Raw genomic sequence first — 109,530 nt, 5'->3', positions numbered from 1 at the left:
GACTCTTTCATACGATGTATATTTTTAGTCCCTGAGACTACAAGAGAACTTCTAGGATTAGAACTGAAAATTTGGTACAGGGAAAACATAGGAAGAGCAGTAGAGGCAGGGATAATTAGGAAGTAAGTGCAGAATATATAGTTAGAAAAAGCTACACTCTGGTTTTGAAACTTCACCTCTTTTCTCCAAAAGCGGAAAGGAAATTACAATTTATTAGAGGGTTATGTCCTTTTTTCCACTTTCTTGTGGTCATTCTGTAAAGTCATCTTGCATCACTAACCTACAAAGGCCAAAACTTGTTCTGCTTTTTACATGTATCAGATATTCCATATTTTTTAGAATACTTTTCATTTACATTAATCCAAACAATTCTCACTTCATATTTTTACACTATGTGGTTGTTGAAGCCTGGATGAAGAAACAAAAGGCAAAGTATTTAACTGAATATGTATTTAAAATGTAATACTGTTCATGTGAAGTGGCAGTTCAGCATTTGAGTAACAATGGGATTTTGTACCAATGAGTTACAACTTTCACCTATAAACCAATTGGGGAGAAAGATGTAGCATTTCCAGATAATATTCAGGCAAATGATGGGATTATTCAACTAAAAGGTGATAAAAGACTACATTTATTGCTGACTGAAAGTCTCTTAGGATTTTTTGCATAAAAATGAAAAAAATAAACTTGTTTGGACAGGATAAATTGTAGAAATAGAGTAATGTAACTTTAGAGAGAGAGGTTAACATGTTTTACTTAAAACTGTTGTGAATATTGAATGCCACTTTATACTTATAGTATATAGAATAGAATAGAAATTTTAATGTTACATGAGGCTGCCTTCTCAGACAGTTGAATTTTGCAGCCGGTTATAACTTTTTCAGTATGAGCTTTTGTCTTGTGAAATATTTTCTAGTTTGCAAGCACCTGACTTCATGTCCATTATTTCATTTTCTGTTTTATGCCAAACAGTTCATGAATGTCAACCTGAGAATGGTACCAGGCTAGAAACCAGGAGACCAGAAGTCCTATCTTAGCTGCTGTATATAAGCCAACTAGGTGACTTTGGGCCAGTTACTCTCTCAGCCCAACCCACCTCACAGGATTGTTGTGGGGAAGGAAGTAGTATTAGGTATGTTCTCCGCCTTGAGTTATTTACAAAAATGATAAAGGCAGGGTATAGGTAATTCTATTCCTATATACCAGAGGAGCACCTAGCCCCTAAATGATATGCTTGGAGGACAAGCATTGTAAGACAGTCACCTAACTCACCAGGCTCAAGGTTGACTCAGCCTTTCATCCTTCTAAGGTAGGTAAATTGAGGACCCAGTTTGTGGGGGCAATAAGCTGACTTTGTATAAATATAGGTGAAACTCGAAAAATTAGAATATGGTGCAAAAGTTCATTTATTTCAGTAATGCAACTTAAAAGGTGAAACTAATATATGAGACTCTACATGTAAAGCGAGATAGTTCAAGCCTTGATTTGTCATACTTTTGATGATTATGGCTTACAGCTCATGAAAACCCCAAATTCACAATCTCAGAAAATTAGAATATTGTGAAAAGGTTCAATATTCTAGGCTCAAAGTGTCCCACTCTAATCAGCTAAGTAAGCCATAACACCTCCAAAGGGTTCCTGAGCCTTTAAATGGTCTCTCAGTCTGGTTCAGTAGGAATCACAATCATGGGAAAGATTGCTGACCTGACAGTTGTGCAGAAAACCATCATTGACACCCTCCATAAGGAGGGAAAGCCACAAAAGGTAATTGCAAAAGACGTTGGATGTTCCCAAAGTGCTGTATCAAAGCACATTAATAGAAAGTTATGTAGAAGGGAAAAGTGTGGAAGAAAAAGGTACACAAGCAGCAGGGATGACCGCAGTCTGGAGAGGATTGTCAGGATTGTCATTCAAAAGTGTTAGGGACTTTCACAAGGAGTGGACAGAGGCTGAAGTCAGTGCATCAAGAGCCACCACACAGACGGATCCTGGACATGGGCTTCAAATATCGTATTCTTCATCAAGCCACTCCTGAACAACGTCAGAAGCGTCTTACCTGGGCTAAAGACAAAAAGAACTGGTCTGTTGCTCAGTGGTCCAAAGTCCTCTTTTCTGATGAGAGCAACTTTTGCATCTCATTTGGAAACCAAGGACCCAGTCTGGAGGAAGAATGGAGAGGCACACACTGCAAGATGCTTGAAGTCCAGTGTGAAGTTTCCACAGTCTGTGTTGATTTGGGGAGCCATGTCATCTGCTGGTGTTGGTCCACTGTGCTTCATTAAGTCCAGGGTCAACGCAGCAGTCTACCAGGAGATTTTGGAGCACTTCATGCTTCCTTCCGCAGACGAGCTTTATGGGGATGCTGACTTCATTTTCCAGCAGAACTTGGCACCTGCCCACACTGCCAAAAGTACCAAAACCTGGTTCAATGACCAAGGGATTACTGTGCTTGATTGGCCAGCAAACTCACCTGACCTGAACCCCATAGAGAATCTATGGGGCATTGCCAAGAGAAAGATGAGAGACATGAGACCAAACAATGCAGAAGAGCTGAAGGCCGCTATTGAAGCATCCCGGTCTTCCATAACACCTCAGCAGTGCCACAGGCTGATAGCATCCATGCCACGCCACATTGAGGCAGTAATTGATGCAAAAAGGGCCCAAACCAAGTATTGGGTACATATGCATGCTTATACTTTTCAGAGGTCCGATATTGTTCTATGTACAATCCTTGTTTTATTGATTTCATGTAATATTCTAATTTTCTGAGATTGTGAATTTGGGGTTTTCATGAGCTGTAAGCCATAATCATTAAAATTATGACAAATCAAGGCTTGAACTATCTTGCTTTGCATGTAATGAGTCTATCTCATATATTAGTTTCACCTTTTAAATTGCATTACTGAAATAAATGAACTTTTGCACGATATTCTAATTTTTCGAGTTTCACCTGTATACAAAAGTATGAAGGCTATTGCTTAACGCATTGTAAGCCGCCCTGAGTCTCCGGAGAAGGGCGGCATATAAATCAAATTTAAAAAAAAAAAAAAGAGATAAAACCAGAATTAAGCTGCAGTTGTATCCAAATGGCAAATCTTTTGACACAATTTTTTTTGATACACCAGTGTTCAACAACATTCAGTAACTATTCTTCAAAGCACACCCAGTTCTCACACAATTTTTGTAGGCTGTGGAGGCCACACAACAATGGGGGTTGCTGTCAGACCTGCTCCAATCTGATCCCTTAGGAAAGAGAGATCCTCGACTCCATTGGGTTGAAGCAAAAGGTTCTTTCATGAAAAAAATGTTGGCTGCAGTAAGGTCAAGCTAGCTCTGGATTTAGCATGCTCAAAAGATACAGAAAGGTTTCCCTTCATCCCAATCCTCCTCCCCTCCACCCCCCCCAGTGACCAGTCCGTCTTCAGCCAATCGGAATTTGCAGAGATGTTTTGAGACCGCTGAGATGTTTTGAGGTAATAGGCATTCTTTCTCAGGGTGCCTGACCTTGGATTCCGGTGCAAACTGATGAAGAGCTTCTCTGGTCTTCATCACCTGTCATTCCCCCCTCCCTAGTTCCCATCAGGTACACACACAGCTTTATTGCCCATTTATCCTATACCACTCCCTCCCTTTCTAGCCTTTGGTGGCAGGAGGCCTGTGAGGTGCCAAGCTGTGCTTGGCAGACCTGACAGTGCTCTTGTGAGACCTCCAGATCCTTCCAAAATCCTGTGAGAGGACTGTGCCCTTGTGTGGCTTCCAGTCTGAAAATTGCATGAGAATGGGGCATGCTTTTGGAGGCTGCAGAGGCCATGGAAGAGCATGATCCAAAGCTTCTCCAAGGCCTTGTGCTTACCTGGGAGCAGTCTTGAGTAGGCCACGGGGTGCGGGGTAGGGGGCTGTCAACAGAAAGAGACCACCAGCTGAAGATAAATGACATGTGACAGATCCTGGGGAGTGCTGGGTTGTGGGGGAAATTGTGCTTGGGAAAAATGGAAGGCAGCCTTTTTGAGTAGCAGCTAGAACTGAAGTTGAGGCCTAGGCCTTTACTTTAGGCCCAGCCTCAGCCCTGATGGGTAAATTTTTGACACTGTTTCATAATGCTTAATTGATAACCATTCATTTGGTGACTGAAGTTATGATGGTACTGACTGAGGTCGCTTATGTCCAATCCTCAAAATTATAGCCATTGCAGCATTGCCATGGACCTTCATTGCCAGCTTTCAACAATCAGTCCGCAGGGAAACTGGCAAAACACAAATGGTAGATCATGTGATGTGCCTAATGAACATAAGGAATTCACTTAATGACTACAATTGTAACCGCCAGCATTGCTGTTCTAAGCTGGCATGGGCAAGTTGCACTTTAAGTCACTTAGAATTGGAGGTCCTGATCCCAATTACTATTATACTACTGGATGTCCTAAAGCTACAATTCAAGCAGTAACTTTTGGAGTGCTTCTGGAAGCTGTAGCTAAGATTCGGTTTCCTCTATCATGCTTGGGCATAGATTGTGCTATTATAATTTCAAAAGGTTTATACTGGGAGAATGACACAAGCCATGGCACAAGCCAATTTATAGAACGTATTTTAAAAATGTAGTAGGGTCAGCAGAGTAGGTTGCAGGCAATTGTTCATTTTACCACTGAATGCAATTTTATGTTGCCCAAGTTGAGATCAAAAATATACTAGCTAAATTAGATTCACAGCACTTCAGAGACTCCTAGGCCCTGAAAACAAGTCAGAAGATAGCTGCATATCCTAAATGAATTTCTGCCTTGCGGCCATGCTCCATACTTCTTGTGTTGCAAGGGTAAGATTCTCCTTACTGGGTTTTTCAGCCCGTGTGGGATCACCTCCAACTGTATCATAGAATGGTCTATCATCTAGGTCATTATTCAACTTTCATAAGCATAGTTCTTCCCGATTTAACTCTGAAGTCTATCCTTACTTGGAGTTCTGTATATAACAGCAGCATTTGAAATCCTCTTCCTCACATTGTAAGAATATACTGGGAAGATTAAAGTATTTCCTTCCACATTAGGCACTGATATATTCTTCATTTTGTGCTTTTTCAGTTTGTATGCGTTGACTTAACCTTCCACTGAGTGATTTATGCAGGCCCACCACCTTGCTTCAACTAATCCTTGCATTATAAATGAAATATTGAACAGATTTCCGATATATTCCAATATACCTGGCTCCCCAACCTGGCTCCCATCCTGATGTGTGGATTTTAGTTCTCAAAATTGCTGGCCAGTATGACCATTGTTCAGAATTTTGTGAGCCGAAGTAATCAGAGCAAGTACCTATGTACTTAGCTTTGGCACTGAAACCAAATAACTGCTCAGTTCCAAAACTATTTGATACTTGTTCTTTTTTAATGCTCTTTTAATAACCACATCTAGTAAAGAATCTTTTCTTGCCTTCCTTTTAGCAGGAAAGATAAACAATCCAATATAAAAGGGATTCCTTATGAGCCCATCTAGTATGTGGAGCCAACTGAAGTCTAATACATCTAAAGAAAACTAGGTTAAGGGAAAAAAAACATTGTGAAAGGACACACTAGATACATACAGCACTATCCTGTAATTTGGAATGAGACTTCCCACATCCCAAATTGTGAACCACAAATATGCACATTTTTGGAACAAGGGATTAAGGAGAAGAATCAGCCATCAGAGCAGAGGTTGGATACATCCAGAAACCAGGAACATACCAGGAAGTGAGAAAGAAATGGGCTTCATTTTTTGTATCTTTTTATTTACAATATTAAAAAATGCTTGCCCATAAATGGATGGCCTCACAAGTTCAGTCTGGATTTGTCAATGATACACTGTGCAGGACCAAATGACAATGACAGACATCAAGGACAGAGGCAGCAAATACTTGGCACTGATATCTATTGAGGCTTTGCTCAGTTTCACCTTTATTCATAATTATTATTCATTTATGTCACAAATTGAGGCAGTGCAACGATCCACTTGGTCCAATTTTTGTTTAAAAGTAGGCAAATTAATAGCCTGAACAAGGCATTACAATACCATTTTCTAAAAATTTATATCAGCCAATCAATGAAACAGGTTGGAAAGTTGAATTTAGCTAATGGCAAGGCCGAAAAGCAGCTAACAAATTAGCCAAAAAATAAACAAGAAATGATTTTGTTTTCTCAAAGGATGAGAAATGATTCTGCAAAAGTGAAGATCAAGAGAAACACTAAGGCCAGTGCAAGATATTGCAGTTTTACTTACTTGGATCTAGTTTTAATTTTGTCTGCTGAAACCAATTAACTCAAAAAACATACATTGGCATTTAATATGATTTGGATATTTTCTTACTAACTCCTCAGAACTCTTCTTTCACTCCTGCATTTTGCTGTTTTTCAATACCAACTCACAAAGGATTATTTTAAAAAAACACATAACCCCTTCCACATTAATATTTTAAAGTTTATTTAACTGATTCAAAGGCATATCCTTCTGATGGGAATTAATCAAGGAGTGAAGCAACTTATAAATAAGGAGAAATTTCCTGATAGAACAATTAACCAGTGGAATGGCTTGCCTTCAGAAGCTGAGTGCTCCATCTCTGGAGATTTTTAAGAAGAGATTGGACAGTCATTTGTCTGAAATGGTATAGGGTCTCCCATTTGACCAGAGGGTTGGGCTAGAAGACCACCAAGGTCTCTTCCAACTCTATTATTCTGTTATTCTTTTAAAATAGATGTCTGTTTGTGAACTGTCTGTGTATGCTTTATCTTTCAATGGCTCTTTTCAGGCATTTGGGAATACATGGCATCTACACAAGGCAAGATAGGAAGAGCAGTAGCTCTGCCCCTTCCAATCATGATCAATCTCTCATCCATTTGACAGAAACTGCTTATGCTATCTCTTGGAGGCTCTTCTTGCAATTTAGAAATTGGATTTCTTCAGAATAGTAATTCAGAGTGCCTCTTCTGATATAGAAGGCTCTGGTAATACAGAAAACCTCAGGATTTGTTGAGCAAAATAGAATGGTAAAGAAGGAAAATTCTATCTGTAATGCTACCAAATGTGTAAAACTTTAAGAGGTTGATTAGTATATATCCATTTATCCGTATGGAGTTATTCAAGAGTACATCTATTTCTTTCCCTCTCTCAGAAATCTGAGTCCAACTATGGTATACTAGGATTGGTTGGGACCCCAATATCTTGATACTTTTTTTTAATCGTGCAATTCAAAGAACAGTAATTGCAAATAGGTAGTGTTATCAAATCTGCAGAAGACAGATCAGCATACCAAGGCAGTGGTGGGCTGGTTGGAAGGCACAAAAATGGCAGCTTTCACATCTGATAAAACTATGGCATGTAAAAGAGCATCAATGACATAGAAACGAATAACCACAGAACACGTTCACTACAGATAACAGATGATTGTCACGTGAATTTTAATTTGGTTGTGTGTGGCAACATAGAAAAGACACCTAGGAATGCAGAGCAATGCAGCCAGTTTGAATAACCATATCATGTTTAAATTTACTTGATGTTTTTGGAAGCAAAGATAACTTTGGTGACATTTATATGCCATGCTGTATTTTAGTAAGGGCGTTTCATTCAGACTTTATCAGAAATGGATATCATGGATGAGAAGAAACTCAGGATTCTCTGGAAATCCCTAGAAAGTTTTGCAATTTCTATAAATATTTTGCCCTATTTAGAAATTGTGTTCCTAGTTTCAAAGAGAGCAGACTTCTGTGTTATGCTATCCGATTCATTTGACTGGTTGTGTTTTTAATCATGCTGCTTTGGTTTAAGGGGCAGCCTAGACCTCTCAAACCAAACCAAAGCAGCCAAATTGCACAAGATTCTACTGAAAGCAGCATATTTAAACTCATATATCTAAGTGTGTGTGGTCTCAGGAAGCAAATGGTACGCTAAATTATTTACCCCAGTTTTGCTTGTACAGCATGGTTGAAGAAGACTTTTCCTTAAGAAAAGAACCTGATGAACCTACCTAGGGAAATGTTTCCCCCTCCCCCCCCACACACATTTAAATAAACAATAAAGAAACTTAGAAATAAGCTTTGTGAGACAAGAACCACTAAATTCTTGGAAAGATTATGATTTCCCATATTCAGTAGAAAAACAGTAACTGTTGCTCAACTTTTAAAGGCTCTCAAGTTCCCTTGCTAGGTTGCTATTATGACTATTTGTACTGTTTTTGTCTGTTTTTTAAAAGAACCATAACCTTTCCTCTATTTGAATGAAACTTACCAATTTTTTAAAATAAAAGAAGTTTCTAATGTGTAATCAATGTGGACAAAATACTCTGATGGGGCTGGGTTAGGGGTTACTACTGTAGTAGCAAGCTCACTGAATCTTAACTTTTTCATAAATGCTGCTCCTCCAAGTAGAATTTCCTTCTTTTTACATACTCTGGATTCAATCTTTATTTTTTTATGTCCTTTCTAATTATTATCTTTAACATTTTAATTATTTTAATTATGTTTTAAAGCATGGCCTTATATTTAGCTGCCTCTGCTGCAGAACTACACTACTGGAGTGAATTCCTAATGAAACCTTAACTCCAGTTTTCCTATTACACAGCTTCAAGTCCTTCCCATTAATGCTTGATCAAGGAATTTTTTCATTGAATAAGGGCTTTTACTAAAGACCTTTCTATTCAAAATATGAAGATCTCATATAAACGTTATACTTTTAGAAAATATCGCATTGAAGCTTTGTCTCAGTATAACCATATTGTGCAACAGGACAGTAAAAGCCATGACAATGTTCACTAAGTAATTAGTTTTAATAATCTATATCCACTCTGGATATGATGTTATATATTCACATATTGCCAGAAAGTTCAGCCATTGAAAGAGTTCATGCTAAAAATATAACATATAAACTGGCAATATTTTTAATTTAAATTTAAAATTGCAAAGCATTCTGCCTTTTCCACTTTAAAATATTCATTTGAATTTTTGCATGTGTCATTGGCATGGATCCTTATCTTTGGCTAGAATTTGGTAGCTTTTTCTGGACCTTACTCAGACATGGCAAAACTGACACATAATATTTTGTGCAATTAACTATCTTAGATATTTTTTTAAAAAATGTCACCTTTTAAAAAGTGTATAATTTTCACACTACGAATTTGGTCCAAGCTAATATTTTATAGTAATTCATACTATTGCAGCTTCAGTAGATGATCAGTGACTTTATAAACTGATGGGACACATATTGAAGACATCACAATTACATGTGGGCACAGTTTATTCTCTCAATGCACTTGTGCACTGATTCTGCTTAACAGCAAAACAAGCTTTATTAGTTCAAGACCCTTTCCCTTTCTGTTGCACCTTACATATTAACTTAATTTCCTTGCACTGTTTCCAATCAGAGCATTATCTATATTTAAAGTTTCAAATGTTACAGAAAAAGCTTTGTCAATCATGCCAACCCCATCCCTCTCTTTATTCTTTACCGAACAAATAAAAAGAAAAAAAAATCCCAAGAACCATATAAATACATGCAAAACATTTTACACAGAGATTAAATAATATCAAAATGCTATTACAGATCAGGTGCACTTTAAGCTGGACTCTAGAATATGGCAAACACACCAGGGTACATATTGCTTTGAAACCACACTTTTTAAAAACCATTTTGTCATGCATACCATATAATATTCAGTCTTTTGTTTTGTCTTTTTCTTTTTTTAATACAAAAATACCATTGCTTATTATACTAGTTATTGAAAAAGGGGAAACTTAAAATTCTTATATGCATGCTTTTCCAGAGATTTAAATAAACATATATACAGTATTTATGTTAATACTGTATATGTATTTATTTATGGGCAGAAAAAAACCTGAACAAGTAGTCTTAGCCATGGGTTTAAAGGGCACATGAATCTGTAGACTGGACTCCTTTTGTTTTTGGTTAATAGGAATATTGCCAGCTACAAAGCACAACAAAAAGTTAAGTAGAATAGAGTATTAGTGTGCAGCTATATCAGCTGTAATATTGAAGCAATTCTAAAAGCATCATGGACTGAAGTAAGAGTTCTATTTATTTCCTCTCTTTCGTGGTAGAGCTAGATGTCCATGAATCCTCCATCAAGAAGACCCTCATAAAGAGTTATAGAGTCTGGTGAAGCTTATTCATAAAAGATTTTCATGACACATCTAGAAGCTGTAATTGTCTTCCTGTACATTTTAAAGCTGTGCCTGTTCTTAGGGTTATAACCATCCCAACAATTGCTGTAATCTCATCAAGAGCTATGGTGGGTCAGAAAAAAAAATGCTGAAGTAGGAGTACTCAGCAAATACTGATCTATTAAAAAACCCTTTTTTAAAAAATGCAGTCATTGAATTGGAATTATTGGAGATTTTTAGTGGACTTGATTGCAGCCCCTTTATAATAGGCGTTTGTGTTGGTCCTTAGATCAAAAGCTAAATGAACACTGAAGAGTTTTATACTACTGCTCAAATATTACCAAAAAACATGGTTATGGTATAAATCTTCATTTAGATTGCCCATGGCTAAAATTACAATTAGATTTGTTTTCCTCTTAGAAATGCCTTTTAAAATAATATTTTCCTAAAACTTATTGCACAAAACTTTAAAAAAATTAAACTAGATCCCTGTGCCATAGAATAAAAAGAACCAATTGCACAGTTTTAGCTCCTGAAAATGGATATTTTTCACTGCACGTAGGAAACAATGTAATGTCTTTGGTACCAATGTGCCAATTTGTTTAACAAAAAGATTATTATTAAGAAACAGATGAAAAACTGCTCTAGGGCCCATTTCATTTTTTAAAATAAATCATCCCAAGCATAATAATGTACACAAGAGGATACTACCTCATCTTCCATCTGGCATGGCACAATCTTAAATTATTTCTCCCTCCAATTATCATTTGCTTCCTGCAAAGATAGTTTTGTTTCTAACGGCGTATTTACTGTTGTAAGAAATTATAATCTAACACCATCCAGCAAGGATAGACTACACTTATAAATGGAGTTGTGTGCAGGAACCACTTTATTTGGATGCTAGCTACATCCAGAAGAATGCTGCATAGGGTAAAAATAAAATAACATAACATAACATAAAGTGTGCACTTTGTACTGAAGAGCTGATCTTTGCTGAACTGGGTTTACTTGCCTTTTTTCAGATGGCTGATGCAGTCAACTTTGGACAAAACTGTTCAACTATTTTGACATAAGGAAGGATTTAATTGAAAAGAAATCCCTCTTTTTCCCTAGGCAGAGGATCAAAAGTATTAACGGAACCAGCAAGGTGGCCAATGGGCGAGTGTGCGCATCCATAAATCTGCGAAGTGGACTCCTTGCTTTCATCTTAAGTCCTCTCTTGTGGCGGCATAATCTACAGGTCTTTAATAACTTCAGCCAATCAACTTCAGCCAATTTTATAACCAAAACTAAATTAGGAAAAACTCAACTATTTTACATTTAAAAATGTATGCTCAATAAAACACTTATACTTTAAGCAAATTGCCATATCAACATAATTTATATAAAAAACAGTTTTGTATAACACAACTGACTTTATTACAAAGATGGCTGTTTAGAGAAAGGAAGCTGACAAGAGTCTGACCAAACATTCATTTTCCACTGCCAGCCATGTGACTACATTCCACTGCAGTTACGTAACTCACAGCTTTGTTTCTTTTAAACAAAATACATATGGCTGACTTAAAAATATACGTTTCTGATCTAAAGAAAACTATATATTTTTTGCATAATATTTATATAATTATCCCCTGTCCCCTGAGGAAACTAGACAGAAAAAAGGGAAAAAAATGGATAAAAATGTAGGCCAGATAGCTCACTGCAAATCTGTCAATTACAGATAGTTGGAGTGAGTTTCTTCTTCTTCCAAAAGCTGTTTGAATTAAAAAAACCACCCAAACATAAAAATAAAATCAGTAATCCCTCCCCCAAATAATTCACAAATATTCACGCAGGTGCCTAAAACCCTTTAGTTTTTGCAAGTAGTTAAAATAGAAAAATGACCTCAAAGCATTGCAATGTTTTGAACAGAATGAAATGAAATGAAAAGGGGCACCCTTCCCCTTAACTGATAGTTTGCACAACAAGAAACAGAGCTCCCCTCCCTAAATCCTCCCAATCTATATAGTTCAGATGAAAGGAATGAAGTGATGTATCTGGAAGGAGGAAGGAGGGTGAGAATGACTTAGGGCCTTATTTGCAATTCAGAAGGTGGAATATGAGTGGGCGTTTTTCCCCAGATAATGGCAGTTTGCTGAGCCCAGCATACAAGTCCTTTTTACAGCAACCCTGGAAAAGAACAGCTATGGAAAAGGAATCTTCATCAGTCTACTTTGAACTCAGGATGAAATTCAATGACCAATCAATTGGGTAGAAGAATTTGGGCTTAAAGGGTCGAAATCAAGAGACAATTTACTTTCCTTCCTGGTTCGTTTTGTGTTTGCTTAAGGAACACTTATCTCTTGGCAAAGTACTGGACTCAAATATGACAGGCAGTGCTTTGGGCAGTGCTTAGACAAGGCACAGGAGTTTCTGCTGTGCGTTCTTCCAAAGGGAAAGGGAAAAGCAATTTAAAACAACCCCATTTCTAGCAAAAATTTGCATACACTTGAATGTTGGGAAGATGGCCAGACAATAAAACTTTCAAAAGAAGTAGGAACAATTAGGTTCTCTTTGCTTCCAGGTAGTACTTTCCAAGAAAAGCGCTGTGAACTGACATAAGGGACTACATTAGCACACATTTGGTTAGATGCCCCACTATTCTTGCAGAAATTGTATACAAGCAGTTTCAGTAGGACATCCTATTCGCTCCCCATATGGCTATGGTCTGTAAGAGTGAAACAGTGACCTCCACCAGACCAGCATCTCAGTATTGCAACTGTATCAAGGTAAGGCCAGCAAGCATCTTTTCAGTACAAGATGAAAAAAAAAGGAAAAACCTATAACAAGAAACAGGGAGAATCTTATTCCTATCAACTAAGGAAAGAGCTTTGTGCCCCAATACTACACAGTATGTCCCAAATATACAGAACTGATTCATTTACATTTTCCATACACACAAAAACATTCTGTGTAGGTATTTGTGACCAAGACATTTTCCTGTTACTTTTTTCACTCTTCAGCATTCAAAATGCAGTAAAAAAGTGTAAGAACTGACAGACTCTTATTAGAGCTGGCCTTTATAGCTTGCACTCCCCAAAGAACTGCCTCCTTCTAATTATCCAAATAAAAATTGGGCAGAAGTAACAAGCCAATACTTGTTCCATCTTGTTTGGAATCAGAAGGGTTGAGATGTTCACCTTACTGAGGACATATTCACCTGATGTTCAGAACGATGAAATTCCAATTAAGCAAATAATATGTAATACATAAATGTATCTCAGCTAATATATAATCCCAAAATATTTTGATCTGAAATCATAAAAAGTAATTTTTCATTAAAAACCAAATCCCTTAACATTTAATTCTCTCAGGATATATGGCACTGTTGTATCTCCTTATGATTAGCTTTATTCCTTTTTTAAAAATATATTTTAAGACTGTCTATATATTCCTCCTTATCTTTTGTGACTGATACTACCCTGGAAACAAAGAGATAATAGAAACAAAATAGTATAAGGATGGATACTAGTTCTTCCCCAGCTTGCTCTGTGTAAGACTGGGTTCACATCTAACTCCTTACTCAGATCACCCCCTCCCCTTTAATAACATTCCTATGACACTCATTGTCATCCTCCCAAGGACATATAAAAGCATCTAGGATTCTGATTCCATAAACAAAATTAAGGAAATGCCTTGCAACTGTGCCATAGATGCTATACACCAAACTTTTAAAGGGTATCTAGAGCTTCTAGATAAGCGTATAACTTGAGCAAGGAAAAAAATTACTACTACATACATGTGGTGCCCAATTTGAGAAGATGATGATCACACTGGTGATTTCTTTCATGAGGGAGGCACCTCTGCCAAGCAATTTGTTGAAAATACAACTCTACCCAGGTGATACCATGATTTCTGCAGCCAAGAAATCATAAAGAGAATGGAGAGGAAATTGGCCAAAGTAGCTGCAGTGTATGGTCAGATATTGGTGCCTACGTTGCCTAGAGAAAGGGGAAGCAGGAAGGTCAAAGTTCAGAGATCAAACTGATGTTTCCAAGCTGTGTAAAGGGCTTTCTGGCTCTGGCATGGTGTCCTCAGCTATATTGCTGTCCATTGCATTGTTATTTGTGTTGAGGGGTGAGGACTCCCCTGGGCTCTCTTCACTTTGCTTTTTAAGTTCTTCAGCTTCCAAGTCTTCATCAGTGCCATCGAGGAATGGGGTCTGAGGCTCGTCTTCCTCGAGGATGAACTCTGGATGAGTCATGAAGTTATGAATGGAGCTTCTGGATTCGGGTTTCTCGAGGCCTTCATACAGGGAGCTACGGAACGCATTCACCACCTTGATCTATACCACAGGAGGATGAGGGATGAAAATAAAAACAAGCAAACACAAAAGTGAGTGATAGCAATAGGCAGTCTTTAAGGATTTCAGGGGGAGGAAGAATGCAATAAATATAACAAAAACAATAGAAGCCGCAATAATAGTTTTGAACAAAAAAAAATATCAATATGAAAGTCAGGCACTGTACATGTGATGGGGCAACCAACTATGAGGAGGCTTCAGGAGCTGCAAGAAAAGACATGTCACATTTCTAACAGTAATTTTGAAATGCATGGACATTCAAAGCACAATTGTTCTTCAACAAAACTATCCATATGGAGCAGCTCAAAAGCAATTAAAACATACACATTCTCAAAGTGCAGATTTGCTTCAAGGCAAAATTGGGGTGGCAAAAGATGGTGCTGTTTTTAAATTCCCAAACCTATAAAGATTTAATTGGCTGAAATGTGTTGCACACAAAAATGGTCAAGACCGTGTACTGTAGCAAATCCAAGCAGAATGATGAACATATCAGTGAGCATGCAGTAGTAAGGGGGCTATTAAACTGGAGCCCAGGCTAGGAGCTCTTGTGTTTGGAAACTGGCAACTCATTTCCAAGAGAAGTTAGTAGACAGCTTATTTAATGGGGATGTCTAGCACTCACTGTTGCTCTAGGAAAGAGCCCATTGCTCTTTCCTAGAGCATTAGCTTGTGACAGTAATGTTCAAAGGTAAGAGTAAAGCAACTCATGCCCACAGGCTACAAGTTACCCTACAGAGTTTCCAACAGCTGAGATTTAGGGAAGATGGAAATGAATGAGGTCACAAAATCCCATGCTCTTAATAATTCTTTGGTTATTTTGATAGTGTCTGACTCAGACTTAAGACATTTCTGTCCTTCCATTCCTTCTTCTGATCACAGTTTCTTCGGTCACAGAAATAATATAAATCATATACGCATACCAAAAAAAGCATTATTGAAATTGGGATTCAGATATCTTCCCTCTGCGTGATGAATTACGTTGCTGTGGAAATCATGCTCAAACAAATCAATGTATCAAACATGATGATCAAAGCTTGCTATTGTCCATATTAACCATATACGTACATACATTAAATATAGGCAATACTATTAGCATTCCACTGAGACTTCTATGCAAAACATATCCCCAAAGCAAATTAAAATAGTGCATCTTAATGCAATCCACATTTTATGCCTGATGAGCTAAAGCAAACCAAAATGGTGTAATGAATCTCAAATTCAAATAAGTGTTCAGGCATATTTATAGGAAAAAAAATCTATTTTATATCCAATTATACAACAAATACAGTAGCAACGCTTAAAAGCCTTAAAAGCCTTCTCCAAAGCCTTCTTCAGTTCTCAGAAGTAGATAGGTGGGTGGGAACAAAATTGCTCAATATTTTCAATCTCTTATGGCAATCCAGCAGTATAACATATTAATTATATTAATTTATTTAAAGAACTCCACAGTATTTTGAAAATGGCATTTTAAAGGAATACAATGGGATTTGTTTTCTCTTGCTACATTTACAATTTACAATTTACTTGGATACCTTATGTATCCATATATTAGTTCTTAATGCTTCTCTGAAAAAATGGTACTGGAAAGCAACTTCCAGTAACACATGGTAATGCTGCTGGTGATAGGACAATGCTTAATGCCTGTTCTATCCACTGCTTTCTTTCTGCAGCTCTCTTGCCTATCAGCCAGAGTTAAAGCACTGTGATTATGACAAAAATCTTGGAGGGAATGTGATTGCAGTGCAGAACGAAAATAAAGGGGGAGGGGGGGGAGAATTCCTCCAGCAGGGTGCTTCTCTGTTGTTTATTTCTTCATTCTCCAGCTTCCTACTCTCATTTTGAGCATTTGAAACAGTTACTAATAAAATGCAAATTAAAATAAGTAAAAAAAAAAGAGTGGATAAAATAGGCATTTTGAATATTCTTATAAGAAAGAGAACAACCACAACTTCCAAGAATGCCTCGTACTGTCTAAGTCTAAGAGCATGCCAGATGAATAGACCTCTGCCAGCAGAGGCATATTTAGAAGGAACCTCCCTGGACATCATTACGATAGACAGGTTTGTACTGAAACAGGCAGTCTTTCAAATACTCAGGCCTTAAGGATTATACTTTGCAAAGAAGCCAGAAATAGGGTTCAGTTTCAAAAGTGGCAAAGTTCTGATTTAAATACATGAGACTATTAAGATGGCTAAAGCATGCTAGAAGTTTCCAACATATTTAATATTAATGGGTATAAGGACATCTCCAAATCTGATATAATTTCAGCTGACTGAATTAAACCATGAATGTAATACTAAACACTTTCAGGGCCAAAAATACTTAATGTTCAACATGCAAATCCAACCTGTGTTTATTTTAGTTTCATAACGTATTTTGTCTCAATTTTGTTCATATTGATTAATACAATGTGCTAGGATATATTTGGCTTTATTTTAGTCTCTATGTCTTAGTGTGTTGCATGAAACCACCTGTGATTGTATTCTTTAATAAGCTTGGTTAAACAAACACCATTTAAGTATAATGTATGAACCTATTATGTTCATGAGGTTAACTCTTGGTGCCAGACTAGAAAGCAGGAGACTATGAAACAGAAGCCAGCTGGGTGACTTTCTCAGTCATGTCTAACTCAGTCCAGTTCACAGGATTGCTGTGGGGAAAATAGGAGATGGAAGCATTAAGTATGCCTTAAACTGACATAAAATAAAGCCAGGATAAATCAATTAAAAAGTTTTATAACTCAATTCTCTAACTACGTCTTTTGCTCCCTTGGCTGTTTCTATGTAATCAAATGTGCATATTTCAATGAATCCTTTAAAAAAAACAGCAGCTGATATACGTTCCACAGGGTACATGATTCCAAACATTTCTATTAATCAGCTACAGGTATTTTTTATTTCTGTTCTTTCATTCATAATCACCTTTGGTTTCAATTTCCTCTCTGTCTATGAGACATTAGCTGGTAGGATGCATTGAATTTTAATTGAATCCATTCTTCCATCTGCTTGCCCAATATTTCCCATGCCATTGATTTCCACACAACCCCAAACATAATAGAGGCAACCCATATTTAATATTGGCATGGAGAGGCCCATGGTTGTTGAAAGTAGAAAGAACAAGTATTACAATCTCAGAGATTATAAAAGTGAGAGTATTTGTTCAGTAACTTTTCTTCCACCTAACTATAGATCTAATAAGTCAACCATCTTTGGGGACTTATTAACAACTTCACAATAAAAAAACAAAGATTGAAGCAACTGAAATACTATGCATTCGAATTTGTAAAAGGATGTAATGTTTACTTTGTATCATATACACTTTGTGTCAGCTTCTGTTAGCGATTCATTGAAATATTCAATATGATTAGGGATTCCTAAAGCTTTGTATGTATCCTCTGATAATAATAATTTCCTTTCTTCTGCCCTCAGGATCCGATAACTAAAGATGAAGCTTATTTTAAATATAGAGGATTCATTCAGCTATCATGTCCAAAACCTACTAAAATATTTATCGTCCATGAATGACTTGAAATTGTCCACTTCTTGTAACAATTAATCATAATTCGCCCATTTGACTGATTTGTTTATTTATACGTCAAATTTGGAAACTGTAATATTACAAATGACTGAGAAAGTACGTTCATATTCAAAGTACATAAGCTCTCAATTGCCTTGATGTCTACTACTTGCTTAGTCTCCAGTTTGTCCTCATGATCTCTTGCTAACCTTTTAAGTTGACTGTCAAGTTTTACTTAGCAAGTTGTGTTCTCTGAAATTTCTAATTTGCTTTCATTTTAATGAAATAACAAACTGGGATTTCAAAACGTTATCACACCATAGGTTCCCAACTCTGTCCTACAATGTGGAACTCAAAATCATACTATTTTAACATGAAATGGGCACCCGGTTTTGCTTCCCCCCCCTACTTAAAAGTAATGAGAGGTCCTGATTTAGATTGCCATCCTAGTATGGAAAATTCAGGAGCTTTCACAATTTATCTTTATTGTAATGCTGATCCATATGGTAATTTTTCCACTTGCAATTTGCATTGGAAGAAACAGCTTCCATGATTCATCTTCAGTGGAGGGTTGTTTTTTTAACGTAACTTGAATGTTCAGCTCTCTCCAATCTGAATTGGTATTACAGGTGGGGGGAAATCATGTAAGCATTTTTCTCCCCATACACACATAAGGGTCTTGAAAGCCAATAAGGTAGGATAGTTGAGATATTGAATTTGGTCTTGAGCACCACTGGGTGATTTGGGGAACACTCTCTCTGCCCAACTTATCTCATGGGATTGTTTCCAGTGAATAAAGATTATTGGGAAATGTCAGTTTTATTCTGGTGCCCATGAAAACATTGTTTTGATTAAATATCTTTGGAGAAGGCCCAGCATTGCCTCCTTAGTGTATTTTTCTAACCTTATGTAAATACTGAAGAGATTAGAAAAAAGCATGGCTCTTTTAGAAGATACCAACAAATACCATGAGACTACTGTACCCTATTTGAATCTGAATATACTGCCTGCTACCATAACTCCACCATAACTTAAATTGAGATCAGGATCCATAATCATCTATAATAGGTTTCTTTCACCCCCCCTTTTTTTCCCCTGGGGCATGCTTTATCTTGATTCCAAACTAGTGAATGGATCAACAGAAGTAGAAAAGCTAAGTTGCTTATAGGCGTTAATTCATATAACAGTTTTGCTTTTAGGCAACAGTTTTTATTCTCAATGAGTCAATCCAATTGCCAATGGATCGAATGGTTTTGTTTTTGTTTTAATTAGGAGAAACTTCTGCAAATAGAATAGAGAGGGAAATAGTTCCAGTGATTCCCCTCCTCTTGAATATCTTCTCCATCCTTCCCAAAATTTATCCCGAAGAGTTGGGAGATCTTTTTGAAAAGCCTGAGAAGTTACAAAAGGAATGATGAAAACTTCTATGAAACTCACTTTCAATAAAATTTAAACCTTCTGAAATACTAAAGAAATTTCCCTAAATGACAACATATTGCAAACTGCTCAGAGTCATTGACCTATAGTATGTATAGTCATAGGTGACTATACAAATTGATTCATTGATTGATTGAATGAATATATACTTAAGCGGGAGCAGGGGGCCACATCAGGTTGTGGGAGCGCGCGCCCGCCGGCCTCCAATGCTCCCCTCGTTCCCCAGGTTGCACAGACCCTCAGGCCCTGGGCCTTCGGCTGATGCTGTGCAACGCCCGGTCCATGGTAAATAAAGCCCCCCTCATTTGTGATCTTGTTCAGGAGGGGGGAGCGGACCTGGCGGGTATTACGGAGACCTGGTTGGGCCAGGAGGGGGGGTCCCCCTCGTTGAGATGTGCCCACCCAGTTTCCGCGCATTCCATCAGCCGAGGACACAGGGGAGGGGCGGGGGGGTGGCGGTTGTCATTAGAGAAGGTCTTGGTCCGAGGGAGGTCACTGTTCCTCAGACGGCTGGTTGTGAGTCCCTCCTTGTGAAGTGGGGTCATGGGGTGCAGATGGGTGTGCTGGTTACGTACCTGGCTCCCTGCCACGTGACGGCAGCCCTGCCCGAGCTGCTCAACGTTATAGCCGCGGTGGCGGTTGACACCCCCAGGCTTATGGTCATGGAGGATTTTAACCTGCCATCCGTCGGTGAGGCGTCTGAAGTGGCTCGGGAGTTCATGGCTTCCATGACGGCCATGGACCTGACCCAGTTAGTTCATGGCCCTACTCACACGGGGGGAAACACGCTAGACCTGGTTTTTGTCTCTGGTCAGTGGTTGAGTGATCTTGAGATAGGGGATATAGTGATCAAGCCCTTGTCATGGTCAGATCACTCCCTCCTTCGCTTTGACCTTCGAACCGCCGCACCCCGCCGCAGGGAAGCGGAACCATTGAGGTGGTACCGCCCCAGGCGCCTGATGGATCCTGATAGGTTCCAGACGGAGCTTGGGCCATTTCCTGAGGCTCTGGCACACGGCTCGACTGAGGAGCTTGTGGCTGCCTGGGATAGGGCGGCCGCTGGAGCTTTGGATCGGGTTGTGCCTTTGCGGCCTCTGACCCGGCGTCGATCTCGCCTGGCTCCTTGGTTCACCGAGCAGCTGAGGGAGATGAAGCGCTGGAAAAGACGCCTGGAGAGTGGTTGGAGGGCCAGCCATTCTGAATCTGACCGAACACTGGTAAGGTCTCATATTAAGACCTACCTGGTGGCGATAAAAGTGGCGAAGTATAACTATTTTGCCACTCTTATTGCGTCATCAGATAATCGCCCGGCCGCCCTGTTTAGGGTGACCCGCTCCCTGCTCCACCAGGAAGCGCGGGAGGACCCCTTGGAGGGTAGAGCCGAGGATTTTGTACAGTATCTGTATGACAAAATCGCTCAGATTCGGGAACATCTGGACTCTGACTGGGTAGATTCAGTGGGGAGGACAGAGGCAGGTCTTGTGAGTATTATCTGGGAAGAGTTTGATTCTGTGACGCCCGAAGACGTGGACAGGATACTGGGCAGACTGAGCGCAGACACGTTTACTGGATCCGTGTCCCTCCTGGTTGGTGCTGGCCTCTCGGGAGGTTACACGAGGCTGGCTCCAGGGGATTATAAATGCTTCCTTGAGTGAGGGTGTCTTCCCTGCCGCCTTGAAAGAGGCGGTGATGAGGCCTCTCCTCAAGAAACCTTCCCTGGACCCGGCAGTGTTGGCAAATTATCGTCCAGTCTCCAACCTTCGCTTCGTTGCGAAGGTTGTTGAGAGTGTGGTAGCGCGACAGCTCCCCCAGTACCTGGATGAATTGTCGTATCTGGATCCGTTCCAGTCAGGCTTCAGGCCTGGGTACAGCACGGAAACGGCATTGGTCGCGTTGGTTGATGATCTCTGGAGGGCTCGGGACAGGGGCTGTTCCTCTGTCCTGGTCCTATTAGACCTCTCAGCGACTTTTGATACCATCGACCATGGTATCATGCTGCACCGGCTAGAGGAGTTAGGGGTGGGGGGCACCGTTCTACGGTGGTTCTCCTCCTTTATCTCTGACCGGTCGCAGTCTGTGTTGACAGGGGGGCAGAGGTCGACCCCGAGGCCCCTTGTATGTGGGGTGCCACAAGGGTCGGTCCTCTCGCCCCTTCTGTTCAACATTTATGTGAAGCCGCTGGGTGAGATCATCCGTGGTTTCGGGGTGAAGTACCACCAGTACGCTGATGATACTCAGCTGTACATCTCCACCCCGGACCACCCCAATGATGCGCTTGAAGTGATGTCCCGGTGCCTGGAGGCCATGCGGATCTGGATGGGGAGAAACAGACTCAGGCTCAACCCATCCAAGACCGAGTGGCTGTGGTTTCCGACATCCCGATATAGTCAGTTGGTGCCATCACTGACTATTGGGGGCGAGTCACTGGCCCCCACGGAGAGGGTTCGCAACTTGGGTGTCCTCCTGGACTCACGGCTGTCTTTAGAAGAGCACATGACGGCCGTGGCCAGGGGGACTTTTTATCAGGTCCGCCTGATTCGCCAGTTGCGTCCCTTTCTGGATCGGGACTCGTTAAATACGGTCACTCATGCTCGCGTTACTTCCCGCTTGGACTACTGCAAAGTTCTCTACATGGGGCTCCCCTTGAGGAGCACCCGGAGGCTCCAGCTGGTCCAGAATGCGGCCGCACGGGTGGTTATGGGAGCGACGTGGCGCTCCCATGTGACCCCCCTCCTGTGCGAGCTGCACTGGCTCCCGGTGGTCTTCCGGATGCGCTTCAAGGTTTTGGTTACCACCTTTAGAGCATTCCATGGCATCGGACCGGGGTATCTACGAGACCGCCTTCTGCTACCAATAGCCTCTCACCGACCAGTACGCTCCCATAGAGAGGGGCTCCTCAGGGTGCCGTCGGCCAAACAGTGTCGACTGGCGGCCCCCAGGGGAGAGCCTTCTCTGTGGGGGCACCTACCATCTGGAACGAGCTCCCCCCAGAGATACGGAAGATCCCGGACCTGCGCACGTTTCGCCGTGCTCTCAAAACTTTTCTATTTCAGCAAGCTGGCCTGGCCTAACTCCCATCTTTTAAATTTTTTAAATTTTTTAATTTATGATTTTATAAATTGGGTGTTTTAATCTGTGTTTCGGCCGAAATATTTAATAATTTTAAGGGACTTTTTTAATATTTGTATTATCTGTATTTTATCTTGGCTGTTCACCGCCCTGAGTCCTTCGGGAGTAGGGCGGTATAGAAATTTGATTAATAAATAAATAAATAAATAAATAAATAAATAAATAAATAAATAAATAAATAAATAAATAAATAAACCACTTCTGGGATTCCATGGCAAGTGCAATGTTTACTGGTTATTTTGGGACAGACTATATGAAAAGGGTCCCATGAAGATAAAGAATTTGAAAAAATATTATTCAAGAGCATCACTAGAGCTTTCCTTGTCTCAGTGGAATCTACTCAAAAGGGCCCACTTAGTTATGAGAGAACTCAGGAGCGGAGACTTCCCCACCTGAGGAAACTGATGGCAGGAGGAAAGGGTCATAGAACCTCTGTTTTTCTATTGCAGCACTATACCTGACTCCTACAAAGATCTCCCCTTACATCATCAGTCATGCCAAATATCTTTCCCCTCTTCTTCTCCCTATGGGATGAAATTTGAAAGAATGGGGGCATGAGTAGGCCACCTATCTTGCTTCATGTTATTAATGCTCTTTTAGGGCACTGAACTAGTACCCAGTTTTTAGAAATCTACATCATTTGTGCCAAGACCAAACATACTACAGGTAAAGAAGAAATAAAGCATGTCTTCAATTATTCATATCCTCAAAAGAGTCTTCCAAATAATAAAGTTTCTGGAAAAGAGACTTGTACTTTTCAACATATCTGATCCCTCATCAAACGGAAAAAAAGTATACATTAGTTCCACAGCTATCTGCTCATGTCCATTTCATTAGTAGACAGAAAATAAAAACAGATGCATTTTCCATTTTCTTTTGAGTGGAATAGGCCATAGGCTATTTAGTTCCTTCAGAATTTTATCAGTTTAATTATAAACTGCCATGAGCAAGACATACTCCCTACTGCAATTTAATGTTTTAATGTTTTTCTAAATCACCCTTCGAGCACACTGCAATTGTTTTAAGGTCTGTAGAACTTTCCAAGAGGTAATGGGAGAGAGAGAAGGAAGGAAGGAGAGGCAGACAGATGAAGGAGAGACATGGACAGGTAGCTTTGTAAGGGCAGCAAAAAAGATCTAGACAACTGCATAGACAGTTCATAAAAAGAAAAACATAGTATTTGATATAATTAGTATATAGTGGGAAATTATATTCCCATTTAAATAAGACTTCTTGATACACAAATTAATGCTTCTATGAGTCATAAAAATATGTGCGGTTCCTTAAATGTGGTGCATAAAATTTAAAAAACGAATATATCATTTTTAATAAATTACTTCTTTCTTTGGAGGCACAATCAGAGAAACAAATACCAGGGGTGTGCTCCTCCAGAAATAATATTTGTATATAAATGAAAAATAGCAATATTAGTTAAGTGCATGATATAAATCATTTTCAATTTTTTTCCTTGAATTCTTAAGAAAAGTGAAGTAAACAAATGAATGCATGTTGCATTAAAACACATACTGAACAGAATTTAAAAAAAAATCTGAACAGTGGAAAAATGTACGACCATAGATGCAATACTTGTTTTTAAACCGATTTTTCTGGAGAAGAAAAGAATGCTATTTGTTGAATAGCAAAACACGACTGATTGCCAGTTCCATGAAGACATACAAAGCAGCACTTAATTAAAATGGGAAAAATTAGTAAGATCTCTTTTACAAGTATTATTTTGTAAGACATGCTGTAGGCCTCCCATCTTTTCTTCGACAAATAATTACTGCTTCAATACGTAGAAAATTTAATTTCTGAACCATTAAACTGCTTAATTATGTAGAAGCACAATACAAAATTTAGGAATTCATCATATGGCTGTGTCAAGAGAGAACTTAAAACTAGAAAACGAATGTAAAATGGTGAGCTTGAGATTGGTATACAGAGAGTTTTATAAATAATCAATACACCCCAAACTAGAAAGCTAAAAAGATTTTAAACGGCATTTCATAAATCATGTGATAAATTCAGTGTTTTAGTTAAATCAATTTGTTAAAACATTCTTTTAAAAAAGTATACTTAAGTATATCTGCTTTGGGGCATATACTTTTTCTCTCCACCTAATTATGGTTGAGATGCTTGAGTGGAAGGGGGGTTTAAGGTGTAAGGAAATGTCCAATGACTTTTAAGGGTGCAGGATAAAGCTTTCAAAAAACGTTATGTTGCACGTTTATTCAGAAATAATTTCCACAGAGTTCAGAAAGGGTAAATGTTAAGTTAAGAAAACATGCAGAAGACTGCTTGTTCATAATGGGTTGCTTCCCACTTTGGAATAATATGAATATCAAAAAGCTAAGCCTGCTATTGCACGCTTTTATTTTCAGATCTACAGTGGTTATTCCCTTTATTATATGTTCCATCTTTACCTCTAAGAAAGACATCATTTTTTAAAATTCCTACAGGGAATATGGGAATTCTAATCCAGTCCTGCAGGAAGGAAAAGAGTTGCAATAGGGAAGGCAAAAGGCAGAGAAAGAACCAGAAGGAATTTTAAAACAACGTTAAGGATGCAAGGTTTTTTTAAAAAAGTTATACACACAGAGAAATAGAGAGAAAATTGGTTTTTTTTCCTCCCCGTACTTCCTCCCAATTCTCAAGATAAGAAACCATGAATCCAATTATAGGTTAAAAGAAAAGGGAAAAAGAACAGGTTTGGTTAGCTTTGTGCGAGTGCCTTTGGTGGTTATTAGGAAGTCATGCATTGAATAGACTATCACTCACTGCCCGCAGGAGGAGATGCAGCAGCAGCAGCAGCAGCAGAAGTGGTAGGAGTGGAATTGACGGAGGAAAGAGCTACATGGGTTGGGCTAGAAACATTTTTTACATCGTGGTGTTGGCTCACGATGGAAGGCTGTCTCCTGAGGGCTCCCTGTAAAGAGGAGGCGCCGGTCTGGAATGTGTAAACTACGTCCATCTGCAAAGAATCAGAGAGTGAGATAGCTTTGTCCCACAATCAAAAGAGGAAAAGGAACTAGGACAGTGGAAGGGGAAGCTGACAGACAAAGGATACAGATACATACCATAAGGAACAAAAGTGGAAAATGGAGAAACCCAGTACATCCCCCACAGTTTCAGCAGTTAATCCAAGGGGAAAGCTGTTAAGCAAAGAGATTCCAGCCTTTTTTTTTTTCTTTCCGTTCCCCAATTCAACCTGCTGTCTCCTAGAGTCTAGCTGTTTGCATATGTGAATATTAATTTTTTGGGGGGAGAAAACGTTTGTGCGGTTGCTCATCTTATTTCTGTAAGAAACCCTAGGAATACATTTAGACTTTCAGGAGAATATAACTGCATACGTGTGCCTACAGAATTATTATGCAGAGTGAAGCAGCAGGGCAAAAGAACTTGAAATAAAGGTACTCTGCAATATAGTGGGACGTGGAGAAAATGTGCATGTAAGCAAAATGCTGTATGATGCAAAAGTGCAGCATGCACATCTGGAAACACATTTCCAGATGTTTGTTCTAATACAAATGTTCTTAAAAGACAGCAATGTCAGTCCAAAACAGGCAATATAAAAGTGGTGTGTGGTAGGTTTACCTCTAACGTACAAACTCTGGGATCATAGTGAGACATTTCTTTTTAGCCAATGTTAAGAAATGAGTAATATAGTAACCAAGCAGAATTAATCGCAGCTGACCAAGTCATCTCAAAGCAGCAAAGACATAATAGCATGCAGGGGTTTCATAGTAGAATATTTTTTTCCACCTTATTATTCCAGATTTTGCAAATGCAGGCATAGAAATGCTGCTGTCTTGATACAACCCCCGGTGTTCTAGGTTACTAGCAAACGGTTTTGTCTCAATTGGAAAGTAAGAAGGGAAAACATGGTGCATTCTGTAGTTCAATCATGTAAGCAGTAAAAAAGAATCCCAGCTATATTTCTTGGGGAGGATGAGAGAGAGAAAGAGAGATAAATGTAAACTATTTTGGGAAAACTGCAATTCTGTAAGCTTTGTTTTTCAGATTCAAGGCTGATTTGCATACCATATTATTAATAATAATCACCACAACCACCCCCCAAGATGTGCGACTTTTAGTGTTTGCCATAGCTGGCAGTATTTTTAAGTCAGTGGGTATGGAAAGCTCCATTAATGGACTGCTTCTTTCACAAAATGGACATGGTCACCTCTTCTTCCTCCTTATTACCTTGATAGGGTTTTTTCCCCTATTTTTTGATACCACCATGGTAAGAAACTAACTCAGTTTTATAAATTCCGATTTATATCTATTTGTACCTACCATCCACAGGTGAGTCTGGAATAGAAAGAGGAGGGTATATACTTCTGAATGGTTCTCCTTCCAAAGATTTTGAGCAAATCAGCTTAACGTACTAAACCAAGCTACATGTTCAAGCATTCTGTGGTTCTGCTCTTGAAAGCATTTTGTGCACTTCAGGTCTCACAACTACCTCTGTGGCATATCTCAGGCAGAGAGTGACATGCAAGTGTGACTTTGCCTTGCTAATAAAAGACCAGAGTTCAGTAAACACATGCAGCCTAGGATATTTTCAGTGGATTCATTGCTCTCCTCTACATCTTTTGCTTTTAATTTGTACCCATCATTGTACATTTTGTTTTATTTTAATCAATGCATTGTACAAAGACCCATTTTCAACATGACATACATTAAAATTCCCAGGCATAAGTACCTTCAAAACAATGTTCCTTCCTTTAGGACCTCATTTTCTACTCTGGAGATACACTACTACAGCAGTATTTCTCAACCATGGCAACTTTAAGATGCATGGACTTCAACTCCCTAGCCAGCTATGGAGAGTTCTGGGTGTGGAAGTCCATGTATTTTAAAGTTGCCATGGTTGAGAAACAGTGTCCTATAGTAATGAATGATGTATTCTCTTCAGAATCTTTTCGAGTGGGACAGCTTTCACAAATCCTAATAATAATAATGACTGTGTGATAGAGGTCGACCCCTAGACCCCTCGTTTGTGGGGTGCCTCAGGGCTCGGTTCTCTCCCCCTTATTTAACATCTACATGAAACCTCTGGGTGAGATCATCCGACGATATGAGGTGGGGTATCAGCAATATGCTGATGATACCCAGCTGTATATCTCCACACCGCGTCATTTCAGTGAAGCGGTGGACGTGATGTGCCAGTGCCTAGAGGCTGTGAGGGTCTGGATGGGAGTCAACAGGCTCAGACTTAACCCAGACAAGACCGAGTGGCTGTGGGTATTGCCTCCTAAAGACTGTGTCGACTGTCCATCCTTGGTTCGGGGGGCGGGGGGGGGAGAGAAACTGTCCCCTTCAGAACGGGCTCGCAATTTGGGTGTCCTCCTAGACTCACAGCTAAGATTAGAGCAACATCTAGCAGCTGTAGCTAGGGGGACCTTTGCACAGGTTCGCCTGATGCACCAATTGCGAGCCTACTTGGATCAGGAGGCTCTCCTCACAGTCACTCATGCCCTTGTCACCTCATGGTTAGATTATTGCAACGTGCTCTACATGGGGCTACCCTTGAAGAGTGTTCAGAGACTACAGTTGGTCCAGAATGCAGCTGCGCGAGCTTCTCACGGGTGCACCTAGATACACCCACATTACACCAATTCTCCGCGAGCTGCACTGGCTCCCTATTGGTCTCTGGGTACAATTCAAGGTGTTGGTTATTACCTTTAAAGCCCTACATGGCTCAGGGCCAGGCTATCTTCGAGACCGCCTTTTACCGTATAGCTCCCAGCGACCAATAAGATCCCACAGAGTTGGTCTCCTCCGGGTCCCGTCAGCTAAACAATGCCAGCTGGCGGGCCCGTGGGGGAGGGCCTTCACTGTGGCTGCCCCAGCTCTCTGGAACTAGTTACCTCCTGAGATCCAGACTACCCCCACCCTACTGACCTTCCGGAAAGCAATTTTCCGGCAGGCCTAGGGCCGCTGATCTCGCTGTTGCAATTTTGCAAGATCCGGCCATGAATGGTGTGCATGGGATTTTAATGTTTTTAAAATGTTTTCATAATGTTTTTAATAATTTTCTATGTTCATTGTCGCATTACTTTTGTTGTAAGCCGCCCAGTCCCTTGGGAGTTGGGTGGCATAGAAATGTGATAAATTAAATTAAATTAAATTTTATCAAGGTGAAGAGAATACTAACATTAATTTAGTTTTTGGGATTTCTATCCATAAAGCTCAGTGCTTCTCAATCCTCAAATTGCCCTCTTTCCCATCTTGTTTATTATACCTAAGCACTCTAGGTAGTGGAACTATGTAGTCCTAGAACATCCTTTAGCAGGCAGAAACAGGAACATCACCTTCCTTTCTAAAATTTGAAGGCTGGATAATGGCTGAGCAAAAAAAATTTAAGCGGCATATTGTCTTTATTGTCAGCCTTGCATTAGCATCTCATAAAAACTAGCATGACTACATACCCTTGCTTATCTCTTGGAATAGATCTGTTGTGAGGCAGGTTTAGGGATAACCTTCCACAATGCAAGGATGGAGTCCTAGAAGTACTCCTCCGCTGAATGCATACAGTTAATGCCAGTTTAAACAATATGGCTAATTGATCTCAATTGCTTCAGCAACAGGGATGTCATACCCTTCCAACGTATATCCTTAGACTGGTCTCACTTAAAGCAAAGCAACAATGCAAGCTGCACTGTATAAGGGAGAAAAATAACGGTGCCATACCTGAGTCTGTATTCTGTTCAGACCACGGAACCACAGGATCTGTCCACGTCGAAGCTCCATTTCAGCATGGTCAATTTCATCTACACCTTCATTCAACTCTTCTTCTGCAATATCTTCTTTGGTAATCCCATGACCAGCCTCTTTCAGGAACTTCAGTTGATTTGTTGGAATACTGCTGATCAACTATAGAAATGGAACGCTCAGAATTAATTCTTCTGAATTCTTCTGTGGCTGTTTTGACTTTATTGTTCAATAAGCCTGACTATCTAGTCAGGTGATGATTCCCAACAGTTCTCTGCATTTGCAACATGCCATCCTCAGTTTGATTGGCATCACATTTTTTAAAATTTACTTTCTAAATCATTTCTAGTTTGCCTTTTGGACTCCTTCAGGGTCTCAAAGTGTCCCACGAGATAGCAAACACATTTGTAACATCTTTGAAACTGGCTATAAGGCTATTCCATGTGTATTTGTTTCTGTAAAGGATTTCAACTTCAAAAGAAAGACAAATGTACAGGCTTAGAAGAAAAACAACATTTTTTCTCAAGAGATATGATGGAAGTATAGGGGTGATGAATAAAAGCAAACTATTCTTTCATGTTGAAAATCTAATTGCATATGATTTTCCAGAATTACTGGTGAATTTATTCTCAGTTGAAAAACTCCCCATAGTGATTCAATTGGAATATTTGAGGATATGAATCAATTCACAGATTTATACAAAATGACTCCGATTTTATCTTGTAAGTAACAGATAGATTGGAACAGCTATCCTTCCACTTTTATATATCTCCTAATTCTATGATAAACAGTACTTCTCAACTTTTAAAAAATATGCCACAAAGCATTAAAATTTGTTTTTTAATATAAAATAGGTATAGAAAGTTATGGGTAAAATGAAAAGTAAAATGTTATAATCTGACATTGAATTTGGTTATGTTGGCAACTTAATCAATAATATTGTTACTTTACAGAAAAGTAACAATCCTTTTTGGATTTTTGCAGAGAAATGAGATTGGCAACAATTAACACATACAGTAACTGAACAATATGCAGGAACAAAACTAGTTGTTTAAATAAATGTAGAATATTCACTTTCTTACCTGTCCCCAAAGCAGCTCTCCTACACCAATGAAAATACACCAAAACCACTGACTCAAGGTAAGTCCAGAGCAACTAAATGGTTTACCACCAAACTCCACAATAATAATCTGAAATATTGGTAGAAAAAGAAAACAATGGGAAAGACTGGCTTCGGTAAACCACCATCCAAAGCAGTAAGCCGAAATGCATATAATGAAATCAAGCCTAATAATTCTAGTGGGTGAATGGTGGAACCTGTTTATAGAAAAGGAATTGAAAGAAAACACTTGCATTATAAGCCTGCTGACTCTAAAAATTGCAAGCCTTCAGTCAATATTGTTAACCTAAAACAGGGGTGTCAAACTCAAGGCCGCGGGCCGGATCTGGCCCACGGGGTGCTTAGATCTGGCTCACGGGGCTGGCCCGTGGTGCCTCTGCTAGGGAAAATGGGGCACGGGTGGCTGCATGTGGGCCCCCTGGGCCCCATTTTGGGCAGCAGAGTTCTGCAGAAGGCTGTCCAGGCCGAAAATGAGATGCCCTGTTTTGGCCAGCGGAGTGCTGCAGGAACACTCTATCCCAACCGCCGTCTGTCCTGTCTCCCCGCTCCCCGGTCAGCCCATGGATGACAACTACAATGCTGATCCGGCCCTCAAAGAAATCCAGTTTGACACCTCTGACCTAAAGGAGTGAAAAGATGGCTGCAATTCACAACTTCAGATGAGGTTACGAGAGGAAAGGGAACATAAATTTACATTCTTAGACATGAGATAATTTTTGGACCCTTATTTGTTGACAGACAGACTCTTCTAATAAATGCTACCACCAAGGGGATGGAGGTTTTCTCAACTCACAGAACTCAGAAATAAAATCCTTTGTCATGTAAGGAAAAAAATGCAATACACCTAACAGTTTAAGTAATAACAAATACACAAAGAAGCAAAGACTGTTAGAAAATTCAGATATACCAAAGTTATAAATTGGAAGTTCATCTTATAGGAATATTTGCTATAGGAACATTTAACTATATTGCTATGTATCAAAGGCTGCATCGTAAGAAGGAAATTTAGGATGATACTATAATAATTGATCATTGTGTGGTCAACAGGAGGATTAGTGTCTTTCACATCCAAACTAAATCATGAAAGTGGAAGTGGCAGATCCACTCAGGGAATTTATTATAATCACTTCCAGTAGAGAATGAATTAGCCCAAGTCTAATAAACCAAAAGAATTCTATTTCTGATCCAAACCTACTGTGATTATCTCTTACCATAGTCATGAAAGGAAAAAAAATCAATATTGGGTTCCATATAAGAACAAATTTTCCCATTCTCTTGATCTTAAGATCTTTTTTTTTTAAAAAAGTTTCCCTTTTCCTGCTTTAAATTTTTTTCCCCTCACACCAGCCCAATAATTTGACCCAGCATTTCAAGAGGAAACACAACCAAGACAGTTGCATACTCTTCTTACACATAAATGGAGTAGCAAACAGTTCTGGTCCATACAATAAGATTTTTATGTATTTTATTTTATTTTATTTTATTTATATACCGCCCTACACCCGAAGGACTCAGGGCGGTGAACAGCCACAAGATAAAAATACATCATACAAAAGTTAAAAACCATTTAAAAGTACATTAAATAATTTTGGCCCAAAAAAACTAATTTAAAAACACCCAATTTGTATAAATACTTAAAAGCAAATTAAAAGGGAGAGTCAAGCCAGACCAGCCTGCTGGAATAAAAATGTTTTGAGGGTGCGGCGGAAAGTGCGTAAATCTGGGATCCTCCGTATCTCTGGGGGGAGCTCATTCCAGATGGCAGGTGCCCCCACAGAGAAAGCTCTCCCCCTGGGGGCTGCCAGTCGACACTGTTTGGCCGACGGCACCCTGAGGAGCCCCTCTCTATGGGAGCATACTCCCATAGTACGATGCAAAAGAGAAAGTTCTTTTCATGAGGAATTAGCCTTTCTAATGCCCAAAGAGATGAATCTTCTCAGACCTGCTGCCACTTATTTAGAACATGTTAGACTGGCTCCCATCCTGATTATTTTTCAGAAAACCACCAAAATGTGGCTTTTTCTAAGACCGTACACTGTAAGTCAGTGTTTCTCAACCTTGGCAACTTTAAAATGTGTAGAATTCAACTCTCAGAATTCCCCAATCAGCCTTGCATAAAGTTGCCATGTCAGTAAACATTACAATTTAGAGTATGTTTGGTGGGAGAATGACGGACAAATTTTCCATTTCCCAATCTCTCCTTTCCTGCAATCCCACCCAAGCCCATTTCATTTACCTGGGCAACAAAGGTTCCTAGCACCACTGTACAGAAGATTGGATTCCGGAAGATGGCCTCAAATACGTTCCTTTCCCCATGAATTTTGCGAGCATTGATTTCATTAAACAGTTGCATCATGACGAAAGTGTTGAAGACAATTGTGTAATGCTCAGTGGGTGGGGAGTGGAGGGGAACATTCCGGCCACTGTCAATATCAAAAATTTTTTCACCTGTAGGAAAAGAGTTTGAACAGCACATGAACATATTCTTTCCATCAACAGATATCCTTTACAATACGATTACAGAATAAAATATGGCACATATACACACTGTAACAGAACTTGCGGCAAGTGTCTTGCACTCCATGACCCTGAAAGGTATAATTTTCATCATCAAGTACTCTCTTTAAATATTTTTAAATTAAAGATTAAAAATACAAAGATTAAAAAACCGATTTTACAACCTTTTTGCCTGGTTGTTTAGCAAATCACCATGGTGATTAAGTGAATGAGACAGTTGTTAAATGAATCTAATTTCCCCCATGGACTTTGCTTGTTGGAAGTCAGCTGGGAGAATCATAAATGGTGACCCCAGGATGTTGCAACTGTCATAAATACTTTCTAGTTGTCAAGTGCCTGAATTTTGATCATTTGACTGCAGGGATGCTGCAATAGTCATAAATATGAGGACTGGTGATTTTTTCAAGTGCCATCATAACTTCAAACGATTATTAAATGATCCTAAGTCAAGGACTATATGTAAGGCAATTTTATATTCCTTCTTTTTACTTTGAAAGTTCTTCATGCTTATTCTCTTTAAATAGTGACCCAAAAGCTTCTTTTCATTTTCTGTCTTCTCAGCAACTCCTTCATTAGTATAGCACACCTCTTTTGCAAGACCAAGATATGAAAGTTGTTCAAATCACTCTTCTGATGTATTATTGGTATATCCCTTTTAATTACTAAGAAATCAGCTAGTTTCATTTGTAAGTCTTGGGTAACATCTTTTTCCATATCATTCTTGTATTTGTCATTTTTAAATATATATCCAAAGCAGCCTGGTTCTCAGTTGTTATTTGTCTTCTAACTCCTCTTTTAAACTCACTGTTATGATAGCAGAGAATTTTTAGAGAATTTTTTGAGACATGAATGCTAAATATCCTTGAAATTCTTCCGAAGTCAAAATACTTTTCTCCATTCTATACTAATATGTCTCTTCTCCTTTAATTATAATCTTTACCAGCTTCTGATTGCCTCTAGTCTCCAGACTTCAAAGTCTCCTCATAACATGTTTTTTTAAATCAACATTTTCTCACAGGAAGATTTCTTAGGATCAAAATCTTCATATATTTTTAATAGAATTTTAAACAACCTACAGGAAGGATTCTTATAATTAGTTTCTAAATCTTATTTCCAATCCATCTGGCCCCTTCGTCCATTTAAAACTTTACAAAGTTGATTTACTCAACTTTGCTGTTTATTTCAGAGTGAAAAAAAAATGTTTTAAAGTTCTTAAACATACATAAATCTTCTTTTCTCAAGGACAGGAGAATCACCCAGTGTGATGAAATCTGTGTTGTAAAGGTTTTTAACCTCCAAAAAGCAGTTAACAAGTAGTTTCCTGAAGTGATTAAGAGAGGAAGTGGGAAAATTCAGTGTTTGCTTGAGTACTGAATTAGTACATTTGAGCTTGAGTACTGAATTAGTACGTTTTGAGCAAAATTGACTCTCCCTCAGCTCCTAGAGCAATTAAAAACCCATTGAAAGGAGACTGCTGTCTTACAGTCTTCTCATGGGGAGCACTTATGAGTGATCCCAGGTTCTTCTCTTTATCTGAGGTGGAATTTCAAGGTGCCAATCTGTTTGCTGGCTCATTGTTCTGCCATGGTTGTCAGTGCTACAAAAAGTGAAGCTGTCTTCAGGATGCCATAGCTTTCCCTGAAGTCCTTTCATCAAGCACTGTTACTAATTTTGTTACTTTCATATTCCATCTTTTTCAGTAGGAGCTTGTATTGTTCATCCTGTATCACCCTCTGTTTTTATTCCCACAAAATCAGCCACATTTGGTAGGGAGAGAGAGAGAGAGAGAGACAGCACTCTCGCCATGGCTGCAAATGTACTTGAACCTGGATCTCCCCAACAAAAGAGAGGTGTGTATCATCAGTTGGACTCTTTTGTTTGGGAGGGGAGGATGCCAGAATCATGAAGAAGGCATGAGACAGTTCCTTTTAAAAAGGGGCCCTCCTGGGATCCAGCAATGTTTGAAAACTATTGACTAGGTTCCAATCCTTTAGGGGGAAGATGGGTGAGCAGGTTTCAGTTGCTGAGTCTACTAGAGACTTGAGCATTTGGATGGGACAGAGACCGGATTAATTATTATCCCTTCCAGCTCAAATCTATTAGGATTTCCAAGTAGCTCTGAATACCACCCTACACTCTTGCATTGCTTGAAGAAGTTGGGGACTGCGGGAGGCACTGCTTTGCAGGGTTTCCACTCCTACCTCAAGGGTAGACAGGGGAAAGTGGTCTGGAAGTATAGTGATGACAGGTGACTACTCCTTTGTGTGGTACTGCGGGGATTAGTCATCTCCCTCCATCATTTAATATCCATCTGAAACCAATAGGAGAGATCATTTGGCAGTTTGGGATGTGAAACTGTTAATATGCTGATAATATTCAGCTTTGTTTTGCAACGCAGGGCCCAATTGGAGATGCCATCAATTGGGGGTTGGATGGGATGAAACAAGCTGAAGTTGAGCTAGGCAACGGCAATAGCACTTAGACTTATACACAACTCTATAGTGTTTTATAGACTTTCTGAGTGGCTTATAAATGTCAACATATTGCCTCTAACAATCTGGATCTTCATTTTACTGACCTTGGAAAGATGGAAGGCTGAGTCAACCTTGAGCCAGTCAGGATCGAACTCCTGGCAGTGGGCAGAGTTAGCCTGCAGTACTGCAATCTAACCACTGCACCACCATGGCTTACATGGAATGCAATATGGAATTGCTGTTTGTGTGTGACTGTTCCCTGTTGGCTCTGTATTGTCTCTTCAAGAGACGCTGAGGAAGCAAGTCCGTTCCACAAGAGTTTTCCTAAGTGCATGGCTATTGCTGGGTGGCCAAAGAGACTTTGCTCAGCTACTCAAATTACCTCAAATAGGGAGGATCTGGCTACAGTAACTCTTGCCTCTTATGCCTCAACTGTGCTTCTGCAATGCACTCTACATGTGGTTGCCTTTGAAAACTCCCAGAAATTGCAGCAGCCTGGTTGCTCTGATTATGCTTGTTTCCATGATCATACTGTTCCTGTATTACTGAAAGTGCTAATGTTGACATAGAAAGCTTTATGTGGATTGGCACCAAGATTACCCACTCTAACCAGAGTTGACCTGTCTGAGGGGATTATCTTTAAAAAGATGCTAGTGGTGCCCCATGTTGTGAAGTAAGGAGGGCCTGAGACCAGAAAGTGCTGCTTTTATATCATGGTACCAATTCTCTGGAACAGCCTCCCATGAAGCTAAATTGGTCTTCTGTGATGTCCTTCTGGAAATGACAGAAAACAGTGGATTCTTCCAGAGATCCTTCAAGTACTCTGTCTTTGTCACTGGTTAATCATCATACCATTTAAGTGTAATTCATTTATTCATTTGCTGGAATTACATGTCGCATCAATCATGATAGACTGAGATTCAACAATGGAAAATATAATAATGTAGTAATATAGTAGCAATAATTAAATACAATAAAATAGATTACAATAATGCAAAATAAGAACATACATTGATACTGATATTTTATTTTACTAGTTTGAACACTGATGTATTATTCATTTTTAAACATTCATAGTTTCTTTAAAGATTAAAAAAAAATACTGGTACCTTTAATGAAGAATCTTTCCTTGACTGTTATTCCCAGATATTTAATGGAATCAAAATAATGAGAAATACCCAAATATTCACAAATCACCATGGAAATTTTAAGTTTTCTTATAGAAAATATACAGTATATTATTAAGTTGAATAATATCTGATAATTTATCAGACAGTTGGACAATATTATTATTAGAAATATCTTTAAAAAAAGAAGAAAACCCTTTTTATTTTTCCACTTATTAAAGCAAAATTAAAAAATAAAATAATTGTTGACAATTGTTTATAATTTAATGTAATACAGCATAACTAGACAGCAATTTAATATAACTAGAAAGTATGCTTTTTTGCAATGCTCAATTCCTTGCTCCTCTTTCCAACAAGTCTTTTGTTTTGATCCTGTCTTACTCTTAGCTTTCCTGCCAACTTCTTTCTCTTGTCTTCTGCCAACCTAGTCTTGCCAAATTTTGCATTCCAAAAAGTCTCAACATCACTAATTAATATATTCAAATTAAACCAAAAAAGCATAGTTTATATTAATTCACTCTCTGTGTACAAATGGCTCCTCATTTAAGCAATGTTAGAATTACCTAAGAGGCTGCTGGAAAAATAGACTGTTCCCTTAATGAGATTGCCTTTCTTTATGCTTCAATTAAAGTTTGTAGATAATTATTTGAAAACCTTCATTACCAAAACAAAACAGCTTTTAAAATGGAAATGATGAGCTATAAATATATGCATTTCTCAGTCACGAAACCGAAGAAATGTACACACAGACTCTGCCTTAGAGTCATAGTGAGATTCTTAGGCTTCAACAGCAGGCAGACTGCAACTGCAGTTGTTCTTCGCTGCTGCTTTTCCACCCTCCCCACTGAATTTCTGCTGGTTCTGCAGCAGGTGAGCCTCTACCAGGAAAAAAGCAAACAGAGTAATCCAGAAGTTTTCCTCCTTATGAATCTGGTTTACTGATGAATGGAAGAATTCAGTTTAACAATGCCAACATAATGCTTCCAGCTAGAATGAAATATTTTTCACTGGAAGCTGTTAATGGTTCACAACTGAAGCTGTACCGAGTTCTAAAAACACACAATAGGATGAGGAACAACCAGTTTGCATGGAATCAAATTAATCAGGACGAACCCCTTCAGCCTTCTCGTTGCCACTAAGTGCAACATAAAACTTGATCCTTCAGAATTTAATTTTGCAGATTTTCTTTCCATTTTCTAATTTGACTATTCCTATCCTATCATTAAATTGCATACCGCAATTTAATTTCATTCATACTAATTAAATTGATACTACTGTTTTGGCTGATACTTTAAACAGCTGTAAGTTTCTACAGCTGGTGCTGAATATCAATATAAATTCTGTCATGAATCAGGTATAATAAGGGAATAGGCAGTAAACTTCATCACTAAGTAAGCAGTACTGGTAATCAAAAAACAATTTTCCTTGGCTTGCACTCATGACAATTTAAGACATAAAATTGCGTGGTATTATATTATTTATCGATAACTACTAATTGCCCTTCAATAACATGAAATCTGTATTCAGCATTATTGAGAGATTAAAGTATGTCTAATGAAAGAGGACAGAAGTCAATCAGGTCTATCCTCTGAATCTTTACCTATTTCTTGGCATAGATATGGTGACTATTTCACAGAGGACACTTAATCAAATATGAAAAACAACTACATGGCCTTTTTTTTCATTTTCTCAAAAAGCACTAGAAGAGGAAACATAAATTGAATTAATTAGCTGAGGTTTCAACCCTAAAGCTGACCTGACCAAGCCATCTTGGAGCTTCAGTGTTGCCGCATTGGAGCTGAGGGACAGGGAGGGGGGATTAGAGATAGCTGGGGTTTTGTAGTCAAAATAAAATATTTTCTCTTGGGAACCAAGGACATTCTCACACCTGGCCTGAGGAAGGAGGAGTGATGTCACCAGGCAACCAGACAGCATCTTGATTGGACCATGTGACTGTTTGGGGTTGAGGAAAAACTTTTACTTTTAATTAGGTGAAAACCGCAGAAACCTTCAGAGTCGGTTTTCACCAGATCTGTACCAATATGATATATCCAATAAAGACTTTTGAGGAATCTACCTGCCTCAGAGTTTTGCTTGCTATGGGTCTATTACTTGAAACTCTGACATTAAACTGACTGACATTAGAACGATCATGGAGATCTTTTAAATTGTTTTTTTTAAAACTATCTTGGAAGAGCAAACAGATCGAATATAATTAGGGCCACAGATTTGGGTTGCAGAATCCAGGATACTGGATGATACCAAACAGTTTTCTTTCTCTTTTTACAGCTTAATGGTCAACTGGGTTTACAGCCCAGATCTTTTAGCCTTATTCAATCCAACAACAGAAAAAATGATCCCAGATTACCTAGCTGTTCTACACACTTTCCTATAGTCTCACCTGCAAATAGTAATGTGAAAATAATGGTGAGCTGGTACACGGCATGTCCCAGAATGTTCTTCATCATGGTTCGGGATATCAGTGGCTTGTTGCGACCATATGGCCTACGCAGGAGCAAAGACTCTGAAGGGGGTTCTGTGGCAAGAGCTAATGAGGCAAAGGTATCCATGATCAAGTTCACCCACAACATTTGGACAGCCTTCAGAGGTGAATCCTGCAAAGAAAGAAAAAACCCTTTCAAAAACTAATAGCAACAATAGCACTTAGACTTACAGTATATACTGCTTTACAGTGCTTTTACAGCCCTCTCTAAGCAGTTTACAGAGTCAGCATATTGCTCCCAACAATCTGGGTCCTCATTTTACCGACCTTGGAAGGATGGAAGGCTGAGTCAACCCTGAGCCTGGTGAGATTTGAACTGCCAAATTGCAGGCAGCCGGCAGTCAGCAGAAGTAGCCTGCAGTACTGCACTCTAACCACTGTGCCACCGTGGCTAATATACTGCAAACATAGTCCATGGCTATTCTTCCCTTTCCCCTAGTTCTTTAACTTGGGAGTTCACTGGTGCTGAATTCATACATCTGGGTTACTATGATAATTCAGAAATACTAGCCTTTTCAGTTCAATATTACTACTGTTATGAAGCTTGAACCCTCTTCTTCAAGTTGTTCACATTTCTAATTTCAACTGAATAAAGGGGAATACCAATTCTCCAATTCTAGTACTGTAGAAGTCTTTGCATAAGTGTGATGCAAAAAGAACTGCTGCAATCTTCTGATGAAAGTATAAATAAGTAGTTTATAACCATTAGCCACAGTAGTCCATTATACACTGAATTGTTGTCTCCATCAGCGCTATTTGTGACCAGCCTGGGGTATCTAACTGGCCACTGTTAGAAAAGCTAAATAAATAGACTTTTGGTTTCCTTTTGTAAAGTATAGTTCTTTTTAACCTAATTCTCTTATCTTTGAACATTTTACCTTTATGTGCAGCAAGACAAAGTTTTGATTGTTGTATTTTTAAACCTCCAATGGAATCTAGACCAGCTCTAATTCATTAATAAAAGTCCCAACTCTTTTACCTGTGTGATGCAAGCCCCTGTGAATGCCACAATCACAGCCACTACATTGACTGTCAGCTGGAACTGCAGGAACTTGGAAATGCTGTCATATACATTGCGACCCCACATCACTGCCTTAACAATGCTTGTAAAATTATCATCTGTCAGGATGATGTCTGAAGCCTCCTTAGCCACATCTGTGCCAGCAATGCCCTGAGAAAATAAAGAGTAGGTGGAGGAAAGACTATTAGACAAAAAGGAAGCATTACATTTTTTATGTTCAATTTTAAGACTTGTACCCACAAAATGTTAAATGTCAGTTCATTTCAAATGTGACACTGCAATGTAAATTATATGGAAAATTTTTCATTTTTTCTGAAAGATCCAAATGAACCAACACAAGGCTCTTTGACAATTAAAATACCTAGTCTGTAGCTAGTTTAACTTTTTTTCCTTTCAGATCAAAAACTCTGAGGAAAAGCTAGCCATTGCCTCTTCGCTTGGACTTGTTGGTGAAGAACCAAAGCAGCTGATTAAGGAGGCTGTTAGGTTTATTGCAAAACTCAGTTACAGACACATGGTGGCAGTTGGTGACTAGAAAAACTTTGCCTGTTAGAATAGACCAGCAAATCTCAAAAGCATTAAGTAGGTTCCCTATAGCGACCAATTTTCCCTAATGCTTGCCTGCTGTGTCCTACTGAGCCCAGGGATGGTGAAATTTTGTCTTGGGCTGCAAGATTTCTGACTTCTGCAACTGAAAAAGCTAAAACAGAAAATAGAACACAATGAAAAGAACTTTAACATATATACAATGCTGCAGGTTTCTTTTAGCCAGCCAGCCAGTGTTATCAGTTATTAGTTCCATCATGCAAAAATACACACAAATAATTATCTGCTTTTTGGTTTGCAATGTAGTCCCTAGAATATTGGCTCATACCATAGCAAATCCAACATCTGCTTTCTTCAAGGCTGGGCCATCATTGGTGCCATCTCCAGTTACAGCTACCACCTGCCTCCGTTCCCCAACAGTACTGTCAATAATTCCTGAAAATAAGGCCAAAAGTCAGTAGAGGATAAGCACAGACCCACTAGATTTACTGGCAAAAATCTAGAAACAATTTACATGATTGTCATGTAAAGCCTCAACCAACCTATGGCTATGATATCTAAAGGATTGTATAGTTTTCCAAAAATTTAATATCTTATCCACTAAGACAAATCGACGAGACATCTTTTTAAATATGAGGGATGTACAAAGGGCTTTATTTTTGTTATCATGCCCAGACTGTGGAATTTCCTGCTTCTAAGAAGTTAATATAGCATATTCCCTTGCCAACATTCTGTTGTCAAATGTGGATGGAATTGTATTGCTCAGACTAGTGTTTAACAAACATTTGTTTTGTTTCTGATTTGCTGCTTTTATACACACACACACACACACACACACACACACACACAATTTCTTATCTAGTTTCATTTTTCATTGTTAAGGAGTTTTCACTGTGTAGGTTGCTTCAGGTATTTCATTTTGGAGCTGGATCATACATGCCAAAACATGAATACATGTCAATTCAGCAAATCTGGCTCTGTAAATGCAACGTATCTGTTCACTTAAGTTTTTACTTAGTACCTTCAAACCTCTCTCCCTCCAGTTATCTTCTGACACCATCTTAGAAAACAAATGCTATCTCTTTGGTTGACCATACCTTTCACAAGGGTGTGTTTATCAGTTGGTGAAGAACGTGCCAAGACTCGAAGTTTCGGCCAGATTTTATCTAGTTGTTCTTGCTCCACCTGCAGAGCAAAACCCCAACAGGACAAGCTAGATTAGCTCTGAAAGGGGCTTTCGAACCAGTCTCCCCTCTCTTCTGAAAACATAATCCATTTTCTCAGAAGAATTTCATCTAATGCCCAATGATGAATACCATAACAATTGCAGGTAGTATGGAGAAAACATTTGGTTAACATTAACATGGATCTGACATATCATTAGAGGACTGCAGAGTAAATACCTTAGAAATTAGCAATATATGATGATAGCTGCTCCACTGTAGCAGGCCATAGCAGATACTTGCAATTTTAGAGTGATGGGCAAAGAAACTTTCTGTATACCTAACAATACTATCTATTAAGGTTCATAATCTCTTTCTCTGATGGCTAATCTGCTTTGAATTCCAAAGATTCATGGTTCCACAGAGACCACATAAATTAATGAATAAATCTATCATTTTTTCCATTTAATTAAAGGTGAAATTAAATGAAATTTTAAAAAACCTACAACTGTAACTGAAAAAAGGATAGCAAAGAAATAAAACCTGGATACTATGGTGATTAAAATAAACTAGACGTGACATTTAATTGGCAAGGAAAAAAAGAGAAAAAAGAACTGTTTAATAATTATAAACAGCAATGTAAAAATGAATTAATTCCTAAGTTTATTTTTAAATCTGGAAATACAGAAACATAGTGCTTGGTCTTTTCATTTTTTGAACACTCTCCAAAAATAGTTAATAGACTCATATCCTGGATCTATTCCTTAAAATCGGTAGATTTTTTTTTTTTTTGAATTACATATAATATCTTCTTTGCCATATTGCATTAAAAACTCTTCCTAAGATGACAAATTTCCATGTTTTAGGGATGCAGTTTGCCATCACATTAGAATGAATGCATCACTTAAAACAAAGTCAGATCACATATAAAAGGAGGGGTCAGAGTAAACAAAATATTGATTTGTTTTCATTTATATTTAAATGCAATGAAATAAAATATAATAAAGTAGAGCTAATGTGATTATTCTCCATATTTTAAATATTTTCCCCTCCTGCCCCATTTGATAATATATTTTGGAGATCTCAGCTCTGACAGAAACTTGATCAGCTTCGATCCCTTCTTCATATTACCTCTCCTTTTTCATTGCGGATGAGCCGATTGAATTCCTTCCCTTCCAAGCACAGGAAGTCCTCTCCAGGCAGCAAGATCCCACACTTAGTTGCAATGGCACGTGCAGTGTTGATGTTGTCACCTGTAACCATCCTGACAGTAATACCAGCACGCTGGCACTTCTGAATGGCCTCAGGTACCTATTGGCAAGTCATGAAAAACAGAACCTATAAGCAAGGGACCACGAAGCAGGCAAAAAACCATGAGTCTGAAATAAGAAATAATGGGAAGAAACTGAAATAGCAGTAGCAGTAGCAGTAGCAGTTAGACTTATATACCTCTTCACAGTGCTTTAGAGCCCTCTCCAAGTGGTTTACAGAGTCAGCATATTTCCCCCAACAATCTGGGTCTTCATTTTACCGACCTCAGAAGGATGGAAGGCTGAGTCAACCTTGAGCCGGTGATATTCAAACGGCCGAACTGCTGGTAGTCAGCAGAAGTAGCCTGCAGAACTGAATTGTAACCACTGCGCCACCACGGTTGTAATAACTTATATTGTAATGATAAGTTTATTCTTTAATCATGGATTGCGCCATGGCATCGTAATCTGTTTACAAGGAGGGACAACCAACACGGTTAAAAAAGGACTATCTGGGTTTACAGAAACACAAAACATTTAGGAGAACAATTCAAAGAGCACTAAGGTCTGGTGAGGAAAAATTGAAAACCAGAGGTGGAGAAAGGAGAGTTCAGAGGCTGACATACCAAGTAAGAGCACCCTACTCTACAACCCTTGATTATCAATTCCACTTACCTGAACAATTATGTTATGAAACCACAAGTCAATGGTGTAAGTTAGCTAGTCAAGTGTTGAACAAGAACCAGGGAGATCCAGGTTCTAGTTGCCCCTCATGGAACTTTTCAGGGGCAGCCATTACCTCTTACTAAGTTTAAATTAGCTCTACTGGATTCTTAAAACAGTTAATATGATAATGCAAACATGACATAATGGCCAGAAATTTCTTGCTTTTAAAAAGGAAAATATTCTGTATTTACTCAAGTCCTAATGTGAAACTCATAACAATTTGTGAGAAGAAATCAAGTCTATAATTGTTTAAAGGTAGTGTAAACTATTTTGTGTTTTGCAGGGACTTTGCAACTTGCAATGGAAGGTCAAATATTTCCATTAAGAAGTGAGAAGAATTACAATAGGAACTACAAACATGATAATCTGCTAGCTGCAGATTATTTTGAATGGCACTATATAGATGTAATAATAGAAAATGCTCAAGCATTAAATTGCTTTACATTTTTTCTAATGGGCCTGTGAAACTTGTTCTCCTGCCCACTACTCTGCCCTGCCATAACTAATAATTCTGTGACACCTGGGCAACACAAATGTATTTCAGTGCAATACAATATGCATGCTGGATTATGGATTCTCAACATAAATAGTCAGGCAAAATATCTGTGCTAAAAGATTTCTAGAACAGACATCCTTCTTGCCTATAAGGATATATACAACTTCTTGCCTTTCTTCAAATATACAATGCTGTTAGAGGTCCATTTTATTTCTCTCCCGTAATGGGATGGTATATAGAAACAAATTAATTTCCACCTCTTGACTGCATCAGATCATCACTGCTTATGTTAACTCATACAGATCAAACCATACACAGAGTGATAGTAGTGCTGGGGACTGACTGAGAAGAGAAACATCATTAAGAAATCTGCAAATTGAATCACCGCCTCCAGACTAGTGCGTGCAAGGCATCTGTGAAACCATTTGCAATCCCAGATACTTCAGCATCTAATTATGGGAACAGCGTACAGGGGGCCAGTTCTGAAATGTAATCAAGTAGTAGTCATACGATGGTTTATTGTGTTACGTCAGTTGTCTGCTTGTCACCCCTATAGCAAATTGTGAGAGAAAACAGAGCCTGGGAAGGATGAAGTAAACCAAAGATAATCAATTTTCCTCAGTAATCATAATTTCTTCCTAGAATATATTTGGCTGCTTTAAAGAGGAATTTGTAAATTATAGTTGCCATTTTAGGGCAGATATATCTAGTGTTCTCTAAAACACAGAATGAATAATTTTTAAGTGAAGCAGTTATCTTTTTCCTTTGTTAGACGTCTACACATCTTTTCCTGAGTTTCCAATACCTACAACAATTGCAAAACAGGGTGAAATTCAAGAAGAGTAGATTAGTCTTTGTTCCTGCATTTGCCTATGAAAGAAAATGTTGGACCTTTCCACTATCTCTCTGCTAGGTAGGTACAAAAGAGCAAAACCAGAACAGAACTATAATTCTGCTATTAAACTCACAAGGGCTCTTCCCACAAGCAGCAACCTTACTGATAACACAAGGTTGTTATCAATGAACACAAAGTCTCTGTAACTGAATGGCACAATCTTTAACTGCTGGCAAAAAATGAGCAGAAGGTAGAGATGAAAGGATGTGGAACATCCTCTAAAGGCATTCATTGATTCATGAACAGGAATAGGGCAAAACCAAAAAGATCCGATAGCTCAAGAAAGAAAAAAAATCAAAGTTGCATAAAAAAGTAGATCCAAAGCAAGCAATGAAAAAACAAAATAAAGGATAAAAGAATAACCTGCAGGAAAATAAAAGGTGAAAGACAATAATAAAAAAGCAGAGCAAGTCAAAGAGAAGGGACTGGAAAAAATAAGATAACAGATACAATACCAAAATCACCTAAGGGAGAAAAACAGGGATGAGCAGTCAGCAAGGAAACAAAATTGGAAACAGCAGAAAGAAAAAAGAATGAACATGTATAGAGTAAGATTATAATTAGACCAGAATCGCCATTTTATACTGTTTGTGTTTGCTGGACTTCAGTTCCTATAATCTCTAGCTAACTGTAGAATGCCAGGTTGGGAAAGCTAATTAAATATTCTATGTATTATGTGCATACAGGGAAGAAATTTATACTGGTACCTCTGGACGAACAGGATCCTCAATGCCAACAACAGTGATGCAAGTAAGGTCAGACAAAATCTCATTTTCAGCATCCCAGTCAGGTTCAACACCAGCAGGGAAATCCCGGTAAGCCAGACAAATGGTGCGTAGCCCCTGACAAGCCATTGGTTCAATCACTTTTTTCACCATCTCATCCCGGTCTTTCACTTTAAATAATCGAATTTCCCCATTTTTGTCCAAAATTTTTGTGCACCTGTGTTAAAACAAAAGGATTAAACACATGTTTCAAAAATTATGTTCATATTTTACAAATAAAGCTTAAACTATCAACAGGATGTGTGTCTTACATACTTTCTTAAGGAATATATTAGACACATTAATTTTTGGGTAATTATTAATTGTGTGAATTCTTTAAAAATGGAGGCTTAAGAAGAGAGATCAAAATGGATTTCTACAAACAGAATGTGTGGGAAAGTGTGCATACGGAAATACAAGGGATTTAACCCTTGAACTGCTAACTGAACCTCACACCTACGAATCTGTGACTTAAATAAAACTTCTCACAGCTGCTAATTTATACTGGAAGGAAAGACTTTGATTTTTCCTCATCAATGAGTTGGGAAAAAGCATTTGAATATCCCAGAGTTCATGTTGGCTACCCTGGAACAGCTTTAAAAACAACTGTTTTAATGTTAATTCAAGCTACTATCTTCATTTACTTGAGAAATTTGGGAAGACAATCCTGGCAGATGAAAAGGGTTGACTCCAAGATATCTCAAATGTAGGTCAAATATATGGCTGTATCTTACATTCTACTCATAATGACTGAAGATTTTAAAAATATTTTTAAGATTCAGAAATGGAAGAGAATAGTGCAAACCCATTTCAAACTGCAGTCTATAATTACAAAAGGTTAACACAATAAATAATTAAAGATGTTTCATCAGTGACTTGTTGTTTAACCATTTCTCAATTTACTTAGTTGAAAGTTTTCCTAGTTGCATAGTTGTTTAGGAAGTAAAATACTGCATACCTGATATATAATGAAATAGGAGATATGTAAATTTGTATATAGATCAAGGAATAGATTACTTATTAACTTGATTTAGACACAAATGTTAGAAACCAGAGACGTTGAGCAATGTCCATTGTTTTACTTTTAAAACTAATTATATATATATATATATATATTTAAAAAATAAAGTTTTCCTGAGTGAAACATCTGAAGGAATCAGGTGAAGAGTCTGAATTAAGCCTTTAATTAAGCATTTAATAGAGAACTAGAAACACACAAGAGAGAAGATATGCTAATAGAATTCTAACTGAAAATAAAATAGAAAAGCTAATAGGTTTTCCTTTCTGTGCATATTACCATAGATTCTTTCAGATTTTTCATACTAAATATCCATAAATTTTGTGAATTTTCCCATTTAGAAAAAGCACTTCTCTACTACTGTACCCATCTCATGGATGTTTCTTATTAAAAATAATGTGCCAATAAGCACGAATAATACCAGCATTGAGAGGAAAATTACTTGCGGAGGATGATCTCAGAGGCTCCTTTGCTGTACATGCGAAAACTCCCATCCTGGTTTTTTAGCACTGTACTCATAGATTTCCGGACAGAATTGAAGGTGTAGACCTTATAGAGCTTTTCTTCAGGCACTTCACTACGGACAGCTTGATAATCCTGCTTCAAGTCCAGAACAAAGCCCAGAAGTGCACACTCTGTCTTGTTTCCGACTTGACGTGGGAGTCCTCCTTCTTTCTCTGGTGGCTAAAATCCCAAACCAAATATAACAAGAGAAATATAGTAACATCTTGGACCATAGTCACAATTATTTAATCTCTCACAGAAATATTAAAACTTCAGTGGGCAGTTTTATGTTGTGATGAGAGAGAACTTAGACTTAATATCTGATTAAGATAATTAACATAAGGAAGCTTGTTGGTTTAGAACTCTATTTAGCAAGCAACCCGATTCCAACTGGAGCCTACAAAAGGACATATGAATGCCATGGGTTTCTTTCACTATCCCCCCATTCTTGATTTTTCCCATGAATATTGAAAAGTGTTTATGATCATTATATATTAATATTTTCTTTTTAACTGGATGAGTAATTAGGATATTAAAGATGCTAGTTCACATTTCAAAGTACACCAATTTAAGAAATAGAGTAATAATGTATGAAGCATAGAGAATCTGGCAAGCTAAGTTGAAGAAGAAGTCAACAGTCATGGATTTTTGAATTCCTACATTGAATAGAGCATTGCATCCAAAGGTCTGTTTCAACTCTAGGATGCTATGATTCTAAATCAATCGCCATGCTATCTTGAGGTAAAAAAAAGGACACCTCTCCAAAGTCAAATGAACTACATGGTTATGTTATATCAGCCTTAACATAAATTCCAATATAAAAATCTGATTCAGAAGATCACTTCTTCTCAATATTAAAGCAAGGGAAAAGTCCTACATGGCTTAGGCCCAGGATATTTGGTGGACCATTTGCTGCCAGCAACAGCTGCCCATCGCCCGGTGCGTTCTCACAGGGAAGGCCTGCTCCGGGTGCCGTCAGCTAGACAGTATCAGCTGGCGACCCCCAGGGGTAGAGCTTTCTCTGTGGGTGCGCCCACTCTTTGGAATCAATTTCCCCTGGGGCTCCGGTTGGCTCCTGACCTTTGCACCTTCCACCGCAAATTAAAAACATGGTTGTTTACATCGCCCAGCCTGGACTGAGAGGATTTTTAGATTTTGGGAGTTTTAATATAAATTATATACGTACATTATGTATTTTATATTTTTAACTGGTTGTTTTATTGTTGTTAGCCACCCTGAGTCCTCGGAGATAGGGCGGCATATAAATTTTATTAAATAAATAAATAAATAAATAAATAAATAAATAAATAAATAAATTCCCCACTCACTCTTATCACAATCCTAATAAACAATAAACAAAAACAAACAAAAGAGGCATTTAACACCTCACATTGTTTACATCCAATTCTAAACAGTTTTATCAGAAAATAACAAAAATACAATAGAATTTGTGGCAGGTATTGAACACTAAGAAATAAACTTTCGAAGAGAAAAAGTGATGTTAAATTATATTTTAAAAACCAACAGCAAGTTAACAAGATGGCTTCTGATGGCTGTGTACTGATATATCTAAGAGAGAATAGCTACATGGGTAAGAACATTACATTTACTTGCACTTTAATAAGTCTTTTTCAGAGAACATGCATGAGCAACAAATGTGCCCATGCACATTCTGAATCACCTTTCATCCTAAATCCAGAAAGCTGACAGTACTCAAGAGACATCCTTGCAAGAAAAGCATAGATGATGGAAACACTATTACACTGTAATCTCTGTCTCCTTTATACATGATCTACTTGTACATATACATAGATTAAAGGGGTAAAGCTTGTGTCACAACACTGGTTTTGTTTTTTTAATGAAATCTTGCAGATGCCTCTGATATTCCTAGTTATTTTTTACCTTTGAGAAATTAAAGATTTCTAAAGATTTCTAATCTCTAAAACTGTGATGGAGAACTTATGGCACGTGTGCCACAGGCGGCACGCAGAGCCCTCTCTGCGGGTACGTGAGCTGTCGCCCCAACTCAGCTCTGCTGCACATGCATGCGTGCCTGCCGGCCAGTTGGTTTTTGGGTCTCTGCCACGCATGCGCAGGCGGCAGGGTGCATGCGGGAGATGTGTGTGCATGTGTAGGGGACGGGGCTCATGCACAGGTCATCTGTGCATGCGTGGGGTGGGGTGTACGTGGGGAGTATCATGCGTGCATGCATGGGGTGGGGCACACATGGGGGGGGTCGTGTGTGCATGCACAGGGTGTGGGGCACGGGGGGGGTCATGCGTGCATTGCATTATGGGTGTGCACTCGGCACGGAAAAGGTTAGCTATCACTGCTCTAAAAGTTTCATTTTCTATCTATGAAAAGAGAATATTAGAATTTTCTTATCTGATTGATTTGTCCATTCAATTTTTTTTTTGAGAAAAGTTCATTCACTTGTTTTTCTCTCTCACAGAAATCACTTCCAAGTGTTCAGGAGAGAAGTATATTTTGTTAATACATGCTGATTATTGTGAATGTGAAATGAGGAGGAAGGGAGGGATTTTTATCATTCATACTCCCTCACACTCAACTCAAGGCAGTGAACATACCTAATATTCTGGCCTCCTATTTTCCTCACAACAACAACCCAGCTGGGTTAAAAGTCAGTGACTAGCTCAAAGTCACCCAGCCAGTTTTCATGTGTAAAGGAGGTCTACAACACACACTCTCCTGCTTCTAGGCTAGCAACTTGACTACTACACCAAACTGGGTCTCAATATTTTCTAAGCATTAATAATTTTCTTCTTTTGTTATATTTTTTAAACAATGGCTTTTTCAAGGGCTCCAAGACCAGCATCCAAATTTTTAGTGGGCATATGCAACTAAATGAAACATAACCCTGATTATTTACCTCAGACTGGATAAAAGATATTAAGTGTTAACCCCCAAATAAACTGGAACTTACCAAGATTTTAGAGGTATAGGCTGAATTTATTGAAACACCATTGACAATAAGGTCCAGGACCTTGGGCAGAATAGCTTCTGAGTCAGGAATCTGTCGGTAGTGGGTGTCTCCCACATAAGCTTGCACTACAGTCATCCGGTTCATGGTGAGGGTCCCAGTCTTATCTGAGCAAATAGCGGTGGCATTTCCCATTGTCTCACAAGCATCCAGATGCCGAACCAGATTGTTATCTTTCATCATTTTCTGTGTTAGCAAAACATAAAAAAAACCACAGTCAAACTACTCAGTGACACAGAGAAGATTGGTAATCAAATTAGCATGAAGATGCACAGATCAGAAAACGAATTAATAAAATAGAAGATTTTTTAAAAACAAAATAACAAACCCATAGTCACAACTTTCAACAATGCACCTAGAAATTTTCCATCCCCTATTGTGCAACATGGTAAAATTAACAAACAGAAGGATCTATGGATACAAATCACTGTCTCTAACTCTTTGTTTCTAGAAAAGGCAGGTGATCCAACAAGTGAAAATAACATTTGAACTAAATATCAGGATTAGTATAGCTGCTGTTAATGTTAACACTTTAAAGCTGTTTTTCAAAATTCACCTAGTTACAGAACTACAGGCATGTCTGCCTAGAGCTAGGATATTTGATTAATTTAATCTTTGAGAATTTCCTTGCATATTTTTACTCTTTCAATTTTTCCAAAACTACATTCTTTCAAACATTAAAATATATTTTTAAAATCCACTTCATAAAATCACATTTACCCTCATTTTGTGAAGAAACATGTCCAAAAATATAAGTAAAAATATAAATCCACTATCAAGTTGAGTTTATCTACTGATGATGCAACCACATGTTCTCAATAACACTATAGAAATGTTTTTCAACTTTTCAACTTCTGAGTCTTATCTATAGACCTGGAATTCCCCAATCCAAATTCTATGTTTTAAATTTTTAATAGTTATTTTATTAAAAATAACAACTATAACAGTAAAAACTTAAAAAAATGAAAAAAGATGCAGAAAAAAAAAAGAAAATAGACAAAATAGAAAAGGAAGAAAAAATAAGAAAACAGTAAAGAAAAAGAAAAGAAATAAAGAAATGTGTTTCCCATTTATCACAAGTATAACAATTTTAGTAACATCACTTTCATTGAAAATACAACAAATAATCTCTTCTTCCCATATCTTACCTGTAAAAAAAATCCTTAAAAACATCATCATTTAAGTCATGATCAGCAAAAATACTTTAAGAGTTAACAGAGATAACTACCATCAATCTTAAACTTGATCTAATAAATCAACTATATATTCATTCCTTTTACTTTTAACAATCTGGACCTTTAGTCTCTTCAAATAATACTGTAAAACTTGATTTCTTTTTCTTTTTTCTTCTCCTTCTCACAAAACTCATGCAAGCTTTAACAAGTCTCTTTTGTAAATCTAATATAGGAAGATTTTCCATGACACTCTCTTCTATGGTTATTTGTATATCCCTTTTAATGATTAAGATATCAGCCAGGTTCTTATTCTAGACAAGCCCAACCTGCTTAATTTTTAAACAAGATATCACAGACAGGTGTTGCCATCTGCTCAGAAAGATACACATCTACTTTTTAAAAAAATGCATCTTAATAAAGAAACAGGGCAGAATAAATTTACAAATGAACACAAATGTATTCCATTGCATTTTATGTCTCTTGTCCCATATCCAAACCTAGCCTTTTCACAGTAAAAACCAAGTACAGTAATTTAACAGTGCATCCCAGCCCATCCAATCTTCCCTTCATGTCTAGATCCAAAAGCCTTAGCATTTCCTGTGGAGTTCCTGTTCTCACCTTCACAGAGTAGGCCAAAGAAATAGTGACAGCCAGGGGCAAGCCTTCAGGAACAGCTACTACTAGCACAGTGACACCAATAATGAAGAACTTGACAAAGTACTGGATATAAATGGGAGTACATTCAGCCAGCCATGATCTTCTTTGAATCCCAAAAGTGTCGATCACAAAATATAGCACCAAAATAATAACTGTGATTGCTGACATAATCAATCCTGAGGAGGAGGAAGAGAAAAAAATTGTGACAAAGGGCTATTTCCAGCAGATTACAGTATTGACTGCATTATGGATATAACTGGAAGTAAGGCAGCAGATCTGGGCTAAGGCTATTTTATTAAAACAGAAAACAGGTTCCCTTCCAGATATCGTTGGAAATATCAGTTTTCTGTACATACTTTACTAGGGTTCATGCCATTCGTATAGATATTCTAAGCTTAATATGTTACCTGAGACATTTGGCAGGCAACAAAACTGGAAAACATTTCCATCAGGGGCCCTGGAGAGTTATGCCACATGAACTAAAGCTGAGTCTGAGTCATATGCAGTAAAAAATACACTAGAGAAATACTGGATTGGAACAATACTGAAAAACTGTGTACAACCTACATTCAACCTACAGTATTTGAACTCAGATTGCAAATTCTGCTGATTCATTAATTTCTGGCTTTCTAGAATTTTACACCATACCATACCATACACCATACCATACCAGGCCATACCATACACCATACCATACCATACCATACCATACACCATACACCATACCATACCATACCAATCATATCATATCATCTGAGTCTAATCTTAGTAGACAATTGTTAAGCCATTTGATGTACTCACCTGCTTTTCCAATCTGAACTGCCAAGCGGGTGAGCTTTCCCTGCAACACGGATTTCTCCTTCTTTGGAATCTTCACCTTTTTCTTCTCTTTCTCCTCATTTTCCACCCCTTCTTGGCTTTTCAGTGGTTGGATTTCCAGGGCCACTCCATCCTGAGTTTTGGCTGAATCCAGGATGAAACAAACATGCAGTGAATGAGGAGAACAGTCGTAAAAACATTTCAGATGCAACAGAAAGAACAAGGAAAATGGCAGAGAGTAAGAGAGAAAGAATTCCAGCACATGGGAACCCCATCACGGAAACTTGGTAATTTGGAAACCTAGAAAATCAGGCAGTTCTGCTCCACATTCCTGTGGAACTGGTGACTGGAGCAGCTTGTGAAAATCCCCCCTTAATTAAATATGTTTCAGTAGTTAACTTGCCTGTACCTGGAAGAAAGGACAGCCTTGATAAGAAGGATTTTGGGATTGGCTTCCTGAATGCCTCAAGTCCCTATGCAAGGCATCTCCTCTATTAGCATTTCTGTAATATGTATTTGTCAGTATTCATTTCACTGAGGTAGTAAAAGTGAAAAACCTAATCTGTGAGCAGCTACAATGTTCGAAATTCTGATGGCATGGCTAATCCTAGGATTTTGTTATTGAACAAAGACACTGTTGTCGATTTGAGAGGCAACCATAGCCAACCAAGCTACATTTAGCACATCTGCCTACGTAGATGAGAAAGGGAAAAAGAGCATCTGTCCAGGCTTTATGATGGTTTATGGTTTGAAAAATTAATGCAAAAAAGCATATAAACTATCCAAATTTCTCCACTCTTAATAGAGGGGGAGGTCTTTATTTTTTTAAAAAAAAACTAAATAAGTATAATAATTTTTTTCTCAAAATTGTGACTTCAAATATATTTGAATATATTCTAGAAATGAATTCCAAAAGCTATAAAGATTATTCTCTGATCAGATTCTTCATGCCATAACTTTTAAAACTACTGTCTTCAAACTTATGTAGGTATCATATCTCGACAGTGGGGAGGAGTAAGATGAGAGGAAGGTTAATTGACTGGGTCAGTCAATGAGAAGTGAATCAGTTAGTCCATTCAACCTCCCCTTCACCCATCTCTTCTAAGCTCTGTGACTCCATTCTTAATATCTTTGGAACCTCTAAAAATATAGTTAGCAGATCCTCAACTGGTGCATATCAGCATAACTGCAGCAATTTATTTACCTACCAAAATCAGAGATTCAGTCCCCAAATCCCAGAATTAATAAGAGCTTAAAAAAACTAAAATCAAATGATGTAGGATTTTATATTATGCACTTCTTTTAATTATTTATTGCTCATTTGGGTATTTGTATGCACTGAGAATTATTTTATGCAGACTGAAGTATAAATTTCTCATCAATAAACAAAGGCCAAATGCCATCAATTCCCAAAATCATGGGGGTTCAGAAAAATGTGGGCAGGACTACTTAATAACTGATTTGCACAGTTAGGATTTATGATACATGATGGGAAAGGGCAAGGAAGAGGATAATCAATGCCAAAATAATCCAAGATTTCAAGGTCAGAAGGAGGGAAAACTCAAAACTGTGGAGAAAAGGAAGAAAAAGAGAAAGGCAAAGTGCAAGAAGGAGAACAGACAGGTACAGAAATGGGCTTCTTCACCATAGCCTGGAAAGAACAGGGGGTGATACATATCAGAAAATAAACACTCACTTTGATTCAAAAGCCCATGAGAAGAACAGAGTGCAATGAACACATATGCTGGACCCACCACAAAGGTCGGGTTTGGGTTTTTTTGTTTTTTTTTAAAGATCAGGTTTGGGACTGGAGATAGAAAAACCAATCAACATCATCTTGGGAAGTAAGTAATCACTCCAATTGTATAGGAACCACTTCATATCAAATAGTCCATCATGCATATTTAACTAAGATATTTCCATAAAGCTTTTATTTCTTTTGTGTTTTGTTTTAAAACCACAGTATAACGGCCTAATTCTTATAGTGTGTGAGATATGTATGCAGATATCAAGGCATACACCTCATAGCATCAGCTGAAAAATTCAGCACTCAACTAGATGAAGATTGTGTGGTACGAGATATGGAATTCTCCCAAGCAAGGATGGCTACACAATGGACAGAAAAAAATGTGGTGGGTGGTTAGCATTGTGGTAATCATGACACTCTCTTCCAGAACAACAAGGCGAGATTCCCGCCGTAGCGACAAAGAGCACAGACTCATGGGAAGAAGGAAGGAGGAATGCTCAGTAGTTAGTGTGGTGCTGGTTCAAAGGATGGAGAGGCTGGTTACCTTTGTTGCGATTTTCAGGGGCTCCGGTTTTTTTACCTGTTTAGACAAAGAGAGAAAGGGTGGAGCACTGAGCGCATGATTCTTGACTCTGATGTCCCTGATGGTGAGGGCACCTTTATGTGAGAACTCAGTGCTCTTATGGGGAGGCTGCCAGATATGGAGAGGTAAACTATAACTTGACATCTGGACTGACAAATGCAAAAGATCCAGAGAAGTTCAATGTTTCTCCAACTAATTGCCATTATGAGTCCCCCCTTTTCAATTATTGTGCTCACTCTACTGAAAACAAGGAAGTATAGGAACAACAATTTGAACCAATAGAATATTTGCTGTTCAAAGTGACAGAATATATTTTGACTGAGCTATCAGCACTAAATATTAAGGATCAATTCTCACACTGAACTCCATTAAACCTTTTCAATGGTGTGGAGACTACATGTTTTTTCCTACCACACTGAGCTTAACAGTACCACACCTATATACTCATATAATTCACAGAATCTGATAGGAGTGAGATACACCTAGCTTTGTGGAGTGTGTGGAGTAGGGGAATAGAAAGATAGGGATCTACTCCCTTGAACATCATGCTCCCTGTTGCTGTCATGATGAATTCTCTATTTCAATCCATATCAAAAGGAAAGGCAGGGGACTTCAAGAAAATACTCATTTATTATTAATGCCAAGAATGTTCTATCTGCAGATTTATTATTTTGCCTCAAAGAGAACATATCACCCATATTTCTGCTGAGGTCTGGGTTAGTCATCTTGGATGGCAGCTGTGAATCCCCACCCACTCCCACCCCGAAAGGAAAAGATAAAGGAGTAGCTACAGCCCAAATGTTTTCCGTTTCTCTCATTTGTGTATTAAAATAAAAATAGGGAAAAAGAAGCAACTTCTGCTTACAAGGGTAAACAGACTGACCTCATCTGGCTACTAGCAAAACTGCACCACCATCCTTCCTCTGTCTTAGCCTCGTTAACTCCTGTCCTTTTAACACTGTTTCAGTGGAATGATGCTGGAGAAGCTATCAGCAGATGATTTTTGCACATCCCTTGGCTGGCCAAGATGGAATTAAAACTCAGATGCCTCTTATGCTATGAACAAATCAGACCAGCAAGCAGGTTTCTGTTTTCATAAACCACATACCAAAGTTCTGCTTTCTTTGTCTTCGGCTGAAAGCGAAAAAGCTTCAAAGCCTTATTTGGATAAGCTACTGTGCACAATGCTTTCTGAATTAATAGAGGCCGAGTAGTCCAGTACAGGATGTTAAAATCGTTTGGGTTCAGATTAACTATTTTGTAATAAACACATACACTGATCATATTTACCATTCTCCAGTCATCGTTGCTCAGCATGAGCTTATTTCACAATATGGAAATATGAACGGTACATTTAAGGGGATTGCTCCAAGTATGAATAAGTTTGCATTAAGTAGTGGGTGCAATAATGATTCCTCTTTTAGTAAAAATATAGTCACATGGACCATGGAAAACACTCCACACTGGCTAAAATCAATGCTAGGCCGAGGGAGGAAATAATAGAATGTCCCTACAAAATACGTCTTCTGAAGTAAAATTTTCAAGAGACCTCAACAATGACCTAGAGAAATGTGTACTTATCTTTTGAGGGTACAATCTTTTTGACAAGGAATTTTATCATTCTCCTGATACACCAATTTTATTTTTAATAAAGTTCCACTAAAGATATATACACCATCGAAAACATGTTACCAGAAACTTCAGAGAAGTCCATCCAAGCAGGACACAAAAGCAAGAGTTTTCTATACCACTATTTGACCCCAAGTAACTTAATGTGCAGAGCTATAATATGATCATGGTTACATAATCAATTGACCTTAGTTAATGTCTTAATAATTCTATTCTGGGATGAGAAACCTATGGTTCTTTGGTGTGTCCATAGTGAGCAAGTTACACTTGAAGGGCCACGGATGCTCATCCTTACTATCTGTTAAGAGCAAACCTGTTTCTGCCAAGTGCCTATTTGTAGGTAGACAAAAAAGTATCAATGTAAAAGATGTATCAGCAGGATTTTTCTTCTAAGATTTATAGCAGTACCAATACAAACAAAAAAGGTGCCCTTAAATGGTAGCAGAGAAGCAAACAACCTTATGTCAACTGAATATGCTTGTCATAGAAAGCGGGGGGGGGGAGGCAATATAATGGGATATTTTTGAAAAGTGCATGTTGTCGAACACCCTATACACAAGTACTTGGCACCACAACTATTTATTTCAGGTCCACTCGCATTTTCCAAAATTCATCTGTGCTTGATGAAGATGATGACTCAATAGACAAAACCCCGCATATTGTTTCCAAAACCAACTTTTAAATAGCAGTCTTCTATTGTCTCCATTTCTTGGCATTACTGAGCTACTAGTGATCTGTCAGCATGATCGTTGACCCTCTAATCTCTGGCACGCACAGTACTGATTACATGTTGAGTTTACAATAAGATACTTGAACCTTCAGGAGTTTTTCCTTATAAAACTCAAAAACTTCCAATGTCACTAAGGAACTTCATGCTACCAACATAAAGAATGGCTTATGAATCTTACCTTTCTTGACCTTTTTTTCCTCATCCCCTTCTCCAGCACCCAAAAGAGTAAAAATTATTCCAGTCTGTGAGTTGACACCCACAGCAGTCACCACCATTCGACCAGAGCCCTCCATTACATGAGTGCCTAATAAGAACAGGTGAAGCATGGGAAAGGGGGGAAAAAAAAGAGGCAATGGATAAAACTATATAATTAATTCCAAAATTTAATCTAAAAGATGTTCATATCATATCTGGGAGATGAAATTTAATTTCTATATCACTTGTTCATATCAATGTACATGCATGAAGCTCCTGTTTGTGCTAGCTTCAATATTCACAGTGCATATAATACATGCAAGAGAATATATGCAATGATATACACTGAATCAATTTCGTTTTTAAAAGAAGTATGAAATGGCCCACAAGAATTGGATAAGACTAATTCTTTTACTAAAAGCATTCTTCTTTTACTTTTACTAAAGCATTCTTGAATTTTGCTGTGTTACTTCTCCAGGAAGTAGAAGTTGAACGATGCTATAGAGAATCAAGTATTCTACAGCTTCATATTCAAAAAGATAAATGAAGCTTGGCATGAGGTGGTTCAAAGATCCCTGTAAAAAACAAAATAAATGTATACTATTTCCCAAAATAAACACGTGGAAAATCTTGCCTAGCTTATCCTAGAGAATAACAAAACAGCTTCTTTACTACACAACTACGGGCATTTTTGTAAGGGCAATTATCAGCATATGGGCTACATTTGCATCTAGATGCCAAAAGGCTCAGAGACCTGAATTATAAATTAAGTTCAACTTCCTGCAACCTGACAGATTTACCAGAAAGCAGCATAGGGTCTTTATCCAAAGATTTTTTCACTTGGTCAGATTCCCCAGTCAGAGAGCTCTCATCAATTTTCAAATCATTTCCTTGGATCAAAATGCCATCTGCTGGCAACAGGTCCCCTAAAAAAATCAGAAAAGCAACAGGTCACGAAAGTTTTCTCTCCCAAACCAAGGCTTAAAAAAATCTATCAAACCAAAGCCAACTTAATGTAACTTTTTTAAAAAAGCTTCACTGACGACAGATATGGGCATGCAGTCATTACTGGAAATGCAACGTGTTAGACAGCATCAATTTTGCTGAATTCAGCAATAACTGGAAAAAAAAATTCCTGCCTGTACTCAACTAGTTTGCTTTGGAAAAAAATAAAGTTTAATTCCAATTGTACTGAGAAAGAGAGATAAATTGAGTTTCCACAGGCTGTGTTCCTAAGTATTATTCCCTTTGCATACAAGAATTCCATTAGGAATCAAGGACAATTCATCTATCCTTCAGCCGTGAGCCATAATTGCAATTACCCAAACAAGTAAGGGAAATTCAGATAAGCAAATATATTACAAAGGCTTTGAAAGAAGGTAATCATCAGGACACATTCATGTAATTAATAAAATCATATTCAATGTTGATGTTTTTCATACAAGTTTCATTTAAACAAGTACTATAAGGTTCTCCAAAGTGCAAAGTTTGAATATCTGTTTTCCTGCTTGTATTCTTTCCTATATGTCAGTTTCTTCAATATCACTTCTAACCAATCTCTTTTTCACAGGAGACCATATATTCATTAGGCCCAAGAGAATTATATAACTGGTTGAATTTTGTTCATGTGAACCATTTTTTAAAAATAATAAATAATATATATATGTGTGTGTGTGTGTGTGTGTGTGTGTGTGTGTGTGTGTGTGTGTGCGTGTGCGTCTTTGGTTATTCGGATTTTCTCCCGCATAAAATTGGAAGTGTCTTGGCTTTTTCCCAAGGAGCATCATGGTATATCCTGATGCTGAATCTATGTGCCTCTTCCAGACAGTTAAGCACTGCATCTCCTAAACATTTAATATTTCCTGAAGGAGAATTATGCTGGAAGGTCAGTATGGTGTATCTTGGAATAGTGGTGTCTTTATTAAACTGCAGATGAATTACACTGCTGATTTTCTCGTCCCATTTTAGTTAAGTGTTGAACAGCAGCAGAAAATTGAGGAAATAAGGACTGAAGCTGGCTTTCTGTGCTTAGGAGTGCAGAAGGAAAGAAAATAGGAGCACAGCAATTTCTTAATGTAGACAACATACATGATATCTTGACTCACATAGGTTGTATCACATCATCCCTCTCATCATGATACTTCTCCCAGCAGGAAGCAAGGAGCTTGGATGCGGATGAGATATTTCCATGGGTGGCAAAGATAGTTCACATGGCTTGTGAATAACTGAAAAACCCAGAAGTAGCATCTATGTCCTAATGTTTGTATATTCCTTTGGTTTTAATCACACGGTGGTAACTGTAACCACAGTGATAATTTCAATACATGAGAAAAATATACTGGAAAATTTATAGTTACTCACCATATTTGATTTGAGCAATGTCCCCAACCACAATCTCAGCTACCGGAATTTGGATCACCTGTCCCTTACGGATGACAGTAAACTTCTGCTCCTGCTCAATGCGACTCTGCAGACCCCGGAATTGTTTCTCTTTGCTCCAGTCATTGAAGGCTGTGACCAACACCACAATAATAACTGAGAAGAGGATGGCTGCTCCCTCAATCCAGCCAGCCTGAGCCTCACCTTCATCTTCTGCACTGCCCTTTGCTTCTCCACACACTTCCAAGAGATAAAGGAGGAAAAGAATGGTTTAAAATAATACTATATTGAAATAATACTGCGTAAGACCCACTGCCATTTGCTACTTGGAGAAACACAGAATCAGTATTTTAGACAGACTCATACTTGTTACATTCCATAATGAATTCTGCAGACAATATTAAATACAAAGAAGGCAACATTTTTGTTTATTTACTAGTGCATTGCATCCAAAATTCAAAATGAAAAAAAGAATATAAATTCTTTTGTAAAGATTCCAGAGATATTTATATGTGAACAAACTTCACTGGGTACAATAGGCTTCAACTACTGATGGTAATCGTAAAAATATATCCTTAACTTTACCGCGACAATGATCACAGAATAACAACCCATCAATCTATATCAGCTTCATGATTAAAGGAGAATTAATTCATTGAAATAACAGGCATTGATGAAGAATCAAAGGTATCAAAGTATGTTAATAACACCTTCAGGGATATCTAAGAAACATAAACATGTCAAACTGTTGCATTCCAGAGGTTGTCTGGCTCTGAAATGGTTGTTTTTTTAGCATTACTTCCAAAGCAATTTTCAAATGAAATCATTCAAAAAATTCCAGCAATACAATACAATAATTATAATTCAAAACCATGAAACAACAAAAGACAACTAGATACAAGAACAGTTTTTCCTGAACGCCATCACTCTGCTAAACAAATAATTCCTTCATCACTGTCAAACTATTCACATTAGGCTGCATTACTATTGCTATTGGTCTTCTCATCATTCCTGTTGCCCATCTCCTCCCACTTGTGACTGCGTGACTGTAATTTTGCTGCTTGTATCCTTGCGATTGATATTGATATTGATTGTTTCCTAGTATGATTTGATTGCTTATTGTACCGTATGACTGTCACTGGGTGTTGTGCCTTGTGATTATTGAGGAGTGTATCTTGTCTTTTTATATACACTGAGAGTATATGCACCAAAGACAAATTCCTTGTGTGTCCAATCACACTTGGCCAATAAAGATTCTATTCTATTCTATTATTCTATTCTATTCTATTCTATTCTATTCTATTCTATTCTATTCTATTCTATTCTATTCTATTCTATTCTATTCTATTCTATTCTATTCTATTCTATTCTTCTATGAAGTACTGTATAAAAATAGGGTAGCTAATAATGAAATGTATACACCTGAACAAACAAGGCTTTTAATTCTTGTCCACATTGTGAACCCATTTGATCTCAATAAAAAAATCATTTCATACAGTAGGCATCTCAATGACGAATGGTTCTATGTAGCATGATAAGGAAGGATATCTCCTTAAAATACAAAGGCTAGATAGGCCAGTAATATGGTCCTATATGGAAGAAAGTGGCTCTGGTCCAGAACAATTAGAAGACCTCTGTATTCTCATGTAACATCACTACTGTGCAAGATGTCTTGGTTAGCAGTGGGCTTCTGGATTCAATTTAAGGTGTCCTGAAATAAGCAAAACAGAATGACCCTCGAAGTCACATCATTGTCATAAATCCTTTGATCAAAAAAGGCACAACTGGAAGAATCTAGAGTTGCAGTGAGCAAGTATAAGAAAGGGTTTTAAAAATTACATCCAATGACAGAGAAAGCCTCTTAGCTCTAAAGTTAGGTAACATAAGCTGGTCTGTTTTGCCACCATCTGGAATATTTTAATGCAATTTTCAGACTATTTTAAGCTTTACAAAACTCATCTGTGATGCTTCCTGTTTTAGTGGACAACAAAACAGGGCCAATGTTTGGCATTAAAGAACTACTTGCTCTCCCACAAACCTTACCAACCTTTTGTTTTCCCAGGCATCTAAAAAAGACTACTATCTGATTCTGCCACTGTGAGGCTCTCCTGTACTTGTAGCATCTTGATTTGTTCCATTACTTTATTCCTGATGCTGATTGTTAGCTTTTTGAGAATATATCAGTGGTGGCCCTTTTCTTTGTGGTGTGTCTATTCCAAACTAACAACCATGGATAGCCAAAATTCACACACACACACACACACACACACACACACACACACTGAAATAAAATAAAATACTCATAATACTAGCTTTTACAGCAGCAATGTGCTGAATAATTATTCTAAGAAAAAAAAATCTATTGTTTCTCTAGCAATAAATTAGTTATATCAAATATTTTAAAATGCAGAGAAAATGAAGCACACAATCTTTTTCCACATGAGAAATTTAAGTATAGGAATGATGGCTAGAATCAATATGGAATTATTGTAATTTATTTGTTTCTTAAAGTCTTATAACAGAGCTATTACAGATAAGAATTTCCTTTCCCTCATGCCAGGGAATTTGCATTGTTTCTGTTTTTTATTCCTGCTGCCTAATATAGTTATCCTTTCACAATTAATTCAAGGCATGTTTAAATTTTAAGCATAACTGCTTGGCTTTGGAAGAATTTAAGTTTCTTGGGCTAAGAGATTACTGTTATATATATGGTTCAATAGTAATTATATTCAAACGAAAATCAGCTAAAACAATTTACAATATTTAATTTCTGTCTCTGTTTATGTGTTTAAGATTGTAGAAATCTTTGTGCAACTGGAAGACAATGAGTTATTTCAATTAAAAAGAATTAGTGAAAACTGAAGTGATTTAGAGAGAATTAACACTCTATTTATAGAATGACTTTACAGATAAACCATAAAAATGTTTTATAAGCCACACTGAAGATCAAGAGTCAAATTATCTTTTTTGAGAAGGCCAAGTTATCTGAAATAAATAATTCCAAGAAAAAGAAATGCATTCAAATCCTTCTGTGAAAGGAGTACAAATCAAATGAGAAAAACACAGATCAAAGGAAGGAAAGAGAAGAAGGCCAGCAGTAAGGATGGATTCAATTGGTGTACCATTGGAAGATCTGAAGGTCTCAATTGATTACGGATCATTCTGAAAGTCTACCTATGTGATCACTAAGCACCTAATCAGCCAATCAGACGAACCAATCAAAAATCGCAACAGCTTGGCAGTTATTATAGTTTGGCACATCAAGCAAAAAATATTCTATTTGTGATAAGATAGGATAGCCTAGGGCTGCAATGGCGAACCTATGGCACGCGTGCCACAGGTGGCATGCGTAGCCATATCAGTGGGCACGCGAGCACAGCTCTGGTGCGCACAGCTGATTTTCGGGCCCACCGGAAGTTGGCAAACGGGCCCTTTCCGGCCTCCGGAGGGCGTCCTGGGGGTGGGGAAGGCCGTTTTCACCCTCCCCAAGTTCTTAGAAAGGCTCTGGAGGCTGGGGAGAGAGAAAACTGGCCTACCGTGCCCACGTGCCAAGAGCGGGGGGTCATGCACAGGGGCGGGGCGCATAGAATTATGAATGTGGGCATGCGCGTGTACGACCCCCCTACTCCCCCGATCCTGGCACGTGATGGCAAAAAGGTTAGCCATCACTGGCCTAGGGAATATTGGTATTTGTCTGTGGGATAAGGGTATCCCAAAACCATTTCATATGTTGATAATATTTAATGATATGATAATAAAACATACAAACAAATCTGAATATGTAAAGAAGTCAGACTTATAGCATTTTAAGAGGATGAATAGAATACAAATTAACCCTCCTTTCTGTGAGAGCTACAGCAGTCAACTGTAAAAAGTGAGAGCAAATAGCTAAGTGGCTAATTTGTCACCTGTTTTTCCATTCAGATTTTTTTATAGATAAAATGACCTGCTATTCCAATTAAAAAATGTATTCAGCAGGACATGCCACAATTTATGAAATTAATTTGGCAAAAGAAATGCAATTCTCAAGTTACAAGCAAAAATATTGGAAACATTTTGTATAACAGTCTAAGTTTGAACAGGTTTGATCTTTAAAAAAAACCTAAATGGCAGCAGCAAAATGTCAAATGAAATTTAATGCAATGAGAGCAAAGTAATGCACAATGCAAAGGGCTATTTAATGTAAGTATAGAATACTGAGCTCTGGAAACAGATTTTGGAGTCACTGCACGTTGCTGAAGTAACCAGTGCACCACAACAGAAAAAGGCAAGCAGAAAAATCAGAAACTCCTAAAGGAGAAGTGGGAACTAACAAAGGAAAAGCAGCTAATCAAAGTCACTGTTGTGCATATTATTCAACTCCATGAAGAGAAGAGAGAAAAGTCAAGGTTTAAAAGGAGAGCAACTTGTCAGTTTCTGTCTCTCTCTGACATAGAACTGTCACAGTAGCAGTCTCACTCCAAAAAGGTAGTCCTGTATCCTTTTTTAAAAAATCTATTCTAATTGTCCCAAAGGTGCTTTTTCAAGAAGCAACTTGTTTTTCTTTGAAGATGTTTTGCTTCTCATCCAAGAAGCTTCTAAGAAGCGAAACATCTTCAAAGAAAAACCAGAAAGCCTCTTGAAAAAGCATCTTTGGGACAACCATGACCTGGATGACTGAGAATCTCCATATACATCTATGCTAGTAGCTTTTACAATTATACTACAGCCTTAACAGTTCTGTGGAATAGTTGTATTTTACATAGAATTGGCTTTTTATGAAGTCGCCCGATAAATCATTTCATGGAACTGGCCCCTGTATTAAGAGAATCTTTGGGAGCAATTCTGGATCTAGCTAGCCTCATTTTATGTTTCATGAGATCTGAATAAATTCAACTTAGCAATTATCTCCCCCCCTCCCCCCGCCCATCCCCATTGGAAGGAAAGGGTTGTGGTATTATTCCTCCACCAGCAGACTGCTAGGCATTTCCTTGCAATTGCAATTGTCCTTGTCTGTACTTTTATTTGGTTTTGGTTCTCTTTTCTCAGGAACCATTCTTTTCTACTATATCAAACTTTCAGCTCAATCATTTCTAGTCACAAGATGCTGTGATCAGTCATTAAGAACTGATCTTAAGTGATAAGGTAAGTGATCAGTAAGAAAATGGCCCTTTAGTAATGTTAAATTGAGGTGTCTCATGCATATTATCAGAATAAATATCACAAATTTATAACAATACATTTACTCACATACTTATCGGCTCTACACGCATGTAAATTAGGTTTGAGATCATGTATTTTCATAACAGAGATGTTAACATTCACGATTAATGTCAGTATTATTTTTAATTTATTGTAGGTCAATTGCTGGTCGATGACCGTAATAAAGTTTTATTCTATTCTAATCTAATATCACAAATTTAGAATGGAAAATCAAATATTTTAAAATAAGTTATACTTCTGAAATACTGAAAAAACACAGCTAACATATTTATATTAATATCCTAGTGAGCAAATGTCTGCCTATCTAACTTTGTACATACAAAACTTTCTGTCCTGCCTTTATTAATGATGGTATTACATTATCTCAAATACAAGCTCTTCTAATTCATTCTCTGTGTTTGTAATAACATGGCTACAGTAAGAAGAGCACTAATTAATTTAATAATCTACTGAATCTATGTAAATAAAAAGTTAATTAGTTTCATTTCAAGTGTCTGTTTTCTTGTGCAGAAATAGTTTTCAGGATACGTGCCTTAGAACAGCCTTCCAAAACTTGGCATCCTGTAGATATTCCAAAACTACAAAACCTATAATTTCTACCCTTTGACAATGTTGAGGATTCTATGAATTGTAATCTGAACACATTGGGATGGTGTAAGCGTGGGGAAGGCTATCTTAGGCAAGAAAGGCTATCCTAGTGTGCATCGAGTTGTAATACTGAACAAGTCTTCTAGCAAGGAGCAATGATAGTTGCCAAGCACAAGTGTATTATTAGAGCTCTATTTAGACAGAGCTCCTTACTTTCCTCTTTAGGCTAATGCTCAGTTTACAACTCCAAAGATTTACATCCATCATCTCCTTTTATAAAAGATGGGTGGGTGGGTGGAATTGGGTTACAGCAGGGAAACTAGAACTTCCAACAGAAATTTTCCATAGGAAACTGAAACAAACAAATTTCAGTGACAGCAAAAAAACTTGGCTGGGTTTCTCACCATGTCAAAATCAGCCACAGAGATGTCTTCTCCAAGCAGCATTAGCCAGTTTCAGTTTTAAAGAAATCCCTAGTTAAAAGTTGATAAAGTAGTAAGGGAACTGAACTTCTCAAAGCAAGATGCTTCTGGATATCTTAAAAACCACTAGACTGGGCAAAGCATTTCCTTCAGTTGTCCTTCTTTAGTTTTCGTGGTGTCAGAAATACACTTTAGTTTCAACCATCAATTCATAGCAGCAATATTGACACAATCAAGAAAGGAGCAAATATTCCCCTTTCTTTCTTTGATGAATGGCTTAGAGCAGTGTTTTTCATACTTGGCAACTTTAAAATGTGTAGACCTCAATTCCCAGAATTCCCCAACCAGAATTCTGGGAATTCAAGTCCACACATTCTAAAGTTGTCAAGTTTGAAAATTACATGGCTTAGAGAGTTGCCTTGTAACCTCTTCTGTATTTTCCTCTTTACGCCTATTACAGTGTCATATCTTACCATTGATCATTACCTAAATCCAGGTGATTATTTGACTATCAACATGATCATAGAATTTTCAACTGTATGATCAATAATCACCAGCCAAAAGTCCATATTCTGTTTTATGGCTTTGTATGACATTCACATAATACTGAATTACTCTTTTTCAATAGATCAGCACTGAAATATAGTCTGATATTTTATTAAAGTTTGAAACACTGCACATTATAAACTCAAAAATAAAACCCTAAATTATAGCAAATAATGTTGTCTTATTTTTTAATTAACAAAATGGCATTATTTACTTCCTGGGACTTGGCTCATTTTACGTCTTTTAATGGGTGCATCAATATAACTTTAGTTAAGGTGGTTTCCAAAAACCATAAAAAAGTTAAAATGTTTTACATTTCTATTCCTTATGAAAATGAAATTATTATAATCTTGGCATTTATCATTTTATCCACTCTATAATTTAAGCTTATTTCAAACTGACACAAGCATTGCTTGGGTGATTCAATTTTTAAAGCCATTTTTGGACAAGTATATGATCTATTTCAATCAAATGTTAGTAACATAGGTGATATGCCAACAAATGTACTTTATTCAGACTTGTGAAGGAAGGCAATACTTCATTTCTTTTATAAAATTCTGAGTAGCAATTCAAAACTTACTGGCAAAGACCTCCATGCTGTATTCCAGTGCCAGGATGTTTATAAGCAAATGAATCAGAAACAGCCTACAGTAGAACTAGATTATGTAAATTTTATTTCTTTTAATGGGTAATCAGAATATAATTGCAGTCTCCATTTGCAGTTTAAACCTTTCATTATAAACATAGAGAAGGAAGTTTAAATAAACAACCCAGGATCTTTCCTTTTTATTATAATTTAGCATAAAGAAGCTTCTAGATATTTCAACACCTTGGTCCCTATTTGAATTTTGCTTATTTCTATTAGAAATATTTTTTCTCCTATTCTTGCAATAATTATATAAGAAGCACAAATTTCAAACAAAACTGAAAGCATTCACCATGAAAGAAATCATTACTGTTATCATAAAACCTAAGAAGGAAAACACATTAAGATACATTGGTAATGATGGATGATATTAGTGATAATTTTTCTTTTCAAACACCAGAAAAGGGATGTTCTCTGCAAGAACAGGATTTTTTCAGGTGAATATTGATAATCTTCCTCTTTCTCAAAAACATTTGTTAATTTAAGATTGAGTTAAGGCTTACCCATGTTGGCTAAACCATCGAAGCTAAGAGAGGGAAGCCACATCATAGAAAAAAAAGTCTTTGATACTGTCAGGAACAAATTCAACTGGAGAGTGGGAAGCAGAGGAAGAGACAAAAAGCTGTATTTTATAGTCATCAAAGTGAAAGAACAAAGAATTAAAGAATATTAAACCATTCAACTAACGAAAACTCAGCACAGACAATATTCTCAGAGAGCTACTAGGAAACAGCCAATAGTCTTTCATACTCAAAAATATTGTTTATATGAAACGTGATTTACTTTATTGTCACAAAGTGAATTCAGAAGCAGCAAGCCCTCAGGATAAAGGAGAAACATTTCAGCTGGCCTGGGCCCAATTTTTAAGCTGTGGGAGAGATTGGTCTGGCATTCCTTAGCCTTGACCTTCTCTGCCTCCCAATCTTTTCTCATATCGCATGCAATTATAAGCACTGAAGTCATTGACCAAACTGCTCTAATAATTTGACAGAAATAGTGAACTAGTTGAGCATGTTTTTGTTTTTTCAACTTATGCAGGGATGTACAACAGCCTTCCTGGATCACAGCAGAGATATCTGCCCAACACTTTGTTAATGTTTATTGAGAAAATGCAATTCACTTACTTTCATTGTCGCCATCAGGAGGATGATAGAAAGAGAGACCCAGAGAAATTATGGCTGCAATTTCCAAGATGATTAACGTGACATCTTGCAATGCTTCCCAAACTAACTGCAAGAAGGTTTTGGCCTTTTTGGGTGGGATGAAATTCTGGCCAAACGCTTGTCTTCTTTTTTCTAGATCTGCTGGGTTCCCAGACAAGCCTGCAAGCAAGGAAAAAGGAAATTAAACATTATGTCAAGAAAATGAAATCCCTTTGATCTCTTTCTCTAAAGCATCTTCCTTGTTGTCCATTATTTCTACAACTTAATAATTTCCTGCAAGTGAAAACATAGTGCTCTTTGGTACTAAATTCTGCCTGAAAATAAATCTCATAGAAAATGCTCTATAAAATAAGCTGAAAACCTGAGGAACAGAATGAAAACTGAAACAAAAAGAGGTAAAAGCAGGCACCAGAGCTGCGAAGAACCTAAGTGACTCTGAAATTGAATATTTCTCTCTATTTCCAATATTTAGCTCTATCATGGATAATATCACTATTATGATATCCTGCAAACCATCTTCCCCATGCTGCATTAGTTTATGACTATACAGATAGAGAACCAGATATTTGCTATGAAAAATGGGCACTCCTAATTTCTGCTGTTGCTACTGTTGTTATTTTGCTCCATTTACTAGAAAGGTAGGAATCAATAAATCAAAAGTTTCATTAGACTTCACTAGGACCAATCTGTTTTATTTTTTCAATTTCAGCAAGTGAGAACAATTCCCTTTCAGCTAAATAACCCACACAGAATTATTAAAACTATAAGCAGGAAGGTTTCTTATGCCCGTCAGATATTTCAGTGTACAACATTGTTGGAGAACCCAAGCTTGACCCAACTTTCCTCAGTCTGGGTATATTTCTTGGGATTTCAACACTCAGAATTCTTTAACATGGCCATTGCTGAGAAGTACAGAATACAGAATACAAGAGTTGGAAGGGACCTTGGAGGTCTTCTAGTTCAACCCCCTTCTCAAGCAAGGAGAAGACTAGACTAGACTAGACTAGACTAGACTAGACTAGACTAGACTAGACTAGACTAGACTAGACTAGACTAGACTAGACTAGACTAGAATCGGGGGGTGAAATCCAACAGGTTCTGGAGAACTGGTAGTGGAAATTTTGAGCAGTTCGGAGAACCGGTAGCAGAAATTTTGAGTAGTTTGGAGAAGCGGCAAATACCACCTCTGGGGTGGGAATGGAGATTTTGCAATATCCTTCCCCCAAGAGTGGGGAGGGAATGGGGATTTTGCAGTATCCTTCCCCTGGAGTGGGGTGGGAATGGAGATTTTGCAGTATCCTTCCCCTGCCACGCCTTCCAAGCCACGCCCACAGAACCAGCAGTAAAAAATTTGGAATTTCACCACTGAATAGAATAAGAATAGAATGTTGTAAGTCTGAGAACTGAACTCCACATATCAGAGAGGGATGTTGATTTCCTCTGTAAATTTTATGCTAAGATTTAGGAGCAGTTACCACTTTCCACTCACAACCTACACAGCCAATTTAAAGTTATACCCAATTAAAGCCACTATTACACAAAACAAGCTTCAGGTCATATGACTGTGAAGAAAATGCTAGAAAACAGATGGACAATTTCTCAAGATTGTGCAAAAATCACAATAGCATCAGCCTGAGAAAAATTCTCATGGTTGCATTCTAGAGAACCTCTTTTCATATCCTCCTCAATTTATTTTAACCTTTCAGAATATCTAGGGCCAAAGTCAACTGCCCTAAATGACAGCTGAACAGATTGATAGTGATCTCTGCAGCTGTCTTTTGGGTTTTATGCTGATTTTCACACAGCTGTTTAAAGTATTATCAACCTGTCTTTTTCCCATTTGTGTGGAAAATCTATAATTCTGGCAGAGAATGAATGAATGAAGACACCAGCATAAAAGCAATGCAGAGAAATTCAAATTGCTTTATTTGAATAAGTGACTTCATATATGGGATTGGGTGTTTTGAAATATTAAATAGGTACACCTGCACCTTAAAAATTAAATTCCTACATACATTCTCTAACAAATGCTGTAAGAATAGGTGAAGTAATTTAAATAAGTGAAATAATGTATTTAAAAATTGCTTTCTTACATTAAGAGTTTTTCCCAAGAGACTGATATTTTGACTGCTTGAGAAATAGAAACAGCTGCCTATAATAGAGCTTACTCTATATTTTTATTGAATCAAATTATCTCACAGTGTTATCAAAGCAGGTCTTAGAAATCAGAGAAATGCCCACACAGTCTAATTTAATTCTATTTGCTGCCCAAAGTCACTTGTTGGGATGGGCAACCCACATAAATTTGATTTAAATAAATGGCTGCTTTCCCTCAAATTATGATCAAAACAATAACACAGATAATCAGATGACTATACTGAAAATTCTCACATCATGATATGCTATAATGGGATATGCTCATATTTATTTATGGTTTTGTGAGTCGAAAAAAGCAAATTATACCAAAAATGATATATTTAGATGAAAGTATTTATATATAATGTTGAGAGCTGTCTATGTAATGATTATAAGATCCCCAAAAGTCATCCCTCATCCCTGACTTTTCCAACTTTATATACCTGTGTCAGAAAAGATCTGCATTTTTCTTTCTTTTATGGTCCCTAGGCCACTTCATCAGAAGAGCAATGCCATCCCAAAAGTTAGCTGATTCCCATACTGAACCATAGGCAAATATATTATGGTCTAGTATGGAATATGGGGGTGGGGTAGAGTGGGGACAATAAAGTGTCAAGTTTGAATGTAAACAGTGACTAGCTTTGCTCATGAATAAAGTTGGAAGTTCACTCTAGTTTATCAGCGAGGTACAGAGAAAAGTTGATAGAACTGCATGTAAGGTCAATCAATTTCATGGTCACCAAATAAACATGAAAACTTTCTTCAGCATACAATGGAAGAATGGGAACAGCCAAAGGGTGAAACAGCTCCTGTCTCTCTTCAAATTTCATCACCTTATTTGGTCAAGCAATATTATGAACACTTACCACCAACCTATAAATATTTGAAGCTCGACAACCTGCATTTATGTGCTATATAGTAAGTTAACATACATTAAAAACTTGCAATTATTTAATTTATTTTGCTACATTTATATATCTAGACTGAGAATGGGTTGGGTTTTGGGGTTGGTTTTGGGGGAGAGGATTGCAGTAGTAAGCTGAAAGCAGCTGGTAGAGCTGTGGTGCTTCCTCTTCTTTAGGGACAAGTAGGGACTTGTCTGCAGTAAGAGGGAGGTGGTGGCTCAGTGGCTAAGACGCTGAGCTTGTCCATCGAAAGGTCGGTAGTTCAATGGTTCAAATCCCTAGTGCCTCATAACGGGGTGAGCCACTGTTACTTGTCCCAGCTTCTGCCAACCTAAAGCACGTAAAAAATGCAAGTAGAAAAATAGGGACCACCTTTGGTGGGAAGGTAACCTTTGGCACCTTTGGCATTTAGTCATGCCGGCCACATGACCACAGAGACGTCTTCGGACAGTGCTGGCTCTTCGGCTTTGAAACAGAGGTGAGTATCGCCCCCTAGAGTCGGGAACGAGTAGCACATATATGCGAGGGCAATCTTTACCTTTACCTAAGAATCACAGTGCTATAGAGGCTGTTAGGTAAAACCTAAATATTACAAAGAAAACATCTATTTTGAGTGCTTTATTTTGCTAAATTCAAATCATGTAATGTTAGTACATATTATATCCCTGAAGATTTTATTTTACTGTCACATTGGATTGGAAAAAATGGCAAGGAAAAAGCACCTCAGAAGTCTAAGAGTTTGTCACTGGGAACTTTAAGAAGTCTAAAAATATTTCTTCCATACTATTCACTACTCTTTTAATCTCTGAAACATTTTAGAAATAAACATTACTAAAAGTTTCATACAATACTGGCTGTCACACTATCCTTTGACTTATTGCTGAAAGCATTTCACACAGGAAGTTTTTCTCTTTGGTTTTCCTAATAGAATATCACCAAAATCAAACCATTTTCTATATGATGCACAAACACAAAGTGGAGGTGGGGTGGGAGGAATGAGGTTAGATATCAGGATTTCATTGTAATTTTTCATAATCAACCCATATTTTGAAATGACGATTTCAAAGAAATGGTTTGTTCTGAGTTTTCCTCAGAAATAACATTCCATATTTTTTTTCTTTAGTATTTTACCAGAGAAAAATGTTTACAAACCTCCATTGGTACACTGCCACCTCAAAAATCTAAAAACAAAAAGATTTTAGTCTTCTTCAGGATGATGAGCATAGTAATTCATCTGTCCAACAACTTCATATGATAGGTTTTAATTTCCATGATCCTAGCTCAACAAACTTAATTGTTATATATCACTGTGGCTTTTATTTATGAAGACTAAGCAAACTAATTTTAATGAATACACAAATAACTCGGGACAGAACTGATGTTTCCCAAGAGAGTATATGGATTTGTCCAGGGATAAGAAAACAAAAACCTTGGCAGAAAAAGAAAGTGAGCACATACTCTATTCATACTTCTCCACAGCTCTACCCACCAAGCTCCCTGCAGCTTAGAGCTGTACAAGTTTCGATCTCTTAAGATCATCACTTCAACTTTCTGCTGTCAGAGCAATGAAAACTTCGAACAGACCCTTAAAACATTCAAGAGCCTGATTCCCGGCAGCTCTCATAATGCCTTGTTCAGGCAGAAAAGGTCAGAATAATGGTTCTGCATAGTAACCACCTGCATGTCAGTTTCTGTGATAGATGGAATGCACCTCTGGATTCTCAATAGCCACACAAATTCAGAAGACTTGTCAAACTTTCCTCAGAGATCCACATTCCCGCCCCCTCACAATGCATGAAGGCCGGGCAAGAGAAGAACCTTCTTGAGCTACTAAAAGCCGCTGGCCTCAACACAGACAGACGGACAGACAGACACACACACGGTGCAGAAAAAAATACATTTTTGTTTTTAATCCAAAGCAAGCTCTTTTAAGGAAAGATTGAATGTTTCCCAGTGTTTCGGGATTCTATGCGTGAAGCAGACACAAAGATGCTGAATTTACAAAAAAAAGTTACTATGATACTAAACCATCCAAAGACACGGCCAGGACCCTGAGGCAGAGTAGCAATCTTCAAGGAAGGTAAAGGCTCTCCTAAAGCATGAAACTATGGAATTATCTAAAACATGGTTTAGGAAGAGCCTCTAACTCTGCCAAAAAGAGATTATACAATTTTGCTGATGGCTATTGTGACACCTATGTATTGTCTCAGCCCCAAAGGCAATAGTAATTATGGAAGCATATATGGGAAAGTGCTATTGCACTCGTCTTCCTGTGAGCTTCTTATAGACATCTGGTTGGCTACCATGGAGACAGAATGCTGGACTTGACTTAAAATGCTGGACTTGACAGCAGCGCTCTTCTGTTCTCTTGAAGGCATTTTCTGAAAGAGAAATCATTTCTTTGCTTCCACTCTCCATGTCCCCAGGTTTATATGTTATTAATAAGAATCACTTCAGAGATTATTTAATATTTTTTCTTTCTGTTTCTTATTGGAAAATAATAAATCTAGCAGCATCAGGAAAACAAGGATGATTGGAAGAAGATGAGGAAAGAGGATGAAACTTCATACAATCTGGAATGAAAGACTTGTTTGTAAACTTCTCTGGGGCTATATTTATATAAACATAAGCAAGGCAAGCACAGTCTTACCTTGTCGTTCTCTTCTTTTTCTAATAGGTTGAAACATGTTCAGTGAAGTCATAAAGTTTCTCAAAGCTCTCTTTCCCTCCATTTACTTTAAGGATATAGTGTCATATTGCAAAAAGACAATAGGCCTTCCAGCAAAATGAAAGGAATCAGTAGGTCATTAACAGAGATACATATTCCACTAGACTTTATAGGGCCAATCTTTTCTCTTCTTACTTTAATTCCGTTCTCAGCAAGAATAATCGAATACTTTTGTATTCAAATAACCTTGGAATAGCATTTGCAAACCCTACAGGTTTCTATTTTAAAGCACTCTCAAAGCAATGGTATTGAACATGCAATTTAGGATTCAAATCATTGGGAGGATACAAATTTGTATATTCCTGTTTAAGCTACTCAACATAGCTTTTCTCAATCTGTGAGCCCTCCAGATGTACTGATTTCAACTCCCAGAATTCCCTAGCTAATATGCCAATGCTTATAAACCTGGGAGTTGAGCTCCACATTATCTACACAATACCAAGATTGTAGAATGATGATTTAGCTCAATAAAATAATTTATGTAAGAATGGGGAGGGGAGAGGATTCCCATTGGTGGTAATCTATATGCATTTTGCTGCTAAGATACAGAAACAGGTTTTACCACTTTCTGCTCACACCCTTTTGCTGCCACATCCAATACCTGTATCCAATAAAAGTTTCTTCACAAAGATAACTTGGTGAACGTTTATCTCATGAAATAAAAACAGAAATACAGAAAACATCTGTAAGTCTGTTAGGCACAAAAGAGCAATAATTATCCCCCTGGGTCCTAAAAGTATTTAATATAAAGGTATGCTAGAAGTTCTCTCTCTCTTTTTGTCTCTCTCTTTCTCACACACATACATTTCTCTCAGATACACAATACTGGCTGTTCTATATGCCAGTTAATTATCCAGTGTAAGTCCCAAAGGTGCTTTTTGAAGAGGCAACTGGACTTTCTTGTTTTTCTTTGAAGATGTTTTGCTTGTCATCCAAGAAGCTTCTTCAGCTCTGACTGGATGTTACATTATTTTGGATGCCAAACGTCTTAAAAGAGAAACATGAAAGTCCAGTTGCCTCTTCAAAAAGTACCTTTGGAGAACTATGACCTGAATGACTGAGAATCTCCATATACATTATCCAGTGTACGGAATGACATTATCAAACACTGATAAACCAAAAAATCAAAAACTGGTAAGGCTGTTCCCCACCATCCTTTCTTATTCTCTTAGGATACTTTCTACCACCTCAGTTTCTTCTGTCTTTTGTCTGAACAGTGGGACAAAGATTCAGCCAAATCACTGGACTGTAGTTCCTATCCTTTTTTCTTCTTCTAAAAATGACTTCAGAGTAAATACACAGTACATAAATCCTTTAAGCTTTTACAGTGTATAATTGTCCATTCATTTTTAAAATAAATAAAAAAGGCTTTAAAGACCCAGGTGTTTCATGAAGCTTGGAATTCATCAAGGGAGCATCTGCGTGTACACTGATGATGGTGGGCTTCATGCTAGGAGCCAAGCAATGCAAAAAAAATATACCACACCATTCCAAACAGACACCTTCTAAATGTATTGGACTAGTATAATTCCTAGCCAGTATGCCAAACGCTGGCAGGAAGCGCAGCCTATGGTGAGGTGAGCTTTGCTAATCACTGAAACTTCATTATGGTGACTGTGAAACAAATGTACTCGTGCTTGTCCCTGAGGACTTCAGAAGCACTTACTACTTCCATTTTTTATTCATTATTTTTATAATGGTTTATTGTTATCTAGAGTCCAGTTGCTTGTAGTCTATCTATCTGGTTGTAGAAACAAGCAGAAACCAACACAAAGGGGAGAATAACAACTGGAACAATGACATTAATCCTATTATGAATTGTGTGGGATAGACATTGCTAGCAACATATCCAGTAACCTGCACTAAAAATCCATGGCTTTGGAAGTCAATCCTGCAAGGCATCAACAGAGGAAGCATTAAGAGAGATGTTGAGAAAAAGACAGATATCTGTCTGTCTGTCTGTCTGTCTGTCTGTCTATCTATTTAATTAATATAAAGTAAAATAAAGAGAGAGAAAGGAGGAAATAAAAGAGAAAGCTATAGTGCAAAAAGAAAAAAAGAAAATAGTAGAAAATAGAAAAAAGCTATAAGGAAATGGCTTTTGGGCATTTTATAGCAGTTAAGTACAACTGTAGATTTATATTATCTAAACTTACATTGTGGTTACTATCTATAATCTATCCCAGGGGTCACCAACCTGTGGGTCATGGCCCACTACGAGGCCGTAGCCTATTTGCAACTGGGCTGCGTAAACAGTGGGACAGTGTACGTGCACAGCCCAACTCATGCAAGTGGTGGGCGCCGGTGCTCACAGCCCCATCTGCATGAGCGGTGGCCACTGGCACTTGCAGCCCCACTCGTGCTCGCAGTGGGGGTGTGCGCCTGCTAAACCACCCTTTCTTCCCTCCCCCCTCCCCCCGCTGGGCCGCCAAACCAGAAAGGTTGGAGAATGCTGATCTATCTATCTAATTATCAAAACCATAGATCATAAAATCATTTTTTTTCTTTTTTCCTAATAGTCCATATGGGATTTCCAGTCAGCAATAAATGTCTTTTTTCTAATCAAATAGGTCAATTTGATCACCTTAACAGGTCCCATCATTTTTACCAACCATATCTCCATTGAGTATTGCCAGATCTTTCCATCATTCTGCATGTATTAATCTTGCTGTGGTTATCATATATAAAAACTAAGTTTCATGACTTTTCCAAAACAGTGTAATAATAATAATAATAATAATGGTCTAAGGGAGAGGACCATGCATATAAAATAAGTAGAGGAGTTTGGGAAAGCAAGACAGTTTCAAGAGAGAAATGGTTAGCAGTGTTTTCCCTTGTGAGTTTTAGTTTGTTAATGATTTTATCAGTTCCCAAATAACAACATTTAAATTCTATATAGAGTACAATTTCTTTTGGTAAGGTCAGTTAAACAGATAATAAATAAGCATGTCTTTTGATGATGCATAGAACAAAAAGAAAATGGAAAGCACTGGCTTGGTGGCTATTCTTGTGGTTAGTCTAGAAACTCTTTGGGAATTCTATAAAAAAACCCTTTCCCTATAACCAAGAAGTTAGAGATAAATTATGAACATGTTGTACAATTTAAGAATTTTGTACGGTGAATATTTGTACATTCTCTCTTTAGCTACTATCACTTCTCAATAAGTAAATTAATATAACTTTCTGGTTTTAAATTTGAGTAAAATGAAAAAGAAGGAGAGAAGGAAGATCAACCTGTAGAAATTTTTTTAAAAAATATTTTTACACTGGACAAGATAGTTCCCCTCCTACGCATATTCCAGAAGATCTGCATTTGGCTGTCAACCAAACCAGATGGTATACCCATAATACAGGATGTCAGTAGGAAATTTAGTATTTTTATTATTGGCAACAGCATGTTTGTGGCTAAGAGACCCAGGGAATATAATGCCACCAGAGTTGACAAGGGTTAAAATTTTGACCATTTTTTCCCTGTTTCCAGAGGGGTTGAGTATCAGAGGCTTAATCATCTATTTCCTCTAGTTTCCTGCTGATAATCAGAAAGTGCAAATAATGCAATCTTCAGGAATACCACAGTTCCTGTCCTATATAATTTCCAGCTGTGGATGAAGGCAGTACATGATTGAATTTGCTCCTATTCTTGCACATATACTGTGCTTGACATGAAAGTTTTTGATATATAGAATATTTTCTCTCCCATAACGAGCAATCAACTCATGTTATTCCTGATCTCCAGACTAAATTTTCACACAAGATTAGTCAAGCCTGGTAGTAAATAGCACTCTAGTTAGGGGCTAGAATATTCAGTGAGGGTTAGGAAGGCCTTCAGAAGGAATCTTAAACCTCTTTAAAAGAATTATCACCTCTGCAGTAAGAAATTATCCTGTATTGCTAATAGGTAAAAGGCAAGTTGACATTTGATAGATGGACCTTCCCTCAGCATGGAGTTATAGGAGTAGATAGAAATGGGGTCAATAAAGCAACGGGGGAGTGGAAGAAGAGTAGCTATTACTGCCAGCAGGTGAATCATGGCTTTATTTGCTGACACTAGCTTCACCCAAGGGAGAGGAGAAAGTTTTTCATGTCAAATGACTCACGGCACTCCACAGAAGCAGATACCTTTGACTTGCCTCCCCCCCCTTTTCTATCCCATTTCTCGAAATCAGGCAGGCTCACAGAGAGGAATCTTTCTACATAATGTTAATTCTGAATAAAAGTCAGTACCAGGTATTATTTGTTATTGTTGTCAAAGACTCTTAAACCTCTCTCCTTACATGAAAGTCCAGCATTTCAGATTATTTTGTTTATTTTTATTTAGATATTTTTGTTATTTGGTTTAGTCGCGTTGCAATTATTCGACTTGTATTTTAAATGCATGATTTGAAAAAGATCATTTATAAAATGGAAAAAGATCAACCTATCTTGAGGCAAGAGGGTTTTTTTAACGGAACAAAACAATGTGAGGATACAGAGAGGCTCCCATGTTCAGCAATAAACTGAAGCCAATAGAAAGAAAAGTTAACTTTGAACAAAATGAGAAATTCCACACTCTTGGATGTCATTTGGTTCACTAGGCTACCTTATGTGGTATTTCAGAAGCTCCATTCATTCTATTCATTTACTGGAGAGCATTTCTGAGCTTCTGACAGCTTCTCTCATCCCTCACCTCTTTCTTGAAAAGGGCATTGGACAAGCAAAAGCATTTATTGGATCATTTACTGTATATGTAAACTTCAAGAGCTGACTGCCTAAACATTTCAGCTTCCCTATGTCCTTCCCTTTGGAGAAATGTGAGGCATAAAAAAGCCAGGCTCAGGAATTTGGCAAATTAAGAGGCCGAAGGCTTTGCTTCTGTTTAAGGTTATAGTGGGCTTAAGCAGAGGAAGACAAGAAAAGAAAAACTGAAATAGGTAAGAACTGGGCACTCACATTCCTGGCAATAGAGACTGCTTGGCTGGGATTCAGCAATGTAAATTGTCCACAGAGAACTCTTATATTTTAATAGTGGAAGACAGAAACTCTCCGCAGACAGCTTGAATCAGCAAAATGCACTCAATAATTTCCTCATTACTCACAGGAAAGTTTCTGGGCTTCCCATACAATTCATCTGAGCAACATCCAAGTCTCCCATTTGGTACACAAGATAGCTAATCTTGAGAGCTCTATCCAGACAGCAATGTCCCCACGGCTGATTTAGTGCTTATTCACAGCACTGGAGATGAAGTACATGTCAGGGAAGAGGCACAACTGTGAGAAGCAGTAAATGGCTGTTCCATCAACTGAACTTCACAAACCATAAACCCCAGTGCAGCAGAGTACACTGGACCACACTGCAAATATTGAGGTATTATTGAAATATTGCTGGACTATAACCTCCATAATGCTAAATCATACTGGCTAGGGATTATGAGTGTTAAGGAGCATCTGGAGTGCTCTGATCTATTATGGTTTCCTTCTTTCCCCAGGAAAATGCATATACTGTAATAATAACAAAGTGTGGTGCATGTAGGCATAACATCCCTTCTCAGCCACAACACCACTTCCTGTGATATTGGGATAATAATGATAGCCTTTAAGTGCAAGAATTGGCAGAATCATTTAAAATATTTTTAAATAAGATACCAAGTTTAGCAAGATCATTAATTCCCTGTCCTTGCTGCTTTTTAAGGGCATACAGTACATAAAAACTTACAGCAGTAGCATTCACTTTCTACTAAAAATACCAAAAATAATACAAGTAAGCTGCATCTCCAGTTAGAATACACACTCAAGTAAATTATAGGTATGATTTCTTTCATAAACCAAAACACTGAAAACTGGGAATTGGATGGCTTTTTGAAAAAACAAAAACAAAAAAAAAGGAATAATGAAGGAACATATTATCTTTTATCTCTACTTCTAAAGTGCCTGGAGGGTTGCCTTAGAAAAATCAAATAAAAAATCAAATAAAAAGCAAGGTAGCTAGGGATTCTGGCTTTTCCAAAAGACAAGGGTCAGTTGCTTTTCAACTTAAAGGTCGAGGATTGCATTCTGCAGGAATAACCTGCTGGAGACGGTGTTATATGCCAATGGCAGATGAAAACAAACAGTAGTTGAGCAGAGAGAAAAAATGAGTGGGGGCATCATTTTTTCTTTTTCCTGCACTCTTCTTCTTACTCCCTTCTTTTTGACCTGCTTTTATTTTTTTTCCACACAGCAGAATGTTAGAGAAAAGACTTTCCTGAAGTCTGACTCGCTTTAAATAGTGTTGCCAGGTGTCCACTATTTGAACGCACAGTCCACTTTTTTTCACATTATGTTCACTATTTTTTTTCACAAAATAGTGGACATTTTTTTTATTCAAAAGCTTTATGATGAAATTAAAATGTAATTTAATATTTTACATATTATTATATTTGATGTTTTGAATTTTAAGTAAAGTTTTGAAGTGATTATTTTAATACGTGTTAAAATGTTTGTAAGAAAATATATAATTTAATTGTAAATTTTTTTTTAATTTTTTTACTACTTAAACACCCCCCCCCCCACCCCCACCCCGCTTGTCCACTATTTTTTGGAAGCAGACCTGGCAACCCTACTCGCTTTCAAAGGACTTTTGAAATTGTCAAAGAAGTATATAAAATTAAAACAAAAGCTGTTATAGCAGTGAGATTACAAATTGTCCAAACTGATTTAAGGCCCATTTAGTACTTTTAACTAATTTCAGCCCATCCCAGATGCAAAGAAGTCTGAAGAGCTGCATGAATAAGAACTACAGACAAATGTAATTTTTTTTTTTGCCATGACCATAAATATGTAGGTATGATAATTGAGCAGAACTCATTATCTATAAGGACAGAAGTAAGATAGATGAACTTTGGCTCCTCCCAGTCATTATTCAAATATTGAAAACAAATTTCTGCAGTGAATCAGCTTTTAATCCATTTGGAAACTTTGCTTTTATTGTTCTTTTAAGAGGGAAAAAAACTCTGGGGAGAGAGGATATCTGTTTTAACTAACAATCCTATGCTTTCATCAATCAACTATCAATCAATATAAATTATAAATTATTTAATTACATTAATAAAGACACTATTGTTAATTGCAGTATTAAATTACTACTCATTTATATTTGTTTACAGCTTTTTGACAAATACCACTCCTGTTGGTATACCATAAAAACTAAAAGATATAAATAATAAAAGCATATTAAATTATTATATTACTGTTAAGGGAGAATTTCAGATTTACTACGTTTTAAAAGGCCAAATTGAAAATATGTATCTTAACTCCTTTGGATTGAGGAGGCCATCAGCACTAAAAATGAGGGTGGATCCTTTCTAGAAAGGAAACACAGTCCACTATCTGGGAAGGATGCAGGAAGGTATCCTTTCTGTCAACGAGTGTGATTTGGGTAAGAGGGGATGTTTTCATAAATACTTGGGTTTGTTTATCATAAAACAGCCCTAAAGCAGAGGTGAAATTCAGCAGATTCTGACAGGTTCTGGAGAACCGATAGCGGGAATATTGAGTAGTTCGGAGAACCGGCAAATACCACCTCTGGCTGGTGGGGTGGGAATGGAGATTTTGTAATATCCTTCCCCCAGGAGTGGGGAGGGAATGGGGATTTTGCAGTATCCTTCCCCTGGAGTGGGGAGGGGATGGAGATTTTGCAGTATCCTTCCCCTGCCACACCTACCAAGCCACACCCACAGAACTGGTAGGGAAAATTTTTGAATTTCACCCCTGCCCTAAAGCCATTTGAAAGGCTTAAATCAATGAATAACATGCAGTGAGAGCCTAAAAGGCAACTAAACAATCCAGATGTTTTTTTAAAAAATATTTTGGAGTGATATGAGCTCAATTTCATGCACCTGTTATGATCATGTTTTATACCAATTTGAGGACCAATACAGCTCAGAGTCCACATTTTTCAAACAACTGGTCCATAAAATTGCATGAAATCTGAGGACAGCCCAGAATTAATTCTCTTGAATCACTATAGAAGAGACCATCAGCACAGTGGCAGCTCTTTGTCAATTTTTCATGGGCTAGGAGAAAGAATGCCAAGTTACCAGGAAGGCCTGAATCGTTATTCAACCCCGCTTAGCAATGAGTACTTCATCTAGCAGCTTTCCAATCTATTCTCCACTCCCAGGGGTTACTGCCTGACCACTTGCATTAGTCCAAAGTGCCATGTGGGTCTGAAGGTGAAATGGGGTATCTCTATGGAGATATGGAGAGGAAAATAAGGATGAGTCAGGCTTGATGAGACAGCCAGGCTGGACCATAGCCCAACCAGTGGTCTACCCCCAGATGTATATGCTCAACACTTGGCACAGGAAACACATGCTTCAGTGATCCAGATTTGGCATTTCCACCAGGACAGCCCTCCTTCTCTAATTACACCTTAGGATTGTCTTTCCCTTGCCACTTCCTGTTCCCAATTGCAGCTGTGAAATATGCTAATCTGCTGCTTACACTACAAAACAAGAGAGCTAATAATAACCTGCAAGTTTTCAAAGTGCACATAGAGAAAAGGGCAGAAGTTGGTGTTTCACCATTCCTAATGCAGCTGCCATGCCACACTGGCTATCCCTTTTATGACTGGATCTGGCCCATTTTCTTTATAGTACTAATGCGTTCTCTCCAAAGGACACCTCATCATTCTAACTGAAGGACAAATTTTCATTCATTCAATCATTCATTTTATTTCCCCCACCCCATAAAACATAAGTCAATTGCAATTAGATTTTTTTCCCCTTTTAACCAAGTAATGTTAAAAATTTTTGAATGGGTTAACGATTCATAAAAACAGAGGCAAATCATACTTTCCCATCCAATAAATTCTAATTTGGTGAGAAATTCTGAATAAGCCAAAATCTTATTTTGAACACTTTGAACACTAGCAGGTCATTTCCACCAGGCTTTATCTTAATTACACCTGTAATCTGTGGATTCAGTGTGGCTATTTACAGTTTTTACATACATGAAAACTTATTTTGTTCATCTTCAGTTCAATGTAAATGACATAGATTGATGCAAATGTCATAAATGATATAAACTGCATGTGTCATAATATTTGTGCTATGTACATTCCTGCAATAGACTTTCTGAAGTAAGACGTGCCGTCCCCAATTACTCCATTAAAATGAGATTTCAGTGTATCACATACTTGTTAAAAGTGCCTCTCCTCATTTACAAGGGTGAAAAGAAAACTAAAACCTTTGACATTGTACTTTTACAAACAAGATTTCAAATCTGGAAAGAGGAAAGCAGCAATAAGGTTTTGTACCCCTTCTAGGTTATTTCTATTTAGTTTTGTGTAGGTTAGGTCACTGAGGGGAAACTTCTCTCTAGGCTGTTATTGTTAAAATATTATGCAAAGAATTCACAATTAAATGGCTATAGAACTGACAGGACCGTCATGCTATTTATTACAGCTTTCGGTCTACAACTAGTTTTAAAGCTGCACAGCAAGACACGGTTATCAAAAGCAGCCATCATTTTTCACAACTTGCTTTACACTTTAATTACATTACACACACACACACATATACAACCACAATATAAATATTCACAAAACACCTTTAAGAAGTTATAATTTCTGTGTCTGAATTACTTTGTTTCCATTTTTGAAGCATGCTTACTCTTCTAGGAAATAAATTGCTATTCAAATCGGCTTGATTTCTATACTACCTATGGAAAACAGTTTCACATTGGGGATCCTAAGAAGATAAAAATTTGCATAATTAAAGTAGACATACCCATCTCCACCATAATATATTTAAGAGGCAAAAACATTTATTACGTTTTTATGTCCCAGAAATGCCCACAGATGTTTTTCTTTGAAGAAAGACTTAGGCACAATAAAGTTCTTACTTACAAACTTCCTGTTCTGCTTCTAAAGTAGAGCACGGTCAGCTGGGAATTTTTACACAGAAGCACCTACAGTTTGCCTTGGAGAGCTATATACCCTGTAATTTAGTGTTTTAATATGTGGTGACTTATTCATGAAGGAAATACGTATTCTTCTTCTAATCTCTGTTGGATTAGATAGAAACCAAAAAATTAATCACTATTCTACCCAGCTCTTTTTTAAAATTTATTCATCCTATTTCTTCTGTTTTTTTTTCTTTCCATAAACACTATAAATGATTTAAAGCAGTAAAAACACCACATTAAAACCCAGAATCAAAAGATGAATCACACTTAAAAAAAGTTTCCCAACAAACTTTTATAGTTTTGGAATTTTTCCACCCTAGCTTTAGTGTTTGGCCAAAAATAATCATAACAACAACCAAAGAGAGGAATTTTACTATGGAGTACATAAGTTCTGGAATTTCCTGTTCATTTTTAGAAAAATAGAAATCCCCCCAAAAAGCTATTCTGGCCTATGGTTGGTTGCTCCTTGCTCATTCAATTCATTGTGAGCTACAGGTAGTCCTTGTTTATCAACCATTTGAAAACAATATAAAAGTAACTTTATGACATATTCTTGCATGGGAGGAGGGAGGGGAGAGATGCAACCAAGTCTTTAGAATCCATGGAAATACTTGTTTTCCCACCAAGGTAATGACCTCCTTACCTTCGATTGGTGAAGTCTTCAATCTCTTACAAATATTATGCACTCCCCCATAGGTATCATTTATTCGGGTTACTGCCTCCGAACTGCGAAGCTCCATAAGATTCCGTAAGTCCATAACGGAGCAGCCAAAGTCCCCTTCATAGCTGCCTTCTGCCACAGAGTTCCCAGGATGATGATCTGCAGAGTTATTTGTCATCTTGACAACAAGGGAGTGAGTTCAGTGAGGAAACAGGCCAGAAAAAGTTGTGTGCTTCTTTTCACCTCTAGATCTGTTTCCTCTACTAAGAGCAGGCAATGAAACGTTTGGAGCGCCACATGAAATGCAGTCCAGTGTTTGGTAGGGTATTAGACAAAATTCCTCGGGAGGAAAAAGGATCTAGTGCAAGATTGTAAGACTGCAGATCCAGCACTTCCTTCTCTTGCTCCTTAGGTGATACTAGTGGAACTAGCCAAGTTCAACTTCTTCCGATGAAGGTGTAAACAAGATGCACATGTTACTGTGGAAGCAACCTTAGCAACAACCAGCAGGCATCTCCCAGAGAGAGAAATGGGTTCCCTGGATACCGTCTTCAACCAAAACTGCAAGACAAGGATTTGAAGCAAAAATTATAGTTAATAAGAGGCCCAAGAGGCCAGCTAATGTGCACATGGGTGCAGCAGATGTAAAAGCAATAGCATAAGCATCAGAACGGGGAATGAAATTGCTGGGAAGCTAGCAATGTTTAAAGAACAAACTGGTGGAAAATGCAGGCTTCTAAATTGACCACTTAAAGGGCTTTTATTAAAGTAACCATGGGAGACATTCCTTAATAGTTAACCCCTATTTAGTCAAGTGTTATCCTTTTACCCATATGAAGAATTGCAACTGCAGCTTTTATTTCAGTTTAAAATACAATCCAAAATATTAAATATTCTAACAAAAGCCTGTGCCAGCATATGTAAGATAATGTTTCATATTACATGCAGAAGATCCTTTTATTTTAATTCATTTAATGATGGATAAATCACATTTTAAGTCAATCCATTTAGTCTTTGTCTCCTCCATGATGGATGCGATCTTAAATTCATCTGCACCCTTAACACATGATTTTTAAACAGCGCTCACCAAGAACTTGAGGCTATTTGCATTGAAAAGACCCATTTTTCTCAAAGCCAGTTTGCACCCAAATACAAATAATAGGGAATGGTTCCATTAGGATAATAGTACAACTGAGAAAGATAAGCCACCCCCACTGACATACCCACCTGTAATTCTCCTGAAAGTTATCAACTCCCCTACAAGTAGCTATTTGAATTTTAAAAATCTACACCTTAAATTGTAAGGTGTAAATTGTAAGGTGTAAAGTGTATTTAAATTTTCACTAACCTATTTCCCTAAGTTGTACAATATCACTACTGCCATACAGAGGTTGGACAGAAGTGGGTAAAGAGGCTTTCTAACTAACGTTAAATATTTTCTTCCAACAAAGAAGCAATTCTCTCTAGAATTTTTATAAATAAATCATCCTTAAGATTAAGTCCAATTTATGGTTAAATTGGCCTGGGCTCTCTGACTCATGCATTATATAATAATTTTCTATTTTGCTATCACATGTCTCTTCCTCTCTGAATTTTTGTTCCAAACAAAACACTTTATTTATTAGAGACAGATTTACATCTGATCCATTGATATGAAGGCTTGGCAACATAATTATCCTAATGTTTACTACAGGACTACAGTAGATTTCCAGGTCAAGAATGGCAAAGATTAACTTTTTACTATGCAAGCTGCTCATCTTAAGTTTCCCGCGTACCAAGAACACCAATATTTTCCAGCCAGGAATTGGTTTTAATTTTTTCACAGAAGCACATTCACAGGTAGAATATCATAACAGTAATAACACTGTTAGGGCAATTTGGGGAAAATTTTCTGGAAGACTCCAATAAGCATGTTAAACTTATTCTAGCGCATTTCTAGTTAGAAGATAGCAAGAAAATTGCACCACTCCAAATCAGGGATTTTGCTGTTGGATTTAGATGGCTCCATTTTGGATGGGTTCTGAGGGCTGTTGAGTTCCCAACAGAAACCCTGTAAGTTTCTTGTCTTTGCTGCTGACTTCTAACATCCATCTTTTTGAAGTGTGTGTACAGTATTTGTGTGGGTAATCCGACTTTCTTCTTTCAAACCTGCAAATTTCTGGAGCTATCTATAAACTACACAACAGCACTTTCCTTGAAATCAAGCATCATTATGATTCTTAGGATGAACTTTGCATTAAAACAGAGAATGAAAATGATAACTTCTGCAGCCTTCTGAGTTAAAGAAAATATACTGTTATCTAGATACAGTCTGTTATTTGCTATTTTGAACCAGACAAAGGGACATAGCAGAAGCTAATAACCAGGTTCTACTATGTACCAGAGCATCCAATAGTGCAAATGACAATATGCCTAAGAAAATCGCCAGTTGTAATAGGATAGAAATAGGAAAAGTATAACAGATGGATGTTGGTGGAATCCGGAGGGATAATAAGGAAGTTTTCAAAGGACACCCTGTTTTGCTCCCTAGTCTCATCCTCTTCCAGCTTTGATAACAAGGCAAGGATTGCTAGCAACCCTGTTCCTGCGTCCAGAATTCTGAGCTTAGTGGAAGTTATATAACAGTAAAGCTTGTGAGTCAATGCATCTCATGCACTCAACAGAAAAGGACCCATCTATAACACTCCATCTGTTTGCAGGAATCTGCTCATATTGTAGGGCTAACTATTGGCCAAATCTGAAGTACGAATGGAGATGAATAAATAGAATAAATAGAAATAAGGTTCCCTTGGCCATTTGGACTAGTGGGCATATTAGAATTTAGGAAAATAAACAGAGGCTACTCTTGCAAAATAAGAGTAGTTTGGCCATTCAGAAACTGGCAATCAGCATGAAGCTGACCAAATACAACAATGACTAACTTGAAGGCAAAGAGTTGAGGAATGAGTTCTGTCTCCAGCACTCAATTGACTTATTACCTTCAAATTTATTTTTGTGCTGGGTGGGAGGGCAGACAGGCAGGCTTCCAAACAAAGTATTGGTTTGCAAATAGCCCTCCATTTTTCCTAAGAGAAAATATTCTTATTTTAAAAAACAATTCTAAACCCATTTTTTAAAATAAAAATAATGCTGGGTGCTGTCATTTTGCTGCTTTGTGGTGTGAGAGTTTATTTAAAAATATTAAAACAACTTTAAAAAATTTAAAGGCAAATAGGACAAAGAACAATCACACCGGTAGAGTCCACTTTGGAAGCTTCCAGATGTTCTGACTTATGAAATATTTGCAAATTGTATTTGTGGTTCATACATGTATTTAATTAGAACACTGCATGGAAAGGAATTTTAATTTTCTTTCATTGTATTTTGTCGAATGAGAAACAACTCCTCCTCCAATATACGGAAAGTACTTATCCTTTCTCTTGTGCCATGATTCTGATCTGAGTTGTACTTTGAGTTGAGACTATTTATTATTGAAAATATGCATTCCATTAACTATATCCGTTCTGCCAACCTAGCAGTTTGAAAGCACGTAAAAAATGCAAGTAGAAAAATAGGGACCACCTTTGGTGGGAAGGTAACAGCGTTCCATGTGCCTTTGACGTTTAGTCATGCCAGCCACATGACCACAGAGAGGTCTTCGGACAGAGCTGGCTCTTTGATTTTGAAACGGAGATGAACACTGTCCCCTAGAGTCGGGAATGACTAGCTATATTTGAATGAACAATTGCTTTAGAATAAGATGGAGCTTCCCAAATGTTCTTGGCTCACGGCATCACTAGCAGTTTCCAAACTGTGTACTGTGGGCCCTATGGCACCCTTGCACAAAGCTTGGGAACCATGAGAATAAGAAAATAGTCATCACCAGGAAAAGAAAGATGTAATAAAAAGCACAGAAAAAGGCCCGGAAGCTTGCTTATTTGGGATTCAGGTTCCAGCAATGCACACAAATTGTGTCTCTTCCACTTCTAAGGATTCTGTACTTCATGATCCTCAGCTAATACATCCCAATCTCTAAATCTGGGTTTTAGATCAATACCACTGATGGAGAAAGAGCAAAGAATGATACAGAAGTGCTATATTGCAAGGTAGGGCTCCTTGGGAATAGCAACATTCCCAAGATTTGGCACTGGCATGGATGCTAATAAGTCCAGACTGAATCCAGGACGAGTTTAGCTGACAGGAACATAAAAACATACACAGTAAGTTAATTTATTTACTACAATTTTTCTGACAGCTAGACATGTGTTTTGCCCTGGAGCTTTCAACTTTATTTTGCTTATTTGGATTTATTGATCCCTACCTGGGCATTAACCATGCTTTTTGTCCCTTTAGATATACACCTTGATTCTTGATTTACACATTGGACTGGATCACTTTTTAGCCTAGTGATCCTTTAGTCAAACTGAATTCTGTTCACTTAATCTTTGCTATCTAACTATCTCCCCTGCCCTCATGTATCTGCCCGACAGAAAGAAATCTAGAGCACGGATATGAAAATAATATTTTGGGGTTTCCCCCTTCTGATTATAAAGTCCCATGTTTCCCCAAAAATAAGACAGGGTCTTATTTTCTTTTGACCCCCCCCAATAAGGGCTTGGCCTTATCAGGGGGTCTTATTATTTTGGAGGTGTAGGAGGTGGTGAGCATGGGACTGGATGTTCCGTCGCTGCCGTCGTCTCTCCTTCCTGTTCTTCGCACCGGCCGAACAGCCCAACACTCCCATCCCACCCCACCCCAATGGCAACAGCTGCTTCCCTTCCCCACCATCTCTTTATCAAGAGGGGTGGCAGGTGGGGGAGAAGCGAGATGCGTGGAGCGAAACGTGGCTCCCCTTGCTGTCTCTTCTCCTCCGCTCACTGGGCACAAGAGGGCTCCTGCCCCTCACTTAGCCACCTGCCCTCTTTAGGGATGCAATTTGGGAGTGGCAGGTGGGGCGGGCAAGAAGCGGGACGCAGGTCTTACCTTTCAAGCTCCATCGCTTTCCTCGCGATTGTGTCCAGGGAAATACGCTGTAAAAGAAAACCTTCTCACAAATTCAATCAAACTTCTCGAACTCACAAAAAAGTTTTCTTTTACAGCGTGTTTCCCTGGACACAACAGCGAGGAAAGTGATGGAGCTTGAAAGGTAAAACCTGAGTCCCGCTTCTCACCTGCCCCACCCCCAAATTGCATCCCTAAAGGGGGCAGGTGGCTAAGCAAGGGGCAGGAGCCCTGCCATGCCCGGCAAGGGGGGGGGAGAGAAGAGATGGCAAGAGGAGCCACGTCTCGCTCCACTCTATCGCTTCTCCCCTGCCCCACCTGCCACCACTCTCGATAAAGAGAAGGCGGGGAAGGGAAGCAGCCAGGTGGTCACAGATTGACCAGATTGACCTCTCAACCAGTAGGTGGTAGCAAAGACTTTACAACAGCAGTGAAAAACAGTCACACTTACGACTGTTGCAGCATCTCTATGGTCACAAGATCAAAATTCGGATGTTTGGCAACTTATTTCTGATGGTTGTAGTGTCCTGGGGTCATGTGATCACCTTTTGGAACCTTCTGACAAGCAAAGTCAATGGAGAAATCAGAGTCACCTAACTGTTTTACTAACTCAACAACTGCACTGATTCACTTAACAACTGTGGCAAGGAAGGTCATAAAGTGGGGCAAAATTCACTTAAGAAATGTCTCACTTAGCCACAGAAGTTTGGGGCTCGATTGTGGTTGTAAGTCGAGGACTACATGCATCTCTTGGCTACTATGTCATGGTCATCTGATTTGTGGAGATGCAGCCAGTGGGTAAGTTTAGTTATGGGTATTTGAATGGAAGCTGTAAACTACCTTAAGAACATAACATGAGGAGAGGAGACAAGAAGCCAGAGCTATCACTGGGGAAGGAAATTCCCTGCTTAGTGTAATTGATTCCTTTCAATTATACTTTCAATTACATATGTTAAGCCTGGCCCAACCTGATCACTTTAAAGGTTTTGCATTCTTTAGGTCAATCAGTCAATCAACCCTTTAAAAATGTGGCTGCAGAAATTAGAGTTCCTAATTGGGAAAATAATTTTTGGACTTGAAGCCACCCTTTGAACTGTCTCAGCTGCAGGAGGATGCTGAGATATAGGCAGAGGCAGGCAAACATGTATTCAAGAAATGGACAGTAGGCTCTTCTCAGATTACATTAAGTTGCTACAAAGAGTAATGGCTAATTGTACCCAAGTATCTACACTAAATACGCAGTAGCTTTTCAATTTCAAACCTGACCAAACGGGATGCTAGCGAAGTAGGTGGTTAGGGATACCTTATGTACTGTATAGTAATGCTTAGGATAAACAAAGAATAAGCAAGAATAACAGAGAAGAGCAAGGGATAAAGGTGGCAACTTGGTTTTGAGAATGTGTTAAAAAGTCAAGAGATCTTGAGGCTGCAGAAACTGGAGGAACAGGGAGAAAAAATAACAGGTACTATCTTCTCTGCCTACTCAGAAAAGCTTTCCTGCCCTATCCTGTCCTGTCCTGTCGTTAATTGCGAAGTCGTGTCCGACCCATTGCAACCCCATGGACAACGTTCCTCCAGGCCTTCCTGTCCTCTACATCCCCCGGAATCCATTTAAGCTCACATCAACTGCTTCAGTGACTCCATCCAACCACTCATTCTCTGTTGTCCCATTCTTCTTTTGCCCTCAATCTTTCCCAGCATTAGGCTCTTCTCCAGTGAGTCCTTCCTTCTCATTGGGTGGCCAAAGTATTTGAGTTTCATCTTCAGGATCTGGCTTTCTAAAGAGCTGTCAGGGTTGACTGACTGTGATAGGAAACCTTAATAGCTGCTTGACAGATAAACTCACCAAATACAATTCTACACTCAGGAAAATGTTGTATTGAGGAGAACTTCACCAGATGAATTGCTGCCTCAGCTGGCATTTGCTGAATTGCTGCCTCACTGGTGTAGGCATGGAGGAGGAAATCATAACAGCATACAATGCGTCAAATAAAAGCATCCCTAAACATTATTTCCCCCTATGATGAAAGAGGTAACCAAGAAAGCATGAGTACCGAAAAATTGCTATAGCAATTGAGAATTCTATACTTACAACTGTATTTTTGAGATATGTCATTGAAGTGCTCAATTTGTCTTCATCAAATCTCTTTCCTGACCTGTCTGCATTACTCTTTCATCTTCAAAAAGGATTCATTCCCTACCAGCAGGACATTCTCTATTTCCTGATCCAAATTGCTCTTGGACAGGTTCCAAGTATGGAGATGGAGAGCTTACGTGTATGGAGTAAGCAAAAGAGGTAATAGATGAAGAAGCCATGGAGCAGATTTTATTTAATACAGGAGCTGAGTAACAATTGCACATTCATTTGTCCACTTGATTAATAACATGTAGTCCCGAACTATGTCACAGGAGTAGCAAATACTCATCTATGTGCAAAGGCATTAAAGCTCTCCGTAGTTTAGAAGCTAAGAAGCCAGATCCAATTAAATTAGCCCCTGTTGTTTAACAGCTTCTTGGGGGCAGCGGTGAGAGATTGTATTTTTCTTTTCCTATTTTTTCTTCTTTAATAGTAAATAACATCTTTTGAAAAGACTTCAGAGGTTAAGGGGGGGGGGAGCTCCTAATTAATATTGTGATGGTGGAGTCCATAATTACCCCTTGAGGAGCCTGCAGGGTACCAATCATTAACTTCCCATTCCAAGCAGCAAGATGCTTTTCTTGTTCCGAAGTAGAGCTCCAGGGATTCCTGGCCACAGGTTGAAAGAAGAGAGATTAAAAACAAAATCTCTCCAGGGGAAGAAAATATTATCCACTTCAGTTTGATTTTAGGAATGGTCTTCTAAACTAGCATGCCAATGTTTAAGATCAGCTGTCAGAAAGGAACCCCGAGAGACGGCAAGGAAGAGAAGAAAACTGCAGAAAGGGTTCCCCCAAAGGACCATTACGGGAGGATTTCCGTTATTTTTCTATGACCTTATCATCAGGTCACAGAATTTGTCTTGTATCTTTAAACAGAGCCAGAAAGCTGCAAAGAAGCAACACTGCTTCTCAAACAAGCCCTTCATCTAAGAATACTTCTGTCCCTAAGGGGGCCCTAAGTGCTTGAGAACCTTGCTCTTAACATACGTTCATTAGAGAAAAGAGATATTGTAGAGGAGCCATAGTAGTCTATGGTAACCAATCATCAGAAAGTAGCACCTTTTCAGACATTATTACAAACATCAGAAGGTAGTGCCTTTGCAGAGATTATAATAATTATTATAAAATAAAAATTTAAATAAAAATTGATTTAAAAATCAAAAAATCAGATTTTAAAAATTTAAATCAGATTTTTTTTTTATTTTTATCAAATTTATTCTAATAAAATGATTTTGGAATAAAAATCTATCTAAAGATAGTTTTCTATTTATCGGTAAGGTACATTAATAATTTAGTTTATTCAGCATGAAATTGAGCTTAGTTATGTAGCATGAGCTGTATATTCTGCAATATTTACATTTTTGATAAAACTCATTCAATGAATCCAAGCTCTGCAAGAGATAACATGTAACATGTTCACACTGGTGCAATAGGACTGGGTGTTGTTAATATGATTTATTGGGTTAGGAATTTTCTGTCTTCACTGTGAGTTGTATTGTATTGGGGGTGTGCACTGAGGGAGCTCAACCAATCTCATTGCACGTATGCTGTGCAGTGACAATTATTATTAACATGCACTACACTGATGCATTCACACAATTTCACAGTAACCATGAAATTAATCATAAAACAAAGTTCAGGAATATTCCTTTATCCCATTGTTTTGCAAATCTATGTACATTAGAAACTGTATGATTGTTTGAAGAGAAATGCATCTGTACCACCAGGCTCTAAGTGTGAGGAGGAAGGGCAAGCAGTAAAAATGAAAGTGAAACCTTCTAAGCAGCTTATAAATATAATATTAAATAGCACCTGGGATTTCAGATCCATCATGGCAGTGCCTGTTAGTGGGCATCCACTCACCTTGTTGTGTCACTGCCGTATGACCAGCCATCCCATTAAAGTGAATGGGACTGTTGGAGCGTTAACAGCGGGTCAGAGGAGCCGCTGCTGAGGGATAGAGATGACAGTTGCTCTTTAAAAATTATAATTTAAACCGAGTTGATTTAAAGCAAACTTTTTACTGATTTAAATAGACTTGATTGAAATCAAATCCACTCTGATTATTAGGCATGAGCTTTTGTGAATACACCTGTTTCCTCAAATGCATGGAATTGCTAAACCTTTATAGAATTTAAAATGAGTTGTGATGAAGGGGAAAGGGAGGGGAAGTTGGAATAGTTATGGAGATGCAGGTTTCAGACAGATTACAAGTATTTTATCAATTAGCAATTATACTTGTTGAGAGTCCTGAAATAGCCTGAGACCTCTTAATGTACTGTGTATGAGTTCAGCAATTTCTTGTACAATTATGTTGTTAAAGTTTCTTTTTTTTTCAAAATGGATATTTTGAGATCTGTAATGGACATGCTACGGTATTACTTTGTCCTTGTTTTAAATCTTCCTGATCTCAAACTTCTGTGCAAAGTTTAGTCTATCTGTCCTATGTAGAATCCGGAGGGCCTTTGCTTGAACATGACGACATACGTCATGTTAAAGAAGTAACATGTGAAAATGCCTCAAAACATATATATGTAGTAGTTGAGATGTATGGTGGTGGTGGTGGTGTAAATGTGGGGGAAGTAGACATCGGGGTTTCTTACAGACTCTCTGGTTCCCATTTTAGCATCCTGTTGTTTGTTACTTGTGAAAATCTGCTTCTGGTGTCTGTATCCAAGTATGGGTATAACGCTAAATGCCTAAGAAAGTGCAGTGTCCAGTAATGGGCCATAGTTTAATAATGTCTTTTAGTGGTGTGACAATTAGTGGTGTTTTGTTCTGTTTCTGTGGTTTCTTTTAATCGGTAATTCACAAGAACTGATCTGGTTCTATTGATTTGTCTATTGACCTAGCTGGGCGGGGAGCTGAAACTGCTTATTCTATCCATCCTATCAGATCCAAGAGTAGAGGCATCTTGTGGGTTGCATCTGCTAAGGAATTCCATCTGAATTAGAAATCTTTTCTGATATGACACCTGCCATTTGGAACATCATCAAGGTAAGGTTAGCCCTAATCCTTGTGACTTTCTGGAAATCCCTTAAAATGTTTTGGTGACCAAAACACACAAGGTACCAGATACACACACTACTATTAACACTTGCCAATTTCTGCATAATCTGAATGTCAAGAAGATTTTTACTTTCTTGAAATCACTTTTTAAAAATCTTAAATATACATCCTGACTAGTAAGTTTATAGAATATGGTGCAGAAATACATAACACACAAACATCCATACAAAGGGAGACATAACTGCATTTCATAATGAATCCCTGGTCATCACACACTGAGTAATTTTGAATCCTATAGAAGAAAAACAAACTTGCAATTGCATTAAGTTGAAGTAATATATGGGCTGGAATCCAGGGTTTTTTAGATTTAAAAGGTTAGCACACTCATTCAACATATCAGGCAGAAACTATCTGAAGCACAAGAAACAGGCATTGCAATGGAATGAGGAACACACAAGAATAGTAGAACTTAAGAAATTGTGGAGTCAGGCAACACAGAAACCAAATCGCATCAAGTAAATAGTTATATTACCATCAGAAAATGCATAAATATTTACAGCCCCTCACTTCTTCTGGATGTCCATGTGCTTGTTCAAATTGCTGGCAGGCACTGTCTTGAAACAGCCATGTCTTTAAAAAGCAGGAGGGAAAAGAGAGAGGAGTGCCCTATAATCTAATAGTAAATTCTTTCCAGTGGAAATTCACCAAGATTTCTTCTGTAATAGCTTGCTAGCTACTGGGATCAGTAGTTCAACTCATCCATGTATAGGAATGAAATGATGACCTTGCAACTTTAGCTTAAGGGTACAATTGTATATGTTTATTGGTATTATTTTTTTGTCATATGACTTCTACCTTGAGTTTTGGTTGTTGTTTTTTAACATGTAATTAGATATTTACTAAAAGTGGAATAAAGGAGAAATTATTATAGTGAAAGGAGGTTAAGAACAATGGGAAACCTTAAGAGGTAAAGACTACTCTGTAAAGGAAATTCAATCTTGCAGTCTGTTTTAACTTGAATCCTCTAAAGCAGGGGTATCAAACTCATGTCATCACAGCAGCATCATGTTATGTATTGGGACTTTTCCCCCCTTTGCTGAACTGGGCATGGGCGTGACTCATCCAGGCGTGGGCCGGGAGTTTGACAGCCCTGCTCTAAAGGTACTTAGCACAGTTCTGGATCCTCTGAGGAGAAGAAGCTGTCATTGAAGGCAAAGAAGTATCATCCCAAATTGTAAAATATATATTCTTTATATTCACAATGCATCAGGTTGAGTTTGTGGCACTCTGATTTCTGAAAACATCAGGTACAGCAGGTGACCCAAAAGTCACTCCACCTGAATCTTTGGAAAACCATAGCTAGCAAAACTGACCCTAAGGTGGGCAATCTTTCTTAATCCTTAGGCACCCTCATACAATAGCAGATGATATTTCAGCATTCTCATTATGAAGCAAGATCTCAAAACAGAGGAGGAGGATTTTGGTAGGCCTGGAGAAGCCCCTTGGAAGGAAAAGGTGTTGCTTGATATCCTCAGGCACTGCACTAGGAATTTCTGGAGTCAGTTAATATTTGGCAACATGCAGGCATTTCAAGGCCCCATAGTCACCAATCTTCTTTTAGAAAAGCAGATAACTACAGCATGCTTGACACTTTTCTCCCCTAAAGCACTCTCTCTGCTAACCAATCACTGCAGCTGTCAATCTACAGCAATGGAGCGTGTAGCTGAAATCATATCCTTCAGATATTTTGCGACATTCAGGGTAGACAAGTAGATTTTCAAAGGATCTACTTGGAGAGATCAGGAAATTTGAAGACCAGTGGAGGGAGACCAGTTTGCAAAATGTAAAAATGAAGGCACTGTACTCAAATGGGTTTGCAAAGTGTAAACAGGAGGCATGTATCTATGAGTAGGAAGTGCACATGAACATGAAGGAACGGCTGTAGGACTGAAGGGAAAGGAGGCTGCAGCAAGTACAAACAAAGGCTGGACACGCTTCAAAATCAAAGCTGCAGAAGCCTTAACAATTAAAGTTATGGGCTTAACTCAAATGAGAAAAAACGATGAAGGAAAAACAAAGTGGATGATGCTACATGAAAAGAGAAGGTGCATCCAAGAGGCTATGTAAGGTTCAGATTTCAACAATATTAACATTTCTCCTTATGTGCTCATTCCATTCCCCCCCCCCATTTCTTCACTCTAATTCTTCCTTATTCTTACCAAGCCCCATCGTCATACTGAGGCTAGCAGCCAAACCTCTCCCCAACTAGTATGTTCACCCACTCACCTCACCCACTCTTCTCCTTACAATTTCAGAGTCTAACCAAGTGAGGAATAAGGGGGGGAGGGGTTTAGAAAGGGGGATAGAAGGGAATAAGAACAACTGAGGGGTAAGGAGAAAGGGGAAGAGGAGGAGTGGGAGTAAACAGCTGATGAAAAATGATGGCTGATGCAGTGCTGCAGACAAACCTGCCTGGAATAATAAACGGCTGCATTACACCTCTGTCCCGCCAGGCAGAGATCATGTTTTCAGTGGAAGAGGGAAAGCCCTTCTAACAGCAGATGCAAGACAGCCAAAGACAAGTAGCAACAGAAAGGACACTATCTTGGGTTTATCACAGGAGATAAATGATATGGATGAGACCCAAAGTCTAGGCAATTATGCGCAGAGTTGAGAAAGAAAAAATTCTCAGTTTAGGAGACTGGCATCCTTATTCTGATGTCTGATTGGGAAAAAAAATACTGGCTGCAGGATGAAGGGTGGAAATTATGTGTGTGTGTGTGTGTGTGTGGCGGGGAATCTAAGGCAGTAGTTATTTTTTTCAACAATATTGTTTGGTTTAATGTAATTTTCCACAAACCTTTTAAAAATGGGATTTTCACATGTTTGTCTCAGTGCAACCTGATCCCGTGTCCACTTATTTGGAAAGAAGACCTACTGTTGGATTGATTTGCAAGTTAAGAAGAAAACTAGCAGGCTAGCATCCTGCAAAATAGACATTTAACCTTATTTTATCTATTTTTCTTTCACAATGTGACTCAGAAATCACTAACTCTCCCTTATATTTCTAAACTGAGTATTTTATGAAGGGCACAATCTCTTTGAAGAGAAATTAGATCATGCCAATATTCCAAATTGCATTTTTATTCTCCATGATAGAGAGAGCCTTTCTCTATTACATTCATGCTAACATCAAATCAGGAATGCAAAATAAAATTGTGCTATGCATTCTTCCTCTCCAAAGTGATCAGGAAACAGAAACATTTGCAAGGAAAGCCGCTTCCATTATTAAATATAACTGGATTATTTTCACAGTAAATCATATTAAACTATTTAAAACACACAATCTAAAATACACAATTAAAGAGTCATGTATTGGCTCATTTATAAGGTGCAACAATAGGACTACTCAATTTAATATGATAGGCAAACTGGTTAGGTATGATGGGAGTTGTTGTTCTTAATGTCTGGAAGGTATTGCTTCAACAAAGCAATTACACCTAACCTATGGGGGGGGGAGGCAGAGAAGCTATACAGATATGTCCAAATATTTATTTATTTATTGGTTCGATTTATATGCCGCCCTTTTCCGGAGACTCAGGGCGGCTTACAATGCGTTAAGCAATAGCCTTCATACTTTTGTATATACCTGCTTAGTAGGGTTTTCGCCCCCCCCCAAGCGGTGTTCTTTTTTATACAAAGTCAGCTTATTGTCCCCACAAACCGGGTCCTCATTTTGCCTACCTTGAAAGGATGGAAGGCTGAGTCAACTTTGAGCCTGGTGAGATTTGAACTTGCAGTAATTGCAGGTAGCTGGTGTTACTTAACAGTGCTTTAGTCTGCTGCGCCACCAAGGCTCTTCTAATAAACATATAAATAAAATGATCCATCCTATCATGCAGCTTCCTTATTTCTTATTTATGCAATTTCCAGAGAAGATTTCTTAAAAGAGCTTTTTTTCTCACAATAAAAATCTTATTCCTCTTTGAACTCTGAAGAGCTGCCTGCATTAGTCTGTAGTTTTAAATAATTATTTTAACATGGAAAGAGTACACATTTACCAATCCTTGATTTTGCCAGAGACAGTTTTACATGACAATGCACTGCCTTGCTTCCACTGAAAAACTAAATGCACTGAATACTGATTTGTCTTGATTTTTGATTTGTCATCATAACTTTACATAACATTTCCCCAACAGTAGGAGGGCAGGGGTGAAATCTACTTACCTACCCAACTGGTTTGGAAGTGCATGTGCCGCGCACTGGCTTCACTCTTGTGTGCACGTCAGGTGCGCACTTGGACCCTCTGCGCATGTGCAAACCCTTCTGCGCTTGCGCAGAGGGTAAAAAACAGGTCACTTCCTGGTAAAAACCGGGCGGGTTGGCGGAGCCTCATGCCGCCATCGCTACCGGTTCTCTGAACCACTGGCTGCCATCACTACTGGTTTGGCTGAACCGGGAACATTTCACCCCTGTAGGAGGGGATTGCAAAACAATAGTGAAGATGGGGCTCTGCAATGATGACAGTTGCTTCCTCTCTTTCCTTTAAGGAACGCAGCCTTAAACTTGAACTGGAGCTGTTTACGGCTTGAGACAGCTAAAATCCCACCATGGAGCCCAGTCACTTTTTAAAGTCTTTGACTACATGTTTTCAATCAACAATATACAACTTACAAAATATTCAACTTATGACCACAATTGAGCCCAGAATTTATGTTGCTAAGTGAGAAATTTGTTAAGTGAGTTTTGCCCCATTTTATGACTTTTCTTATCACATTTGTTAAGTGAATCACTGCAGTTGTTAATTTAATAACAGAGTTATTAAGTGAATCTGGTCTCCCCATTGTTTGCAGGAAGGCCACAAAAGGGGATCACATGACCCCAGGACACTGCAACAGTCATAAATAAGAACCAGTTATCAAGCATCCAAATGAGAATCATGTGACCATGGGGATGCTGCAAGGCTCTTAAAAAGAGCCTTGGTAGTACAGTGGTCTAAGGCACCCTGTTATTAAGCTGTTATTAAGACCAGCTGCCTGCAATTACTGCAGGTTCGAATCTCGCCAAGGCTCAAGGTTGACTCAGCCTTCCATCCTTTCTAAGGTAGGTAAATTGAGGACCCAGTTGTGGGGGCAATAAGCTGACTTTGTATAAAATATACAAAAGAATGAAGGCTATTGCTGAGCACATTGTAAGCCGCCCTGAGTCTCCGGAGAAGGGCGGCATATAAATCAAATTTAAAAAAAAAAATGTGAAAAATGGTCATAAGTCCCATTTTTCAGTGCCGTTGTAACTTCGAGCAGTCACCAAATGAACTGTCGTAAATTGAGGACTACCTGTAGTCGTGAAAAGCAAAACTGCTTCAGTTTTGGCGGGTATTACAGGTATTAGATGTCCCGGTGCCTGGAGGCCGTGCGGGTCTGGATGGGGAGGAACAGGCTCCGACTCAACCCCTCCAAGACCGAGTGGCTGTGGTTGCTGGCATCCCGATATAGCCAGCTGGTGCCATCGCTGGCTATTGGGGGCGAGTCATTGGCCCCCACGGACAGGGCTTGTAACTTGGGCGTCCTCCTGGATGCACGGCTGTCTTTAGAAGAGCATATGACGTCCGTGGCCAGGGGGGCTTTTTATCAGGTTCGCCTGATACGCCGGTTGCGCCCCTTTCTGGATCGGACTCCTTATGCACAGTCACTCATGCCCTCGTTACTTCCCGCCTAGACTACTGTAATGCTCTCTACATGGGGCTCCCCTTGAGGAGCATCCGGAGGCTCCAACTGGTCCAGAATGCAGCTGCGCGGGTGATTATGGGGGCAACATGGTGCTCCCATGTAACCTCTCCTGCATGAGCTGCACTGGCTTCCGGTGGTCTTCCGGGTGCGCTTCAAGGTATTGGTTCTCATCTTTAAAGCGCTCCATGGCTTAGGGCCTGGGTATCTACGAGACCACCTTCTGCCACCGATAACCTCCCACCGGCCAATACGCTCCCACAGAGAGGGTCTCCTTAGGGTGCCGTCAGTCAAGCAATGTCGACTGGCGACCCCCAGGGGGAGAGCCTTCTCTGTGAGGGCACCCACCCTCTGGAACGAGCTACCCCCAGGGATACGACTGATCCCGGACCTCCGTACTTTCCGCCAGGCTCTGAAGACTTTCTTATTTCAGCAAGCCGGGCTGGCTTAAAATTTTTAATTGGTTAATTTTATGGGTAAGGGGTTTTAAATTGGGGAAGCCAAATTGATTTAATTATTTTTAAAATTATTTTAATTTTCATATTGTATGTATTTTAATCCTGGCTGTTCGCCACCCTGAGTCCTTCGGGAGAAGGGCGGTATAAAAATTTAATTAATTAATTAATTAATTAATAATAATAATAATAATAATAATAATAATAATAATAATAGAAACGAAAAGGGAGAGAAGCAAGACGAATGTTTGCAGTAAATTCTATTCCCATAGAAGTAACCTGATGACCAGTCCTCACGGTAAAATATTTATTGGTGTAATAGTAATTAAGTGGTGATTAAAAGTTTGAAAGGAAGGCAGGGCCATTCCACATTTCAGGATGTCCATGAAGGTAAAAGCCAGGGTCTTTATCTGTCTCTAAGTCAGATATTTCCAGATCTTATCACAATATGCTGAAATGCTGCTGCATACCAAATAATGTAACCCCCTAGCTGGATTAAGCAGGAAAAAAAGCACTCCTTCTCAAGGACAGAAGTGATTATAGCAGATCTCTTCAAGGAAGCAAAAGCAGCAGAGACTGAAGAGCAAAAAATCAAGTGCAGAAGATTATTCTAGGGGGGTTGCAGTGAAAATTTCCTTTGCTTATCCAGCAGTCATGTCTAGTGCCCTTGACATCTGCTTGCCAATAACAGGTTCCTTCAACAGCCCCACCTTCCTCTGCTAGCCTCCGAAATGCAACACTTATTCTCAGCCATCCTGTTGAGCCACCAGGCTGCCACTTATTGAGATACAGAAGCAGAAACTAAACTAGGACCTGAAAGTTGCTTGAAGGGTTTGGTCTTCTCCTGATCACAACTGCTACCGAAAGTTGCCATGAGAGATTCTTTTCTCTCTTTGAGGATCCATATTCAACAACTGAGCCAAGGCAATTCTGCAAAAACGCAAGAATGTCTCAAAGAAGAATCTAGGAGGAAATATTATTAATCCTCTCCACATCTCTACCCTTTTGTAGGAGTTACCTTAATTTTAAAAGCAGCAAATTAAATAACTTCTCTTAAGAGTTATTTCACTATATTAAGCACAAACATAAAAGTGTGGGGAAAATAGATTGGACTTTTTGGGGATACTAATTCCTGTATATTATTGATGGTGGCAGCAACTCTCTAATCTTACCTGGATGCCAGGTAAGAAGCAACATTTAAAGCAGCATGATAGTTCCCGGACACTGTTGGGAAACATCTCAATTTTCCACCATTCTCCAAAATGGTGTTATGACAGAGGCTCTGTGGGAAATTCTGGCTTCCTAGATCAGACATGATATTGATATGAGTAATGCAGGACAGACATCTGACATAATCCTGGGATCCCAAGCAGCTGCCTCCTGATTTTGAGCCTGAGCTGGATTTATAAACAATTAGAGTACCATGTGGATAACAAATAAGGATGCAGCTGGCATCTGCATGTTGTTTTGAATACAATTGCAGCAAGACGCTTCTGCCTACAACTGTCATAAATAATATAACCTACATGCAAGTCTCTGGAAAATTCCAAGAGGGAAGGGCTTTTCATGCAATTGCAATTGCATAACAATTGGAAGCAGCCTTGTGACAAGGCAACAGTTAAATACGAATGGGACTTGAGGAACTGCAGAAGCTCCATTTGAATCTGGCTGCAAGAACTCACACTAAAGCGTCTGGCACATCCAGGCATACTAACAGCTGTGAGAAGCCTGTCACTCATCAATGCATAGCTACAAAGTTAGTTTCAATGCCCTCTTCTTTCCTTTCCCCAAAAACTAGAACTTTCATACCATCTAGTCAGGGGTGTCAAACTCGATTTCATTGAGGGCCGCATCAAGATTGTGTTTGATATTGCAGGGGTGGGGGGTTGGCTGGGATGGGTGTGGCCAGCTCAATGTCACTCGTTGAGGCCCCATTTTCAGCTACAACTGCCTCCTGCAGCACTCTGCCAGTGAAAACAAAACTCGAGGAGCTGCATGCAGCCCCCCGAGCTCCATTTTTGCTGACAGAGGGCTACAGGAGGCTGTTGCAGCCAAAAACGGATTGCACACGGCCAAGCTCCATTTTTGCTGACAGAGGCACCCTGGGCCAGTCCTTTGCTGTTTCCAGGGTGGCCCCGCGGGCCAGATCTAAGCACCCCGGCCCATAGGCCTTGAGTTTGACACCCCTGATCTCGGCTGAAGCAAATTTTCTTTACCTACCTGCAACTGCATACTTTGCTTTCTGTTGCTATGGAAAGCTTAATATAAAGATCTGCAGAAAAAGGATATTAAACAATGCAGGTTAAGCTTCTCCCCTGGTCTAGGAAGAAATACATCTATGCCCACCAGTTAGACCAAGTGATTGCAAATGTGTTTCCAAATGTTCACAGTAACAATTCTTTTCGGGGATAGAGAATATATGTATATGTATTTACTGTAAATAAAGGTAAGAAGATGCTGCCTAATCCCTTCAGTATATCAGTGGGGAGAATGGACGTTGTCTTACCTGAACGTCCCTTTTCTGGGCGCTGCGTACACTATCCATGCATGGGTTAATCCTTCAGTGCTTGGCAAACAACTGAGTGAAAACAAAAGGCTTTTGTTCCCCTTTCCGGCTCCCAAGCCACGCCTCTGGTCCCATGATCCCCCAGTCTGAACGAAGGCGCAGCGGACAAGAAACCACACCATGGTAACATATAAAACTCAACTTTATTAACTCACATTAACGTAAGGTAAAAGAAGGACTAGTCTCAGCCATAAGAGTGGCAGGCAGCCGTAACGGGCGGGATATGGATAGTGTACGCAGCGCCCAGAAAAGGGACGTTCAGGTAAGACAACGTCCATTTTCCTGTGCGCTGCTCCCACTATCCATGCATGGGATATACCCAAGCTTAAACTCCCTGGGTGGGGGGCTGCCTGCTCCCAGAGTCCTCCTCTGTCAGCACTTTTTGCAGGACTCTGCGGCCAAAGGATGCCTCAGCTGAGTTGTAGGCATCGATCTTGTAGTGGCGGATGAACGGTGTGAGGGATGACCACGTTGCAGCTCTGCAGATGTCCACGACCAAAGCTTGTGTGGCCCAGGCCGCCGTAGTGGCCGCACTGCGAGTCGAGTGCGGAAGGATCTTGCCGGGGGTCGGTTTGGCGTTCAAATCATATGCCATGGCGATGCAGGCCTTGATCCATCTGCTAACTGTGGCTGCTGATATCTTCTGACCCATGGACTTTGGGTTGAAGGAGACCAGGAGTCCCTCCGTCCGGCGGAAAGGAGCGGTCCGTTGGATGTAAAGGTGGATGGCACGTCGCACGTCTAGGGTGTGCCACCTCTTTTCTCTGGGGTCGCGAGGTGAGGGGCAGAAATCCGGCAGGATGAGCTCTTGAGCTCGGTGGAACCACGAGTTGACCTTCGGGATAAAGGCCGGATCCAGGCGTAGAGTCACCGTGGATTCGTGGAAGATGCACAAATCTTTGCGAACTGACAAGGCCGCTAGCTCTGAGACTCTCCTCGCTGAGGTGATCGCCAGCAGGAAGGTCACCTTAAACGATAGGTACTTAAGCGATGTCGAGTCTAGGGGCTCGAAGGGGGGCCCGGTCAGTGCCTGCAACACCAGCGGTAGATCCCATGAGGGGTAGCGGTGAACTGTGGGGGGCCGCAGGTTGGTGGCCCCGTGCAGAAACCCCTTGATGCGTGGGTGGTGCGCGAGGGATTGGTACGGAAAACACACAATGACCGTTGACAACGCTGCTGTCTGTCTCCGTAGGGTCGCGGGGGCCAGGCCCTTGTCTAGGCCGGCCTGTAGGAACCGCAGAATGTCCTGAATGGAGGCTGATGTGGGATCGATGTGCTGCTGGGCGCTCCATCGACAGAACGCCTGCCATGACGACTCGTAGATACGGGTCGTAGCTGGACGTCTGGCCGCCTGGATAGTGGCAACCACCTCATCTGGTAGGCTGTCCTTCTTCAAGATGACCCGTTCAAGTGCCAGACGGCTAATTGGAGCCACTGGGGCTCTGGGTGCGTGACTGCTCCCTGGCACAGGACGAGCTGCTGTGGTGGGATCAGCCATGGCTGTTCTATGGACAGTGCTACAAGGTCGGCGAACCAGGGTCTCCGGGGCCAGTTCGGGGCTACCAGGAGTAGGTCGGCTTTTTCTGCCAGTAGCTTCCGAATGACTCGCGGGAGGAGCGGGACTGGTGGGAATGCGTACAAGAGACCCTTGGGCCACCTGCATCGTAGCGCATCGTGGTCCTCCGCTTGTGGTGTCGGGTAGCGTGACACGAAGCGGGGAAGCTGAGCGTTGGTCGGGGTTGCGAAGAGATCTACGACCGGGTTTCCGAAGCGTGAAGTGAGTTCTTGAAACAGGTGAGGGTGGAGCTGCCATTCCGCTTGATCTATTGTTTCGCGGCTGAGCCAGTCCGCCCTCACATTGGTTGCCCCGGAAATGTGATCTGCTCTGATCGAGAGCAGGTGTCTCTCTGCCCAGCTGAACAGCTCCGCGGATTCCATCATCAGGGCACGGGACTTCGTGCCCCCCTCCCTGTTGACGTGTGCCTTGGCCGAGATGTTGTCGGTCAGGATTAGGACGTGATGCCCCTGCACCGTCGTCTGGAAGTTGCGGAGCGCCAGGCTGATCGCTTGAAGCTCTAGGAGGTTGATGCTGCATTGTCGTTCTTCTTGCGACCACTGACCTTGTGTGACTAGGTTGTGGAGATGGGCTCCCCACCCCCGAAGGCTGGCGTCGGTGGTGAGTATCAGACGGTCTGGCTCTAGGAAGCTGGAGCCCTTGAGGAGCGACGGTGACGTCCACCACCCGAGGGACCTGCGGACCTGTGGAGTGAGGCGAACCTCCTTCTTGGAGTTGGCCCTTCCCGTTCGCTGGAAAGGAAGGAGGAACCACTGCAGGGGTCTCGAGTGTCTGCGTGCCCACGGTACGATGCCGAAGCAGGATACCATCTTCCCGAGGAGGGTTGAGAGGTGGATCAGAGCAACTTTCCTCCTCGTCAGGCACTGCAGTGTTAGGGTTCGGATGCTTTGGACTCTGTCCGGTGATAAGAATACCTGGCCGCTGGCCGAATCTATCTGTGCCCCCAGGTGAAGGAGTCTGGTGGTGGGCAGGAGCTGACTCTTTGCAAAGTTTATGGTGAAGCCGTGATCTTGGAAGACCTTGATCACCATCTCCATGTCTTTGTGAGCTTGGTCGGGCGTGGACGACAGGACCAGAATGTCGTCCAGATAGCATAGCACCCGGATCGGGACGGCCCGGAGTCTGGCCGCCACCACCGCTACCAGCTTGGTAAAGGTGCGCGGGGCCGAGGAAAGTCCGAATGGCATCGCGCGATATTGGTAGTGACGGCCCGCGTATGCGAACCTCAGGTACTGCCGGTGAAGCGGGTGAATCGGCACATGCAGATAAGCCTCCCGGAGGTCGACTGATTGGAGGAAGTCGCCCTGTCTCACTCCCGCAAGGATGGTCTTGAGGGAGTGCATCTTGAACCTGTGGTATTGTACCGACAGGTTCAGGCGCTTTAAATTCAGTATGCCCCTCCAGCCCCCGGAATTCTTGGGGACCAAGAAGAGGGTCGAGTAGAATCCTGAGCCCCGCTGGCTGTGCGGAACAGGCTCTATGGCCTCGACCTCCAGAAGGTGGGCGATCTCCTGCGACATCAGGTCCTGAAGTTCCGAGGATCGAGGGGTTGGACAACTGACAAACCGGTGGGGCGGCTGGCCGGAGAATTCGATGGACAGACCTAAAGAGGTCGTACGCCTTACCCAGGAGTCCGAGGTCGATCTGGCCCATTGTTGATGGAAGAGGATGAGCCGTCCCCCTATGGGCCCCGAGGGCCTGGAGTCATTTTCCCCTTCTGGCGGGCTTAGGGCCGGCTCCGCGGAAGTTGCGTTTGGGCTGTTGGTGTCTTCCTCGGTCTCGGAACTGTTGTCTGTCGTTAAATCTGTCTCCCCCCTGGTAATGGGGGCGGTGCGAGGAGGACCCCCTGGGTCCGGCGCCTGCACGAAAGGGCTGATGGAGCGGGTAAGGCGTGTACCTGCGTTCCTGGCGCCTGTAGGTTGATGGGAGGATCTTCCTCTTGTCCTTCCCTTCAATGAGTAGGGGTTCCAGCGATGCACCAAACAGATCTGGTGCTTTATATGAGGAAGCCGCCAGCTTCCATTTGGCCTTGAAGTCGGCTTTCCAAGGCCGAAGCCAGAATAGTCTCCTAGCTGTAAGGGTAGAAGCCAGCGCCCTTGAGGCGAACTTGGCTGAATTCAGGGAGCTGTCAGCGGTGTATTCGGTGGCAGCTATTATCTTATTCAGATCCTGATGCAGTCTAGTGTCCTCAGATGGGAGCCTGTCTTGCAGGTGCCGAAGCCAAATAAGCGAGGCTCTGTTGAAGAAGGACGAGGCTGTCGCGGTTCTGATTGCCCAGCCAACGGCCTGGTGCGCCTTGCGGAAGGCCCATTCCATCCTCTTTTCCTCTGCCTTGAGCGAGTCTAGAGGGTCGGTAGAGATCAGGGAGCTGGAAGACAGGGTTGCCACCGGATGGTCTACTGAGGGGAGCACCAGGAGGTCCTCTAACTCTGGGGCTGAGCAGTAGAGTTTTTTATCTAGGTTGCTGGGTGTCGCCATGGATGCAGGCTGCACCCAGGGGTTCTGAATCACCTCTGTAAATAGCTGTGGACAAGGGATGTAGTCCTTCTGCGGCTTTGAGGATTTGAAGAGGGCGTCGTGCGGACCCGCCGTTGGCGTGGAGGGCGCTGCGATATCTCCTGGCACTCCAAGGTTGGTCGTGAGTCGTGCCTTGTGGAGGAGCGACTTGAACAGGGCCGGGCGGAAAAGGCCTGTAAAGGCCGGGGTGTCCGGTGCAAGTCCTTCGTCCTCCGATAGCTCCATCTCCTCTGGGCCCTCCTCCGCTTGGTCTGATTCCTCTGATGAAGAGTCCTGACCTCGCTGTGGGAGGGGATGGGGCTGAGGGTGGACCGGCCGCGCCTGGCTGGGTGCGGTTTGTACAGGAACCTGCGCCGCCTGCTGCATTGATGCCGTGAAGAAGGATGACAGAGCCGCCGAGAACATGGCCTGGAAGTCCACTGGGGGTGCCAAGCCCAGTCCGCCCTGACCCTGTGGGTCTACCCTTGAGGGTGTGGCACTTGCCTCCCTGGCCCGGCGGTGCTGGTTTGGTGCGGGGGAGGTAGGAGTCTCCCGTCCGGGCCTTGACGCTGTCTCGGTGCGCGGTGTTGCGCGCGAGGGCCCAATCCCCTCAGGGGTACTGGGGGTGACTGTGATGTCGGCCACAGATGTAAGTCCCCGTTCCGCCTCTCTTGGAGAGATGGGAGTAGGCTCCCCAGGTGTAGGATCCCTGGACGGGGTTCCTGAAACCGCCTTGTGCGCCCTCTCCCACTGTCGCTCTAGGGCGTTGTGCCTCCTCAGGGCGTCCCTATCCTGGAAGGGTAGGGAACCTTCTGAGGCCGCCCTGCTGGCCGAGCTCGCGTGCCTCTTTTTTGATTTCTTCTTCCCCCTTTTTTCGCATGTGCGTGGGGGGCTTGGTTCCAGCTCCATGTCTGACGATGGGGGGGAGTGAGACATGGCTGAGTCGGCTGTGTGAGTAGGAGCCTTGTTCTGTCGCTCACGGGTGGGCGTTGAGTGAGCGCCTCGGGCCCCCCCCCGAACCTCTTCAGACGGTGGTGGTAGAGGTGGTTTGATGCCCCTTCCAGCTGTGGGGGGGGGTGCAGGTCTGCGGCTGGCTCCCTGGTGGGTTAGGGAGGCACAAGCCTGAGAGTCTCGCCCAAAATGGCGGCCCGAAGGTCCACCAATATGGCGCTGCCACGTGGTGCGCTTCACCACGAGGGCAGACCTGGCAGCGGACTTATAATGGCGGCCCGAGGGTCCGACCAAACGCCGCGCAATCCCCTTAACGAGGGGCTATTCTGTAGTGCAGGGGGGGCTGCCTCCTTCTTCCGGCGCTTGTTCTCGCGCCCTCGCTCCGATGCAGCCC

General features: G+C 39.3%; 1 protein-coding gene across 5 annotated transcripts; it reads right to left on the bottom strand.

Annotated features, from left to right (window-relative positions):
• Positions 1-9,235: 9,235 nt before the first annotated feature.
• Positions 9,236-85,792, bottom strand: ATP2B4 (ATPase plasma membrane Ca2+ transporting 4). Of its 5 annotated transcripts, none has more exons than XM_070941528.1 (21): positions 85,221-85,791; positions 68,846-69,043; positions 60,300-60,557; positions 58,739-58,864; positions 57,922-58,047; positions 55,346-55,381; positions 53,037-53,198; positions 52,197-52,411; positions 50,347-50,589; positions 47,341-47,582; positions 45,824-46,058; positions 42,881-43,060; positions 41,684-41,771; positions 40,915-41,021; positions 39,999-40,190; positions 38,918-39,131; positions 32,635-32,846; positions 30,361-30,468; positions 29,258-29,440; positions 25,416-25,532; positions 9,236-14,461 (listed from the first exon to the last, which is right to left on the bottom strand). In XM_070941528.1, exons 1-21 carry the CDS (start codon positions 85,414-85,416, stop codon positions 14,156-14,158), a joined length of 3,744 nt encoding a protein of 1,247 aa, XP_070797629.1. In that variant the 5' UTR covers positions 85,417-85,791; the 3' UTR covers positions 9,236-14,155. The 5 variants fall into 5 exon arrangements, with proteins under 5 accessions (XP_070797629.1, XP_070797624.1, XP_070797625.1 ...); XM_070941526.1 differs by having other exon boundaries at positions 14,359-14,461; positions 25,340-25,532; XM_070941523.1 differs by lacking the exon at positions 25,416-25,532 and having other exon boundaries at positions 85,221-85,790.
• Positions 85,793-109,530: the final 23,738 nt, after the last annotated feature.

Source organism: Pituophis catenifer, unplaced genomic scaffold (assembly GCF_029215685.1).
Source record: "Pituophis catenifer annectens isolate HBS135680 unplaced genomic scaffold, rPitCat1.0.hap2 SCAF_3, whole genome shotgun sequence".
NCBI lineage: Eukaryota > Metazoa > Chordata > Lepidosauria > Squamata > Colubridae > Pituophis > Pituophis catenifer.
The sequence above is the reverse complement of the archived record's forward strand: the minus strand, read 5'-3'. Positions and strand labels throughout refer to the sequence as shown.

What these genes read in the sequence shown, in the direction of transcription:
- ATP2B4 (XM_070941528.1), bottom strand. Translation starts at nt 85,416, where the DNA reads ATGACAAATAACTCTGCAGATCATCATCCTGGGAACTCTGTGGCAGAA. An exon ending in GAAGACTTCACCAATCGAAG is followed by an intron (nt 69,044 to 85,220) that starts GTAAGGAGGTCA and finishes CCTTGCTTGCAG; the next exon opens with GCTTGTCTGGGAACCCAGCA. An exon ending in CCCTGAAAATCGCAACAAAG is followed by an intron (nt 53,199 to 55,345) that starts GTAACCAGCCTC and finishes TCCTGGATTCAG; the next exon opens with CCAAAACTCAGGATGGAGTG.